Source organism: Diadema antillarum, unplaced genomic scaffold (genome assembly GCF_040938485.1).
Source record: "Diadema antillarum isolate AM-2024a unplaced genomic scaffold, OU_Dant_1.0 seq00000637_RagTag, whole genome shotgun sequence".
Lineage (NCBI taxonomy): Eukaryota > Metazoa > Echinodermata > Echinoidea > Diadematoida > Diadematidae > Diadema > Diadema antillarum.
The window spans coordinates 769,055-913,233 of NW_027271554.1; the positions used below are offsets into that span (position 1 = coordinate 769,055).

General features: G+C 38.9%; 1 protein-coding gene across 1 annotated transcript; it reads right to left on the bottom strand.

The window, feature by feature from the left end:
- Positions 1–9,578: 9,578 nt before the first annotated feature.
- Positions 9,579–79,420, bottom strand: LOC139736356 (solute carrier organic anion transporter family member 4A1-like). The gene is made up of 10 exons (XM_071647112.1): positions 79,389–79,420; positions 75,867–76,951; positions 52,938–53,037; positions 28,638–28,759; positions 27,424–27,678; positions 17,604–17,799; positions 16,621–16,774; positions 15,154–15,332; positions 12,353–12,417; positions 9,579–10,152 (listed from the first exon to the last, which is right to left on the bottom strand). Exons 2-10 carry the CDS (start codon positions 76,705–76,707, stop codon positions 9,797–9,799), a joined length of 2,268 nt encoding a protein of 755 aa, XP_071503213.1. The 5' UTR covers positions 76,708–76,951; positions 79,389–79,420; the 3' UTR covers positions 9,579–9,796.
- Positions 79,421–144,179: the final 64,759 nt, after the last annotated feature.

Genomic DNA, 144,179 nt, shown 5'->3' on the forward strand with positions numbered 1-144,179 from the left:
AACTGACGATTGATATAGACGTTCCGTTTAAAAAAAAAGTGCCGCTCGATATCACTTTACACAAAGCAAAGTGGAAACTCAGAGAGAACTCTGAGAGCTCATGGAAAGCTTTTCCCGCTTTCAAGAGAGAGAGAAAAAAATGATAACGAAAGTCAATTATCACTCTGCTTCATCACAATCGATTCCACTTTCAAATAAGGAGCAATCGCGCTGCATTCGACTTCATAACTTGTTTTTTTCCTCCCTCATCTCAAAAGGTGAAATTGCACTTGTTAAAAAAAAAATCAATTACTTCAAAGAATCACTTAATTCAAGGGGTGTCAGATGAGCCTTACACACACAAACACAAACACACACACACACATATTCATATATTTCATGTAAAAGATGTAGCACTATTAAAATCATATAATTATCATTGATTAACATGAGTGTTCTGTATTTGATGGGTTGAAATCTGAACATACGTTTTACAGGAGTTGAAAGCATTCTGGCACTACAGACGATGAGGACACACACACACACACACACCAACACAAACACACACACACTCTCACACACAAGCACATACACACACACACCATGCAAGAAAAAAAGATGTAATGAATTTATGTTGAACTTCAGACAATAACTCAATGAATTTCGAGTGTGCAACGAACGTCGATCACGCAGTGACAAAATCCATTACAACCACATCAATTCTGATCTGCAGAGATACCTCCAAACGAAGCACGTACAACAATAATCAGTTTCATGACACTCTGGGTTTTTCCTTGTTCTTTTTAGTTTTTAATTGAAAAAATGTTTATTGCATCTCGGTAATATTCACAATAATATTATCACGATAGTATTTTCTCCTTCTATTACACAGCTCGTAGCAAGGCATCAAGGCACTCGACAGGGAGCTAACCTGGACAGAACGCATCTAATTGAACTTAAAAACCTCATAAAAAACTTGACCATCGACTTGTGGAGGAAACAAATCTACCTTCACCATGACAACGAGGACCTATTTGCCTCATAATCCGAATACTAGTAAATTCATACAAGATCGCTTTTCTTTTTCATATTGCCGTGTGCAGATGCTCGTGCTGTCGCATGTGCTATATGTCGTAGGATGTGGTGTTATCGACATTTTTATTGATTCCAGCAATTTTCTCCTTTTCCTTGCAAAAAAAAAAAAAAAAAAAAAACCCACACGATTTGATGACTAGTGGAAATTTAATTGCCTTGGAATAAGCAAAGAAAGAAATAAAGAAAAGGCGGACTTAAATGTTATAAGTGAAGAGGCTTTGGTCGTGCAAAGAGGAGGAGGAAGAGGAGGAGGAAGAGGAAGAGGAAGAGGAAGAGGAGGAGGAGGAGGAGGAGGAGGAGGAGGAGGAGTAGGAGGAGGAGTAGGAGGAGGACAAAGATGAGATGATGAACAATTAATGGGGAGGTGTGACTGTCAAGAAGTGAGATGGTTGGATGTTAAGAAATATTCTTTACTACCCGCGATTCAGGGGTGAAATGCGAGTGTAGAAGGTGGTAGGATGTTAAATGGGAAGGAGGCGCCATCCTGGTTTCGCATAAAAGCCTCCAATAAAAATATCAAGAACATTAATAAAGGTGAACAGACTTTTAGAAAACAATCTAAAAAAAACACTATCATCTCTTCCCCCTTTCAACTGAGTTAATCTAACAAGCTGGTGGAAACAAATTCAAGTAAATTGATGGAAGTGGAGTGCATGCGTACCGGCTGTACGGTTGGCATAGATGGATGGATGGTGGAACTTAAAGGGGATTATAGTACAGTTGAAAGTTAATCTAAAAAGAAGGAGTAGTTTTCTTTTTAGCACAACATTGAGAATTTGACCCAAATCATATGAAAAAATAAGGGAGTTATGACATTTCGAAGTTTTGCTGATTTTTCAGGAAACAGTTCTTGAACAGTCAACATTATGAATATGCAATTCCCTATACTTTTTTATCTGATTTTTAAATCAAATTTTCAATGTCGTACTCGTAAGATTTTACTCTATTTTTATCAGACTACCAAGGGAGGTGAGGTTACCTCCCTGTTACAACTGAACTGGAATACCTTATAATTGAAATGGAATTCCTCTGTAAGTGCCAGCAAGTCAGAGATAGTCTACAAGATAATAATGGCACAAAAGGGAAAGAGGAGGAGGTGCCGGATGGGTAGAAGAGAGGAGATTTCAATGGGTGTAAAATGCACAGAGGGATTCTACAGCGGAGGGGGTTAGAAATTACATTAATTCTGGTGTATAAGTTGGGTGGAGAGTGGTATCACGTTTCTACACTGGGGAGAATATCAAGTCTACAGCTGAGAGAGAGGGGGGGGGGGGGAGAATCTACATATTTCTGTTTCATGGATATGACGTGAATTTGATGGAGAAAGAAAGTGTGGAGGAGAACATTTTGATCAGGAAGCAACTTGCATCAAAACTGCACCACGTTAATTCCTAAGTCATCTATTTGATTACGATCTACGTCATGGTTTCACACTAAATTGACATCAACCTTAAAAATGATAAGACTTACACTGTACTGTGACACACGCGGGTTGCTGGATTAGTCAGATTTGTAAAGACAACATTTCATTGAAAATAATTATAATATATTTTGCTCACACGTACATTAGGCCATAAAATTACCTGTGACCATGACCGTTGAATGAATAATATAGCACATACTTTCATCCAACCTTCCATCTACTGGCTATGCATAATTTCCACATTTGCATAAATATGAATACTTAGGCAGTACACAGACGTGACTTTGCATGCACATTACATTCATTTCTGTTGTCTCAGAGTGTCTCAGTATAAATGCAACAGGCACCTTAAACCATCTTGATGTAACCAAAGCCATATATTTCTATGGACCTCACCTGGGGATGAGGTCAATAACCTACAAAGCTAAAAAAAAAAGAAAGGAAGGAGAATAGACATGATGAATACACATTACAAAGGAACCTTGTTATTAAGAGGTCAGATAAACAAAACCTTCATATCACAAGGTGACTTTGCAGGTCCCAATTCTTTGTATTTCTTTACATTTGCACCCTGATATAGTGAGAAACCTGATGAAATGTCATTTTTTAGGTCCTCAGTTTTACAACATTTTCCCTGTAGGATGATCAGATGCTGCAAAATGCTCAGAGCGAGGTAGGTTCCTAAACTAAAACCTGCATCGCAAATCACACAAAGGATAATGCAAGGGTTGCCAATTTTAAAAACAGTGTCTGTACAGACTATTTAAGTAGGAATCACAGTTTAATTGCCTTAAAAAAAATTATTTAAAAAAAAAGTCATTTAGCATTCGTTCAAGTGTATCAAAATAGAGGAGTTTGAAAGTTACATTGTAGTAGATTACTAGTAAGTGACAATTATAAAAGATCAGTGGACTTGCACAAATAGGTACATTTAAGAAGTGCCCCTGTGGAAAGAAAATGCTTAAAGGGATGATACAGTATTGGTGGAGGTGAGGATTAGGCTTTAAACCTTTTTGTGAGATACCAAGAAACCCAAGAAACCACTTATGAAATAGTACAGAGCATATCATTCTACGACAAATTCAAAGTTTATTTGATGAAAATCGGCTTTGGAATGGCTGAGACATCCAAAAACAAAGTTGCATAAAGCGATCATAATAAAAGGCGGGTCCCACTTTTAACTAGGATTGCTCTATTTTGCATATCTCGGCCTTTTCAAAACCATTTTTTTTTTCATCAAATATACATTGAATTCCTCTTGGAATGATATGTTCTTTCATATTTCATAAGAGGTTTCTAATTATCTCACCCAAAAATGTAAAAACCTGAAGTTAGGTCTCAACCAAAACTATACGATCCCTTTAAGACACACTTTTCCATTGAAGTTGTAATCTGACTGCCTGAAAAGAACAAATCGACATGGTCCACAGAGAGGCATCAACATTGTATGATAAGCTCATTCCTTTCTCTGTTTGCTCTCAAGTTAATTAACCCGTTCCCTACGGGAACCTGGGGGTCTCTGTATTAAGTCTATGGGGATTTCAGAATTCAGTATGGAACGGGTTAACCATAACCTAGTAAGGGTTCATTTGATCACCTGAACATCTTTAGAAGAGATAACAATAATGGAGTCTTGTACAAGGATTAGTTTCCTATTACACATCTGCCAACACACAAAGACAGTTTTTGATACCTGAAAAACCTGTTCACACTCCTTCCTATAACTTTAGTACAATGATTTAAGTCTTTTTATCATGATGATTTTTTTTTTCAATATCTCTATAACTATTATCATTATCATAACCAGTACTATCATCAACAAATCATTATAATCATCACCGTCATTACTGTCACCATTAGTATTATAGTATTGTAGTTGTCATTTTGGAAGTTAAAAAGCTATAATCAAAACGGAGCAAAAAAAAGAAAAAAAAGAAAAAGGAAGAGAAACTTATGAAATGACAAGGAGTGGACCACTTTGCAAATTGGCAACACCTCACCACACACCATGCTTTGGATTTCTACAGTTGCACTTCACTTAACTTTGATAACATCTGTGGCAGTGAGGTACACACAACTCATTTTAATACTGACTAACCTTTATCATAATAATGATAATAATAATAATAATAATAGGCATCATTTCAGTTCACCTTAAACCACTAAACACAAATAAATAAGAGATAAATAGATAGGATTACCGCATACAAGGTGTAACAAAGATGTGATTTCCTCTATACGCTTTCTATACAAGGACAGTGCACATTTATACAGAGTGCAAAGAACATCAGTTTATAACATCTCACAATTCATATACGCCCTTTCCACCTTACAGGCATATGGTTGAAGTTTACTGACAACCTGTACTGCACAAAAAAAAAAAGAAGAAAAAAAAAACCCAAAACTATTACGGATATCAAATCAAGAGTAACCATGGAAATGCATATTACTGCAACACAGTCATACAGACACTTGCAACTATCAACAGTAATATACGGGACTAAAATAATGATTCACGATAGTATGATGTCGCATACACTCCATGCTGTAATATTTGCAAATGTGAGGGTATGGTACGCGCATAACTAACCAGATACCTGATAGCTGGCATCTTTCTCTCCCTCTCTCTCTCTTTCTCTCTTTGCATTGTGACTATAACTAGAAGTGCTGTCTTTACCAACATCTCTTTTCCACCTTCATATATATATCAAAACTTCCTGTCTACACCAAAAATGGATCAGAAGACATATTATGGTAGAGCACCGTGCATGCCCGTATACCACGTTGCTCTCCCATCATACTTCGAGAACTCGAATCACTGGGAACATTATAGCAACGACATACATGCATGACACAACGAATAGTGAGGAGATATGACTTTTTGCAGCCAAAGTGCTGATACGTAAGGGAATAAGAGGATGGTTTACACTTTGGTACACAGTCTAAACGAAATGATACAGGTTGGACAAAATAAGGGTCATTAGGTATCTTCTGGTTTGCCTGGAATGAATACAAAATAATAACGATTATCGGTAGTAATTATGAGCCACAGCACCCCAAGCTTCTCTAACCTGCTGGAAAGCATCATTCATCCGATGCCTTTAAAGGCATTCTGTACGGCTCACATCCATATTACAATAATGCATAATTATTAACCAAATAAACACACACAGACACACAGTTATGACTGTTTACAAAATTCATATGTGCAAAGATATAATATGTGACCGTGCACCTCAAAACGAACATAGAGTCGCACACACTGATTTTGCGTGAGGACTGAAAATAAGTGAAATGGGTCAACCTAGCCGAACTTGACTTTTCATATTTTCAGAAAGAGCGGGTCTTCTTTTACATTATGCTAAAATTTGGTATCATAAAACAGGCAGATAAGTATGTTTTTTTAGCAGTTTATCTCGAAGATTTTTGGTTGAAAAGTGTGATTAGGTGTGTCTTTAGAATCGCTTTTTCATTTCTGAAAAACCGTGTCCACATTCTTCACTTTCAACTCTAATAACTTTTGAAAGGATAATGCTACTGCTTTGAAAGTTGGCATTAATTATGGACAGAATGTGTTAATGAGGCATGCTTAATTTCAGTTAAATTTGATAATCCCTTCATTGTTGTTACTCTGGTGGTTTACTTCCTGTTTTTTGTCCCATTCATCACACATCCAGCACGGTTTGGTAAAGATAAAGCGCTTGAATAGACACTGTACTTCAGAGCCTCTTTTCTCAGTTCACACTTTCCTTGAGGTTGTGCTTTCTTTCCAATATTTAGATAGGTTAGGAGAGTCCATTTGATTTGAGTTATACATCCTTTTAAAGCTTAAAGTCTGCTCTTTCAGAATATGGCCTTAACTAAAAATTCATGTCTGGCGACTTTTTGTTTGTTTTGAGGTGCAGGGTCACATATATCAACTGTGCAGGTGTGGGTATTTCAAAGTTCATGTGTCCCCTTTTGCAACCCTAAAGACTAGATTCCTTTCATATAAAGCTGGTATATTGTAGAAGTACATGTAGGTAATCTAGACCCTACCTCAGACTAATAAAGCTGTAAACTTCTTTATGTTGGAATGCGAATTAATACTACATATTTCCAGTATATTTATTCAGACTACCAACAAAATATTACGGCAGTTCTTCTTGGCACATGGGGGAGTGTGTTCTTAAGTGGCATGGGGTTAGTTTTTCTTTTTTTTTTCTAAGAAACTGATTGTGTATTTACCTGAAGACGTCATACACAAAGTTGGGAGACATTATTCTTAATCCATGTAAGATGTAGTGACATTTTGCAAAAGGAATATACGACCTTTGAATATGTGATTATTCTACCAAAGAATACAATTAAAGTGCCAACAATATGAGACAATGCTATGTCATACTCTTACAAATTGTAATACACATACACGTATTATGCACAGCAGATCTGGCTCCTGTGTTGCTAAGCAACATCAGGATGCGGGGCAAAATCAACGATGTCTTCTTAACAAAAACCTTGAATATAAACATGTACACCGAACACCGCATCCCTGCGAATATATTTGTTAAGTATCGAGATGAGCCGTAAAATCATAATTATATAATGCCATTTCATCTCTAAATCATTCTTCAAAAATATACATACAGTAATCTCTATCATCTAATAAATTCATTCAAGCATAATTGATATTTTCAAAAATAAAGATTTTTTGCCATTTTTTTTTTCCATTTGATTTTGCTTTTAATGGTATTAAGTAGGAATGATGCATGACAAAGAAAATTACTCATATTTGACAATATGAACACAGGCTGAGTTTGCCCTGGCTTAAGATGTTGTAACTCTTGTAGACTTGAAAATTACAGATGCTACTAGTTTGAGGAAAAACAATGCCTGATAATATCAGGCCAGAGAAAAATTTGAAACAGTCTAACCATTTGACATGTAACAGTATTAGAAAGCCAACTTTCTTCAGAAATCTGAAATATTTTCCCTAGTTTTTTCTTTTTTAAAAAATCCTTGCTATGACTGCATAGCATTGTTTGAAGAAGTAAATTCATCTTTATAGCCTCTGCTAAAGAGTAAGTCTAGCTTCAAGACTTCTGTTTTCTCACTCCAAGTTCTACTCCTGGACATCACCTTGCATTGCTTCAATGCAGCGACTTTGTTACATCAGCCACCTGAACTCTTGCAAGGGTCAAATGTCGGTGGAGTCGCAGTCACTTCAGTTTCATCTCACGAGGGAAGACAACAGGTGAGGGCCTAGGAAGGAGACTATGACTGGATATGGCTAGATCTGATTCTTGAGTGATGTTCGTATTTCAAATCACTTCATAGGCTCTGCCTCGCCATGCACGCCTTACATCAGCCGCTCAAAGGCCATTTTCAGTGCAATCAGTGGGACACCAATACTACAGTGGTTTCACAGCTGTGACACTTTTCTACACCCTCACTCCTATGTTGTAGAGGTAACAGTATTATTATGTCAAGATGACTCTTTGACATAATAAAGTATATAAAGGTCCATTTGTGTCCCAATGACCAAATCATTAGATATAATGCTTGAGCTTGAATTGCATGAAGTACAACATACCATGGGTGAGTATGTGTTTGAAAGAAATCTCTGAAATGAAATTAATCATTCAAGTTGTTCAGAGTGAAATTGTTTTTCTACATAAACATGTGCAAAAGCTTCACTTGTTCACCTCAACAACAATGTTCACCACAGCACTAATGTATCAAGAAGGTTGATAAAAACAGCTGATCTACAGGTAATTTCATTCTTCCACAATCTCATCAACCCATCGCCCCCCCCCCCCCCCCCCCCCCCCCCCCACCTCACTGGCAGGAAGATCCCTATAAACCTACTTTCAGCATCATCACTCTTTGGAGGACCTCAAAGATTTGGTTGCCTCCAGTATGAAACAATTTTTTCTTTACGAGGCCTGAAATGCATCCGATAGCCAGAGAGAAGCATCGCAGAGGTCACCCTGTTCTGTACACTTGTGACCCTGTTTTCTGAAATAGTCTCCAACAACAATAAGTGCTCATTCAATTAACTGGCTTTCTCGTTTTTTTATTCAAAAAGAGATAGCAAAAGCTGATAGATTCACCTAGGTTGAATGCCTGCAAGTTTTAAGCTTTCATATTCTTCCCATCAACATTACAAGGTTACACCCTATCAACCATTCAATAGCTTAGAATTTGGTCCATAACTTTCATAGAAATCAACAGAGATATACAAATACAGCTGCAATCAATAAATCTGGGAAGATGAAGAGCAGGGTACATTTATCTTCCCTATGCCACACTTCTGATTTTCCACACCCCTAGGTTACCATGCCTCTAGGTTACCACACCCCTGGGATACCATACCCCTGAGATACCACACCCCTGGGATACCATACCCCTGGATTACCACACCCCTGGGTTACCATACCCCTGTCTTACCACACCCCTGGGTTACCATGCCCATGGCTTGACACACCCCTGGTTTACAAAACCCTTGGGTTAACACATTCCTCGGTTACCACACTCTTGGATTACTACACCCCTGGGTTTCCTAGAACAGTTAGACAGCAGGCCAAAGCATCAGCTAACAGTTAGCATAGCGAGCAGCTAGCATTCCAATTTTTACCCCTGCCTCCTTTATACTGCTATCTATCTCTCATGTTTTCAATAGGTAGGGGACCTTTTTTTCTTCCTCTTTTTAAATGCAGGAAAGTATTCTTTAGTTTTAAAGCATATGCACTTCATGACATGTGTAGTAAATTGGAAAAAAAATCTAGACTAGTAATTGGCAGTCACACGGATGGATAACCAGACAGAGGTTGGTAGAAACAAAATCATTTTGTTACATTTTTCTTTTTTGGAAAATCCTAGATGGAGACCTCAACTACTTTGTTGCTTTCACTTCATGTGAAATGTAGTAGATATGTATGGGAATTTAAAAAGAAATCTAAGTCTCTCATTCCATCAACAATACATAGGTCACATTTCAAGGTATATTATTAACCAACTGCATCCCATGCATGCGTTTGGCTACATGCACGCAAGTCCAGCAGACTCTGCTCCATGGCATTTAAAGGGGTTGCCATGGCGTTCAAAGTGTTAAATTCCTTCCGATCACTTGTGGCATAACCAAGCTCCAATCCAGATCCAGTGCCTCAAGAAGCATTCTGGCGATGTTCACATAGGAAATAATGCCATTCTTGCTCCCTGCAACAGTTCGAAGAAATCACCCAGTACAAAGATAAAGTTTGAGAGTACTCCCTCTATTGTTCTGCAGCAGACAGTGCTGCTGGAGATAGTCTACACTTCCTAGACTGTAGTTTGTCTGCTAGGATTGCTGAGATCCTCCAAGCTGGACTCCTCTGTGACCGGTCTGTAGACGCCGTTGGGGATCACGCCGTTGGTCTTGGTCATGCCCTGAGCGTAGCGCGCCGCGACCGCCGCCGAGCCCCGCGGCGGCTGGGGCGGTGGCTTGTAGGTGAAGAGCGCCCCCGTGAAGAAGACCAGCGAGCCAGCCTTGATGCAGAGAGCCAGGATGAGCATGGAGCGGCTGAAGGTGGCGTTGTTGTACAACCAGCAGGTGCCCGGGCCGCTGCACGATTGCTCCCACAACAGACACGCCTTGTCGATCACGGCACCAAACACGACTGGGCCTGGAACCGTGCCTGAGTAGACCAAGGGAAAAGAGAATATGATTATGTGAGTACGCACATACAGCAGCCATCCTCAGTTAGGGTTTCAAACAGGGAACCTCACTTTATAATAGAATGTAGGCCTACAATGTTGTGGTAATGGTGGAAAGGCATATTCCTTTTACCATTTTATACCACTGAGATTTCAGTTGAAGGGGAGATTTATTATTTTTGTCAGATATTTGCCGAACGTAGAATCTCTTCATGAAAATGTCTATTAGTTGTTGATGGCAATGATCACTAGTGGTGATTGGAAGCAGACTGTACAAATAGTTTAAAGCTGTATGTAATGAAACACATTTTCATCCACTCTTTCACTGCAAAAATAGATATCAACTTTATAGGCCCTACAAGTGTACTTTCTAATGCTGACAATTGGATCTGATTTCATTTGATGAAATGTGTTCCTTAGGAACAAAATAACATTGCTAAAAAAAGATCACTAAAAGGCAAAAAATAAACAAATTTATACATTTCCATGACATTCTCAAGACCTATTTATAGTTCTGCATTTTCCATGATTTTTCCAGGCCTGGGAAAATATTTTCGAAATTCCATGTGACTTTTTCAGGTTTTCCATGACCACAGGAACCCGTGAAGGGTACAGCAAGGGGTGGGGGAAGGGAGCAAGAAAAGGGAAGATGACCAATTAGAGAAGAGGGCATAATATCTGTAAGGGGACAGACCAGGTGACCAAGTACGATCAGAATCCTGGAACAGGAAATTGGTCGTGTCAGGTGCATAAAGCTGCATTTCCCAAAATCACTAGCGATGGGCATAATTGAAGATGACGCACAGAAAGCAGCAATATTTGGTAAAAGAAGGAAAAAAGGAAGCGACAGTGTTGCTCTGACTTCTAAGGGGCGACAGGAGGGTGGGTGAGAAAGAGTGAAGGTTACAGAGAATCTAAGTGACTAGGAATCACATCATCATGTCTTTCTAACATCGTGACAATTGATGATTGAACAAAAAGCAAAACAAATATATAAAATGTTAACAAGCCCATTTTCAATAACTTTTGCTCACTTGATAATACATGTGCAGCATCATCGAAATCAAATGTTGATATCATTGTAATAATTTAAATCAAGTGCTATCAGCGCCCTAGTGACAGTCTTTGAACCACTTTAATACCTTTCTGGTTCTCAGTTTTAGAATAAAATTGTATTGAAGTTGAGAGCACCATTCTAGAATAAGACCCTCATCATGTCTATCACAAAGAAGCAGAGACAGAAGCACAGAACATAGCAAGTGATTTTGAGAGTATATATACATCATGTCCATGCCTTTTTTGGTGTGTACAGCAGACAACTTCTCACAGAGAGAACTGGACTCTAATCCAGCCACTGAATATATACAGTCGACCTCGCCTAAGTCGACCTTGCAAAAGTTGAAACATTGGCTATATAAAGGAAAAGTTCACCTTCATAGACATGTGGGTTGAGTGAATGCAGCAATATTAGTAGAACACATCAGCGAAAGTTTGGGGAAAGTCCGACAATCCGTTCAAAAGTTATGAATTTTTAAAGTTTCTGCTCAGTCATGGCTGGATGAAAAGACTACTATAGCTTGTGATGTCACATGTGTACAACGATATAAAGAAAGAATAAAGGAAATTCAACATATTTCCATTTTTCTTGCATAACAAAAGAGCACTCGACTTTTCTATTTTAGAAGGCAGGGGGAATAATATTACCCTTAACATATGTCATTAACAAGTCGAAGGAATGTGCACTTTATTCAAAAAGTAAAGTTTTGTGAAATTCTCATTTTATCTTCCTTATATCGTTGTACGCATGTGACATCGTACACTGTAGTAGTCTTCTCATCAAGCAGTGATTGGGCAGATACTTAAAAAAATCATAACTTTTGAATAGATTCTCCGATTTTCTTCAAACTTTCACTGATGTGTTCTACTAATATTGCTGCATTCTCTCAATCCTTATGTATATGAAGGTGGACTTGTCCTTTAGAGTCAAAGAAATATTCAGCCTGGATGGATAGAAACATGTGTTTAATAATTCTCTTGTGTATGTCAAAATTTAGGTAGGTTTGAGGAAAAAAAAAATCCTTTCTCTGGTCCCTTGGATTCAACCAAGGTTGAATGTACCTCCAAAGAGAAAGATTACATATATACAGCAATTAAGGGGGGGGGGGGTGGACAAAGACTTACCCAGTGCCCTGTAGACTAATGACTGAAGGCCGAGGGCAAATGACCTTTGTGAGTGAGGAACACATCTGCAACACAAAGTGAAACAAAAAAATTAATAGCATTGGTGACAATTTGGATCCGCTATTAATGGATTTGAAGAACTGTTCAATTTGATATTCCAGGTGCGTTTACATTAGAATTACTATCGATGGTAAGGAAATACCATGGTAAATATCATACGGTCATATCAATTCATATCGGCAAAGTATACCATGGTCATAGATACTGCAGTATTTTGCTTGACTCTATTATCATTCATGAAGTACCATGGTATATCTGGCCCAACATCACACCGCTCCAAGTTCAGCACAGCATACAACCTGTTGAAGACTAGTCCTGAAAATACCCTGGCAGGTGTCTATAGAAATGCACGATATACTGTAAAAGTGGTTTCTTTCGCGGTGGTTTTATTTTCGCGCTTTTCGCGCTTTGAGGTTGAACCGCAAATTTAACATCACGCGAAAATGTTTTGAACTCGTCGCTTGTTACAACGCTATCATTACCGACCGCGAATTTAAACACACAAGAAAAAGTCGGCACCGATGGAAACCGCGAAAGTTTCTGTAAGCGAAAGAAACCACTTTTACAGTAGCAAAATCAATCTGTTCTCAATGGGCTACATATGTTGTAAGTGTGTTATAGGTCATGTGCGTAATACAATGCAGTGCAGTGGGTGGTATTTCAGGACAAGATTAACAGTAAAAGTTCGCAAGTGTAATTCCTATGAAGTAAATCAAATTACCACAATGAATACCACAATGTATTTTGCAGTATACATAAATTGTAAAATACCTTGGTATTTCACTGTAAGTGTGAATGGGCCTAGAGTTAAGAATCACTACAGTCATTTGTTTTTTCTGCCACTATTAAACAACACACATGTCTCACAGAATCATGCCATATTAAAGACAGAATTCCTTCACACCTCCATACAGAATTCCTGCCTTTGATTCTATTTTTATCCACCTTGCCACTGAATGATGATTTACACTTCTGTCAAATGGCTCACATTCACTTTAATCTCAACTTCCTACCCTTATCAAATCTGTTCTGAAATCAACCTTATTAATTATTCATGTGGATGCAGAATTGTGACAAATAAAGTTTGACTAGACAAAAACTGCAGTGACTCTGATCAAAGGAGTTGCAATATTCACACGCTTTCATCTTGAAAAGTCAACTGCCGGCCTTGCGAACCCAACAGCTCCCAGCATTGGCATCGAAATCGCCATGACAACACGATGTAAATCAATACAAAGTGACAAGACAGGTGTTCACAGCAAAACAACAAGATCTCTGGGAAATCAACTTGGCAAAAACATCGGAATTTGCACAATGTAATAGATGAGATGATCGAAGGAAAACATTTTAACATTACTGCAAAAAACAAGACACAGTCACGGCAGATTTCTGCTAGATTGTCAACCTGCGTTAACATTGCCTCTATCTTCTTGCCACTGAACCATGCAAACTTCAACAAATTCATTTTCTTCTTCAATCATATCTCTAGAGGACTTGCCTGACACAAGAAAATTCCTCACCTGGTAAAGTTTTAGACATTGTTTTGGCAAATCATTGCTTGAGACATGAAACTCGAAACCACGTAGCCACTCCAAACAAGGTCAAGTTGGGGGCGCGCTCTTTTCTTTTTGATCATTGAGAAGGCCGACGACACTTGTGGCTTTCCAACCCACTACCTGCCTCGGGAAGGAAGCAATCATGGTATTCTAAGAGCTATCTCAGGGATGCTCCACACCTTCATATGACAAGACATCCTAAATCTTCTGCACGTAGCTCACGCACTGCCACCCAAGTGGAGATTTGCATCATACACAGTATTAACCCGTTGAGAACGAGTCCCCGAGTATACTCGGGCAAGCGTCTATGGGAAATGCGTGTTGTGGCAAAATCAAACCGTCTTCAATGGGTTAAGCTAGGTGCCCTAATAGCTGGGGATCACCATGGAGGGTTTAGAGGGACATAACATCCATATCACTTCTGGCGTCTATCTTTGAAACTGCCTGTCGTATATGTTATGCTTTAGTATAGACTATTATGTAGATAGATAGATAGATAGATAAATAGATAGGTAGATAGATAGATACAGTTGTAGATAGATAGATAGTACAAACTGTAGATAGATAGGTAGATAGGTAGGAAGATAGACAGACACATACATACATGGTCGATTAAAATAGATGGACAGACAAGGAAGATACAGCTGTAAATAGCTGGATAAATGAATGGATGCAAAGATAGATGGATAGATAAGTAGACAGATATAGAAAGATAGACACATGTATACACACCGTCATGCACATGCATTGTATGCACACATACAATGTACATACATGCACACATACATACAAGAGATGCTTCCAGGGATTTTGATGTTGTTCTTTTACATTTATCAAACTTTGAAATGTTGTTCTAACTTGATTCTGCTTCGATCAATTCTTTTTTAGCATGAAACCTACCGTACATTATCACGCCAATAGAGCTGGAATTGAGTTGAGTAATCCTGGCTAACATTGCAAGAGAAGCGTTTCTGAAAGAAAAGGTTGCAAGGGGGGGGGGATTTCCACTCAAGAGGAGGGAAAGTGGGGATATTGATTTATTTTCAGTTTGTCTCCTTCATAAGCGGATGTGCATCTCAGAGATGCTCAAGAAAATTTGATCTTGCTTCAATCTTAATTTGCGAGAGTCTTGATGGTGGCTGATCGGGGCGGCTTGCTTGCCTGCCTGCTTGCTTGCTTGCTTACCGGAGAGTTGCAGTCATCGAAGGGACGACGGCGAGGATGGTGAAGAACTCGATGAGGAAGAGGAGCACAAGAAAGAGATTCTGCCATTCGCACTCTGAATCACACTTCCCCAGGGTGGCCATCGGCTGGTCCCACGTGAAGTTGTCGGGGGTGCTGATGCAACTGCAGTTTCCATAGCCCTGGGGGAGCATCAAAAGCAATCAGCATCAAATGTTCAGGCGCGTGTGTCAGCCATGAAAAACACAAGACATCGGCATGTGGCACAAAAAAATGTTGCATATGGATGCATTAGGTCCTGTACTTTCATGGACATTAAACCTTCTCATCTCATACATATCTTGCAAAATTTGAACCCAAATGAAATATGGTTCATTACTCACCAAGAATATTTCACGATTTAGTGCTACAGGATTTGTTCATGATACAGTGTATGCTTCCCTTTCCAAGTAAAAGTCATCACAATTTGAAAGGTTATATCTGTACACTGTGCACTTTCCACAGGATATGTCACACTACGTGAATTTACAACCTTAAATCCATCTAATAAAAAAAGAAAAATGAAAACTAATTTGCTCTGCTTGGTTTCTTTCATGGTAGCTAAGAATGTAATTCCATTTCTTTTTTAATACAATACACAAGACAAACAGAACAAAACAAAAACAAAAACAAAATCAGAACTGAGGAGAAAATGTAGGCTGTCAGAAACTGTCATTCATTTCATATACCGGTACTGACAGCAAAAATAGGAAGCAGATATAAGTTGGACTTTTATCATTCATACTGTGATCAGACAAGGAGCGGTGCATCAAAAAGACTGAGCTTACATTGAGTTCCTCTCACAGCCTGCATTAACACTGGTCTCTGACTTTGCAAGAAAGTTACATCAAAAAGCATTTTTCCCTCCTCCAATTTCTACGCCTAAACACTCTTATGAGATCAATCCCTCTCAGTCCGGTGGGTGGGTCAAATCTAGTGGGAGAAAGACACCTTGGGCAGTGAATGCTCTCCATATTGCATGCATGTGCACTATATCTTGAAGATAAAGGACAACTTCCTCTGCCCATCTGCACAGACATAGGCTAACCACCCCGCTTCGACCTGGTCACTGGTCTCACATGAACTAATTTCTAAAGAAATTTGAGGAGAAGGAGAGAGGAACAAATACAGACACTCGGCCCTGAAAAGATAAGATCTTTTCCCCATGACTGGTCTTGCTAGACTAGCAGGCAAGAATGAACACAGCGACTGACAAGTTCATGTCCACTGACTTGCACTACATTTTTTTTTTTTTGTTGCTGTTCAGCAGAGAACATTCAACTTTTGAATGCTGTCGACAATCTTCTGCGTCTAAACTGATGACAATTATCATTGGCAATACAAGGTATGGGTGGTAGAGGGGGGGGGGGGGGGGTGGGAGGAATAAATGGAAATATTTAGGGAGGGGTGGCATAAGAGGGGCTATCTTACCTCGCTCTGTTGCCCGGTCGCACACCCCGCATGGCAGGCCGAGTAGTAGATGATGTTGTCCACGCCGCAAACCGGCTGAAACATGTCGTTACAGTAGCAGGCCCCATTGCATGTGTGATTCAGACTCGAAGGGGCTGAAGTGGTATCCACATCTCTGAAAAGGAAAATGGGGGGGGGGGGGAGAGGGAAGAGAAATAGAAAGAGGAATGTGAGAGGGGTCAATTAGATAGATGCCAAACTAAGCATCTTCCTCCAGAGACGGGCCGTGGGAAGTCAATATTTTTCTTTTCATCTACGCAGAAATAGGACTCATTAAGACAAACGTCTTCTTCTGCAAAGCAGAACTGAGTCAGATGGTGAATGTCTAGGGATGAGATTTGAGGAAGTTTTCTGTTGTCTGGTCCATTTTAGTAATTTATTGGCATTCCAGCAAGAGATAGGTTATTTATTTTTTCACTTTACAGCAAAACAGATATCTGTTATATAATTATTATACAATGAATATAATCAGAAAAAAATTGTGACAATAAACATTTAATTTGGAGTAATGTCTGAAGTTGGACTGATTTCTTATTTTCTAAAAAACAAAACAAAACATACAATGTGTACACTTTGCATCAAATCATTTTTTTTTTTCACTGTAAAAACTTGACAATTACATTTCTGGGGATGATTTACAGTTGATGAAATATTGACTAAGAATATAATATCAATATCATTTTATGTGTAGACCAATATGAGAGTTGTGAGAAACAGATATCATCAAGTCATCTTGAAAATTTATTGTGGATGAAGCCGAAATCAGTGTTCCAAAAGAAAGACTGTAACTTGAAAATCTCACAATTTTGTGGTATCCTAACAAAAATTTCTACCATTCTTTTCATACGAGATTATTAATCATTTGTCTCAGAGTCCACCTGAGCATGGAGTCATATTCTGAGCAAACAATTCTCGCCGGACGAATAAATTCATATTATCCTTACGCGTGCCCGTAATCCACCGTGACGCCGGCGAAGTGTGCGTTGGGGCAGTTGATCATGAAGGCAAAGAGGAGGAAGAAAGAGACAGTGATGACGGCGAGGCACCAGCGGATCATCCCGCGGAACTTGAGGCTGAACCGCTTCACCACGTAGCCCCCGATGATGGACCCGCCCACCGCCGCTGGAATGACGGTAAAGCCTGCGGAGAGGCAGCAGAGACGGGAGGAGGAGAGGGAAAGGTGTGTGTGTGGGGGGGGGGGGAAGGGGTGTGGGTAGAAGGTGGGGAGAAGTAAGATGGAGAAAGAACATTGTTAAAGGCATAATTTACCATTTGCAGATGAAACAAAAACCCAGCATTCGTGCTTTAAAACAGTTCTAAAATGTGAGTTAGGGATAGAAACAACCATGGTAAAATTTTGAATTGGTAAATTTGATGTTAAGTATTGTTAAATATACAAAATGTGAACATTATGATAAAAATGTTTCCAGTCTAAACCGTCTACAGTTACGGTTTATTAAGAAAAATACAGATATATTTTAGGCTTTATCGCAAAAATTTATGTAATAGGATGTTTTGTGGTACAACAGACCTACACCTACATTGTATGCATTAAATGTCATATCTTGAAAAATGTTTAAATCACTGTTCCCAAAGGTAAACAGGACCTTTAAATATAAGTCAACCACTAAACCATTTTGATTTTTTTTTTTTTTTTTTGGGGGGGGGGGGTAGTGAGATGCCTTGTAAGGTTGTTGTTGTTGTTCTGTTGTTGTTGTGGTGGTAGTGGTGGTGTATATAAATGTATCTCTTTCAGTTTGTTTATAACCCACTGAGGATGAGCGGATACTGCTATACCACCCACTTCCCATAGACACCTGCGTGAGTATACTTGGGACTAGTCTTCGACGGGTTAATGTCCAAGTGCAAATACACTGTAAGCTTTGCACTATTTATCTATGTGCTGTATGAAGGAATCACCTGATGAAACTAAAAAATTTTACAAGCAGAAAGGTTGTGTAACATTTTCAAGTGGCTGTCTCTTCTTCACTTATATTAGTAAAAAAAACCTGACTTCCCATAAAACTTGAGAATTAGATTGGAAACCATGATCTGAGCCCTTCTTCCTCTTAACCCATTGAGGACAGACTGATTTTGCTATAACACATATTTCCCATTGACACCTGCCCGAGTATTCTCCGGACTCGTCCTCGATGGGTTAACCCTCCCTCATCCCCTTTGAAAACATGTGAATCCCACACATTCAGTTCTTAGAGTTGGCTGTATACTTGTATGTTTTCTTTCCTCTACTCCTCCTAAACTCTAATCGGTTTACCGTCCTTACCTGGAATTTAAATGTCAATCAAATCAAATGAATTAGATGTATAAAGAAGTTTTCTCAAAGTCCATACAGCCACTAAACTCTCTTAAGCTAACCAGATTGAGGTAATTGTAACCACAGATCTTGTTATTCCTCAGAAGAATAGAAAAAAAAAATGGTCCAAAACAAACACACACGCAAGTAAATTTGTCCCACAACTCTGTTGGCTTTGCCTTTAGGCAAAATGCGACAGAGGTGGAGAAGATGTTAAAGTTGTTAGAAGAACCAAATGCCAAACCCAAATGATTCTTTACATCTCTTTTGTAGAACTTATCAACGTGAGAATGCATACAGTCCTTTTACGGGGAACCACACATGACTAGCTTACAGCAAAACATCTGTAAAATACCATCCCATTACGACAAAAAAAAAAAAAAAAAGAGAGAGAAAAAAAAAATAGAATGTCATTCAATTGGCAGATGAGAAAAATTTTCTCATTACCTGCTACAAGTTCAAATTCTTTATCAGCCCGGTAGTGAAACTCTCGCCTCGACAGCGATTATCACCGGCGAACAGTTTGCGTGATTCACTGCTCCAAAATGAGCGCATCATGGCACAATTACTGGTAAATTGGCGGCCTTGAGAGACGAGATTGATGCCACATTGGGCAGCGACATTCAGAAGGCCAATACTCCCACAAGTGACGGGTTTTCTGCCCATATTTCTCATAATTCCTGGTAATGGCTGGAATTCGGCTGCAAAATGGGCAACAGAAAGTGGGCAACACATTCCGAGGAGCATCATGCAGCTTCAAGACGACCTGAGCTAGTTTGAAATGGCCTTGAAAAAAGAGTTTTTGTTGGTTTGTTCATTGAGTTTCTTTCCTTTTGACACTCTCAGAGTGTGAGTATAAGCACTCTTGATATTAGCTCCACCAGGTAATAAGATGAATTCAGTGTAGAAGCAAAATGTGCAAGAGAAATCGGGCAACACATACGTGAACCGCTACAACAAAAGGATCCGATAGTCAGAGGAGGACATTTATCTGAAAATGACATGACATTATTCCCTTACTCTTCCACTTTAATTTCACATATAACACAACTCATAAAAGTACTCAGTTACGAAGATATCGATGATTTTAACAGTGCATGTTGAGTGGTTAAGGAAATCAGCGTTTCGAGAAAACCGCCTTCAAAGTTTTCCTTCCGACGCTATCATGGTCAAGGGGAGGCAAGTCAGTTTTCACCTCTTGACAATAGAAGGTACATGTATGCTCCTAGCAACCTCAGTAATGTTCATTCAAGCTTAGCACCAGCAGTCTATGCACGACCAATCAGTAACCAGTATGCCAAGCACTGACCAATAAGATCACTCCCTCGTTGCTAGGGGCAGAGTCTAGCTGTGGCACTAAATCCCAAATCTTCGGACGTGTTTCTGTTCCGTTGAAAGTCGGAAAATCATGGCCCAGAAAAACGTTAATTTCTTGCCTTTCCTTTGATCATTTAGCTTCCAAATTTCGGCAGATGATAGACAATACATTAGACTACAAAATTATGCCAAAAACAGAAATATGATCGTTTTGACTGATTTTGATGATCTGACTTTACACTCAATTTTCTCAGATCAGCAGTCGGCAACTTTAGGATCTTTTCATTGTGTCGGGTCACATATAAAAGAAAGCAGCATCAGTTTTGAGATAACTGCTGCAAGTTTGAAATGGCCATGACAGAACAGTTTTTGTTTGTTTGTTTGCTTGCTTTTCTTTTCTTTTAATGATTTCAAACTATGAGCATGCAGAGCACTGGAGACATTAACCCCCTGAGGCCTACCATCTCAAAAGCGCTTCTGACATGGTGTGCAAACAGGTTACTGGTGGCAATAAAAGAGTTACTAGAAGGAGGCAATCTGGGGTCATCATTTCCTCTTGAACCCCCCAGCTGCGGTCATCATAATATTTTTGTGTTTTTCACTCCTTCATCAGCAAATTATCAGCTTTCAAACACTGACAGCACACTGCTGGAAGCAAGAACATTACGTACAGTGTATATATTCAAGTACCTGTAGGCCATTTTGTGCTCTGCATTCTGGGATACAATCGATTCACATCAACTTGGTTTTTGTGTGACATCTCCACCAACTTGGTTGTGTGTGACACACACTTAACGATGAAAAATGCTGTAAAATAATGCACATGTCTCATAATAGTGTTGCTGAGAACACACACGTGGCCACACCTTGCAATTCCTACAGGAAACTCTGGTGACAGTGTAGTCACTCCCGTCATTCTTTATCACTGCCTCATTCCTGTGACATATTTGCAATGCCCTTGATCAGTTTAGAAAGTTGAAAAAAAACAAAAAACAACACACACACATATGTATAGGTGGGACTATGTGAAATAACCTCGAGGGAAGAGACAAAGTAGAAAGAATTCACAAACATAAATCATGCAGCTGTGAAGCACTATTGAAAAGAAAACATAACGCAGCAATCCACGGGGCTTGCAAATGTGCGGAAGTATAATGTATTCCCGTGGAACTACAGAACGTGACATCATAATTCATCTGCACTAGATATGAAGTTGCTCGGCTGGTTCTCTAGGGTGTGATGCTGGTTCCCTTACAAAGCACAAGGGGGCGCTTGTCAAAACATGTCACTGACTTTTCCTCACTCCCTCGTTGGTAATCTAGTGACAAGTCGCATTGTGTTAGGGTCGAACATTGGCACATCACGTTCAACCCCTTCCCCCATAAAACAAAACAGAACAATGCGAGATGGAACACAAATCAGACAAGAGCACCGAACAAAAATAAAACAAAGACACATAGAAACATAACAAAAATAGAAGCTCAAACTGTCATAGATTTATTTGCTAGCTTTTTTGAGGGATTTTACCTACATTTTGTGTTTCTGATTCTCACCCTTGCCCCCATAAAACAAAACAGAACAAGAACAAAAATAAAACAAAGACACATAGAAACATAACAAAAATAGAAGCTCAAACTGTCACAGATTTATTTGCTAGCTTTTTTGAGGGATTTTACCTACATTTTGTGTTTCTGATTCTCACCCTTGCAAAATTTAGTGCTCTTACACGATAGCTCTGAAAAGGCTGTTTATTTCAGCATGCTGCTGTTTTTTTTTTCCCAGATTTATAAATTTGGCATTTTGATATCATGATGTAATCATGGGAACATTTTGGCTGCAGATGAGAATGAATCCAAAATTTTGCCTTTTTACTCTGTGGCACAACTGTAGAAAAGATGTCAACATTAATTGAAGAAAGGGTGGGCAGTCTACTTCCATAAATAACAGAGCCTTGGGGCAGAGGGTTGGAGGCTGGATTTAAGAATTATTGAGACTTGAAGAAGAAAGAGTGCTGAAGAAATATTCATATTGGTGTTTTTTTGTTTGGCTGTTTATTTGCTTTTGTTTGTTTGTTTGCTTGTTTTTTGGGGGGAGGCATTCATTTTTTTTTAAATGTTTGTGTTGTGTACTTTTGTTCTTTGCATATTGGGGGGGGGGGGTGGTTGAAGATATTAGATGGGTGGCGGTGCTTACACAGCACAGTAAATCTGTGGCATCTATGTGACAATTTACAATATTAATCACAGTTATTTCCCTTTTGCAGTTTATCATTTCAAAGACCACAGGTAGACAGCATGGGCTGAGCAGGTAATGGCTTTACAAAGAAACACCTCAAGGATGTTTTCTTTTCTCACAGGACCACTGCTTTCATCCTCGAGGTTCATCCTCTGGAATTTGACCCAGCAATGTATCATGACTCAACATCAATCTACACCAATGTACAACCTGAACATGTGGACAGTGATGGGATTTCTAGCTATAAATTTATTCATTATATATTTAAGGAACTCTTTTATTCATTCTTTTTTTTTTTTTTGGGGGGGGGGGGGGTTTAACCAACCATACCTGGATGCAGTCATTCTTTTACTGCAAACTTTGGGCCAAATGTTGATGTCAATCACTACAATACCCCCTCTGAGATGAGAGGACAATATTGCCTAGGCTTTACTTGTCTCTTTTTTATTTCTTTTTGTTGCTTGTTTCCATGGTTACAAAAGGAATTTACAGCTTCTTACAGTGTGAGTCACTCAAGACCTGAAATAATCCCACGATCCTATAGTTATCTCCTAACAGCTGTTCCCATCTATTCTAAAAATTTGTCCCACGTGTGCCGTTTGCACGAACACCTTGAGAAATGGTGCTAAAAAATGCCAGAACTACCTATTAATTGTGCACGAAACACAAACCAGACAGACATACGAGTACAATATAAGCTACATAGTTCCATGCTTGTATTATGTGGGACTGCATTTAGTTACAGCAGCAGCTGCAACAGCTACTGAATGTACTACAACTGCCTGCACCATCAATCATTATGAAATGATGCTAACTCATCTCCTGTTCATGGGTCAATGTGTTTATGTGATTGTTGATTCACTAGTTTAATCTCCATGGCCTGAATTCTATTCTATTCACACATTTCTCTATCACCATGGACGGACGATGCATGGTGATTGACTGATATTGATTCTAAAAGATATAGCAATGAATTTTTTCAGACTTATTTCTGGTCTAATTTCTAAATCAAGAGCTCATTTTTGAAAATCCACCACCTGCTGATTAGGGCTGATAATTCAGATCATGATATAAGCAGTATTTCATCCCTCCCCCACACAAAAGTTAAAAGAGCAGCTAAAAATATGCCATAGTAATCCTATCCAATAAACTCAAAGAATACCTGTACTTTTAAAGTGGAAATTTTAATGCATTTCCCCTAACAAAGAGCTAGCGTGAAAATAAAAGCACACAATTTCATTGTTGCTTGTTATATATGTGACCCTGCACCACAAAACAAACAAAAAGTCGCCAGACATGGATTTTTAGTTGAGGGTAGATTCTTAAAGAGCAGACTCTAAGCTTTAAAATCATGTATAACTCAATTCAAATGGACTCCTCTAACCTATCTAAATACTAGAAAGAAAGCATATACTCTGGAAATATGTGAACTGAGAAAAGAGGCTCTGAAGTACAGGGTCTGTTCAAGTGTTCAATCTTTACCAAGCTGTGCTAGCTGTGCAATGAAAGGGACAAAACACAGGATGTAAACCACTGGAGCAACAACAATGAAGGGATTACCAGATTAAGCTGAAATCAAGCATGTTCTATTAACACATTCTGTCCATGATCGATGCCAACTTTCAAAGCAGTAAAGTTATCTTTTCAAAAGTTATTAGACTTGAAAGTGAAGAGTGTGTAAAGGATATTTCTAGAAATGAAAAGGGGACTGTCAGAACTACCTGATCATTCTATTCTCCCCCAAAAAGGGGTTGTAGAAAAACTGCTGAAAACAGACTTTCCAATTCATGTCATGATCCCAAACTAAAGAATAATGTAGAAGAAGGATAGCTCTTTCAGAAAATATGAAAAACTCAAGATTGACTCAGTTGACCCATTTCACCTTTTTTCAGTCCTCACGTAAAATCAAGGGGTGCGACTTTTTGTTCGTTTTGCGATGCACAGTCACATATTTGTTTTATGTTTTGATTCAAAATAATTACAAATGTGCACATTTCAGTTTACCCCGAAGAGTGCAAAAAAAAATGGCTGCTTTTACAGTATCACTGACACCTGTGGAGAAGTAGAGTGGTACCAACAGAATTCAAGATCATGGTGGTCGGGGTAGGAACATTTGATGGTGCAATTTAGTGTTTATTGCTAAAAGCTGGAAAGAGAGCAAAATATATTGACTGTGACGGAATGCGAAAGATATTGGCAGACCATCATGATTCCGGTTTGTGGAGGGCTTTTTTCTTTCCCAGGCTTTGTTTTGAATCAGGTTCAGACCTATTCCAGACCACTCACATTCCTCTCTGGGTGATTTGAAGCTATATGGACATTCTCATACAAACAAACAAAAAACAAACAACAGCAACAACAAAAGTACCTAAAAATTGAAATCTGAGATGCCCTCCATTAGACTTATAAGCAGCTTAAAAAAGGGGAAAATGAGATTAGGATTAACTCCTAATGGCCAGATTGGCACTGTCACAGAGAATGAAATGATGCAGATTAAACAGCCGCTCGGAGAGAGCCAACGAATTCCCCCCCCCCCCCCCAACAAAAGATCAAATCTTGCAATATGTTTTGGAGGCTACAACTATGTTTCCGCAAAGCGAGAATGACCAACGCCCTTGAGACAATGCAATTCAGCTGCGGAAGGCTCAAGACCGTTCAGGCAATTAGGTAGAATGCTCTTTGTGCGAGATGATCATCAGATGAAATAATCAAAACAATAAGCGAATTTCTGACAAAGGACCCTCGCTTGTAACGCAGCCACAAGACTACGACAAGGTTTTTCACCGATCAAGAATGACCAACCCTCCTAGTTTGAATCATGTTTACCTACTCTGCCAACACTTCAAGACCAGTTTAGCAATTACGCTGAATGCATTCATAGAATAGCATGATCATTAGGTGGGATAATCCCCAAAAGTCAATGAATCAAAAGTCACCAAATCTGATAATGTGTCTACAAAACTTGTACAACCAGCTATTGAAGGACAAGAGCATGTGACAAATGAACAGAAAAATAACAGCTTAAAGGGATCGTATTGTTTTGGTTGAGACCTAACTTCATATTTCTAGTATTTTTTGGTGAGATAATGAGGAACCTCTCATGAAATATGAAAGAGCATGTAATTCCAAGAGGGATCCAACATTTATTTGATAAAAATTGGTCTTAAAATGGCTGAGAAAAAAAAAAAACAGTCCCAATAATAGGTGGGATCCACCTTATTGCTTTGTTTCACTTTGTTTTTGGATGTCTCAGCGATTCAAAAACGGATTTTCATCTATTCATAAACAAAAAAACATAAAACAAATAAACTGAATTCCTCTTAAAATGGTACATTTGTATGCTCCGTACTATTTCATAAGTGGTCTCTTGGTATCTTGCAATATGTCAAAAGCCCAATTTCGTCTCTGTCAATACTATACAATCCCTTTAATCTGGCTGCCGACACCTCAAGACCACTCTGGCAATTAACCCTCTGTGTGCTTTGAGTGTTGAATGGCACAGAAAACCCTGTAGCATTGTACACACTGTCCAAGGTTCCTGGCACTGAAAGAGTTAACAAAGCGGGATGACTCCACGGTCTGCAGATCACTAGACAAAATAACTCTAATCCTACTTCAAAAATCCATTAAGGACTCTAATTCTACAATAGTATAGGCGCCTTGGGGGTGGAGCAGTAATGTCCAGCCAATACCCCGCACCCACTAAACATTAACTTTTGAAACCTTCTAACAACATTTACATGTTTTCCCTGAGGACCATTAATGCTTTAATCTGTAGACACTTAAGAAAACAACCAAAGTGTTCTGGCTTCTCAAGGTATCATCGACAAACAAACTTTTTTTATGTGTTGATTTAGAGCAATATGAGATGTTTGTAAACTCACAGAATAATGTAAATAAACAAAATCATTATAGTCACTTGTTTAAAGCCTCAATTTGACTACTCATTACATGTATTTGATATTTGTATGTCCTTTATCTCCTTCACTTTCTCTTCCTTCCGCGCCTAGAGCACTCTGCAGAATGGATTTGGCGCTATATAAATCATATCAATTATTATTATTATTATTAGTCCGGTACCTAATGGACATTGAAAAATAAAATCTACCTTCCAATATTTAGAACTAACCTTTCTTAACTTCACTTGCTAGTATTGAGAGAGCCAAAAATTTTCGATACAGTAGAACACTTTTATGGCAAAACAAAGATTTTCCACTTTGCTCTGTTATCTCTGACGAAGTGAAAAATTCTTGAGATAATCAATAATGTAAGATTGTGCATTGAGGACATACATGATGAAAAACATCCGATATTCAACAGCTCAGAAATTTGCCGAGGTCATGAAGAACTATTGAAAAAGTGCAATGTTCTCGATGCAGGCACAAAAAAACTGATAGCTTTGACATCTGGTGTGCATTACAGAAGCCCCACTCATTACTGTCTTCTTTACAGCGGTATGGAAAACTTTCTGACTACCAGGCCACAACCCGACTTCTTCTGCCAAGTCAGAATGACAACCTACACCTTTGATGATCCAAACATTTGTTGAGCAATTTGAGAGATTTGTGACTAATTTAGCAATAACTACATGTAACTGCCCAAAATGAATTCCAGTTTCAGAATGATGAGGATGTAGGTTAAAATGCACTGCCTATTACTAGCCATTTTGGAGAAGGGGGGGGGGGTGTTAAAAAAATGACAATTTGCATATGGCAGTACACTTGACCTCATGGCTTTTAATTCGGCAATCACCTGCCTAACGACTAAAATTAGGTGCCCTACTAATATTGACCAATCAGAACAGAGCTGTAAAAAATGGAACAGCAATTTGTAGAGCCCCTGTAATATATGAATGACTGTTGGGGGGGGGGGAATCTTGTGTGCCTGCCCTAACTCACCAACAAGAAGCGCTGCCCAACTTGAGGAGAGACTGAACTGCGACTCCAGGAATTTGGGCGCGAACACCGCAAATCCCGCCAGCAGGAACCACTCTGTGGCCGCGGCGGCACAGATGCACATGAAGGGTGCATTGCGCACCAGGGCCAGGGTGGCCCGAGGGAAGTCGCGCAGGCTGCCGCCGAAGCCCGCCCTCGAAGAGAATTCGGCACCACGGTGCGCCTCGTTCACTCGCGCCTTCGCCAGCTCCTTCTGGCCTGCAATTGGAGTTAAGGCAAAAAAAAAAAAAAATTATGAAAACAAAGCAAATATGGTCAACCATGTTTCTAATTCAGTTCAGTTTATCCCCTTTTAATTTTCACTTGCAAACAATATACATGAATGTTAAAACCATCAAAATGATAGCATAGTATATTTCATGTAACATAATATCACACAGAAATGCATCTTGTTTCATTTACAGACAAGAAATGAGATTTGAGGGGCTGCTAGAAAGCAAACTTGTATAATGCAGTCCCCTCATTTAAGGTACATTACTACAATACAGTTCTACAAAACTCACAATGTCTCGTTTCTGTATTCTACGATAAAACCATCCCTTCAAAATAATATGAACAGTGTGTACAGAGAATATCTGTCTCTTCCAGTTATCTTACGGTGGCCCGATCCGGCAACTAAGATTCAAAACAGATTGCTATTAAGCTCTTATTTTGAAGACTACATCTTTTTATTTTGGCCACCAAAAATTTCACATTGAATGATTTCAGTGACCCAAATGGGCAACCTGAGGAAAAAGCTGTAAAGTCCTGCTTCTACCAGTTCTCAAAGAAACATGATAATTTCTAGTATGTGTAATCTGTTTGACCCACTGATTGCCACATTCATTTCTTGTCCATTGGTTTGTGTGCGAAATCTGTGCACATTTGACTCACTGGCACAGAAACGGTTAATACTGTAATATTTTGCGAGTCTAATTTTTTACGAATAGGGACTTCCCGACAATTTCACGAGTGGTTAAATTCCCAATTACGGAGCATAGTACTGAACGGAGAAAGGTGTGCTTGCACGACACGTTCATGTGGAGATCAAAGTTGATATATTTGTGTGTTTTAAATTTGCAAATAGCACCTGCCTTGCAAAATTAGTGAAAATAAAATACCATAGCAAAATATTTGGCATACACAATTAATGACGAGTGACCTTTGACCCCACTTACCTGGAAGTGCCTTTGGGAATGCAAGAAATGGAATGATGACGCTGAGAGCTAGCATGGCCGTCAGGATGAAGCCCATCCACCAGGCGCCGACAAAGAGGGGGCTGTCCGGCTGCAGTCCGAGGCTGCAGAATAAAGACGATAATAAACAGACACAAAACAAAATTTGAATTAATGAATAACAGATGAATCAACATCATTTGAATATTTTCCACTATCTTTTTTGTTGTTGTTGAAGGAACATAGTGAGTGCAAGTGAATGTTGAATGCATACAATTTCAGGAATATTTGGCAACAGGAGACACCATGTTTTATTTCTGCATGATACTAAAGGTATCAGAGAGATTATAATCACGTTTTCAATAAGTATTTAAAAGGGCAATAATCATACCATCACTTTCCAGTATGCATAAATTGCAATGAATATGATATGATTGTCAACTTAGTTCATTCTTTCCTTTTCTTTCTTTGTGACAGAATTACTATGGAAACAGTGCACACAGTGTGATCATGTTTTGGCTTCACATAATGCAGTTTTGCTCCCGGAAAACTTAGCTGAGGGAACATAATTGGTTACTCAGAAAGGATACTTTCTATATTCTACACCTCATTTCCGGCTCTGGTAACAATGAAACTGCAAATAAGGAAATCCTAGGGGGCATGTCATTTTTTTTTTTTTTTGTGGGGGAAATCCCTGTTCTAAAGGCTCCACTGGAAAAAGCAAACTTGCCAATCCCTAATTTTTTTTTTTAAAAATGAATTGTTACTTTCAATATTCAAAACAAATTTCCTGCAGAAATGAGACAAGTAGCTAGTTTTGTTTTGTTTGGTGATACACACTCAAAGGCTGCACGTATCAAGATAGATCATAGTGTACACCTTAGCTTCGTATATTGGTGGGGAGTGCAAGGGGGGGGGGGGAGGAGAAGCATTGTTTTGATATTCACTGTGTGCAAGATGCTGTCATTAATTATAGACATAATTCATGGTGCACTTGATTAACATGGGTAATGAGCTCAAGTTGCAAGTCATTCTATTTTGCATTTTTAAAGAGCACATTAATACAAAGTACTTTTAATGATGATAGCGCCAAATATTCGTCACACTTTTTCACCATGGTGCAAAAGCGCTACACGCTGACTCACGCCATAATGAAAATACATATATATTTTTTTCTTGACGTGATGGATGAAGCTACTTGTCTCATTTCTGCAGGAAATTTGTTTTGAATATTGGAGGCAACAATTCATCCAAAAAAAAAAATCAGGGAATGGCAAGTTTGCTTTTCCAGTGGAGAATTTGAGGCATTCTTCTTCAACCCTCTTTGCACCACCAGCCTAACATCTTATTAATGGTTTATATGCAGACATACATGTAGTGTCAATGAAACTCTAAGAGTCAAGGGGGTGTTTCACGAAGTTGAACTTAATTTAAGATTGACTAAAAATTGTGGTATGCCGCTGGTTTCCCTGTTCAATTTCATTAGCCTAATCACCACTCACTTCAAATTATCCTTTATGTTTACAAAATAATTCCACTGCTATTTATCTTATCTTGTATTATCAATGGCTACAAGTAAAAGTCTCCAAAATCCTCATTTTCATTAGAAAGTTGAGCAACATTGAAGACACACATAGCATACCATACTTTTTAGTCAATCTTAAATTTTAAGTTTGACTTTAATTCTCACTCCCCAGGTCGTATAGTAACTCTTGCACACTTTACAAAGGTTGAATATACTTTCTTCTTCTGCAAAATACAGCATGGTTCATTGTTTCTAATATAATGTTTCTATTAAACCTTTTGCACCAAAAAAAGGTATATTGATTCCAATATATGTTTCTATCAAACTGTTGCATTAAACATGGCAAGTTGTGTCAAATATGTATTTTCATTAAGAGCTGTTGTTTTAGGAATGGAATATCATTTCCAATATCATAATTATTTACATTGACATATCGTATTATTGCATTAGACATGGTACGTTGTTTCCAATATTTCTATTGATATTTTGCATTCATCATGGCATGCTGTTTCCAATATTTTCATAAATTTGTTGTACCAAGCATGTAATTTGGTTTCCAATATTATGTTTCTATTAACCTGTTGTATTAAACATGATGTACTGTTTCCAATATCATCCCCAATATCATATGTTTCTATTAACATATTATCTAAGAGATATGGCAGCTTGCCAGAGATTTGCTACCCGTCTAGTCCAGCTCTGTACGTGACAGAATAAATCTAGTACAATGATTAAAGGTGCATGGTCCCCGTGTTTTAGTCAAATGCATACGCGGGCGCACGGCGCAAGTTTCCTATAGAGACCTACGCTGTCGACTTCTCTTTGGCGCTTACGCTTTGGCCCACTTTCCCGAGTCCGAAGAAGTCCGATTCACTGTAGTCAGTGGTCCGATCACAGTTCCGCTCATGATTCGGCTGAGTGGGATGACAGCTTTAGCAAACTTCTTTTGTGATGTCATCATAACAAGCACATATGCACACCCTGGCATTACTACAGACTGCGCAATGCGCAGAGAAGACAACAAAGGCAACGTTACTTTACAATAGCAACACCTACGCACTTTCCTCTTGATGACAGCTCTACTTCGGTAATCTTCGTATCAATGCTAACGGTGATCGGCAGTATCATCAACAGCGCCATCTACACTACCGGGACTATGCCCCTATAACTTCTGGACAGGATTGAGGCAAACGATTTCCGTTTTCTGAGATGAATTTTCTATTGAACAGGACAGCCAATCAGAAAACAGCAACAAGCAAAACGCGCATAATTAATCGGCCACCGAGTGCTTGCTCCTAGGTGAGAAGTACATCATGCATTTCAGCGGGGCATCCCAGAAATTACTCCTGAAATTCCTCGCTGTAGGTCCGAGACGGCCGACTTCCCCCCGACTCGCTGGTTAAATCTGAACCAGTGGGTGTGTGGAAGTGAGTCACATTATGCATCACCATTGCACATTTTCACAAAAAAAAAGAAAAAAAATGTTGGGGGGGGGGGGGGGGACAAATCAATTTTTGCTGCTTGACTGACCTGGCAATCAACTGTGGAGGACTTTGGAAGGTGACAAAAATGATGTCGAGGGGACCACACCTCAAAAAAAGATAGATAAAAACTGAACAATTAATTTTAAAATGAGGGGTGACAAGACTGTCAAATTTTCAAGGAATGTTCCCCTCCATTCACTTTGTGCTATTAGAACTGAGGCAGAATGGTCTGTTGCCAGACGACATCATCGGCCTAGAAGTTGAGGAGCAAGCACTCCAAAGACTTCTTTGCCTTGGAATAACACTCTTATTATCAGTATCAACTGGATATTAGCCAGCACATGCTGAGCTTTTATCACCAACTTTTTTTTTTCATCATCCTTTGAGATCAATAAATATTGAATATCAGGACTCTCTATGGGTCAAGAATAATATGCTGTGTCTTGCACATCATTGGTTCTTTTTTTCCCCCTGCTATTAATGGTTGAAGCACAGAGCACACGAACAAAGACTAAAACACATTCGCCTACACCTGAATCTTTTGATTTGTCATTGACAGATCCAAGTATATCAAATTTTAACCTGTTGAGGACGAGTCCCAAGTATACTCGAGCAGGTGTCTATGGGAAATGCGTGTTGTAGTGAAATAAAACTGTCCTCAATGGGTTAAAAACCAATTGACTGGAAATTTATAGGAAACAATTAAGGCTGGCAATGTTTTTCATATAAATATCTATTTAACCGGCAGTGATGGTTGTTTGTGTTTTGTTTGTTTGTTTTTGTTATACGGTTTCTGGACTCATTCACCCTTGACCAAAATTTGGGTAAAAATGTTAAATTCCCATAAATATCCATTTCACAAATATCTACACACTCAAGAAAAATGAGATGTCTAGGTTCACTTAAGGTTCACTTCACACGTTTTGTTTTTCTTTACAAGTTGTTCTTCATTTTTTGAACATGTTTGTGACACTGTCCTTGTTCAAGAACTTTGCAGAGATGGTGTCTGGCACCTTCCCACCATGCAATAAACCTCAATAAGAAGCATGTGGTAGGAGCAGACGTGAGAGAGAGAAGGGGGAGGGGGTAAGAATTAATGTTCGATAACCATCAGACAGGATTATCCCCTTGAGATGAGGCTAGACATTTACTGCACCATGTGCCCAAACCACTGATGTAGCAATGGTAAATAGCATTTGTCACAGACACTCCCACTGTTTTATTTGCTAGAGAATCAAGCAGACTAATGTCAGACTCAACCCCCAGCAAAAGGGTTTCTGGAGACCAATCCAGATTTCTGTATGGATATCTGTGAGTTATTGCATTTTGCTGCCAGCTCTTGGGAACAAGATTTACATCTAAACAGTAGAGGTCTATTCAAAGAAGTTAATGAATTTGTGTTTTGTGCTGGTGGCTGAGGGGTACAAATGCTAGTAATTTCATTGGTCAAAATGAGTATTTTGAATTATCTATTGACTGAAATACATCTATTCAGTAGGCTTGATATGCCAGACAATATTTTCTCTCAGCTCATGAATAGCAATCACATTTACAGATCTAAATGTCCCAACATTGACAAACTTGGCTTTTAATAGACTTCACTTGTGAATTGTCAGCACTCAAATTGATAGCATGACAGGCTTTGACGAAGGCTAGCTATGTTGTCACTTATGGGACTGAGGTGCTCGTCAAGGCAAGGTCTGGTAGGGTAATGCCATCTCTCAAAGTTTTACATTCTTTCTGTGAAATTGTATTGACTGCCCTTGGAGAATATTTGGAGGAGAGTCTGTAGGGAACTTGACTGGAGTGCAAGGTAACATTGATGCCAGACTAATCACAAATACACGACATTTAAGGCAAGGCTAGCCTCCCATGAGGTCAACATTCAGTCACTGGCAGAGGATTAATCCACCATAGGGGAAGTTTTGTCAGCTTTCCTTACTTCTTCTCTTCTAATAATGTGCTTCAATTTCTTCAGTAGGCAGTAGATTTGTCTCCAAGATTTACAGGTCCCAAAGCCCCTGCCCCAGCTTGCAGTTATATGAATCAACCTTGAATGAGCCTAACACACACATTCACACACACTCAAACAACAACAAGCAAATGTATGTTTGGTATAAATGATGAATTGGCTCAATACCAAACCTGTTTCAAAACAGTTTTGATACAAGTAGGCCTACTTGCAACTTGTCCAAAACAAAATATTCCATCTACTGAAGCTCTGAAGAAATACTGTTCTGTAAACTCACAATTATGTTTAGAGCAGTTAAAAACAAATAAACATATATTTTCTATACAAGTTTGGAACAAATGAAACATTCCTCATTAAGATCAAAAAGATTTATTGGATTCATGGATTGATGTCTATAAAGGCCCTTCCAGAAATACTCGGCATAACTTTGAGCAACAAAACAGGTGCAGGAAATATATGAAATATAAACCAGAAGGACCTATATATTTATGAACAGCTAGATACATGTATACGGAAAGTAAAACAGATGAATACTATCCTTACAAACAGAGGAAGGAGGGCAGAGAAAGAGATGCAGTAAAAAAGGATGACAGAGAGAGAGAGAGAGAGGGGGGGGGGAGGGGAGAGACAACAGGAAAGGAGAGGGAAAGAAAGACAAAAAAGAGGGAAGAGTGAGAGAGGGAGAGAGAGATATACATTATACTCTTTTTGAGATATATGCAAATGTATAAATATACCAAAGAATAGACAAGAGAGGGGCAGAAGATAGAAATAGACAGATGGACGTAAAAAGAGAAGTGTAGAATTCTACATACCCTAGATGTAAGAGGGAGAAAAGGAAGATATTCCCCTAATATCCAAATATATAATATATATTCGCATACTAGGGGAATACAAATGTATCTTCTTTAATACATATATTTGCCTCCAGTATGTTTTCTGCTTTGACTGCTCAATCCATTAGGCAATAAACATGTTCCTATTCGGGTCATGATTTAATGAAACTGAATCTCTCAAATGGCATCCCTCTGGGGCCAGTCTAGACATTATGATATATTTCCCGTAATATCTCATGTGGTATAAGAAAATGCAGTTCAATGTTCCGTGACTGCACATTGACAATATTAAAGGAAAAAGGGGAAAAAAATAAAAGCAGAAAAACAATATCATAAACCATCTGCTACAGTTATAATAGATGTTATATTAAGGCTAGATATGAATGAGATATTTGATGCATTTGGCAATCAAGTTCTACAATAAATTTCAAAATGCATTTTACAAGAAGTCATGTGTGGTTTACTGAAAACAAAAAGCTCATCCTTAAAAACTGCCTTCCGGCTTTGTAGAATTCATGAAAATGAAATACCATGCATTTAATAGTTGAAATAAAAATTCCAGTCACATAAAGTGGGCTTTTGGGTGATGATGATGAATCATCCTGTACATACTATCAAATACATTCATAAAATCTGACATTTTCTTGATTTTAGACCACTGCTTATTGTAACCCAGTATACCATGTAAAGTTCTGTTAAAATCACTTTTCAGTGATTTATCAAACGTCACAGTCAGTAAAGTTTCTGCTAAAATCAGTGCTCTTTCATTGATTCCATAATAGGGATATTAAATCAATAGTGATCAAGAACTCATGGGGGGGGGGGGAGGGGAAAGGGGGGGTGGGGGGGGAGGGGGGAGGGGGGAGGGGGGAGGGGGGGAGGGGGGGGAGGGGGGGAGGGGGGATAAAGAAATGGTGCTCCATGCCTTTCCACACACCTACAGACATACCAACTGGGGATATCAATAGCTCCCTCTGGAGTTACAGTTGGCAGTAATTTCATTCCTTGACAGATATACTAGATTTCATTACAATGATCATTCTGCTGCACGACATTCCTATCTAAAGCTCTGAAAAGTTCAAACATCTGGAAAAAGTTCCTTCTTCTGCACTGCATAACCATGTTTTGTTTAATACTACTGTCCAATGCAAAGCATGTATTATTTTGCTTATGTGGATATGTCTGACATCAAGCATACCTACAGTAAACACAAAAAGTTCCTATTACACAATCTAACAAAACATGTATCAAGTGTTACCTCTTCATTTTTCCCCTTTATTTATTTATTTATTTATTTATTTACTTGCTATTGGTGACCATTACTTACAGTGATATAATAACTAGTTGTATGATCCAAGTCATCTTATCCTAGCCAAATGTTATGTGAATGCATAATTACTAAAAAGAAACTATGGGACTGCTGAGGACTTACTCCCCTCTGCTAGCAAGCAGACCACAAAACAATATCTAATACCTAACATATTACTCTTCTTTGCAGGAAAGGGATGCAAATCCTACAGCCATGGAAATGACATGCCACAAACTTTGTTATTGTTGTTTCGAGAACCTGTTGATAAATTTGTTTTGATCTGTAACACGCCACTTTCACTGAAAAAAAAAATGCCATCCATTTTAAGAGACTGTAACTGATGCTGCTGGATTTACAATTTCCAATAAAGGGATCGGTGACCCTCCCCGAGGACGAATAGGGCACTATACTATCGGTGAGATCGAAGCATGTGCTCTGATGTGCCAGCATCTCGGCAGTCATCTTCACCGGGATGACCTTCTTCTCTAAAGAAGAGTGGATGGCGACCAACTCTTCTTCTCTGGATCCCAGATAAAATGGCAGCAGATGTAGTGGACAAGAGCAGGGTGGAGAAGGGGATCACGCCACAAGTGCAAAGGTCAAGGGTTAATTCCACTAAAACCCTTCTCAAGTTTAAGCAAGAGAGAGAGAGTGGGTGAGAGCATCTACAAAATCTAGAAGGAGAGAAATGTCAAGTGTAGGGTCCCATCAATATTAAGCTTAGGCTCCATGGGGCTGAGCCGGGCAGATCAATGGCTTACAGAGAACCACATGAGTGGGACTGAAGCTGATATATAGCAATAGGATTGATGGTTGCACTTTAAAGTAAATGCTGTATGCTCATCAAAAGCTTTAGATGACAGATGTCATGCAACGTGTGACAATGCTAGCCTTAACTCAAGGCTCATTTCTTCTTTATCAGTTTTTTGTTCTCATAAGATATAGTCTCTCTTTTTTCAATATAGCTTTTTTAAATTATGGAAATCAATCAAGACAAAAATGATGCTTTCAGATTTAGCTGTTCCATCAAATTAGCAAATGGCTAAAAACTGATTGATAGGTATGCAATCTAGCTCATGATTACATCTCAACAGTCAAAAGTTCTACTATTGTACTTCTTCTTTTCTTGTGAAATACAATCTACCTTCTGGTGTGTGTCTCACTGAATAGTATAACAGTGATATCCTGTGAGCTGCTAAGGTCACATGACCATGTGGTTGCTTGGCAACAGCTCTTCATTTGCTATGGAAATGAAACGAAGCACAAAGAAAAAGACTGAACAAGAATTGAAACCATCTGCAGAGGATACAAGATTTTGCTCTCTTTAGGCAGAACAGTTTCAAGGGAATTTGTGGTTAAGGAAAAGATTTGTTGGCTGCATTATCTGCTAAGCTGTACTTTCCATTATGTTTGTTTAGTTGATCATTTTTCTTGTTTGTTTGTATGCCTGTTTGTTTAATGCACTTGTTTTGTTTTGTTATGTTTTGTTTATTTGTGGGATGTGACCAGGGTTTATGACCGGAGGGGAGAAGTCCAGCTGGACGGTGATGCAAAGTTTGAGGGAAGGGGTCTGGTTGGTGGGAAGTGGAAGTTTCCGAGCTGGCACCAAGCTGTCAGGAGATATTTATCGGGGATGCGCCCAAATGGCCCCAAGCTTAACACTTTCCATCAGTCGAGGGCTGGGTTTCTCTGCACCCTACCCCCCTTCCCTCGCCCCTCTCACTTTGACCTCATCCTATAGAGATACTGTCACGGTGTTAAGACAAGGTTAAGAGTACTACCCTTGATCTTTGCAGGGAGGTGAGACTCACCTCCCTGATCTTTGTCACTGTGGAATACACTGTACATCATGTAGAGTGTATCGACCTCCAGTGGCGTGCCACTCACCCTTTTTTCTCTTGGAGAGAAATGTCAGCACTGTCAAGCTTTATTACTGCACAGGACATCATCATCTTAATCATCATCACTTCTTTTCTTTTTTTAAAGAGAACTATTGCGAGGCAATGGTGATGAAAATAATAAACAGGAACACAAAGAGGTAGGGATATTGATAACAAATATAATACAGCATTCCCCATGAATTATGATACACTATCATATCAATATCAATATGAGTCAATACAAATTATGGTTATTGTAGAGTGATAGAGTCCTAAAGAGAGAGAGGTGTAAAATAGATTCTGTTAATTCAATTCATAAAATCAAATAATAAAAAAATCAATGATAGATTTGGTCTTCTTGCACCCAAACTGAAGAGTGAATTATCCAGTTATAAAGTAAGGATAGCGTATTTTTGCCCACGGTATGTGAGCAAAACTGGTTTGAGGGGTGCATACGTGGTACCTGCACCCACCACTGCTGCTCTGGATTAAATCTTATGTCGGTCGTGAAATTAGAGGGGACCTTTGGAGGTTTTGATTTCTTTGGCTTTCTTACGTTGCCACAATTTCCTGTGGATTACCTCGCTCACGCCGGGAGTGCAAAAATGTAGAAAGAATGTGCATTACGTGACAGAGATGGCGACCTCTATCATTTCCATAGAAGAGATTTCCTTGTCCCAAGATCTCATGATTTCTAATATTTTTCTTCTTTTTTTTTCATTTGCTTCCGTTTGGGTTCATAGGCATCAAATTTTCATCTAAAATCAGTGTGTATGTTTTTAGGTGTGAGTTGCCTTGCCAATAATCTTCATTCAATCCAAACATGACCCCTGAAATTCTGACTACTAGATTCCAGTGAAGGTGGCAAATATTCAAGACTGGATGTTAACCACTGTGAGGCAGCATGCGGCCAGTAAAAATCAACACACAGCTCTCAACCAATGAGATCGCAGGATTTTCGCTACCCATTTTATGATACTTCCTTTACCAATATGGAATCTTTTTAACCTGCTGAGGATGGGCTGATTTTGCTATAACACTCATTTTCTGTAAACACCTGCCTGAGTATACCCCGGACTAATCGTCAACGGGTTAAGATTCACGTTTGACCGTAGATAGAGGATTTAGCCACTTAAGTGGACTCTCTTTGACGAGGAACCTCGAGGACAATTGCGCATGAAAGTTTGAACCCAAATTTTGCAATATATGTGTACTACACAAAACCTACACAAGGATCATTTCTAGGTAAAACTCTTGGAGGGCTTGAAGAGAGACTAACAGCTTTGACAATACAGTACCTTTAAACCAACCGTTAAGCCTTCTATGATATATGGACTGTCTTACAAATGCAATTGACAGCTAAATAGAAAGGTCATGGACTCTAATTGATGGACTAATTAAATGTTAATGCTTTCTTTTCTCATCACTTTTGCACACAAGGTCATGTCGTCTAATCAGTTGCCAATTAGCCTAAACTCAGGGCGGGTAGGCTTAATATGATCACGTTTTACAACTTAAAGGTCTCGTAGGTATATACAGTGTAAAGTGTACATGTAAATGTACATGAATGAAACACTAGTATAGGAAAAGATGCACGTTTCTCAAGAGAAGGTATGGCTGTGATTTCTTTCAATACCTTTATCATACTAATGTAATCTAGATAACATGGATTTTGAATTGTGAAGCAGTATCTGAAAAATCAAATGGTGATGATATGACTACATGTACAATGTACTTGCAATTTAGTTAAAGCATGCCCTAGCATCCTATTACCAATAAAGAGTTGCCATACTATACGATTTGGATATACAGACATAATATGTAGAATGCGAAGAATGATACTCTGCTTTCAAATGGAAACAGTTTGTTCAAACTGGATGCTCTTATTCCAATGAAATACATGTAGTCAAAGAGACAGAAAAATATCCAAGCTTTAGAAAAGTCACTCTGAAAACAAAGGGCTTTAAAGTTAATTGTTTTACTAGTCACTTTAAGTGCAATGATTGACTCCTTATTGTACATGTAGGGGTGGGGGATAAAATGAATTCAAACTATAAATAGCAACTACTTTGATGCAATTATCAGATTATTCTGAAACTTGGCATACCAACTCTTCTATTCATGATTATTATTCTAAAGTACAAGAGTGTCACTGATGGCTATTGTGCAGTTTTCTGCAGGGCTTTCCCAAGCATGTTTTCATCTACCACACGCATGAAGTGAAAAATGGGGAAAGGGTATGTCAAACATGATGGTATTCAAAGTTTTACAAACCCCAAGTATCATAGTTTATCAATTTCCAAGCTTTAGATATACACATACAGAGGATAAAGGTCACTTTTGTTTGAACTTATAACCAACATATAAAATGTTCCTTGTAGACACAAATTTGAAAAATTTTCAACCAATTGCAAAATTAACCTGTTCCTTTTTTTTTTGGGGGGGGGGGGCGTTGCAGGGGTCGGGTGGGTGTAGTCTTTGTGATTCATGGTAACAATTGCATGTCTGGCCATTTTTTGATTCAAAATCCATCTGTATTCAATTCAATTCAATTCAATTCAATTCAATTCAATTCAATTCAATCCAATCCAATCCAATCCAATCCAATCCAATCCAATCCAATCCAATCCAATTCAATTCAATTCAATTTCTGTTTTATTGCAAATCAAAAGAGAGCATAACAGTAAGTCTGCAGACTGATAGTGCCATGCGTTCTGTGCTGTCCTCTGAAATTCTGCCGTAAAGCATCACAGACAAGGTGTGCTGTTATCTGATTTTTCTTTTCTTTTTTTTTGTCTGGTGGCTGCCCACGTCCCGACAAGATCTTTTCCACCATCAGAATATTTGATGATGTTGTGATGTAGAAATCCACTGAACTGACAGGTCTGCTGACATTTCAAACTCGACTGGGTCGCTCCAAATTGGATCCCACAGCCAGCAGCTACCAAACGCCATCACCATTAGTTACTGTACATGTAACTCGTCATCCATATCACAAACTTTTGTGACCTTCTTTGGTATTTTGAGAGGGATGTAATGATGGTGATGATTGGCAATGTATTAAAAGCGTAAATGGCTTCCTGTACTGATACCGTTCCGACGGCAACAATTTCTCATTACCGAGGTCCTCATTATACCGGGCGATTCATTAACAATGCATCACACAGTTAAGTGGCTCTTGAATGAGCTCCATCAAGATCATTTGGCCACGTGACCTTAAAGTGTGCACTTGTTTGAAATCTATCACAGTGAGATATTATCGTTTTCCTTTAAATACAGCAAAAATCTCCTAGAAAATTCATAACCGCATCATGACTTTTTGATCTAATTTTGATGAAACTGTTGCTGTATTCTTCTTGTTTGATTTTGCCCCGTTGTTTCACAGTTAATCCGTTGGAGACTAGTCCCGAGTATACTTGGGCAAGTGTCTATGGGATATGCGTGTTATAGAAAAATCAGCTCGCCCTCAGTGGGCTTAAGTGTAAGAAGAAGTGTAACGTTACTATTTTGCAGCCACACCTTACAGGGATGCCAAGTTCAAAAAAATTTTATGAGTGAGATTTGCATGACTCGCCATCTCGGTGAGCGAATATTCGCGCGAGCGAGGGTGTGGGAGGGGTTTTTCCCCCCTGTGGCCTCCCATGGTAGGGAGCTTTTTCAATTTTTAGCTCTTAATGGTGCGATCAGGTGCATCCTTAAGTGACTATTTTTTTACTTATTTTGAAAGACAAAAGGAAAATATACCTTCAATTGCAACTATCACTTTAATCTTTTGAGCTATGCTCATTATTATAGGCCCAGGTTGCAAACTTTGCCCGATGAGTGAGAAAAATAGGTGCCATGCGTGAGATCGTGAGACGGCCCCTAAATGCTTGGGTCTCACGCAGAATGCGTGAGACTTGGTAGCTCTGACCTTAACCTGTTGATGACAAGCTGATTTAGGTATAACACATGTTTCCCATAGATACCTGCCCTAGTATACTCTGGTATACATGAACACTGTAGTAATCAACGAGTTAAAAAGTTCACCCCTGTACTGCACCCCACTATTCCTCTACCTGCTCCCACCCCTACATATTGGTGGTGGTATAATCATAGGCTTAATGATGGATGATTGGCTGGTTACATCTATTAGGGAGCAGAACCCTAGGTCAAGGGCGACGAGTTAGTCTGAAAGGTGTACCATACCTCCCCGTGTATGATTTAAAAAAGGGGAGAAAAAGATGAATTAACGAATACATCAGGAGCTGCCATCAGCAAATTGGATCCAAAATAACATGATGGATCGATTGGTGTCCATAATGAATGGCAATTTGACAGCTGGCTCCAGTGTGTTGGTTTAATGGATTGGCCCGCTTGCCGCCAGGTGGGATCAGATTACTACTCTTGTTGCACAGAGAATGCTTCGGGGAGGATCATATCAACACACTAGTTTGGATTGAAGACTTGAAGATTTCGATTCTTCAATGTCAGCAACTGGTAAGGGTGGGTATGCTCTGGGTAATAATCCATTATCATCTTTGGGTTGGCTTGAATGGACAGGGTAAAACCAGCCACACAAAATGGTACAAGTTTCTGTCAAAACTGGACCTCAACTATTAAAAGGAAATAATGGAAGTTTAGAATTTCACCTATCTTGACAAAAGTGAGATGTCAGTTGCAGCAACATTTGCAAAGTGGTAAAACTGGAGATGTCATTAATACCTCACAAGCTCACCTCTGATGAGCCCATTAAAATCTTCACCAACTTCTCCCTTGTTTTCTTTGACATGCAATTAAAAAGAATAAGTTGTATCCTATCCTTCAAAGAATTGTAGCCTTGTCATGATACAGCTGCAATGAGTCTTCGGGGGTAAATTTCTTCTCTGCTTTTGTGCAGATGTTACGACTTTAAACCACTTCCATCTAAATTTTTCTCCAATTTTGACAATGCAGTAAAATCTAGAGGTGCCAATTTCATGATAAGAAGATGGTGATTCGTCTTTCCCCGCTAAATTCCCCCAAGATTTGAAAGGTTACGGGGCAGACAACAAACTTTTGAAGGCACGATGAAGTGAAGATGGGTCCAAGACATATTACTCAACTTCAGATAAATCCCACGAGGAGATACGACTAATCCAATTACTCCTCAAGACTTTCACTTATGGACAGAAAACCCATTCCGGCAGATACAAATATTAGGGCTCTATCCCGATACGCAAGTCAACTGTTCCTGATTAATGTTTTGTTGCTGTTGGGGTATGTCAATCCCCCATCCCAGTCTACCAACTTTAGCAGCAACTTCTGAGTCTCGATGTCCCATTTGTCTTTATAAACACAAGGCAATCTGATTTCGCAAGAGGTACACGAACTTGCCAGAAAAGGGCGTTGTACTGACTGTATCCCCCAACCAAATGTTAGTCGAAATCAACAATCTTATTTTCTTCTATTTATAACATTTCATTGAACCTTTCTCCAATGCTCCCCAGTACGTGAGTAATCTTAGCAAGATTTTTTATTTCGTTTTTTTTCTCCATCCCATCCCGCAAGCATGGCACTGTACTAGGGCTGTCTATCACCTCTCTATAGATTAAAGAAAAAAATACATATATTAAACTGATGCACCATACTATGTTGATGGCAAAAATTACATTTTGGTTAAATTTGAAAAGCTCATGCATCCCAAGCATGCCAAAACATTGAAGAAAAACACACAAGACATATTTGGCAATCTAAAAACATTCTATTCAATATCTTTGATGAAAAAAGAAACCCTAAATATCAATATGAATGAATACTAATTGAAAACCCAAAGTGGGACATTCCAAGAATAACAGAAGACCAATTTGTGGTTAATATCTGCATTTCTTGGTACTGCTAATGAACAAGATCCTTCACAAGGTGAGGGAACTGTCAAATAGAAAGAAATGGGGGGAAAAAAAGAAGAAAAACTAACGCGTCATTACCGACTGATCTGCGTCTACGTGCATGACATGACGAGAAGTGGGCTAGGCATTGGAGGTGAAACGACCAACCTGCTTTTTTCACAAGGACCTGTTAGCACACGCAGCTTTTTCGTTTCCTTCCACGTTGGTGAATTGAAGGCTACAATAGTATGCTTCAGTTTCTCAGGGTGTGCCATTTCTAGATTCAATGGACAATCATTACATCTCCCAAGGGGACAGGTCACAACTTATCCTCTGATATCGACTTGGTTCTTATTCAAACCGAGAAATCTCTGACTTCACTTCTGTTCATTATGATTGGTTGCATTTTGAAAATCTGGTAAATTCAACACCTGGCAGACTCATTACAGCAGCAGCAACAACAACAACAACAACAAAACAACATGCACTGAACTTTGCTCTTGCTGTTTCTTGGGTGGCTGTGAGTTTGTGTATTTAATTGTTTGTTTGTATGTTTCTTGGCTTTTTTTGTGTGTTTCCAGACTGTACAATACTTTTTCAAAGCATCACCTCTGAACAGCCCCCCCCCCCCCCCCCCCCCCGCTCTTGAACTGTCCTTGAATTGGGATACAGGGTCAAAGGTTAACAGCACACATGAGAGAGTACCAGACATAACAAGGTCTGCACATCAAGAAGTTATGGTCTAAAGCGGGTAAAGAAAACTCTTGTTGTAGGAATCGTGCATGTTCCTTGAACTCTTGGATTTGTTTTTACTTTCCTTTATTTGTCTTCACCTTGTTGGCTTGCTTTTTATTTTTTTATTTTCGTCAGACCAACGTTCAATTACGCGGTGGGCTTTCTTTGAGACTGTCAAGGTGAAGCCATCGTAATGTTACCCTTGTTAGCAAATTTGGTACTAAACCCACAGGGAATATTGTCTTGAGAGCTTTTGCAGCTGATCACTCAAAGAAGAAACCTTCAAGTATCAGTGCCCACTCTTGCTCCACTGCAGATGGTTCATCTCTAAGCTCCGCCTCTGCATGTATGGATATCTTAGAGGTGCTTCATACTGTTAACACCAATCAAGTCCAGAGCAAAGCTTGACGGAAAAAAAAAACATTAATCTTCAAGCAACATAAAACATTTTCCCTTTCTGCTTAAGCATTCACACTGTATGGGCAAGCACTCAATCAGGCAAGCACTCAATCACGCAATCAAAACAATGTGTAAACACCTACACTGACTCTAGACATTCCTGATACTCCATCCTCTTTCGCCCAACCCACCCACCATGAATATTCATAAGGTTGTCTGTGACATCATCTAATCTACATGAGATGTGAACTCCTCCTAGTTCCTATTTCACCCATCAGTGTCTACTGGGACCAGGCATGCCACGTGGTCACTCTATGGAAAATTGAATTAAAGTGTCTTGAAACACAAAGGGTTAACAATGTCGTCTTTCCTTTTTATTATTTTTTTTTTTAGAATTCAAATTCTGTCTACATTAATGGCATGAAGTCCTCCCCTCACTTAACCCATTGAGGATGGACTGATTTTGCTACAACACGCCTTTCCCATAGACACCTGCCCAAGTATACTCGGAACTTGTCCTCAATGGGTTAAAGAGTGATTTCAATGTCTTTCCCAACAAACTGACAACAGATATGTCAAGATTTTGGTGTCTCCTGTTCAAAGACTGGAATGTAAGTACACATACATGTATTCCATTTCAATTCAATTTAAGTTAGATTTCTAATCATTTTTCAACAGAAAGTAAAGATATTGTAAAACATGATATATTCGCGGCATGAATTTTTCGCGAATTGGAGCCGACGGCCTTTTTTGCGGCATGAAATTTTCGTGAACTGCCACTGGCATTCAGTGCATATAGTGTACAAAAGAACTTTCGCGTGCATTTTAATTTCGCGAATCTTCACGCTCGCGAAATTCGCGAAATTAAAATGCACGCGAACATTTCTCGTTTTACAGTATTACTTTTATGCCTTTATGGAACACATAAGTACTGCAAAGAGCCTGCTTGTTACACAAGCTTTCCTTTCCACAAGTTCCTCATTTGTGATGAATATATTACAGTATGATGCATCAGCTCTTAACCCGTTGAGAATGAGTTCCTAGTATACTCGGGCAGGTGTCTATGGGAAATGTGTGTTACGTGGCAAAATCAAACCGTCCTCAAAGGGTTAAGGTCTGCTTTTTAAGTCTGTGCCTATAACTCTGGCTGGAATGAGGTTATGTGTGATAACTTGCTGTCTGCCATGTCATTCTCTACATTTTCTTTTGCACATGAAATATTAGACAAGCTGATAAAAACTCAAAATTGCAACCACATTGTGCGGTTTCCTTCAGATTAAAAACAGACGATTAAAAAAAAAAATCTATCCTTGCAAGTAGGGAGCAAACGACCAACGAAATGTACTCACACAAAGGCCATCTAAAGTGACACTCTATGTAACCTACTCAGGAATTGATACCTTATGGGGGCTCCGCCATGACGATCGCTGGTTCACATTTCATCCAGAGGGGCTGGACCGTTCTAATTCTTGCCCGGCAACATCTAGGTCAATTGTTTTTGGCGAGAGAGGAATGACCAAAAAGCTTGTCCAAACTGCTCCCCAACCCCATCACCTCCTCCCCCGCCCCTTTTTTGCCCCCCTCCTTTGAGTCAGAGGTACTGTGATCAAAGCCAATTATTTTATCTTTTTATATCCCCCTCCTCCCCCCTTTCCCCCCCCCCCCCCCCCCCCCCCCCCCCGCAGACATTGAAAGGACACTGCCCTTCGCGGTGCCTCCCAGAGGCGCGATGAATCAGGCACCTTGCATCACATTCCGCCCGTAATTGCAGGATACATTTCGGGTGACAAAGAACAATTATTCACGGGGTTCCGGACCCCGCCGGTTCTTGCTCTCCCCTTTGCTTCTTCTCGCTCATCGAAACTAACGAGGGAAGACAATGGCTCCCATTATCTTATGATTCTCCATCCTTTGTTTCATGTTTCCTCTTTTTTCCTCGAGTACGCGACTCCATCATTTTGCAGCCTTTTTATCTCTCATAAAGACAAAGAGGAAGACTTCGCAAGTTAGGATTGATGATGGGCAGGCCCCGATCCTCTCTTTCCTCCATCCCCACGGGAGCATCGGGCTTGGGGAAGGGGAAAGTCGGCAGACAAAGGACTGACGTGCCATCCAAACAATAATAGGATGCGTCAACCCATCCTTAATAGAGTCGCGCACGTTACACACACACGCAATGGCACGAAATAGTGATAGCTGCCTCACGGACATGCCTGACTACAGCCTTTACTAGAAAACATCTGTGACCACGTATCACAGAGGAGTCAAATAATTACAGGGTCACTTTATGCGGTAGGCCTAAAATGCACGTTGAGAATCAACTATTATGATTTTCAGCCTTTTTGTAGGAACAGTCTTTCTTCTATCTGGATATACATCTCAGAGACATCACATTGGATAAGAGTTAAGTTTTGATTCTATTTACAGTTTTGTATAGTCACATCTTTGTTTTGTTTTTTCAATGTGATGTAATTTTTCTCCATTTACCCCTAATGAGGTACATGAAGCAAATATGAAAATCCTAAATAAGCTTTCAATAACAGTCAGCCATCATGTTATTACGATCATTCATGAATGGAGTGTGCTTGATAGGTAAATCATGTTTCATGATAATCTGATGATCCCTTCATACCGGTTGCTACGGAGACTTAAATCCCCTGTTGAGTGAGCACAGTTAAAATTAAGTTATTAGTCATGTGCTTTGACCCCCCCCCCCCCAAAAAAAAAAAAAAAAAAAAAAAAATTAAAGCTCTTTTTCTAAGATGTAAAATTCACAGAGATGACATTTTGTAATCACATTTTTTGTTTTATCTTGGAGGGATCCAGCATCCTCCACCTCTTCCTCTTTTTCCCTTTCTTCTTCCTTTCGTTTTCCCTGCATTAATTCTACGATTAATTTGAAGTAAAAAAAGAGAAGATTTAAACAAATACTCCAAAGGCCCATTTTCATTTAAATTTTGAGTTACTCCGATGATAGCTCCAGGGTTAGTGATGAGAAAGTCTGCAAATTAAGTTTCATAGATACAGTAAAGAGAGAGAGTGAGAGAGTAAGCGCTGAAGAGAAAAATGAAACAGAGCCTGGGGTGAAGGAGAGAAGGGAATGAGATACAGAGTAGAAGGATAAAAAAGGAAAATTTAGAGTGATAATCATTAGAATAGAGAGAGAGAGATAGAAAGATGAGAAGAGAGGGGACTGATAGAAGGTAGAAATAAAGATTCCAAAGGGATCACTTTCATGTGATACTTCAATACTACCCTTCTATAAACAATATCAAGAACAACTACAGATTCCTCTTACGCCATAAATTGAACATAAACACACAAATCATTCCCAAGGCAATAGGGAAGGAGTGTCACAGCTTAGTCAGCCCACCTGTGACCTAACTTTTCAATAAATTACGTGCAGAACATTCCCAACATTTCCTCCTGCGGCCAAAGAGTCACGCTGCTTTTGCTTTCTGATTTCTTTTTTTTTTTTACTCCATTTTGTTCCGTTCTTCGAATCTCCGTATGTCAAAGAGTATGTTTCATACCTGACATCCTTCACATGAAGTATGGATGTCAATTTGCAAGTCACATGATCTCCCAGACTAAACACAGTGGTATACTTCCAGGAAATACAAAAACAACAACAACAACTACATAACATATTATGGTCTCTTGCGTACAATGCAGGCAAAGTCACGAACTATCTTGGTGGGGTACGAGCAAAGTGAAAGGATATACCGGTATCATTCTCCCCGTGGCATTTCCCATTTTCCGCATGGTTGGACCGAGGAGGTGCTACTTGCCCAGTACCTCCTTGGTTCAAGGAAAAGGCGCTCCCTTTTAGTAGATCTCTGCGACAAACGTTTCAGGGGGAAATTAGGTACAGTATGTCTTTTCCTGTGTATCATGGCATAAAATATGTCCCATTGTTAATTTAAAAAAATATATGGGACTTATAAGGCACCAAATCCATCTAATAAACAAATGCTCAGGGTGCAACCATGTGCAAGATTGTTACATCTATATGAAGCAAGAATGTGCAAAAAACACATTAATGTCAACATTCAGGAGAAAATTTTGACAGCTTTGAATTCACTGTCAACAAAAGAAATTCTGCTATGAAAAAGGAAAAAAATGACAACGGAGTCTAAATAACTTATCAACATGAGGCAAAAGTACTTTTCTCGCCATGAATGCCGCACACTCACAACGCCCATGATCCCAAATGAAATCTGTGAGTGATTATCGTTGTAGCTCTGCCCACATGTCGCTAAAAACTAAAAATATTAATGAGAATCTCCGGAGTCTCCGGGCCGGAGGCATTTATGTCTTCGTTTAAAAAATTCATACCACATGGCGTAACATGGTTGGCAATAATGATATGTCATCCAATGTAACCTATATACATCAGCACTGCTGTTCTCCATAGGGGGGAAAAACAAAGAATGATATCAAAATGTATGATACATAAATGAAAATGATCATTTCTTATTCTTGTGTGATCTTTCCCCCCTTGCCTGTCATGGCACTTCCTGCTTAACCCGTTGAGGACGATTTGATTTTGCTACAACACACATGTCCCATAGACGCTTGCCCGAGTATACTCGGGACTCGTCCTCAACGGGTTAAGCTGATGGCAGAACTATTAATGTCACATTTTTACTATTTCACTTGTAAGAGGTTCAGAGGGGGGTCTTTTTGGAGAGATGCAATTACAACATTTTTTTTAGTGTCTATTCTCAGCACACCAAAGTATAGCACACGCAAATTACTTGTGCTATTGCAACAAGGTGTAATTCAAGTGGGTAAAACTTCCCTTCGGAACAGTTATATGTTGACTCTTGTATAAACACCTAGTGGACTCGGTCACCTTATGCTATAATTGAGCTTGACTCTTGGTTTATGGGTGAAGGCTTGAAAATCACCACATGCACAACGTTATACTCGCAAATACATACATACACATACAACTTGACAACTTGAACATGAAATATACACATATGTATACATATTAATGTATTAAAGTAAATAATGAACCAAATCCTGTATGCAGTGACAAGAAAATGGACCAAGCAATCTCTCTGTACTTTCCCGCCCCCCCCCCCCCCCCCCCCCCATATTCCTACCGAAAAACATTGACATCATCTATTAGGATGTGGTTTTGGCACGTCTACTCCGCTGGCACTTTACTCTTAAAGACCACAGATAGAATGCGCATCAAAATTATGTTTGTTTAGGATTGCAAATAAATTTGATTATGACTATCGGTTGCTTAGTAAATTGGATTCACCATATAAGAAGCCACAGCTACATGTAAAACTCTTGCTGTTGACGGAGCACACCGCCTCAAAAATACTGTTAGTATTAAAGGAAGATGGTGATTTGTTTGATAGGTGGTTAAAAGATAAGACAGGTTAAAAGATAAGACACCTGTTCCTATTCATCTCTTGTAAAGTTTGATGTTTTACCATTTTTGCTCTAATGAAGATTCTATTTCAAATATTTTGTCACATATGTCTTTTCATAATAATAATAATAATAATAATAATAATAATAATAATAATAATAATAATAATAATGATAATAACAATAATGATAATGATAATACTAATGATAGTAATAATAATAATAATAATAATAATAATAATAATAATGATAATAATAATGATAATAATGATAATAATAATAATACTAATAATGATAATTATAATAACAACTGATATCTTATTGCGCAACTATTATAATCATATACTCTACTGCAAATTACAAATTAAAGAGTCTAGACATACATTAGTCAAACTTAAGGAGCATTTTAAAGAAGATGAGTTTTAAATCAGTTAATGAAGGAAACTTTGCAAGAGTACATACATTCTTCCTTTCTTTGTCAGTTTTGAGGTGGTACAATTGTATGAAGCTAGAGGTTACATGGCTTTGTACTCATCAGCATTGGTGGGCTTTTAATGGTCATCAATGCTGTTCTGGCAGATAAGGAGGCAAAAGAGGAAGAGACAATCACATTACTAATCCAGTGAAGTTCATTTTTCACCCACGGCTCTGATGACCGATAATGGTCCCTGTTATTGTCGACACTGACTGGAAGATCACAGATCACGTAACAATAAATAAGTCAAAACATTAGCTTTTGGCATCATGCCCTCTCCAAAGCAGCCACCACAAACCACCTAGAGCTCCTTAAAAAAACACTCTCAGAAAATTCTGGCATCCTTCCAGTGCTAGTCAAAATACAAGGAAAGCTAACTGTATTATGTCCAATTGGAACAGGGTTACCATGGCGACGCAGTCAACAACCCCAGCTGGTAACTGCGCCCTCACATATTTTGTTTTTCCCTCCCGCAGAGGTTTCCTGCACTATATAGGCCTACACTGTATATGCAAGCAGGTAGCAAAGGGGATAGGCGGGTTAATCCATTGAGGACAGATTGATTTTGCTACAACATGCATTTCCCATAGACACCTGGCCGAGTATCCTCGGGACTTGTCCTCAACGGGTTAAAAGAACTGGAACAGCAGTTTGCGTCCATCGCAAAGTCTCCCTCGTCTGACGAGGTGACGACAGACACGACAACGCCTAACCGATTACGATCGTTGTACTCACTTTGTCTCCCACACTGTCTGTCTGTATGTTTGTCTGTCTCCCACATACACACACACACATACACACACACACACACACACACACACACACACACACATGCACACATATATTGATTTTACCAATGATGGTGGAGCTGTGAGCCTATACTTCACAAAAGCCACGGAAGAAGGTGCTGTAATCTAAAGGGGAATCAAAATCTTGCGAATTGATCATCATAACGGATTTTCCAGGAGAGATACTGTTTTTTGTCATGCTACATTGTATTTTGAGGTTAATACAATGATAGTTTTCACCTCTATAATCATTGTCACCATATCTATTACTCTTAAAACAAATGACAATGATGATCATACTGATGTTGATGATCATAATTACAGTCATCATCACCACTATCACCTTCAGTCACATATTGGTTTTGAAGGAACACTTTAATGAGCTGTTTTTTATTTTTTTGTTTTTTTTCTTTCTTTTTCAGATGTAAAACTAGGGTTCAGGGTCAGTATATCATAACCTGTTGCCAAAAAAAAAAATGCATTGTAATTTTCTGCGGAAGACTAGGTGCATGAATTATGAGGAAATGTGTAAAAAAAAAGAAAGGAAAAATTGCATCGTAACTCGGAAGAAATTGCATTCAATGTCACCATGTGCTCAATTTTGCACAAAATGCATCGATACCATATGGACAATTGTGTCATTCTTAGGGTTAGTACATAGATACATAATGACATATTCATATTGCTATGTGCTTGTGAAAGATGGTCCCAGACCAAGAAACAGCAGCACTAACAACAACAAAAAACAAACAAAAGAAAAAACCTAGTGAATGAAGGTCAAAGTAATCTAGTTTGTATACAAACTGCTACTCATGACAAACTCACAGATATACACACAAAACAGACTCGAAGTACAAGTAACTGTTCACCCCCCACATTTTGGCAGGAAAAGATCGTTAACTGCTAAATCCAGCAAATTTCGTCCATTTTCGGCCAAGACATCCTGCGCCGCTTTCTAAAAATTTGGTGTCCCTGCGGAACATATGACTGCACTTGGTACTTCAGAGTCACCAACTGCCCCCTCCCCAACAAAAAAAAAGAAAAAAAGAAAAAAAAGTGCACTTCTGGCCAAACAGGTTGTGGGAATTAGCGAGGCATAATCAAGTTTGCGCCTATCTTGGCTGGGGTTATCCACTGGAGAAGAGGAATCGTAATGAAAGACAGACTTGCATGAACATGAACAAGTGGGGGCAACACAGGCTGAGGATCTTTTTAAAGAGTAGGCATACAGAAATTTTTGCTGTGCTGTTTTCAATGTAAATGCCATATATTTCGTAAGTCTAAATTTTTGTGAAACGGGAATTCCCGACGATTTCGTGAGTGGTTAAATTCGCGATCGTGAAGTCCTGTACTGAACAGAGTTGAGTACACGTGTATGTTACATTCACATTGGCGATCAGAGTCAATATTTTCGCGTGTCTTTAATTTCGCGAATAGCACCTGACTCGCAAAATTCGCGAAAATAAATACCTCGCGAAATATTCAGTGTATACAGTATAAATATATGTGAAAAAAACCCCCAAACTTTCATCTACCAATCAGGAACCGACAACAATGGAACAAACTGCACTTTTAAAAGCGCATTGTCTGGATATAGCAAGGTCCGCTACAAAGTTCATACCGATCGAAGCATAGGAAGCGAGTGAAGATAATGCTATACCTTTCATGATCCACTCCCAGATCAGTATAGATACTGAGGAACATTCCTCCAAGAACGTAGCCAAAGGCGGGGCCCAGCAGGGACGCCCCATTGAAGATTCCTGTGGGTTTGCAGGGAGAGAAAACAAACAAACAAACACAAACATTATTCATATGAAGATGTTAAACTCTTCAAATCTGTGATACCATGATTGCCAATATGATGCACACCCCCTCATGCACATCCCCGTGAGCAATGGATTACTAAAAGGGAAACCCTCTAAACCATACAAGAGAATTCAACAAATGATGAAAGGTTTAAAACACTCAGTGACAGTTTGCAGACAACCTGTGAACAATTCAAATGGTCTTAAAGGGATGGTATAGTTTCGGTTTAAGATAGGGATTTATGATTTTAACTTTTTGCAAGATAATTAGAAACTACTAATGAAATATTAGGGAGCGTACAATTCTCAGACGAATTAAAAGTTTATCTAATGAAAATCAGTTTCAAAATGGCCGAGATAGCTGAAAAAAAAGTAAAACAAAGTGGTCCTAATAAAAGTGGGTCCCACCTTTAATTAGAACCTCTTTCTGTAGGGGGGGGGGGGGAGGGATATCTCAGCCATTTCAAAACCAATTTTCATCAAGTATATTTTGAATTCCTCAGAGAATTGTATGCTCTTTGATATTTCATAAGATGTTTCTCAGTATCTCACAAAAAGTTGGAAAATTGAAGCCCCGTCTCCATCAAAACTATTCCATTCCTTTAACTTCCTGCATACTGGTCCAATGACATTGCATCTTTGTCTGCACTCAAGCCCTATAAATCTATTCTTTTTTTTGGGGGGGGGGGGGGGGGGGAGGGGGCTACACTCTCTGCTGACAGACAGAAAAAGATAATTCTATGTCTGTTGTTGAGGACAAGGCTCGAGTATACTCGGGCTAGGGTCTATGGGAAATGCGTGTTGTAGCAAAATCAGCCTGTCCTCAACGGGTTAACACAGTCATGACATCATTTCATCTGCAGGGTGTGGATTTGAGCTATTTTCAAAAACAACCATGCAGCGTAATGCCATCCTCAACTACAGAAAAACAAACGTAGCTCATGCAGCAAAATGAGAAAACATTCAGAACATTATGAATCAACCTATTAGGCAGCCTCGCTAGCTATGAGGCCATTTGCAAACTTTTTTTTTCAAATGGTTGCAAAAACAGTCAATGATAACTGTTGAAAATATTTGAGTGTATTTTTGTCCTTTTTTTTTCTCTCTAATTCCCACGCAGTCTGCCATAACTCTCTCTCTCTGTGACAAATGACAACTACAAAGATATATAATGATTTTCAGACATTTGTTTTTCTTTCAATTTTTTTCATCTTCCTTTTTTTTCCAGGTCTGCTTGCCTTAGTTTAACAGTTCTCTCCCGTCTTTCAGATGTAGGGAGACCATTGTAAAAGGCATCAATTCTAGGTGACAAGACACATGTACAGCTATGAGTCGTCCTTGTCGGAGGGCACTATCCGAGTGAAACCAAGCGAGGGCTGATTACGGCACGCTCGATTTGCGAATGCGAAGCCAAATCACTGGAGCCAGCTAGTTTTACCAGTCAAAGACCACAGATCCTTATCAAAATATCTTTATTCATCTGTTTCTTTCACTACATTGTTGGGGTGTCTTTGAGCAGATATAATGAAATATATCTGTCAGACACATAGTGGTCTAGTAGGTTGTTTGATCAATATATATATATATATATATATATATATATATATATATATATATATATATATATATATACATATATATATATATATATATATATATATATATATATATATATATATATATATAGATAGATAGATAGATATATACATATATATATATATCAGGATTTCTTTGAGCAAGGTGATTTGTGGGTTGGTTTGTAAATACAGCACTTCCTTTCAATTTCTGCTGGACCTTTATTCCACTCCTGTCATATACATTGTACCTTATGTACACAAAACCTGGCATGAAGAACCATGAAGAACGACCACTTGAGCTTTTCTTTCTACTGGAGTATATGAAGAAGGGTAGCAATTAAGTAAGTGGGAAATTTCCATTTTGAATATTTGTCATTTTTTCTTTCTCTCCATTATTTTTACTTTATGATACTTTGATTGTTTGTATGCTATATTTGACTTTTCCTTAATACTCCTGCCTAACAGAGCTTATGATCATGTTTCTACTACATTTATTTATTCATTTATATATAAATGAATAAATTTATGTAGGCTAGGGCAGAGTTTCAGAAGTCACACTTGGTTGCTTAGGCCAATCACACATTGTATGATAGTATCCTTTACATTGTCCTGTACCTTAACTCAAATTAAGTTGTGGAAATTACTCAATTTCACTGAGAATTTACAATACAATAAAGGAATGGTGACAATATCTTTTCTTTTAAGAACAAGTTGAAATTCAAACATCATCTGGAGCCTCATCATTCTCATTTTCTTTTACTCTGTTAAAAGTTTCATTAAGTAACATACTGCAGACAAATAGATCTAGCTACATATCCACTGTATATTAATGAATATCATGCATGAACTCTCATCCAAACTACAATGTAAAGTTCACCTTTAATGCCAGCTGGTGGTATACCTGTTACAAACTATCATGTTGCTCAGTACAGCATCAATCTTTCAGCACACTACGGGTAGCAATAGTTACCTAAAGAGATTATCTTATCATAATGATTGGACTGTCTCATTCAATAGGCGCTTCTCATAAATCTGGGGGTAAAGCAAAACAGTTTTGTGTGGTGATCTGGGAGGGCATCATGTTCCAGTTGCTATGGCAACACTTGGCATGTTATCAGGTTCAGGAGTCACAACCGTTTTTCCCCCATTCTCCTGGAACACTATGCACCCCCATGACTCCTTCCTAAATTGCACTGCTATTAAAGCAAAGGGAGTACAATACTGGGCAAATTGGATTCGCGAGACAAGAAGCCACGATAAACCACACGCAGAAGCCCCATCATCTGGAGATGAACTCTTTCCTCAACATCACTTCCCTTCAAGTTTATCACATTTTGGGAGATAGCTCACTTGGTTTACAAACTTATGTATCTATTCATATACATCTATTCATCTATTCATTTTGCCTTAAAGGGATAGTTAAGTATTGGTGGAGATGAGAATTTGGCTTTTAACTTTTTTTTTTTGAGATACCAAGAAACCACTTATGAAATAGTACAGAGGATACCATTCTAGGAGGAATTCAAAGTTTATTTGATGAAAATCGGTTTTGGTATGGCTGAGGCACCCAAAAACAAAGTAAAACCAAGCGATTGTAATAAAAGCTGGGTCCCACCTTTTATTAGAATCGCTCTTTTTTTTGGATATCTCAGCCATTTCAAAACCAATTTTCATCAAATAAATGCTGAATTCCTCTTAAAATTACATGCTCTTTCATATCTCATAAAAAAGTTTCTCATTATCTCACCAAAAAATGTTAGAAATCTTAAGTTAGGTCTCAACGGAAACTGTACAATCCCTTTAATATCTATCTTTCTAATTCCTGTCTTTCTTCTGTCAATCTATACAAAGTTATATCTTTATCTATCTATCTATCTATCTATCTATCTATCTATCTATCTATCTATCCATAGACCTATTTACCTATCTATTCATTCATCCCTTGTGATACTCTTTTTTAATGGACATTCTTACATGTTTCTTGAGAGGTTGTAACTCTATCATCTTGTTCTTGTGATGCTAAGGGTCAGAAAATGAGAGTCCTGTCATCATTTCTTTTAGGTCTGTTATGAGAAAAATACTCAACAATGCATTTCCACTCTGTGAATGTTTGGATACACAGGAGTTGTCCCCCCCCCCCCCCCCCAACAAAAAATGAGGCAAAAAAAGTGTTTGCAAAAAGAGGTAAAATCTTTTACGTCACCATGCATCAATGCACGTTCTACTCAAGTGCATCTCGGCTAGCTCCAGATGCTGACCTCAGATCGCAAACGAACAGAGAAGGCAGCATTGATTATTGGAGAGCGTCATGTCAGTGACATTTAGACCCAGGAATGTGGAAGGGTAATCAGGCCAGTCGTCTGTCCGCTCGCAGCGTTTACGTCTGCAAAGACACCCGGTGTCAATGCCGATTCAACAACCATCTTCATTTCCCCGCTGAAGCAGACACTGCGAGTGCCATCTTTATGGACAACATTTCACAGAAACGGAAAGAGGTCACGTAAAAAAAAAAAGTCGCCCCCGACAATTGGCGCAGAATACATGATGCAGACGTCCCAATTCAGTGGGTGGATGGATGGATGGATGTTCATTCCATAAATTCTTCACCCACATTTTTGAAGCATGGCACATTCGCCTCCCTCTTCCCTCGCCGATGGAGATCGTAACAACATTATGGTTGCTTGCCAGGAGGTCCCTTCCCAGATGCTGAAACAGCAAAGTTTTCTCACTGCAGTTGAAGTTGTGATTCCGCTTATTTCTACAGTTTGTTTATTTTTTTTGGGACCAAATGTTTCTATCTCCCCCATTTTTCATTCTCTTTAACCCCCCCCCCCCCATTGCTATACTTATTCATTCACAGGAGTTATCAGTTTTTTCATCATGATGCAAAAAAAATATATATATCATATATATATATATACATATATATTTACATATATGGCACCGTTCACACACCCTGCGCTGGACAAATTATTGCTATGTTTCACATACATAAAAACAACAACAACAGTGACAAGAACATGACCACTGGCATCCTAGTGTATGGATTTACTGTGACGAGTTGCATTATGGGATTAAAAAATCTATAAAGTGTCCACATGCTGTTCTCACACAACACGCAGGGCAAATTTACAGCGATATATTTCCAAGAAATCAAGCAGGACTGATTTTTGCAGTGCAATTTGTATTGCAATAATTAAAATTTTGGGGTGTTTTTTTTTTTGCTTCCTTGTGCACAAATTAATGGTTTTCACATCACATTGCAAAAATCAAGTTTCAAAATCTGTTAATTTTGTGCACATGTGGGTGTGTGTGTGAATGTGGCTTCTGAGGTTTTTGTGTGGAACTATAAAGATGCTGTGAGCTGCTGTGAAAAATATTTATACATAAAATCATAGTAAACATTTTCAAAAGGTGCGTCAGCTTTCATGGAAGGATTAGACTGAGAGACATCAAGTCTGCAGACACACAACAGACTTTAGACGATGTTTGCCAGTTGTTTGCATGGCATGATGACAGTGGTGGCCGTATGCCAAGTATGTTGTATGTGCCCCCATCAACATTCTATTAAACATGATTGTTGATTGGAATAATCCTATGATGTCATTTCCTGTCTTCTTTTAAAGGATGCTTGTGTAAAAAAAAGAAGAGGAAATTGTTCTTGAAGATACCATTTGTGAAAGACCTTTCAGATTATCAGTGGTCTTTGAAATACACAGCAGAAACATTTAAAGTGTTTTTTTTTTCTAATGTTATCATCAATTGTATCACTGCTATTTTCATAACTGTTATCATGACCATTTTAATTCATGTTAATCTTCGCTATTTTAATCAATGTATTCAAGTAGAAGTAGAAATACTTTTATGTAGGCCCCATTAGAGTGAATTGAGATGGCATGTATACAAAGACCTGCTTTTATAGACAATAGATTGAAATGCAAAGATCCCCCCCCAAAAAAAAGAAGAAGAAAGAAGCAAATTTTATAGCACAGCTGGTAAGATATAAATACCTAGTGTTTTCATGGAATGAATTTGTATCATTCCCTTTAAATGCACAAAAGTGGAACAACACTGTGTGGGTTGCTGTTGTGTTATTTGCATGGCTTTTAGCACCCCTGAATGAGATTTTAATGGAGAACATAGAAGTAAAAAAAAGACAAACATATTTGTTGATAGTGCAGGGATGGTCGTTGAATGCATGGGATAAGAACCACTCATCAAGAGAATTAGCGGACTCGCTCAGAGTAGATTGGGGCAGGGTAAAGGGGGTCAACCAAAAGAATTAGTGCAGCGCGGAGAGGAGGCGATCTCAACGAAATATTAAAAGAAGATGAAGGCTTGTGTAGGTCTGGGTATGAATGGGACTATTATGTCGCGAGACGAATCCCGGGGCACGCCGCTGCCTGTCACCTTGTATCAGCGCAAGCAACAATGTGAGCCATCAATGTCACTTTGGACCACCGCATCATTCAGTCAAGAATATCGGTGGGCGAAGGGGGGGGAGGAAGAATTAAGAAAACAGCTCCCATGCCTGTATGACAGCTGCCTAAACCATCATCACTTTACATTACAGTGAAGAGCTCCTTCTAATAGTTCTTTCACCTTTTTTTTTTCTTTCACTACCTCGTCCCCCTCCCAACTCTCCCCCCCCCCCCCCCATTTTCTGGAATGGTCATTTTGAGCATGCAATGTTTATACCTCATGCTCGTTGAGGAGTAAATGTGACCACTCTACAACAGGATGATGGTCATCCCGGTGTAATGACAGAACAGATTGTATGATGTCATTGATGCAAGTCACGTGACTCAAGTCATGTGACAAGACATCATGTCTTCCTACTACTACAATGTAGATGTGTGACATGAATGCATAATACACTTATAAACATATGTGTAACATATATCAGGTATACATTTATAGCAGTTTGTATGCATGTCTGTACACAGAAGGAAAAGAGAGATAGAGATGCAGATATTTATGTAGTATACTAATATGATGCCATATTGTCTGATGGAATGCAATATACGTCCACTCCATGTTGCTACTATGATTATGCTGTGAGAAAGCATTCAGAGAAAGCGTTGTTCAGCACAAGTGTACTGTATGCATGAAGAGAATCTAAGTGTATGTATACACATGCCTTGAACTGCATAGCCACTGTAGCACGTCCTACCCAAAAGGGACATCTGGACCTCTTTTACCGTCTGGGAAATTACTCTACTGTACGAGCTGAAATTTTCACGTACAGATATTTTCGCGAATTGATACTTGGATGACATTTTTGCGTATTGTTAATTTCGCAGTTGCGAGGGTCTAACTGAGCCTAGTTATTCACGCGTTGTTATTTTCACGTGTTGTTATTTTCACAATCAAAGGCGATTCGCGAAATTCGCGAAAATAAACCACCAGGAAAATTTCAGCTCGTAGAGTATATTACAACAGCAAAATATTGTATCGCCAACAGAGAAATGAGATCACGAGGCCAAATCACATGTACTAAATTCTAGTTGTTTTTTTATGCCATAAATTTTTCTCTCCATTAATATACTTGTTTGTATACAACCCCAAAGATATTGTGAGATGTTGGTGTTCAGAGGATTAACCGGCTGGGCTGAGCTGTGCAGAACATTTTTTGTTCTTTTTTATTTGGGGAGGAGGGGGGGGGCAATTTCTTCACCTACATAGCTTGGCTGCATCCGAAGACAACTGTGATGCACATGTGGCACAATGCCAAGGACACTTCTCTGTATGTAGGACAATCTCATTTGCACGACGTGATAAATTATATAATGATGCGTACCGCTGTCATCAAATTTGTGTTTTAGCCTTCAAAAAAAGATAAAGGATGTCATTTCCTACTGAAAACATCAATACAGACCCAAAAAACAAGCAGTTGAGTCAATGTTCAAGGTTCAATGGAAGAAATTAATCTTGTTATCAAATCTCATAACCTATTTGACAAGTAAGAACAATATTTAAACTGGCATTGTGCTGTAGGAACAACTGTCATCATACTCATTCTGCTCAGAGAAATTTGCCACTACATGTACAATGTACATTATGTTTGGAAAACTATTTTATTTACTTTGCATATCGACTACAAATATATCAAGGACCTCAAATAGTTATACTCAATTCATAAATGGCAGGAATGACTCATAAAACATATTGTGAAATAAACACATCTGTGGTTTGTTTTTTTCTGAGAAAGAAATGTAACGAGTCATCATATGACCAAAAACAAGTCAGGTGACCATTACAACAAAATTGACTCCTTAACAGAATGCCATATTAGGTAATGAACTGATACCTAAATGGTTAGGTTATTGTCTATGTCATCAGCCTGACATCATTCAAAACTTCGGTCATCATTTTTCACCAATATTCACCATAATTTTATGACCTGTCAAATGACACAGTGAATATATATTGATATATAATGCCCGATTTGTCCACTGTGTACTCCACTCCTGGGGTAATTATGCTGCACAAATTCATTTCTTTATACCATCATGAAGTTGGTACCCCTAAATTTTTCTACAGGTGCAACTTATATTGGAGGAAGATTAAATAGAAGTGGTTTAATCTATAAAATCTGCATAAAATAAGAAAGAAATTAAAGAAATATATATATTGTAAATTTTACAGAGCAGCATCACCTTTAATCATTGGGACCATGTTTCTAATTTGAGAATCAGTCACAATGTTAGTAATAACAAGGCTTTAAAAATTCCATAACCGAAATGACAAATCATACTTGAAAAAAAAAAATGTTCCTCTTACATGTAAAACATGATCGGTGAAGAATACAACACTTTTACAGGAAGATTAAGTACCAAACCGCACAAATGTGGTTTTTCTCGTACTTAATGGGTCGGAAAAGGTTCACCTGGCCGCAGTGGCCTGAATCACACTCGCACCTGACGACAGGCAACTGCCCGCGGGGGAAGTCTATGAATAGAACTCTGAAGCCATACACATACTGGTATGACAAGTCCTGGATCAAGTCAAGATCAGGGGAGGGGGTGGGGAGGGGCTGGGGGGACGGTGATGGCAAGTGATTGGACAGCTGTGGAGAGCCGGTGCCACCACAAACTTCCTACAAGCGTGATTCAAGCATTACATGAAATATTAACTATACAAAACATATGCAAACAATGCAAACACACACATACACTGACAATAAACAAGCAACACACACTTTTACACACACACACACACAGACACGCAGAGAGAAAACACGCAAATGACACAAAGAGACAAAACACGCAAATAGCACACAAACACAACCACAGCACACACAAAATATACACACATACACACACATTCCTGTCCACACTTACACACAAAGCAACACACACACACACAAACTTCTTTAAAGTTGTATTTGGGATTTAAATGTTTTCTTGATGCAGATACACATAACTTTTATCCATTTGGTAAAAATAATCATAGTGATGTATGTAGTGATGTAATTGTCATCTCTTTCAAGAGCTTCAAAACACTTTGTGAAAAGTGATAAACAATGTAAAAATACAATGTTAAAGTGATCAAGATATAGATATGCCATTGTATATATTTTGAAATCAATAAGTTGGGATTATGCAAAACATCATGCCCATACTTTCAAAGATAAAGAGACATCATTACACTGCATTTTGCTTCTCAAAAAACAAAGCCTCGTATCTCAAAAGTGTCGAGATTATGCAAACATCATGCCCGCACTTTCAAAGATAAAGACATCATTACACTGCTTTTCGGTTCTCAAAAAGCAAAATCTCTTATCTCAAAAATGTAAAATGTTCAGGCAAGCAAAAAAAAAAAAAAAAAAAAAAAATGGCAGTCAAAGAACTATATGGGATCACCTTCCCTTTGGCATACTGTGGTGGCTTCATTTTGAGGGTAAGACAGCTAGGATTTGGACAGAACATCACTTAACCGACTATCTGACAATTGATCCAATAAAGTGATTTTCAAATTTGAGATGCAACGTCTTGTCAACCCAGCGGACGATATGGCATTTCTCTTTCCTACCCATTCCCTCCTGCCTCCCCCCCCCCCCCCTCTTCACCAAGGATGTACCCTTTATCAATAGTCAATCAAGACAGAAAATCCTGGAAAAAAATGATTTCATCAAGAGGAAAAAAAAATGGGGGTGAAAGACCTTGGAGATGCAAATCTTGACTAATCAAGTCCTCATTAGCAGAAGAAGATTACTCTCTCACAGCTGTCCAGGACAAATGACTCCGACCCAGGCCAGATTCCCATGGCCAAGTTCTCCAATCGCAGGGAGGGGGTCTGCGCTTGGAAAAGCAATCAATGCCACATCCCATTGGGATGATGCGGCTCACTTACATCGCCATGGCAACGGGCATGCATCCCACTCCCCTATCCATGAATGGACTCTGGGAATTTTCACCCTCTCAGACAATTATCTCCAACCATTTTCTTCCAATTTTTCATCTTCTCTCTCTCTCTCTCTCTCTCTCTCTCTCTCTCTCCTTGTCTGTCTTTTCTAGTCGTAAACTTTTATACAAGACAACCTTTGTCCCTCGTGGGAATCTCACCATCCTACGATACTCTGAACCAAGGATGGAACGGTTTGAGCGCTTTTTGGTTTTGTTTTTGTTATTTTGCTCAATCTGCTGTCCAGCTGCACGAGTGTCCAACCGGTGAATCTTCTCAGTATGTATGGCATCCCGCTTAAAGTTTCAAAATTCAATTCAGCCCAAACGGGATGGCAGGTCTTAAACACACTGATGGTGTCATCTGCAACAGATGCCAGGATCGATTAGAGGTCCAGAAACACGAAGAAGAGAGAAGGGCATGCCTCAAATTTTCACACAAATGAGATTTACATTTGAAGTCACACCTTCTGTGGGCATAACAAGAGTCAAGCTTTCCATGGATGTAAAGAACCCCACCCCCCCCCCCAAAAAAAAAAGAAAGAAAGAAAGAAAAGGAAAAGTGGAACGGTTTGGAAACACTGAAAATTCATCAGAGACCTTTCGACACATAAAGTGCACAGTTTAATGGAATGAGAATGTGAGCAGGCCCTACAAGCAATTTGTGTTTGACATCTGCAAAAGTAGGAATTCCTTTGAAAACGGAGGATTACAAGTGCTTTTGACAACAAAATTTGAAATCTGTCCTCTAGTTGTCCTATATATACGTGCCATTCATACGATCCTGCTGTTAATCCCACTAGGTCTTTGGTGATCAAGAATGTAATGTCACATGACAAGCGACATTTGAATTCTGGGTACATATCTGATCCACTCAGAGATTGAGTCGAGAAATCATAAATAATTGGATATCATTCTTCCGTAAATAGCTCATTTATATCTCTCTTTGAGTCATGGAATGCATGTTCCATGGTTTGAATAAAAGACATCAGCCAAAAAGTACAGCTGTTCTTGATGGAACTCCCAAATATCTTTGCTCGGCACATTTGTGAGTTCAATTTGTCGGATTTAGCTCCATCACATGCAATTTATCAGATGGGTGCACACGGTCATGTTCTAGCATTCCCTTTTTTGCAAACATTCCGTAAACTCTTTTTACCCTTCCTCTTTGGTGTAATTGCTACAAGTCCTCATTTCAGAGTGCAAATCAAACCACAAGTGTATTGGCGCAGTGCCAGCCGAGCTGACATTATTTACAACAATATTCCTTCCCCCTTCTTTTTTTTAACAAGGATGTTCTGGTCTAATTAAGACATCTACGCAATCGGTACAACAAATGGCACGTCTCACTTGCAACGGTTCAAGGATAGGGCACTCTATTTTTATGGAAATGTCTGGCAATTATCAGTCAATGACAGAAGGAATAAGACTTTTTTTCCCCCCAGCCAATAACCCTTGATAGAAGTATTCACTCATTCACTGAGCAATTCCTGAACAGTGATATGTCCATACATGATAAAGAGCTGATGTGTGTTCACGTATTATACATTTGACTCGACACAAACTACAGTTTGAAATCACATTGAGATTGCCATCTTGTTTTCTTTGTAAGAGCAACAATCAACCATAGAATTATGTGATTAGGTGGCATCTCAATGAATTTCTTGGGGAATTCACAAGATGTGGTACATCAGTGAACTCAATGGGTTAAAATCACACTGAGATTTCAGTTTGGTTTTCTCTGTAAGAACAACAGTCAACAATAAAATTAATGTGATTAGGTGTAATCTTAACTACATGTGTAGATTTCTCCAGGAATTGAAAGATGTGATGGTACATTGAGCAGCGAGCTGCCTGCACATATCTGGACAGCCCTGGCATTTGATGAGATAGTACAGCTTCGACAGGACTTCTAACAATAAAGGCCCCCTACTTATTGATGCATTACAACATGCCTTCATGGAGCGTTTCTGAGTAGGAGGCAGTTAACATGCACGCCCCCTGAATAAGATTATAGACTTCAGGACAGCTCTTGCTCCCTGCTCCTTCAACGATATTCAACATAGTGTCCCATGAGCTAAAATCTGAGCACAAAACCATGTCAGACAAACAGTGTGATTCTCTATGTTATGTACATGGCCATGCCTTTTATGGCATTATGGCCATGGCTTTTATGGCATTATGGCCACTGGACTTCAACTCTTAACCTGTTGAAGACTACAGGAAAGTTCCGAGTATACTCTGGCAGGTGTCTATGGAAAATGCATACTATAGCAAATATCAGCCTTTACTTCACGAGTTAATAAAAAATAAAAGGGAACTTCCTCGTCACATCAGACTGAAGTCTGTAGAAAATGCCACTTTGAAGTTTATACTGTATTTGGATTTCATTAGAATGACATGCACATTATGAAGATTGCAAATAACTCCTTTATTAAAAATGAAAATAAAAATAGATTTGACGAACTTGCTGCAATATTATGTCAGTTTGTCTTTCTAACTATGAAGTGACTTAACATTAAAATGTTTAACCCATTGAAGACTATAGTCCCAAGTATTCTCAGGCTGGGGTGAATGGGAAATGTGTGTTATAGGGAAATCAGTTTGTCTTCAACAGGTTAACATCCTTTCAGCTTAATCTGTATGGCAGTGGATGGCGTGTCATACTATGAATGTAAAAATCTGGGCAGTTCACCTCTTTTCAGGTATCAGAGGCATTTGACCTGCGATAATTGTTTCATATCTACATTAGAAGAATGGCATAATCCTTCCTGCTCTATAAAAACAAGGAACATAAGGAACCCAAGATTAGAATCACAGTAACATGACTCTGCTGCTGTTTTTTTTCTTTTCCTTTCTTTCTTTTCAAATATCTTTTTTTTTTTTGTGCAAAGGGTAACAAGGTTTGTGAATCATATTTTGGTGAAGAAATCATGTGCACTTATTTCTTCACAAAGATGTTTTAATTCCTCTGCTATTTTTGTCTTGCTTTCAGGATATAATAATGGTATCGTCCTGTCATGATGCTGGCATACTATCAACTTTGATCGTGGCAAAGCTATTCATAATTTGCTGTGACGGCATTATCACTTCATTCATTGTTTCACTTTTAGCTCAGTTTTGTAGAGGGAATCTGCACAGTGTGTGTGTTTGTGTGTGCATGTGGATAATATTAACCCATTACCTACAGGAAGGCAATGAACCCTGTGAAATGTCAATTGGAAAGTCAGTGTTTGGGTTGGGAAGGGGTTAATTTGTGAAATAGGTAATCTTGTAAATACCTCTGAAATTGGTGTTAAACTTTTGATCTTAATACAAAATATTTTGCAATCTCAGATGGATTTCCAATACAGCTGAGCTTCTACTCTAATATATAAATGCTGTGTTGTTTCACAGTTTATTATTAGTTTCTTTTCTTTCTTGATACAATACATCTTTTTTTTTTTTAAAATGAGGTTACGTCCCCCTCCCCTCCACCTTCTTTACAATGATGAGGCTATACTGTGCATTTAATAGCTTTAAGACATCTACTATACATTACCAATGAGGAATTTCAAGGTTTAATAGGCATTTCTGGAGTCAAACAGCTGATCTCATTAACTTTCCAAGGAGCTGAGAACAGCTGAACTCGTTCATCCATCACAGATGTGTGTGTTAACATCATTAGGGTGTGTCCAAATGCACGTACATACGCCATTTCTTTTCTCTATTAATAGGGAGACATCTGTGAGGGTGTTAAAAACATGGGCGTCAAAATTTCCTTGACATCTTTCTGGGAGAGATTTATCATTGCACATGTGTGTTCCAGAATTCCAGATTTCATGTCCTAGTCTAATCATGAGCAGTTGAGCATGTTAGCTCTCCCTCCCCCTTGCCATATTTGTATCTTGGATCCTGCTGATTAGTAGAGATAAAGAAGACTATATAAAGTTCCCTTTCTGGATGAGTATGAATGGAAGGTCAAAATCTCCCTACACAAGATATTGCCATGTGATTTATCAATGCACTTCAGTTAGATTCAGCAAATAATCAGGGGCCTTTCACCATTAGGAATCACAGAGAATAAATCTAGTTTTAAATCACTGCCAGTGGGGGCATGGAGTTTCAAAACAGAGGAGTCACTGAGGCAGAAAATGGCCATTTGTGACCGTGCATCACAAAACGAACAAAAAGTCGCACACACTGATTTTGTGCGAGGACTGAAAATAGGTGAAATGGGTCAACCGAGCTGATCTTGACTTTTTCATATTTTCAGGAAGAGCAAGTCTTCTTCTACATTATGCTAAAGTTTGGGATCATAAGATGGGCAAGAAGGTGTATTTTCTAGCAGTTTATCTCGAACATTTTTTGGCAGAATATTGTGATTAAGTGTGTCTTTAGAGTCCTCTTTTCATTTCTTAAAAACCTTGTACACACTCTCCACTTTCAACTCCTATAACATTTGAAAGGATGATGCTGCTACTTTGAAAGTTAGCATCAATTAAGGGCAGAGTGTGTTAATAAGGCATGCTTAATTTCAAGTTGATCTGATAATCCCTTCATTGTTGCTACTCCAGTGGTTTACTTCCTGTTTTTGTCCCATTCATCGCACAGCCAGCACTGCTTGATAAAGATTAAGCGCTTGAATAGACACTGTACTTCAAAGCCTCTTTTCTCAGTTCACACTTTCCCTGAAAGTGTGCTTTCTTTCCAATATTTAGATAGGTTAGGAAAGTCCATTTGATTTGAGTTATACATAATTTTAAAGCTTAAAATCTGCTCTTTCAGAATATGCTCTTAACTAACATTTCATGTCTGGTGACTTTTTGTTTGTTTTGTGGTGCAGGGTCACATTATTAGTTTGACATTTCACAGAGCGTTTTATGGTTTGAATCAATGACAGTAATCTATAAAAGGCTCGTGTTGAAAATTTGATGCTTAATCGAATGTGGGAATAACATGATACAGTGTAGCTGTAGTGTAATCCATAAAGAGAAGACAATCATCAAGAGTTCATTTACTTTATCTTCTGTCTAACCTTCTGAACTGCAATTGGTTCTTTAACCCGTTGAGGACGGACTGATTTTGCTATAATGCGCGCTTCTCATAGACACCTGCCCGAGTATACCCGGGACTCATCCTTAAAGTTAACCCTTTCTGTGCCAGGGACTTATAGATAGTGTGTACCTCACTATGGGGTTTTCAGCACATATCAACACTCAAAGTACACAAAATGTTAAGCTGAAGTCTGATCCTTGGCATTCTGACATCAACAGCTAACTCAGTATTCATTTCTAAGAGTGAATTCATTTTTCACCAACCAGGGGCCCGTTGCATAAAAGTTATTATTATGGTAACTTTGCCATCCAATGGTAACCTCCATGGAATTCTTGATTTTGATTGGTTGTTGGGTATTGTTGCCATGGTAGTGACCACTGGATGGCAAAGTTACCATAATAGTAACTTTTATGCAACGGGCCCCAGGAGTGTATTTAGAGATACAACCTATTGGAAGGCTGGTCCCATACACACCAACATGTGTTGTGTTGGCATCGCGTTTGCTGAAACATACCAACCATAGCAATATGGGCGGGGGAGACATTCCAACATTTAATCTTGGCGTGGAAATATGATTACAATCTCGCGTTACCTGGGCTATCGTCACATCACTCACCCAGCTGCAGAGTGGAATGCCGTCATCCGATACACTGAAAATCCTCGGCAGATCAAGAGATTAAATTTTCGCCAGATCAAAGCTTGGTAAAGAGCAGAGTGAGTGTCGGAAATCTCCCGACCACCTGACATGTTTTTGAGGACAACCAAGAAATACAGTTTACCTTGTAGCCTATACATTTCACGAGGAATATACTGTATATGCCTCCAAGCAAAAAGTTATTGGAAACCATAAAGACCAAAACAAAAAAGGAAAAAGTTGATGAAAAATTAGTAGAATTATTCAAATGTCATGAAAGCCATGCATTGTCTTCAAAAGTGTCCTACTAACTTGCACGTTATTTGTGCATAAAACATCACAACTCTTTTACTTACTTCCAGATTTAAGATAAACTGGTCACTTTTAGAATCTAAATTTTCTGATACATTTTCTCTAAACCTGGTTTTCCATGAAAGATAATGCTCTACACTCTCAGATTTTAGTGTCAACCTCATATGAAAATTAATCTAACGCATCAACCCTTTAAGAGTGGTCAGCAGTGTCAGATATTATTCATACAAGCTGATCGACCACCTCATGAGGTTTTTATTTTTATTTTGAGGTCATCCACTTCATCCAATTCCTTCATATTTTGCTCTGAAAGGTATAGATGCTATACAACCTCAGTTAAATTGTCAAATTGCACAAAATTATCGACATGATGGCTAGCGTCCCAGGGCACTTGAACCCTTATCTCCACTTGCACGAGGTGGTCCCCCCAAAATAAATCCCGGCCTTTTACCTGCCGACATCTTGATTCTGCACGGGCGACTAATCAGTAATGGAGGGATGGAGGTCGATATCTTTCCCTGCTCCGCCCACTTGTGTCCCCCTTGCGACCCCCCTCTGGCCTCCTCCTCCTCCTCCTCCTCTCTGCCTCCTCCTCCATCCCCCTGCCCCTCCAATACTCCATTGACGATAGATGAAGTAATCACGAAAATTGGGCAGCCCCTCCTCAAACAAAATCATGAGCGGCTGACAAACGAGCCCGGGTTAATGACATCGTGCGCGAGGGACTCCCGTGTCCTCGCCCCGATCAATTCTGTCAGGTATCGGCTAATGTCACTGCACATGCATGAGACGAATTACTGGCTGATTAGTAAGAATTCTCAACTGGCAAACATGATTTGTGTCCAAGGTCTCCTCCTACACTGGGCTCGTGTCTAAAAGGTTACTCCCTTTGAATTTTCTATATTCTCATTCACCCTTTCACTCTTTTTTTTTCTTCCTTGTAAATGTAACCTTTGCATGTTCAAGACCCAATCTTTAATTCTTGCCTGTTTAATCTTTCATCAAGTTTCCTTCTCTCAAAATTATGTATGTCATCATCAAGAGCTGTAATAGTTTGATAAAACTTGCTGTATGGGCCCAAGGGATAGCTGCACAAATGGTTGCCAATTTGCAGATTGGGTTTAATGATAATAACATTTGGGGCTGTCAACCCCTGAAGGTTGGAAAACATACTGATGCATAAAATCACATGATAAAGAAGTACACACTGTAACATATATATTCTGAAGACAAAAACATGCATTGGTGTTTAAGAATGTGCTGAATTAAATTTCAGGAAAAGCTCCTTTTTTTCAATTCCATATTTTCCTATTGTGGATGAAGAAAACAAATTAACATTTACAAAAATAACAACAACAAATTGATCTGCTCTGTATAAACATCAGTGGGAAGTGAGAGGAGAGGGAGCTTGAGAAACATATTTCAAAACATAGTCTCCAATGCATCGCAGGGCACTTTGGCCTACTGCTTCTCCTCATTTTAGGCAGAATGCCACTTGCTACCTTCTACCGGCCAACCTAATTTGCCAGTTCTGGATGGGACAGTGAAAGACACAGTGACCACCTCCTTTTGCTTTCAATTCAGGGCTGCAGAGACAACAAATTACAGAGTGACTGGCGATAGCTGACCACAAGCTCCACTAACTGCAGTAAAATGTTTCTCTTTTTTTTTTCATTTTAATGGTTGCAGAGTTAGTAGAATATAAAAGTGCAGAGACCTATCACATTTCAAGCAGAAAAACGCATAAAAATCCCTGATTTTATTGCCAATGTCCGGCAACCAATTTCTGGTTTCCATTCTCACCAAGAGTTGCAATGGCATCGCCGACTTCAGGGCGCGAGTGATTACAGCTATGCGACACAGACAGAAGGAAGGTATGAAGGGAGGGACAAAGACATGGAAAGTGGAAATAAACTTCGGACATGATTTTTACCGATCTCCTCAAGAGCACAGGATTAACAGTCGCCTACGAGGGAGGCAGCTCGGAAGACGCATCAATAATCGAACAATGGAGAGTAGAAAAAAAAGAAGTGGAGACGGAGATACGGGGGAACGCGATAATTTGAAGAGACAATGGGGATGTCCCCCCAGTTGCAAAAAATAATAGCTAACCGCTTGTCTGGCTCTGTTCTTCTCTATCCCTCTGTCTCCCTCTCTCTCGTTCATGAACGGAGCACGCTAATTCCCGCCCTGATCCCTTCCATAGCATCGACTGTAATGGAGCTCGGCGGACCTATTGTCATGATATCTTCGGTGAAAGAACGGACGGAGGAGCAAATTGGGGGGTGGAAACCCCAATTTCCACCTCCCTGTGGGCCAATTTGTCATCCAATCACTCATCCATTCTAACCCCCCCCCCCCATCTTGTTTCTTTATGTTTTTTTTCTCTCTCAGTTTTTGTCCTTATCCGTTCTTTCCTTACAGCAGCCTGCTTTGGTTTTCTCACCAGAGTTGTTCTTGACTCATCTTATTCTCGTATGTATGTGGTTTGCCACCGAGTAAAAAGAGTGTGCACCGATGTTTGCGTTAAACGCTTTCTCACTCCTCTCTCCTTTTCTTTCCTCCTTCTCCTTGCCTTTCTCTCACTTTCTCTCTCTGTCTGTCTCTTATACATGTATATGTATTTCTCTCTCTCTCTTAGATATATATTTCTCTTTCACTCAGATATATTTTTCTCTCTCTCTATCTCTTTTATATGATATACCTGTATATATCTCTCTCTCACATGGGTCCAATCTTCAGGGACGTGAAAATGGATGTGAAATCACATCTAATAACGTCGCTTGATCACTCGATTTTCGGCGCAGCAAATTGCCAAGTCACTGTCCCCTCTTCGTCGTCAGCTTCGGAATTGCCAATTTAGCTCCATTATTATGACTGTGCCATTTTTCCTCTGCGGGAATGCCTGCCCGTTCTGTTTGAGCTGTCTAGTATGGATTCAAATCCATCTTTTGATCCTCACACTCAATTTATAGACATAAAGTAAAGTGTAACTCACTACATATGAGATGATAACACCATGGAATGCCAAGAACTTTAAAACTCAGCTATTAGTTAAGTACACGTAAAACTGAGACTGAATCTCCAGACATAATCTACCTCTACCAGCCTGGGGGTGGAAATAATGTTACGTTTTTTCCTCCTTATTTGGAATCACTAACTCCTGTTTTTGTACAAAGAAAATAGGACTGAAACAAACATAAATCACCCTTCATCAAGAACAGAATGCTGTGTATACATTAACTTTAGTTTTGCAATATATACGTACAATGTATCTGAAGCTATGAAAAGAACAGAAACCATCACACATGGCGCATTGCGCTTTCGGATTTTATCGTCAAGTGCAGCCACATTGATAGCTGTAACTACAAGTTCTACCATCAATGATAAGCCTCATGTGAATATAACTCACAGTTAGTCCGTTGAAGACTAGTCCCAAGTATACTCAGGCAGGTGTCTGTGGGAAATGGGTATTGTAACAAAATCAGCCCATCCTCAATGGGTTAAAGAGCAATTTTACTTTTCACTGATGACAAAGTCCCAGCGTGAATGATGGCTGAAACTCACTTAAGTCTTTTGCGAGGGGGGATGGCGTGCATCCACAAGGAAAATCCGACGCGTGAGTCATCTGTCATAAAGAATGCTAGACAAAGGGCAAGGAAGTCCACACTTTGAAACAAGTGACAGACTGAATGTTAATCTCCTGCCTTGTTTCAGCAAATCCCATGATTCATGAGATGGAGTAACATGAAGCAGCGTGAAGTCTGTGTGTACATAAGGATGTTTCAACAAAATTCTGTGTTCGATCGCTTTTTGAGGCTGCATGATCCTTCAACACTGTCATTCCTAACACAAGAAACAAAAGATATTTCTCATTATTGTCCACATTTTCTGTTTCCATTTGTTTGCTTTATATTTGTTTTGTTTTTCATTATGTTTTGTTTGTTCAGTTCATTTTTTTTTTTCAGAGGAAATCTGCCACAGGAATTGTTTGTAAGTGGTGAGATAATCTGAGATTATCTCAGATTATCATTTAATAGATAGCTGGCAAACAATCTGCGTTCTCAACAAATATTTACATGTTGATGACCACTGTCGTGTTGCGACTATCCCTCCCAGTATGAAAGGGGCATTGTGGGAGCATTCTTAGAGATGAGAGCGAGGAGTCTGCGCCACATCCTCATCATAGACCTTGCCCTCCACCTTGCGAGGCTATTTATAAGACATGACGGTGTTGGAGAATCATCCTTTTCAAAAATCATCGTGTTTGGAGCATACCTTCCCCAGCTGTTGCCCTTGACTATCACACTGCATTGTCATTTATGACATATGTGCTATAAAAGGGGCAAAATGGAATAATCTATGCCTGTAGACAGTGGACGCATTCAACTGAAAAGAAGAAAAAAAATAATGGCAAGCCAAACACAAGTGACACATTTGTCTATAATAAACATGATGGCAGTTGCAACTGGAAGGTAATGAGCGACTCTTTTATCTCAAGCTGGGAGTGATTATGTGTCGACTTCGGTCAAATATTGTCAGTTTCCAACCAGCAGAACATTAACTACTGCGAATCACTGGCATAAACGTCAGCATAAACGTCATCATAAACATCCCGATAAAAATCATTCCACTTTTTGATTACTATGCTTAAAGGGATGGTGTAGTTTCGTTTGAGACCTGGTTTCAGGTTTCTAGCTTTACACGAGTTGGTGAGAAATCTCTTCTAGAATATAAAGGAGCACGTACAATGTAATTCCAATAGGAATTCAATGTTTATTTGACGAAAATTGGTTTTGAAAATGGTCAAGATAGCCAAAACAAAGCGATCCGTATAAAAGATGGGACCCACCTTTTATTAGGATCAGAAAGTGGAGCCACCAAGAGAAACGTGATAGATTGTTGTAAAAACAAAAAATAGTACAGAGTTTGCATCTAATATCAACATTTGGGTCTGAAAAAGGTATCCCTCCTTTCATGTGATTTTCAATAAAAAAAAAAAATGGCAAACTCAAATTTTTGAGGGGTTGGGAAGGGCTACAATGTATTAAAGTTATGATACAAAGTAGCTTGGTGCATATTTTCAGCATATCACTGACAACTTTCGAGTTTTTAATACAACTGTCTAAAGATCTTTATATCAAAAGAGATAAAATTTTTCTCAGCACTGCACACTTCAGGGGAAATATAACTCACATGGCAATGCCAAGTCTTATTATAGATACATAGTACCTCTAAAAAGGCAATATCTAGAGGAGAGGATACAGGAGAAAGAAAGAAGAAAAAAAAAACAAAAAAAACAGAGAGAGAGAGAGAGAGAGAGGAAGACAGAGAAGTTTCTGTAGGGATGCCCAGCAAGTCTACAGACTGTCGTGAATGGCTAACATATCAGCTGTCACAGCAATACATAACCGCAGATATTCGGTAACAATAATGAAAGGATACGCACAAAGAGGTTACAGAGAGGACAGTCTCTTCCACCCTTCACCCATCTCCTCTCCCTTTTTTTTGGCTTTTTTCTTTTCTCTATCTCTCTACAAGTACCTCTATCTTTCTATCTATCTGTCTACATGTATCTCTCTCCCTCTCTATCTATCTCTATCTATCTATCTACAAGTATATTTCGCCCTCTCTTTATCTAAATGTATATCTCTCTCCCTCTATCTGTCTATTTATCTACAAGTACATATACATACTGTATATCTCTCACTCTGCCTATCTACGAACATCTCTCTCTCTCTCTCTCTCTAAATATAGTATATGTCTATTGCTATCTCTCTATCCATCCATCCATCTATCTATCTCTCTATGTCCAATTCTATTTCTCTCTCTTTATTTAAATGTATATCTCTCTCCTTCTATCTATCTATCTATGAGTGTATATACATATATCTCTCACTCTACCTATCTACAAATATCTTCCTCTCTCTCGATAATGTCTGTTGCTATCTCTTTATCTATCTATCTATCTATCTATCTATCTATCTATCTATCTATCTATCTATCTATCTATCTATCTATCTATACATCTATCTACCTATCTTTTTCTCTTTCTCTCTTTCTCCAGGAGCTAATACCCTCATCTGCAGTGGATCTCAAAGTACCATCAAAGCTGTTCCATTCTCACTCAAGCATTGATGATGGGCAAACTGTATAGCTTAGATTGACACACCAACCTTGGAAAGCAAAGCTCATGACAATCACATGCTTCCATATGTACACACTTTCGATGTACCATCTACTTCATTACCATATCTTTGGAAGATGGGGGGGGGGGGGCAGAAACACTGTATCCTCACTTCCAGGAACTTAATAAAAGTATTTTCAAAAAATATTTTTAGCTGCAGTGCTATTCATGTACATCCTTTTTTTTTTTTTTAGGCACAGCTTTTATGAGCTAAAATGTACCTGCATAAATATGTGTGCACAAAACACGACAAAGACAAGATTTCAAGAAATTGTCATCAATTTTACCTATCCTAGATGGCTGAACAGTGGACTACGGTGTCTGAAATCTTCCTGATATTCAGATTTTAATAGTTTCAGTCTAAACTGTGGAATATATTAAAATATTTACATTCATATCACGCTGCTATATTTTGGCAGTATTCTATCAGGTGTCTATGGGAATTGCATGTTATAGCAAAATCAGCCTATCCTCAACGGGTTAAGACAAACTGTACAAGATACTGAGAATTGATGAGGAAGGCATAGCATTAGACATAATCATTTACTTTTTAATTAGAGCTATGCCAGTTTCTTCATGTCCTGCAGCTTCACAGAATTATATGATGATGATCATGATTGTGCCTTACTCACCGATATAAAGGGATGTCATCTTTGGTTTTACGTTCTCATCAATGTACGTTATCCCCAGGGTGTAGAGCGGTGCCGCACCGAGGCCGTGTAAGAACTGGGCCAGCACAAAGACCCAAAAGTATAATGAAAGCCCATCGGTTTGGGAGGCGGTGTCACAGTGATCACTTCCGTTGCGGCTCGTGTCGCAGAACTCGTAGTCTGTGGAGCGGAACTCGTAGGGTGGAGTCGTGAACTGCGGCAGCATGAATATAAATGAGCCCAGTGCGAAAATGAGAGCACCGACAGCGAGTACCTTGGGTTTGTGCCGCTGCTCCCCGAAGTACGTGACAAAGATGATGACGACCATTACGGAAAAGTCGTACGAGCTCGATATGAATCCACTCTGCACAGAGGGCAGCTTGAAGCGTCGCTCGAGGGTCGTCGTGATGACGTAAACGAGTCCATTCACCGTGATTCCCTGCGTTATCGCAAATATACACAGGAATACGAGAAACCAAGGGATGGTGGCGCAAGATTGCAAGGAAACGGGCGTAACCTGCCCCCATCCACACAGATTCTCCTCCTCCTCATCCTCCTCATCCTTGAGGTCATCCATGCTGTCGCCATGGAAACCACTCGTAGTTTGCACGGACATGTAGCCATTGCTCAATGGTTTCTCGTGGATGACGACATCCAGTTCGCCGGGGGCTATCGCGCGAATCGTCCTAATCCCCGAGCTGGCATTGTTACTGGAATTGACGGTGTGCACGTGTGTGGGATGGCCGTTCAGTCCATTCCCGACTCCATCCATTGTGTTGCTGTTGTTGTTATACGATTTCTCTTCCATGTTCTCCATGATCATAATATAATCCAAGTGAAATCCAAGGGGATCAAAGCCGGATCGAAGAAGCTTAGCACAGTATACACTCCAGCATAGATGATAGCATTCAATCTGGCTCTGTCGACAAGGGCGAAGAAGCGACTCTACTACTGTGGTGGCGAGCTGCGCTCAAAATGCTGTCGAATGCCTCGACCAGAGAGTTCAACACACTTCCACGTGTGAGTGCTGCACCAGGCGATCACCCGCTCGTGGACTGAGAAAACATCTGGGAGATTTGGGAGAAGTAGAGAGAGAGAATATGGTCATTTATGTGCACCTGTGTGTGTGGGTGTGTGCGTTTGTGTGTGTGTGTGTTAACTGTTTCATGTCTGCAAGTGTCGTTAAATCTTACCGTGGCGCACATGTGCACTCCCAGAACAGAACGCTGGACAGTTAACTGGAGGGAGACAGGAGAGCTATGTGAGAAATTCGTGAGAAGCGAGAACGCAAGATGGCTACAAGAGGACGATGGAGAGAGAGAAATGGAGAGAGACTGAGAGAGGAGAGAAACGGGGAGAGAGGGGGAGGGAGGGAGATAAGGAGAGATGGAGAGATAGGAGAGAGATCGGACAGAGATAGGAGAGAGGGATGAGAATTGGAGAGACAAGAGAGAGAGAGATAGGAGACAGATGAGGGAGATAGATGAGAGATGGAGAGATAGGAGAGATATAGGAGGGGGAGAGATAGGAGAGAGAGATAAGAGAGAGATGAGAAATGGAGAGATAGGAGAGAGATAAGAGGAGGAGAGATAAGAGAGAGATGAGAAATGGAGAGATAGGAGAGAGATAGGAGAAAGAGATAAGAGGAGGAGAGATAAGAGAGAGATGAGAAATTGAGAGATAGGAGAGAGATAGGAGAGAGATAGGAGAGAGAGATAAGAGGAGGAATGATAAGAGAGAGATGAGAAATGGAGAGATAGGAGAGAGATAGGATAGAGAGAGAGAGATAAGAGGAGGAGAGATAACAGAGACTGAGAGATAGGAGAAAGATGAGAGAGATAGATGACAGATGGAGAGATAGGAAAGAGATAGGAGGGGGAGAGATAGGAGAGATGAGAGAGATAAGGGAGAGAGAGATGAGAGATGGAGAGATGAGAAAGATAGGAGAGAAAGATGAGAGATGGAGACGGAGGAGAGATGGAGAGACAGGAAAGAGGACAGATGCAGATAGAGAGGGGAGTGAGAGATAATGCTAAGTGAAATTCATTGAGGTTCGTGAGATGCACAAAAAAAAAACCAAAAAAAAAACAACAGGAGAATAGTTCGGCATAGTGTGAGGATGATTTTTTTATTCATGACAGGCAGCAGGGACAAAGTCTCACATTAACAGGACTTGGGAACACACAAGTCTCACGAGATAGATCAGACCGTGCTATGTTAACTTGAGTTTCTTTTTGATGCATCAAGTGAAGTTCCATCAACTTTTTAAGCTAGTGGGATAAACTCATCATCCACAAGTCAGGTGATGAATGTTTGATTGATGGAAGGGGAAGGAGGGGATACATTTAATGTTTCATGTATAGAGTCTTTTCATCTTTTTGTTTTCATTATACATAGCATCGCCAGCTGAGAACCTGAAGGGTGCTACTGGGTTCTACAATTTGAAAACTAAACAATCAATTTTCATGATTTTAAAAAGTTTAAAGGGACTGTACAGTACTGGTTGAGGTGGGGATTCATGTTATGAACATTCCAAAGTGAGATATTGAGAAACCTCTTATGAAAAATGAAAGAGCATGTAATTTTAAGAAGGATTCAATGTTTATTTGATGAAAATTGGTTTTCAAATGGCTGAGATATCCAAAAAAGTGATAATAATAAAAGGCGACAGGCCACGCCTTTTATTAGGATTCTTTATTTCACCTTGTTTTTGGATATCTCAGCCATTTCAAAACCGATTTTCATCAAATAAACTTTTGATACCCCTTAGAATTGCATGATCTTTGACATCTCATAGAGAGGTTTCTGAATATCTCGCAAAATGTTAAAAGCTAAATCCTCACCTCGACCAGAACTGTACACACCCTTTGATTAATCAAAAGTTGGTAGATCTATAAGCATTATTTCAAATACAGGGTAAAATAGTACCTCCATGGTTTTTATTTTGAACATGTTCACTGAAAAAGAGCATAATTTAAAATTGACACCATGATGTAGAAGAGATCATTCTACAATGTGATACTAATAATTCAATATCCCCTAAATTTGCCACAGTGACCTTCTGGTTCTCTGCCAATGATATCAAAGGTATAGAATGAAACAACATACTCAAAAAGTTCACATAAATGCACAGTTACATACAGATAGCACACAAAAGCATATTGATAGAAAACTACTCTTTAACCCATTGAGGACGAGTCCTGAGTATACTCGGGCTGGTACGTGTCTATGGGAAATGCGTGTTGTAGTAAAAGCAGCCCATCCTCAACAGTTAAGGCACACAACACAGATAAGTTTCTCATTGTTAAGTTTTCCCAAGGATGACCATATTCATGAGCGGGAAAATAAAACTCTGCTGGATTGCTTATCTGAAAATCTAAAAGTGTGTTACGTCCAACTGCAAATACATTGCATATGTACTTGACTTTATATGAGAGGTAATAGATGTACAGACTTATCTACAAATACATGTCTAGAAATATATCGATATATACTGTAACTTACCTGTAAGCTAATGAAATTGAGACCAAGGAAACTCACTGCTGCACTGAAACTGAAAATTTCCTCCTCGAAATTGAAGGCACAGGGCCAGCGCATGCTGAATCAGAAGCCAACTCTCCGCTGGGGGTACAGGGACGCCGGGACCGATTGGGACGAAGAAACAATTATCCCGCCGCTGTCGGTTGTCATTTGACTTTTTGAGGCGCTGTCGTCGTGCATCAATACAAAGTCTCTATGGCCTGACGTTCACCGATCCGCCTTCTTAATGACGTAGAATCAGCTGCAATTCCTGCCACGGTCGTTGTCATTCAGGATGAGAACCGCAACGAGTCCTTCATGAATAGGCGAGGTGACGTAATGAATCTAGTTACAAGCCACAAGGATGTAATCCCAAGTATAGTTTGGGCGCCAATTTGTTGTTGTTGTTGTTGCTGTCTTTATAGTCTTTCTCTCTGGAAACATGAATGAGAAGGGAAAAAAAATCAGAAAGAGGTAATTAGGTGAGAGGAAGTACCATCCTACTACTCTATTAAGAATTCCACATTCCTTCCACGAAGGAATAATAAAAAAACATGTTTCGAGAGTGAAACAATATTACTAGTAAGGTGACTGGGTTAAATAAGCAGGAAACAACCACACAGCCCCCATGTACACATTGTAAACTACTGTAGCACATAGAGGAGGTGTTTTCATTCTCTATTGCCATTAATGCCAATCCGAGCTGGGCAAAACCCACAACATTTTTTCTTTTCTCACTTTTGAACCAAAGTTCATAGTCACCCCAGAGTTCATCATTACAGCACATCAGTGTCATAGAAGCAAATATCAAATATATGCACAGCTAGTAAATATAGAAACAGATGTCATGTACCATATACATATGATATTTATATATATATATATACACAGTGGGTAAATACAGAAAGTGATGTCAGATAAACACAACCAATTCTTATTACGTAGACAGATCTTAAGTACACAGCACATCATACATAGATATTTGAATATAAGAAAAGAAGCACACGATCACAGATGCAGAAAGTACAATTACACAGGTAAATGCATGTTACCTCCACATGCTGAATATGAGTGTTAATGCACATGGTATGTACTTTTCTTTCTATTCAAATTAAGTATGAATGTAAATAGCATACACCCTGACGAACAATAACATATGGCCATTTTTACAATCAGTGGTGTAAAACACAGTGTTGGCACTAATTGGTGTATAACTTTCTTATACACTGACAGATATGCATTATTTTTTCTCACAAACTTACCACCCACAGTGTCTACCTTGGGTACCTTAATGAACTTTCCTCTCTTTTTCTTTCAGATGTGGCAGGCACTTACATGCTTGAAATCCAACACTTTTGGTGTACTCATTCTGACATAGTATTTTTGTCAGAGCTAGCATATTAAATTGTGTATTCCTTTTCATTATTTTTGTTGTTGTTGTGATAGACAGGTATCCAACATTAAGAACTATTATGTTTACCAGGTTCTGCTTTGTCTTCTTTAAAGACTGAAATTGTCCAAACTTTATGTTTCGGAGGTGACATTTTCCGTTAACAATTAACCCCTCTTTTGAGTTAGCTCTTGTTCACAATTGTAAAATTCAACTTTGCTAATTTCCATCAAAACAGAATAGTAATCAATCTGACTTAACTTTGATCCAAAGAATATTTAATTCAAATAGCTTATCATTTTTTGGTGAGCGTTTATAAATTTATGTAACTTTTCCGTTAACATTTCTGTCACCTCCGAGACAACAGATTCATGTATTTGATTTTTTTATTCTTGACATCAGTTATACATTACATTTGCAAAAATGTAACATATCCCCTCACATTATCTCTGAAGGAAGGTAGTAGAAATATAGCCTTTTGTTTTCATTTCGGAGCAATTTACAATTTTCCGTTAACACTTGTCACCTCCGAAACAATTGTCACCTCCGAAACAACAAGCATATTATATTTGATAATTTCTCGAAGACAAAGCAATTTTGTTTGATTCTGTCCAAGTGACAGGAATCTCTTTTGGATGAAAATAGTAATATGGCAACAGGATGTGAGAATTTTCTAGAGATTAATAAAAGATCTAATAAAAACTAAGAATTACTGTTTCGGAGGTGACAAAACACTGTTAACAAGATTTTTTGTTCATTTCTGTTGAAGAGAAACCATATCATGTACACCAACGGTTTCATATATTTTAGTAACATAAGTCTCAATGTAGAGAAATCAACTAACACACTCTCACTCTTTTTTTTTATTACTAGACTGTATGTTTTAGGGCAAATTTACATTTTTTCACTTTTTTTAACAATGAGAATGCACAAAATACACCCATCTGTTGTATATAAAATATTGTAATCAAGATCAATTCTCCTGCTTTAGTTAAGTAAACATATAGATGCTTTCATCTTTAGAAGCTTGATTTCCACAAGCAATTAGTTGTAAAGATTTACCAATCACAGCTTTCCATGTAGGTTGCTTTTCCTTGTGTTTCGGAGGTGACATTGTTTGTTAACACCATATTGTTATGTGATAGTGAAAGGCAAGACTTCAGTTCCTTGTCACTATCTATTAACATTTTCTAATACATTTAATATAGACTACAAAATCATCACAACAGAAGTGACTTTTGTATACATAGCTCACCAGAATTCCCTTGATACCAAAGTGATACATGTACATGTGGCAGCTCATGCATGCCCTAGTCCACAATCTTTAAAAAAAAAGAATGTAAAAAAAAAATCATCAAATAATCAAACTCCACAAAAGGGCCACATGCCTATATAGCTGGTGTACAACTTGTTCTTGAATTCTTAGTTGTTGTTTTTCCATGTACGATGTGGTAATCATAAACAAAATTATGTGATTTTTTTTTTTAATATGACAATAATAATTACATTTTCCAAGTTGAACCAACTGTTTATGACATTGTATTTTTTAAGATTATTGAAGTTCTGTGACAACTAAAGTGAACAGAGGAACAAGTCCCCAGGACTGGAAAGGGAAAGATCCAAAAACAAGATTAGTAGTTCTATCTCAATACAATTTTGATGAGGTGTTTACCTTGTTTTGTTATTATGTTTTATCTTAGAATTTGGCTTTAAGTACTGGAATTTCAAGGAAAAGAAAATGGTTTCTTAAAGGACAAGTCCACCTTCATATACATGTGGATTGAGTGAATGCAACAACATTAGTAGAACACATCATTGAAAGTTTGGGGGAAATTGGACAATCCATTCAAAAGTTATGTTTTTATTTTAAAGTATCTGCGCAATCACTGCTGGATGAGACGACTACGACAGTGTATGATATCACATGCGTACAACGATATAAGTAAAATACAATGAATTTCACAAAACTTTACTTTTTGAAAAAAGTGCACATTTCTTCAACTTGCTACTGATGTATTTTAGGGCAATATTATTCACCCTGCCTTCCAAAAGAGAGAAGTCATGTGTTCTTTTGTTATGCAAGAAAAGTGAAAATACAGTATGTTGAATTTTCTTGACACTTTCTCTATATCCTTGCACACATGTGACATCACAAGCTATAGAAGTCTTCTCATTCAGCTTTGACTGAGCAGAAACTTCAAAAATCCATAACTCTGGAACGGATTGCCTTTACTTTCCTCAAACTCTCACTGATGTGTTTTACTATTATTGCTGTATTTACTCAACCCTCATGTCTATTGAGGTGAACTTGTCCTTTTCCAGTTTTGGTCCCTTATAGGTTTATTTGAGACCAGTTTGTGTCCGGGACCTTCTGTGAAGTTGATGGGGAAAATTACTGAACAAAAACAAATTTTCCCCTCAAGTTCACAGAAAAGCATTATGCTGCTCTCTTCAGCTGGGAAACACAAACTGTTGTCGTAACCAAATTGTAAAAACCTGTTAAAGATTAGTATGAATTACAATCTCAAACAAAATATGAGCTGGTATCCATTATCATGAAAGAGAATAACTAAACAAGATAACAAGTAAGACCTGAAAGAAAGAGCTTATATTTGAAAATTAAAGCCATGAGGAAAGATATGAATGTTCACTAAATAGTTAACACCTGAGAAGTTGGGTTGTCTCTGTGTTGTGTCACCTCAAAAATAATAAAATGGTTTTTCTTATCTTATACTTTTTACTCTCAAAAGTGACTAATATGATTTGCAGGTAATTTTCAAGCAATTCAGAAAGATACGTAAAATATATTTTAGTAATGTCAACAGTTTGAATGAATCTGGTGTATAGAAAATTTATCCCAGATGAACCAAACACCTTTCACCAGTATTATAACATTTGTATGGTGGCTATCAAGGATGATGAAGAATTCATGAACATCCTGGAATTAATCTATTCATAAAACTATGTGCAAACAAAAACGTACACAAGTCAAATAAGAATTTTTGCTTTTGGTATTCATACCGTATGTCCCCACCAAAAAACTACAGTGGTACCCTCCGCAACGATAACTTTAAAGATAGCGAATCAATCTAAAATACAATTTGAGGGATTGAAACTATAACTCATTGCCCACACCTTACAGAAAACCCCATTAAATTTGCTTCAGAGGTCAAAGAGAATTGAGGATTTTTGTAGAGCATGTGAGGAATCCCTTCCCTCCAAGTTCTGTATTGTGTTTACACATTAATATGCAGTTTTAAGAGCATCCAAGTGCTGAACTTGGAAGAATCAGACTCCTGACATCCTTTACAACAATTCACATTTCTTTGAGATCACTTAACCAAATTGACTGGGGCTTCCTGCAAAATAGAGCTAAGATGTTATAATTTAAGACCCCAAAGTACAATTTATGTAGCTGATTTAATCATATTGGGTGCTATCAATGCAAAAGTCTAATTGTAAATTTGTTGGGGGGGGGGGGGGGGGGGGGACATACTATATGAATACTTGAACACAATGTTAACATTGAATGTCACCTCCGAAACAAAGTTATTCTTCCCTGGTGTTGTGGAATAAAATGTTCTGAGAGCAAAGAAACATTACTAAAATTATCTTACACCCTCATTTCAATTTAAGGTAGAAAATGGAATGCCATGTTCCTTCAGTTTACAATATCTAGCTTATGTCCATCATATTCTTACTGTAAATGAATATTTCAACACAATGTTAACATTGAATGTCACCTCCGAAATGGAGTGATTCTTCCCTGGTGTTGTGGAATAAAATGTTCTGAGAGCAAAGAAACATTACTTAAATGATCTCACACCCTCATCTCAATTTAAAGTAGAAAATGGAATGCCATGTTTCTTCAGATTACAATATTTAGCTTACATCCTTTGTCCAAATGGAAGGCAAACTACCGGTACCCATGCTAATTAATGAAGTGTAAAAAAACACTTGTTCTGTTTGGTTTATCTGCTTCAAACAGGAGTTAATTTCTTGTTCTCGAGTTAAAATTATTAGAAACATTGATAAAAAGAAGAAGTTTTTGTGTTATTGTCACTTATTCTCAAAAAAAGTGAGTGTTAATATTAGTGTCACCTCCGAAATATTCTAATATGTTAACTGTCACCTCCGAAACATCCATGTGTGAAAAATCCAAGTTTTAAAGAAATGATTGGAATTTCGTTTAACCTACATAGGAAGGTAGCCGCCCTTAAAGACTTGTTATAGTAAGAGTTTGACCTGGCCTGCCCTCCAATAAATAGTTAAAATCTTAAAAATTATATGTCAATTGGTATTTTTAGCAAAAATTTATAAATCTCATGTATTTTTTTAAAAATTCACTTTATATTCAACCCCCAAATAGTTTTGATTCACAAACTATATATTGTTGTTAACCATATAAACTTTGCATGGTGAAGTTTGACTGCAGAGTTTTGTCAATATGGTGCAATTCATGAAAGCAAAATTTTGCTTAAATTTACTTCAGGTGCCAGGGTTTTCCTTAAATTACACCAATAACCCTTCAGCTTTAAGGTCTGAAATGTTATTTTTTCAAAAATTTGAATACTTTCAAACAGGAATCAAACAGAATAATGAAAAAATATTTTGTTTGAAATTTTGACCCTCCGAGTACAAAAGTTACACCACTGATCGTAAAAAAGGCCATATATGCTTATCTCTGATCGAGCCCAAATTAAACTAACATACCTACATACACGCTTCTGCATTGTACCGGATATCGGAGTACTACAGGATGACAACTTCCACTCACAAGTATATTATTATGAGGAAATCAGATGTTATTGCTCTATACTGACACTTATCTGCACAAACCATTTCCTGAGAACAATACACATCATAACACCACTTCCTCTGAATGGGTATCACACACACACACACCAAAAAAAAAAAATAATAATAATAAATGGTCATTCATCAAAATTACCTGCCAGTACTATCAATGAATGAACAGATAACTGTATCATACAGAATGCCCAATGAGCCATGCACTGCTGGCAAATGAAGCACAGTTCCACTCCTCCCCGAAAACATCGACTAACAAGAACGCTTTTGATTCTCGAGTCAATTGTCCATCAATAGCGATTATATACAGTTCATACTTCCCTTGAACTATATCAGAGTTTGCACAGAGAGAAAGAGAAAAAAAAAATGAGAATGAAGAAGAAAAAAGCAGATAATTTTTTCCAGTCATATTTCATGTCAAAAAAATTCCTGGAATTGACAACTGTCATAAATTTCTCACAGTTGTTTATTACCTAATTCACTTTTTTGAAATGGAGAACCATTACCTTGAGTAATTTTGTACCACCTGTCAATCAGAATACCAATGTTCTGTCATTATTGACAGCTCCATAGAAGAGTAAATAGAGAAAAGATCATTGTGTTTTTATGTTTGTTTTATGTCAGCACTTGGTGAGCTAGTCCATCAAATAATGGGTCATTCGTACCATGCTTTTTTTTTTTAGATTCCATTTAGATGAAATCTTATGCTCATTTTGGGTGTCACAAATATCAGATTAAGATGAGATGATGATGAGACCGTGTCACTTTCCGACATATATGTTAGAGTTAAGCCCTTTTTACACTTGTGTTTCTTAACCCCATACTTTCTCTGACCCAGGACTATCGTTAGTCCCGTACCAATTTTTTCAGCTTTTTATACTCGCCAATTAGTCCCGTACTAAGCTCTTGTCCGGGGCTAAGGAGAAAATTGACCTTTACACACTCGCATTTCTTAGTCCGGTACTTTCCAAACCACATGAATATTCATAATTATGCTGTGCACTGTACACGTACACGCACGCACGGGCAGCACTTGATTACCTCGTTCCTGATTGGTCAGTGGGGGTTGGACTTCGTCTCCGTTGCTTAGCCCCGGATTATTTTTTCGTTCTGTTTACACTCACTTGCTTGGCACCGCAATTGCAGTGCTCGCACCGCAATTGAGGTGCTAACCCTGCTATTTTGCAGAGCCGGATAATACGGGATTATCGGTGGGGCTAGCCCACTTTGGCAAAAACGAGTGTAAACAGAAAGTGGGCTAAGGATAGTCCCGTACCAACGGTGGGGCTAAGGCCCCCCCTTAGCCCCTCCGTTGGTACGGGACTAAGCAAAAATTTACAAGTGTAAAAAGCCCTTTAGTGTTCGCCTCCATACTCTCACTCGCACAGTTGAGTCTATCAGCATATTATTCCCTGATAAAGTCACAGCCACTGAAATTGGAAAAATCTGCAACTGTACATCATGGCATACAGTTAAACCGGAAAAGTAATATTTGTTCTAAAAAAAAACCAAATCACACACACATGCAAACGTTTCATACCTAATACCTACCTAAAATCTACATTTCAAAGTCTACTACTGTTCTGATGCTTACACATCTATTAGGTTTGTTAAAAGGCATCTTAATGAAATTGTGTTCTGAATTGACCAATTTGTTACATACCTCATGCCCTGTCAAGCACTTGACTGCAACTAAACTTTAAAACTGATTTTCTAAAAAAAAAAAAAAATGTGTGTATGTGGAAACCATGTTCTTGCAGGACATGATAGTTATAGGTTTTTGTTTTAAAGATTGTGGACAAGAAGTGTAACAAATTGTATACCATCTTAACCCATTGAGGACAAGTCCCGAGTATACTCGGGCAGCTGTCTATGGGAAATGCGTGTTGTAGCAAAATCAGTCTGTCCTCAATGGGTTAAGATCATATTATCTGGAATACCAACATCAGAAAGGTGATATCTGGTGACTTTACCTAGCTTTTGTGTTGAGGGACATGACTTTTGAATAGCACTGCAAAACAAGATATTTTTGCACCATGAAATTTTTGCAATTTGCCACTGGCATTCAATGCATATAGTGTAGACAAGAACTTTCATGTGCATTTTAAATTTGCGAATCTTGGTTAACCCAAAATTCACAAAAATTAGAATGCATGCAAACATTCTTTGTTTTAGAGTAAGGGCAGCTTTGACAGACTCAACAATACCTTTGAAAGTCAAGAGCATTAAAGCTTATTGGTTTCAGGATGTCTTCTATTGGACATCACAATCCATAATGAAATAGTTCCAGAGTCATGCGAAATCACACTCAAGAGCAGATCGAGTCACAAAACGCAAATGCACTTTAACTCCTTCAATCTCATCGCCATCACACTCATGTACAATGCCTATAGCATTTTACGAGTGTCGCCCTTCGTGAGTCAGTGGCAATTTTCAGCCAAGCTGAATCCAGCGGTATAGCCCGCATGTTTTGTGTCCCCCTAGCCACACAAATCCACCTGATTGAATTATTTCCAGTGATAAAGGAGTTCCGCAAAATTGCAGTAATTCTCTCTTGGCAGATGATGCCACAAAGATATTGAGAAATATTGAGAAATGCGCAAAGGAAAAACAAAGATTCCCAGATCAAGTTTTATTGCCATCTCCCACGCTCTGCAATATTCCTACTAGCCTCACATGCTGTATAGCAGAAAACAATGTCATTACACTTTGGGAAGACAAAACCACACAATATGGTATGAATTGATGACTGCATCCATCTCATTAGTTGCCATGGAGATCAAATCAAATGATGCCCATGAAAATGTAATCTCTCAAAAATTGAATCAAGTGAGTTCGGTGTTTGTTTTCTTTTCTTTTCTTTTTCACAAGTTTGGTCAGGATTGCATGAGAACAATCGACAAAGATGGTTTATTAAGTTTCCCCATCCACAATGACGAATAGAAGTGCAATATGAGCTACAGTACATGTAATTGATGTCTGGTGCCATCTTGCCCCAGCAATTCAAACCATGGCAGTTGGAGACAAAATGACAGATATTCTCACTTATGGGGGGGGGGGGGGGGGGATACAGTCTGACTTATGAGTACACTGTTTATCGTTATTTGATATGCACGTGGACGTCAATGATTTCAATTGTCGCTCATCACAAAATACCACAACTGGCTAACAGATATTGCTGTCCTGGTAAAGCGACTGCGACAATGTGTAATGATCTTGATTCAGTGAATAATCATACTTGGACAAGAGATGGCATTATTCTTTCCTTCATTCTGATTTTCAGGAGCATTGTTGTTGTTGTTGTTGTTGTTGTTGTTGCAATATTGTGTAGTGTCAAGAAGAAACAAGCTATCAAGAAAAGATTTTCATAAGTTGGAGACCCTTTGTTTTATGATATTAGTGTCATGCATCATAGCTTACCAAAGAGTCAAGCTTTTAGCTGACTGTTGGCAACTGTTCTTCTGTATGAAAATTAATAACTCATGTAATTACAACAGATGTAATATACTGTATGTGTGATGAAAATTGTTGAAACTGTGGGAAACAGCCATGGTGTGTAGTATCATTATGATGTTTAATGATATTGCGCTGAAAAATGAGGAATTGTAAAGTGATACCATACAGAGAATAAATATATCGAATCAAATCAAATCAAACTGAATCAAATCAAATTAAGGTATGTTTCATGCACAAAAAGGGTGGAGCACTGCTTGAATGATGCCACAATCCCAAAGACATAGATGAGCCTCTTGCAACTCTTCATTGTCTGCACCAGCAATCAAAACAGTTCCTCAGACATATTTTTGTGAAATATCTTTCACGTTTCCATGTCTCTCTTGACATTTAGATTCAAAGCATTCTAAGAATATGGAGTTTCCTCTCAGTATTCTAAAACAGTAGAAAAAGATTTAGAAATAAGACTCTTGTCACATTTGTTCTTTGTTTCTTTAGTTCCAATTGAGACAACAGTCAGAACCTTTTGAGTATCACATTTCTCTGCTCTGCTACACTTTGTAATCAATCTATTTTCTCTCTCTCTCTATCTTTCTCTCAGGCTAGTGTTGTATTTCCTGCTGTTTCTCTTTTCTCTCATAACCAGTCCTTTTTTTATCTCTTTTTCTCGTATTTCGTCTGTGTTAGTTCATCTTTCCCGGATGATGTATGACTCTCACTTTGGATATACACACTCGATAAGATAAAAACTGATCATTCATAAACCGGCGATATGCATCATAGGTGTTTCAAGTGCCATTGTGTGGCTAGTTGTTAACCGGGAAGAAAATAAGGTCATGGCCCAGAAATGTGAGATTAAATCAGACACGCTCATTTTCTGTTCCCCTTTCCATTCAAAAGTGGCCTAATTTCATTTCTGCTTCATATCTCCCAAATATTTGAAATCCGTCGCTTGCGCATGCAACTCTTACCCTCAAGGGGGAAACAATTACTTTGAAACAATGGGGTCTTGAGGCGCGGACAGAAATCTAATATTTCAGGTTTTCATTTACTCTCGATTCAATTTCATGAGATTTACAGGGCAACAACAAATGTAAATGGATTGCAGCTTCTCTGAATTTGCAAGAAATAGTACAACATGATGTGATGAAGTGAGATTCAAATAGATTTTTATGGAAAGTAAAGGAAGTATGTTTGGAGGAATCCTCACTGTTTTATGTACAAAAAAATGATATCCTCAATGGAAAACTTCAGTCAAAAAACAAACAAACAAACAAACAAAACAAAGCAGTACAACATGTGAAAGTGGTTAGCAAAAAAAAAAGTAGATTTGAAATCATAACAAATATGAATGGCTATACAAATATTTTGAAATGTTTCTAGCTCAGGATGAACAAAGTTCTGTGGGGTCTCAAATAACAATCTTGGTTACATGAACCTGAAATCACTTGTACCATGTTCTTTAGTTCATATCATTTGATGCACAAAGCATCACACATATAATTATATTGGTGAATAACATTTGTAAATATTTGATGCAGCTCAAAATAAGAGAAGAAAAATTGGCAGAGCAATCTATTCTCTATCAATTCCTCATTGTCAATATTAAGAATGTTCACATAACTTTGTTTTTCTTTTCATAATTCTCATATAAAAGACGATTGCTAAAAGTAAAAGAAGTAAAATGAGAGCCAGGTAACTATGACAACATTGATGTGAAATCTACATTTTTAACCCATTTCCTTACAGATTCTGAAATCTCCTCACCCAAAGTCTTTTCTCTTTTTTTCAAGATAAAAATTGATTTCATTTTGCTTATCTTATTCAAAGTATCCCCTGGGTAGGATTCCTTTTGTGACAGTGAATAGCTTCTTGTCGTTCAAGAATCATCATCTATCCCCCCCCCCCCCCCCCCCCCCCCCCCCATTCCCATGAAAGTATCTACATAATATGTGACCACTGTTTTAAAATAAAATCTCATATGAATGCTAACGTTTCTGAAATATATGAGCCAAAACCATAACCTTGGCAAGGTTACACTATCACTGACATTTAAGACTCTGACCACATTGCCTGCACTGTGGAAACTACCTGTAGGTCAGATTTATCAGATAGGCTTGGGATTTCCCCGGCGAAAAACCTTGCAGCGAAAGTGATGGGCTAATTTGCTTACGTGCGCTTCTTTCGTATCCTCATACTTTTCTCTGCATATCCTCACGACGTGACCGGCTATAATCTCTAACAGCGATCTGCTGCTGAGTGAGGCATCAATGTACACACCTGGTTCTGTTTCTGGCGTGAATGACGCAACCGATCATGCCATCACTATAAATAACAGGTTCCCACACGTAAGAATTTCACTTTAAGCACGTCTTTTTACTCTGGGTCTATTTAGAAAGTCATTTAAACATTTTGAAATTGTTGTGAACGAGTACATTAAAATCGTTTAATCTCATTGAATAGTGTTAAAAAGTGATGAAAAATGAAGATAGGAATAAAAAGATAAATTATCAAAATGAAATGGATGAGAAGGGTAAAGGCAGTACTGAGGCCTACATGCATCAAGGTCTAGTAATCGTACAAGCATTTTTTTTTCCTCCAGTATCATCGTAAATATCAAGTATAGGTTTGAAATTTAAAGAAAATTGTATATTTCCTATTATTAACTGATGAATGACAGCGAAAAATGATCTGGATAATTGTTAGTCCTCAGAACTAAACACAAGATTTGACATTCTGACTGTGAATTTTAGTATTAAACAAAAAACAAAACTGTTCCTTGTTGCCGTAATATCCTATTCCATTCTGTCACATTCCATTTTGTATTCCATAAGTGTTCCAAAAGCTAGTTTGAAATTTTCTAGTCTGAATGAGCAAGATGATACATGGAAAAGCAACAAACAAGCTATGATATACAATAACAAAGCAGTAACAAAAGAAAAACATGGAAGTCATTGCCAGTATTCAATTACAACAAAATTGTTCGGAAACTCCCACTATTGAACGAAAACATGGATTTACAGCTTAACAGCGAGTTCCCCATATCTGACTTGTTTTCATAAATTTTCACTTCTGATTTGCAATTTCCTCCATTTCTTGACATCTTGCCAGAAGATGCAGGAAATTCTTGGGGTCAAACCCTCGGAGAGAGATTTCAAAGATTATCATCACTATGATAATCTTTTCCTTGTTTTCTTTTTTTCCTGTGTAGTTGAATAATTTGCGCAGGTGAGGGAAATTTTGACGGTCAATTTTCGGGGAGATCACGTCTTGCGTGACAGCAGATGAGGTCACTTCACTCAATGGTTACAAACTAGTCATGTGATGTTTTGGCCCCTAGGAGGTTGGAGGGGACTGGGGGTAGGAGGAGGGGGAAGGGTAAAGGGGAATCCAAGGGGAAAAGTCTACAGTGCATCCATCAGCAGTGAAAAGAAAGGGACACAGAACCAGGACTCAAGAGGGCGCTGTTTAAATGTCATGATGATTATTGGTGCCATCTTCACTGTGAAAATCTATGATGTAAAGCAACTAGCTACTAGTAACTGCCAATCAAATTACATTGTGAGCACGGGATATTACTCTCCTTTGTATGAATAGGGAATCAGATGGGCTTGCTGAGGACAGCCTAGGAACAACTCACTAGGCAAATGTGGAAGCCCACAATTGCCAGATTTTGAGAGAAAAAATAGATGTCTCCTTCTGAGAGTAGAACAACCACTGAGCCTTATTTGAGTGCAAATAATGTTGTGGGAACCCCCCCCCCCCCAAAAAAAAAAAAGAAAAAAAAAAGAGAAAAGAAAAAAAAGGGAGATTGATATGGCTATCATCCTTTTTCCCACAATAGCACACCAGAGGGCATTGTCAAATGTGAAGTAGTCACTCAGGAAAGTCATTCCACACACATTTTTTTTGTTTTTTTTTTGGTAGCAATCATGCACGTCGCATTGCCTGACTGAAAAACTTTACAGAAATGAGAAGAAAATCACACTGGCACATTCTTGAGCCACATATCCTTCATACATAACACAAACATTGGTAGATTTAATGCGCACAGTCAGCAAAACATTCGGCCATGCGTGCAATCAAACATGTAGAACCAGATATGAAATGGTTCCTCTAAAATTACTACCATGTGTACACAACCTGTCACATGTGGATTTCAGGCTCACATAGTTTTCATTTCCTTTGTCATTGCTATAATGTCGACTTCCAGAAAAGGAGTTATGTCTGTACGGAGTTTGGCCCAAAATTACTTGAAAGATTTATGGAGTACCAAGTGAAAGCTATGGACATAGTTCCATCACTATCTCAATTGCATCGAAAAGAGGATTAAAAACAAGGAATATTTGTGTGCACTTTAATTTCGCAAGAGCCAAGATTTACAAGATTAAAATGCAGGCAAAAGTTCTTGCCTACACCATATGCATTGAATGCCAGTGGCACTTTGGAATAATTTTGTGCCGCAAAAAAAAGGCCATCAGCTTGAATTTGCGAAAATTTCATGCCATGAATATATCAAATTTCACAGTATTCCTCACACACTCTAAATATTGAAAGTGATTTTTTTTTTGTGGGTGTGCATGGTCCTAGATGTTTCCTAGATGACAAACAGAAAAGTTTGATATGCCTAACGAGGAATTTTTGCAAGAAACAATTTGTGAGCTACGTAGTTCTGGAACAGCTTTACATACAATCTACTACACATCTGTTTGTATCTATTAGCTCTATCCCTTGTATCCATGCTTAACTCCTATGCAGGCATTTTGTGCGATAAAAATGAAGTCTGGTATAAAAAATTGTGCCCCCCCCCCCAAAAAAAAAAAAAGGCAAGGAGAGTGCAAGGATGTTCCAGACATATCGGTCCCATCCTGACTCATAATTTTGTCATTTTCTGACTCTGTTTATAGGCCACGTAGTCATCACTATCTAATTTACTAGTGTTGTGTCTCACAATTTGCTTTGCTTCGTCACTCCCTGAGGATGAAAGGTGGCTGTCCCCACTCCCCGCAAACTACACACCTCTTGCCAATTATTTCCTCTTTTTGATTTAAAGACAAGTTAATGAACAGGTGCAAAGTGAGTGGAGAATCAAAGGTAATCTATTTACCGCATCGTGGTATATCTGGACATCACTTTTGCCAAGGTGGCGGTCACTCACATTAACACTGGATTTCCTGTTCATAACGAGGAAGCCTCACAAACATAACCAACTATAGATGTTGTGTCATTAAATGCAGTCAGTCTCATCTCCATTACATGACCAATCTTGAATGTGGATATCAATAGAACCATTGACACCTAATGAACCTGATATTACCAGAAAAAAAACTGTTGAAAGAAATTAGTTTTTAACCAGTAGAGTCTCAGAGTCCACATTTGTTTGGTTTGGCACTGTCATCTTTTCAACATAATTTGTACATGCATCATTGCTTGTTCCCATTATTGCAGAATTGCCAAAAGCCTCTAAATTGTAAAATTTGTATTGAATTGTAAGAAAAAGCTTTAATTTTTGTGGGGGTTTTTTACGAGCAAATGGCCAGTAACCAAACATAACGCCCAAACAGACTGCAAAATTTTATTTTTGGTCACGATTATCCACACATTTAAAAGATTTTCTAAAAAAAAACCTATGGAACACCACTATTCTATCACTGCACTAAACAAGTTATCTCTATACGAGGAATAGCATCTCAAGTGACGCTTTCATTGTTCTGTGGCATTTGACGATTTATTGATCAATTGTGGGCGTGGTTGTGTGTTTGAGCAAAAAATGCAAAGTTGGCAAGCCATCAACTTAGTCGGGCATGCGAACAAGGCGCACAAAGAGTTAACAGTGCGAAGGGAAGATCTGGAAGGAAATCATGGAGGCTGAAGGAATTTTTCACTCCCTGAACGGGACTTTCCCAGTGAGTGTGCACATCGGCTTAAAGGGACTGTACAGTACTGGTTATGGTGGGGATTCATGTTTTGAACATTCCTAAGTGAGAAAATGAGAAACCTCTTATGAAATATAAAAGAGCATATAATTTTAAGAAGGATTCAACATTCATTTGATGAAAATTGGTTTTCAAATGGCTGAGATATCCAAAAAAAGTGACAATAATAAAAGGCGACAGGCCACGCCTTTTATTAGGATCTCTTTGTTTCACCTTCTTTTTGGATATCTCAGCCATTTCAAAACCGATTTTCATCAAATAAACTTTTGATACCCCTTAGAATTGCATGCTCTTTGACATCTCATAGAGTGGTTTCTGAATATCTCGCAAAACATTAAAAGCCAAATCCTCACCTCAACCAGAACTGTACACACCTTTTAATATATCCTTTCAAGAAGCGATTTGTTGGTTCGTCGCGCAGCCGGGAAACTTTTGTAGGAAAACTCTTTGCGAAGCCCACAATGAGGGAAATAAAAAGGAAAAAGAACTCCTCATGAAAACAATTCAGGCACTGTCATTAGAATTCTGACAACAATACGTAGAATTTGAACTTACAAAAGATTTCATTTTTTTCAATATGTATTTAGGAGACACCTTTAGTATGCTTCTGTACATTGTGTATTTTTCCTTTTGTTTTTGTTTGTTTGTTTTGTTTTTGTTTTGTTTTTGTTTTTGTTTTTGTTTATGTTTTTTATTGTGAGTGACAAGGTGGATCAATGTTATATTCTAATTCTTATGGCATGGCCCACTGAACTCATAGTCCCATGTGTATGCTACAATATTGGTTTGAGGAGAAGTTGGAATTTAGTTCGGTTTGGCATGGTATGATTTATTTCTATGTTCTTTTCTTCAAGTACCATGAGAAGTCAATCAAAATTTATAAAAAGAATGCCTAAGAAGAAAAAATAAAACCAAACAAATCAATACAGGAATCGTCAATTTCATAACAACACTGTCCCTGATAATACATATATGCCAGTATGAAAATAGCACCATTGTAATGCATACTGTCTAGTCATCTGAAGCGCTTGCAGAGTTGGTACGAGATCTTAGGTACGGAAAATCATACTGATTGAATAAATTCAATGACATCGATGGGCAAAGCAAACATGCACCACATTTCTGATCTCTCATAGACAGATCCATGGAAATGAGGACAGTGATCTAAATCTGTCTTGGCTCATTCTGGCAAATCTCTTCTCTCAGATCTTGTTAGGAATGAAGACGGGTAGATGGGATAGAGCTCGTCGTCACTCTCGCATCTCAAGCGCCGAAGTTTTGAAAAGAAGAGACAAGGCAAATCTAAATGTGAGACAGAGGGCGGTAAGTCGAAAGTATCCCCCCCTCCCCACTTTTTCTTTTTTTCCTGCAGCTTACTGACAGTTCAATTTCAGTAGCAGCATGTCTCTTGATCTACATTGATACTAAATGCAGATTGAAGATCACACCAATATCCATAAGATTTTGTATATTGATATTGTTGCAGGGCTGCTGATGTACACTGGCATAAAACGTGGGAAGATGACAGGTGAATTGGATTTTACAGCCATCTTGATCTGGTATACAAAGTGAAGTTCCTGTTTTTCTTTGGGTTATTCATAAGTTTCCTCCTTGAAATCATAGACATGGCTCTTCCATCTTTGATTTCTGGAATGCAGTCTTTTTTGCCTAATGAAATTCCATGTCAGGATGTTGTATGTATGACACATTAACAGAGCATCTATATGACTTGACATAGTTAAGTTTCACTATTTCAAACGCTCTATGCCCCTGTATCAGTGGAAATTATACCCTTCATCAAATCAAAAGAAAATAGAACTCATTGTGTAGAGGTAGCTGGGAATACATCTAAAATTTATCTAACCCTTTGAAGACTAGCCCCAAGTGTACTCTGACAGGTTATGTGTGGGAAATGTGTGTTATGGCAAAGTCAGATTCTCCTCAGTGGGTTAAGCATGTAAAAGTTGCAAAGGCTTCACTTCAATATGAGCAGACACTCAATGGCTTAACAGTCCCTTTGTATTCCATTTCGTGTAACAGACTTAACCCATTCAGGACGGTTTGATTTTGCTGCAACACACGTTTCCCATAGACACCTGCCCGAGTATACTGGGGGGGGGGGGGGGGGGGGGGGGGACTCGTCCTTAACGGGTTAAAGTATCAAAGAAACATAAAACAAGATGAAGACAAACAAAAATACTAGGTATTGTAGATCTCTATGTTTCTATTTTTCACAGACATAACAAGATTCGAGGAAACATGGAAGGATAAAGTAAACAAAAAATAGAACATCATGAAAACAAGCGATATGCACGGCCCTGTCTGTGACATTTGGATGTCTGCTGAAGTGGAAAACAAAATGAGGCCAGACGACAAGAAGAAAACGAATCCTGCAGTTGGCATCTAAGGATGCAAGCCTCTCTCTCTAGCAGGTTCTGTCTATTTTCAATGATGTCATGTTAAAAGATGATATTTGGCTTATAACGGGAATAGCCATGTTTTAACTCTTTATGTGCCATGGTGGAAACCCCCTGTATGCCACGTTATTCTGACACACTAACGTAGTCATGCCTTGGGAAAACATTCTGTTTTTCAAATCTGTGTATTAACTTTTATAGATTTCTGTCAAGCTAGACATGTAGCGAGCAAAGTTGTAGAGAAAATGCCACATTTTGCTTTGATGTAAATTGCATGACAAATCTGTATTCTTTTTTGATTCAAATGACCTGTAGCTACATGTACAATATTGTAGAGCCATGACTTCTGCACACAAAACAATGACAGAAACTTAGAATTTACGAGCAAATCCACTAGAGAATACTGTCTGATAGTCAATCACCACATAAAATGCAAACTACATTGGACAGGATTGGAATCGCGAAAAATGCCTTCAAGGTACTGTGGCATTTGGCGATTCATTGATCAGTTTGGGCGGGTTTGTGCGTTTGAGCAGAATATGCGAACTTGGCACGCCGATGATCGAGTCGGGCCTGCGAACGTGGCGCATAAAGAATTAAATGACTATTGATTGAGAGAAGCTCTTGGCTGTGAGATATAGGAAAGCATCTCTGGAATTCTTCTGTCATATCACTTTTCTTTTTCTGTAAATGCCCCTTTTCTTTCTCTTGATTGTTGTTTAACTCACAAGGGAAAGTAAGGCTACAAGAGATAACAGGGGACACTTTGAATCAGCCACATGCACATGTTCATTTCGACCTTGACATTTTTTTGTCAGGAAAAGCGGGGGAATGATGATGACCTCTCGTGTGAGAATATACATGCAGCAATAGTCAGCAACCGGTATCAACCAGGCACGATGTGCCATATGAAGGATTGGCAGGCTCAGGGGTATGGAGCAGCTTTCACAAAATTGTTAACCCGTTGAGAACGAGTCCCAAGTATACTCGGGAAATGCGTGTTGTCGCAAAATCAACCAGTCCTCAATGGGTCAACAAAGTTTTCTAATGCCTTTTTCACAGTCTGTATGATCATTCCTCCCATAATCACTTTGCAAATGAGAACCACTGCTTTTCCAGTTTCATAACTTTGTGTCTTTTTCTCTCTTTTTTTGTCATAAATGTTTTTCAGATTGCTTTTCTCATTTTTCATCTTTATTTCATTCTCCTATTTTGGCTTTCTCTTTTTTTTTTCCTGGTTCACTGCACTGTTGCTTTGTCAAGGTATCAGTTTGTTTTGTTTTTTTCTGTGACTCAGTGGTTGGTTATTATCTTCTAATGGCCAACATTTTATCCCCGGGGTGATCATAATAAAGTCTTAAACATATCCCAAGTCGCACCAAAAAATGCTCCAAATGAAGGCAATGATGACGCTCACAGCAAGAACTGTGAAATCCGGCCAGCATGGGACTGAGCAGCTGCTGGGGTGATGCTTTGGGACAATTCCATCGATGATTCGATTTCAATCTTGAAAATAAACGTTTGACACAATGTCTAGTGCTGGACCAATAATTCCTCAGATATGTCGCCTACAGGTGAAGCCACATGAATCTGTATTTCTGTTCAAAGCGTGCTGTGAATGTTGTTGGTCTCCACCTGTTGATGGAATGAACCCATGCCTTGCTCCACACCCGCAGCAAACAATTAACTCTCTCAGCCCTAGGAGGGTTAACAGGTAAACCAGGTACATAGCACGTCTCGCACAGAAGAATGGGGGACAAACTTGACAACACAGAAGCACAGAAGGCACCAAGTTCCCGAAGCTTCAAGGATTGCGACCAGAATTACTCTGAAATGCAAGCAATTTTCGGGCCTGAAATTTTTGTGAAAGTATGGAGCTGATGGCTTTTTTCATGGCATGAAATATTTGCAAACTGTCACTGGCATTCAATGAATATAGTGTAGACAAGAACTTCCACGTGTATTTAAACTTTGCAAGTCTTGGCTCTCGCAAAATTTGTGAAATTTAAAATGCACACAACAATTTCTGGTTTTACAGTAGCCTTTGTTTAAGGCATTTGCACTGCAGTGATTGCAAGAGAAGCAGGTATTCAGAGGGTCATCAGACAAGACTAGTTGAGCCATCAGCGACAGACGAGTTCCGGCAAAAGGACCTTTGAAAAACCTGTCCAAATTTCTCAACATACGCCCTTGCTTGCTTTACCAAATCTTGCTACAAAATGGAGGTGGCAAAATTCACAACCAATCAGCAGATCTCTGTTAACCCTCTGCATGCTACACTAATTTCAAGTCCATAGGTCTTTTTGTATGTGAACTTTGAGTACATCTAACTTTATTATTGGCACAGAAATGGGTAAACAAAGATCATGCACATCTCCATTTTGCACTGACAGCCAATGAGTGAATCCAGATTAACTTCATTGGTCAAAGAGAGTACATAGCTGAATCATTCAGAAGGATGTTGTACTTGCAGTCAAGTTCTCTACCGGCTCAGGGATAGTAATCACTTTCGCAGAGCTCAAAAGGACCTTGCACTGTCCTGTATCAATTTGGCTCGCTCGTTGGCACTATTACACACCTGCTTGGTCCAAAAGCACTATCAACAGCAGGAGGGCCTTTGGAGAAAGACTGTAGACCCAGCTTTGACCCGCTGGAGAGAAGAGGAGGGGTGGGTGGATATCCTGAGTAGCCCGTCTCCTTGCCTGAGACTCAGCAATCCGTTTCCATGGGAACGACATGATGACATCGTATCCACCACAAGACCAGCCTGCTGCACCCGCGATTGTGCATGGGAGAAGGTAATGATTTTGAGCAATGTGACTGTCTATTTAGTATTCTTCTTCCGGAAAAAGAAAATGAAGAATCACAAGAAAAGCAGATAATTCCTCACAAACAGATGTAACTGTTCATAAAGAAGCTAAATGTAGTCCCCCTATTAAAGTTTCCATAAATTTCTGAGGAGGTTCTTACGAGGTATCACATGTATTCTTGTGAGCCTAATGGGCACAAATAATGCCAAAACATGATTCATAAATAGCAGGCCAACTATGTTTTAATGAGCTTAAGAACAAACTGCACCTGGTGTTTTCGATCTTGTCAAGGTGCGTGGAGCAAAACAAGAAAACCAACAACAAGGGCACTATTGCACTACGACAAGACATTTTCTTCACAAAAGAGGGTTTGGAGAACACAATCAAATGGCATCGTTGACGTCGATTGATACTGTCTTCTCGGCGAGACCGGGGGCGAGCTTGCCTGTCCCTTTTTCTCCGTGACTTGCCTAGATTTGGGGGGCACAGGAACGGCAACAACGTTTGATCACACCTCCCCCACACCTCATCCTGCAAACTCAGTCACCATCCATCTCCACAAGTTTTGGTTGTTTGCTGCGACAACACATGCAAACAGCTAAAAAGAAAAGCCAGTAACATATCACACAATCAGAAACTGTCGCCGGCATCAAGCCATATCTCGGCTAATTTCCTGGACTTGACAGACCCAACAAAAAAGAAGAAGAAGAAAGAGACGTCTTCAGCTTTCCCGAAAGGGGTCGCTCCGTCTGCTCGATCAATTTGCTCTATAAAATCGTCGAATCACTCGGCTTTAGTCTGCCTTTTGTTTGCTTGACACTTATCTCGCAAATATTTGCACATTTCAAAATCAAATGAGCTTAAGCCCTAGTTTGGTGACAACAGACCAGAAATGAATGCAAGTAGTCTCTTTTGTTTTTCAAAATGCCAACTGTGTCCTAACAAGTACAAGAAAATGTTAGATTAAAAAAAACAAAAAAAAACTTATGACACAAATTTTAAGAAAATATAAATAAAATAGAGAAACAATCCTTTTATGGCAAAGATTTTTTTTTTCCTTAAAAAAAGAGGAAATAAAAAATCCATTGACCCATGCACATACTCATTCATGTTCACGTTACTGGTTTTGAATTTTGATGGTTATGGCAATACCTCTGTAGCTTTACTACTAGGCCCCTACATGTATTTCAGGGTGCAGGCACCACAATCATGTCATGGAAATTTGCACTGTAAATTCATCGTGCAATGTACTCCTCAGATTTATTCTTCTTGGCATGGTTCCTCTAAACTTTCATTAACAGGACCAAAAGCGCAGCACCTTAGAAAAAAAAATATGACCTTAAATGCTGACACTTATTCAATGACTTAACAATGACTTCGACAATTGTTCTTGACTGAGTCACTGGAAACCACCTGACTTCCTGTCAAAAAATTATGCTTGCTGACCCTGCATGCCAGTGATCAACAGTGACTTACAAGTGTTACATCAAATGACATCTGTCTTTGACAAGATGCGATGCGTTAAGAATGTCAGGCACACACACACACACACACACACACACACACAGTGCTGTCCCTTCAATGAACAGGGGAGCAGTGTAACCTTCAGTCAAGGCTGAGGGGTTCTATACCATAGGGCTCACACAGGTAAATATTTCCCCATAGAGACGTGTGTTAAAATTCAAAATTCGAAAAATTCTGTAAAATAGCTGGGAGAAATGAGGTGTTTCATCTTTGGTAACCTGAAAAGTGAGATATACCCTTTCATCTATCAACTTTCCAAGGGTTTTTTTTTCAGCTCAAACTCTGTCCAAGAGTTTGCAAAGCCAGACTAGAAGTTCTTTTTCCTCAAAAAGTCACATATTTTCTGTACATGCACCCAATCAAGTATAGTCCTTTCAAATTCCAGGAGAAAAGCTTTCATATTCCAACCAAAAATGCAGTTTGAAGAGGAATTCATATTCAATATCTGCAGCTATTCAGTTGTTTGCCAAACTGCATTTCTGATTTTTAATCAATTATTTTCTTCATTTATTTTAGTATCTTTGGTACGATTTTGTGATGCGGTCGGGGATATTCCATTATATTACAGGTGTGAGCCCTCTGCTATAGCCTTCCTCCACTAGCCAGCAGTATCTGGAGCCCATGCCATTGACATTGCACTAGTGTACGCCAGGTGACACCTACATGTAGTCTCCCCTTGGGTCATAAGAAACATACATTTTATCTGGAGGGTAATAATATCCTCATAAAGGACAATCACACCGGTCAAGATTCAAAATTTGATTTTTAATTCTGTGTCCGGAGCATCTCTCACGAGATATACTGGGCAAATCGACCATAAACTGGAAAAGCTTTGGCACACCACAAGAACGTGTGCTTGAGATACAGTCAAACCTGTCTACAGTGGCAACCCCAGGGAGATGAAAAGTGGCCATTACAGACAGGTGGCCGCAATAGACAGGCTCTGTAACATGCTTTTACTCTTGGAGGAAATTGTTTTTAGTGGTTGTATACGGCAGGCAGGTGGCTGCCATAACACACAGGTGGTGGCCAAGACAGGTTTGACTGTAATACATAAAATCAGCAGACAGCTCGGAAGCAAGGCTAGTCTATGTCACACGCTTAAACACACGTGAGAGTGTTGGCGTAAACACTCATTCTGAGTGATACATGCCATTAAAACAACAACAACAACACAACAACAACAACAATAACAATATCAAGCGCATTGGGACCACTGTCTTAGGATGTCAATGCTACTGTTCATGTTCATGATAGACTTCTTTCACAACAATGGTGCTATTGCAAACAAATGACGGAACACTCAATATTCCAAGGCTGTGTTTTCAGAGAGAGAATCACGTTTGCAAACACGCTTGGAACGGTGTTTGCCAAAACTGTGGTTTGAAACGTGATTCTCAGGGTACCACGTTTATCTAACCATCATACAATTGCAATTCGAGTGATGTTACTGCGCATCAGCTTTGCCGCCATTTGACCGGGCAAGTAATGGTCAACTGCATACCACCAAGCATGCCTCATCAGTCACACACAAATAATGGGCAGAGAACACAACCGGAAACAGCTGGGATTCGACCTTGAGATATAAGCGCATTTCAAAACGGCAATGCGTTTATCTATTCACAGAACGGAGATCATGGTCTCAAACGTGTTTCAAAACGCCCTGTGAAAGGCATTTCAAAACGGCGTTTCTTAACACGTTTAAAAACACGGTTGCGTTTATCTAACCCTGAAAATGCCTCAAATATGCATTTAGGATTGTGATTCTGTCTCAGAAGTTTTTTTAGATAAATGCAGCCTAAGATCGACACATGTCAGGCACAGAGAGAGACTTTGTTTCTAATCATTACAAGGTTCAAACTAACGTTCATTTATTTTGCATCTCTTCCTCTCTTGCCCCTATGACTAGAATTTTTTAAAGAAAATGCATGGACACTATAAAATGTTGATGTGGTTAAACTATAGAAATGGTTGAACTTAACTGACTGATCAGTATGATGATTATTGAATGCAAGGGGGGGGGGGACCACTTGATAATACTAAAGGTCCAACAGTTATGCCATCATCATTTAAGCGATCTATGAACAATATCACTGAGGCAAGAAAAGCAAATTGACCTGGCAAGACAGGTTAGAAAGATAACAAAAAAAGTGATCAATTATAGATGAACAGGTCCTATACATATTGCACAAAGAAGTAGGTGGAAAATCTTTCCTTCTCTTTAGCACTACCATCCCTGCCGTTTCTATCTTATATCTACATTCTTACATTATGAAACCTGTTGAGGACGAGTCCTGAGTAAACTTGGGCAAGTGTCTACGGGAAATGTGTGTTGTCGCAAAATCATACCGTCCTGAACAGGTGAACATCGACACCCACACCCACAGAAAAGACAATAAGAAAAAAAGGGAAGAGAAAGAGAAGAGAGGAGGAGAATATGAGAGGGGGGCATACCAGGAGCACCCCGAAGCATCAGGTACCCTGCAAAAAGTCCCCTATGGGTCCCTCTACTTCACCTTTCCCCCATCATGTTTGTTATTAGCCTCCAGAGAGCTGACCGACTCTGAACCTTTAACATTTTTTTTCCGGGGGGGGGGGGGGGGGGGGGGGATTGTGGAATGGCCGACAACCTTCTCAGAGGATTTTGATGCAATCTAAGGGCTGAATGGATGAATGAAATTCAAGCACACATCTTACTTGACTGCTACAAACACAAATATTGACTGAAATAGAGAAATAGGGGAGAGGGAGACAAGTGTTTAAATGTATGGGTGTGACATATGACATATAATATCCACACACATAAACTCTGAAGAAAATGATATAGTGTTGTTCTTCCCATACATGACAATATGAACTGAGCAATGTGTAGGCCTACATGTAAACATATGAAGAAACAGATAAATAGGTAGAAACAGGCTGGAAGATAGATAAAAAATAAATACCTTGATAGATAGATAGATAGATAGATAGATAGATAGATAGATAGATAGACAGACAGACAGACAGACAGGTAGATAGAAAGATAGATAGATAGATAAATAGATAGATAGATAGATAGATAGATAGATAGATAGATAGACATAAATAGATAAATTGATAGCTACACTGTATATGTGATATATGTGATATAACTGATATTTTGCAACTAATAAGACCAACTTCTCAACATGTGTGAAACTCCTCAAAGAGAGGGGAAAATGAGAGAAAGAGGGAGGGAGAGACAGACAGACAGACAGGCAGACAGACAGACAGACAGACAGACAGACAGATTTTATAGAGGGCCTTACTGAGAGTATTAAAAACCTCTCAGGGTCAGATATATAAATAAATTACAGCATTCCCTTCCAAGTAAAATATATAGTATATCATGTGTATGTCTATATTGTGGTATACCACCATTCATTTTCATAGCTGTGGTCAAATGACAGGTTTACAGTCTCAACATAGCTTGTCATCCCAATGACATAGCCTCGCCTGTGACAACAGATTTATTGTTGCCAAGACAAGAATGACACAGGAACTTGAGTCTTGTGGTCAACAGAAATATGCAACAAGCAGGTAATCAAAAGGTCAGACACAAGTACAATATTGGTCATTTCCCCCTAGTTCCCCCCCCCCCCCCACCTCTTCCCATCTTCTACCACCCCCACCATTTTTCCCTATTCACAATTCAGGCTGATATCATGTTATGGTTGCCAGCAATGTGGTAAGCATGTAATGGTGGTCTAGACATACAACATGTAACTTCTACTCCTCCACCCCCTGCCCTCCCCCCCCCCCCCAGAAAAACAAAACAAAACAAAACAAAACAAAATGAAACACAGCTTTACTGGTAATTACATATCACTCATCTGAGATTCTGTCTGGAACTAAACTTGGCACTGGAGTAACCAACAGTTGATACTGTATTACAAGGCAAGAATAACTATCTCACACACAAAAAAATGCAAATAAACAAGCAAATGAGAAAATGTTTTGGCCATATTGCCAAACTTAGGTAAAAGTTGCCAAGTGCTGCCAAAAAAATAAAGAAAGAAATATCCCCGGAGGAAAAAAAATATGCAGACGAAACTGAGATTTTTCTTACAACTTTGCATGAAGACATTATGTAATGAGAACCCACACTTCAAAAAAAAATGTGATAATCATCATGTGATTTCCATTCCTGTATACACCATTCACGCACACACCAAATGCACAGCTACATTTGTAGCAGGCTCGGCTACTAGTACCATTGTGTACTGAAGATTCCTCAGCTATTTTTTTACAATTAGCTATAAAACAAGTTACAGGAACTACACTTGTTTCAATGTAGAGTCACAACCAATTTTTTAGGAGGTGAAACATAAGGCGTGTCTTCATCAGCCCGAAGTTCAAACTAGCGGGACATTTTGCGGTCTTAGAAAATAGCCCGATACAGCGAATGTGCGTCTTCATCAGCTCGAACAGCCTGCTTCGGGAAATTAGTCCGAAAATTGACGCATGCGCACTTTGCAATATTACTCTGCCTGGCTCGCGGTTCGAAAGTGGATTTCCCCGCTCAAAATCTCCTATATCACCGTATGTACGATTCTACAACCAGGGAGTTGAGCAGTACAGCAAATTCTCTCCAAAGGGATATTAATAACGCTGCTCTTTCTTCTGTCCAGTGAGGCATCTTATATGAAATTAACGAATTGCAATGTTTAAACAAATCCAAAATGCACACAATCTGCAAGAATCTTCAGCTAAGGTATAGAGTGGACCAGAAGAAGAAGTTTACAAAAGAACAGCTAGCATGCACGGCACTGACTTTTAATAGGGAGGTGAGAGAAATCACCTTCCTGGTTTTAAAGATGACAACAACAGTAGGCCTATAGTGCACACATGTGATCCTTGAATACACCGTGCGTGTAATGTATACTATACACAATCACTAGCTGCTTGTACATGCGCTTTCCATTGTCAGCTGGCTAACCAGAAGCGTGGAGGGATCGAGAAAATTTCGGGCTGATGGAGACGCACCCAAGATAGCGCGCTATTTCACGAATTAGCGCTCTAGTTGACGAACTAGACCAAGATTTTGGGGGAAATTTTCCCGATCAAATAGCGCGCTATCTGCGTCTTCACTACACAGATAGCGCGCTATTTTGACATCGGACTAGTTTGGTAACCGCAAGATAGCGCGCTATTTTGAAACTTCGGGCTGATGAAGACACGCCTATACAGCAGAAGTAATTTTCCGTTGAGATCGTCTAATATTTTTAGCAGGAACCAAAAAATGAAAGATCAAAACCTTAATTACCAAAAAAGCAGAACAAAACAAGAGAAATCAAAACCCAGGATTGCAGTAAAAAGAGTCCATAATCTGCACTTTCACCAAACCTAATGACATTTAGCCTCGCTCCCATATTTTACAGCATTTTTTTTTTTTGGGGGGGGGAGGGGGATCTTTTTGTTGTTATTAAATAATACAAGTCTCGTGAAAAAGAAAAAGAAAAAAAAAATGAAGACCACTCTATATTGCACAGTCAAGAATCAACACTGCAAAATGTCGGGTGTTAAATATGATATACCGAGCTAGTGACATACCATTGAAATTAACACAAGCAATGTCAAATCAACAAGATGTAGTGCCTTTGTTGAGTTAACACCAGTGCAGTGTCAAAAATATCACCAGCTACAGTGTCAAATTCACACCACGAAGTGCCAGGTGAACACTTTTCAAAATCATCACGACATACTTTCTATACCTGTTGGTGTGGACTGTACTGACACTGGTTTGTGTTTAAAGAAATTGAACACCCAAAATCATCACGACATACTTTCTATACCTGTTGGTGTGGACTGTACTGACACTGGTTTGTGTCTAAATAGATTGAACACCACGGGTGTTCAATCAAAGTCATCACGACATACTTTCTATACCTGTTGGTGTGGACTGTATGACACTGGTTTGTCTTCAAATAGATTTATAACACCCTTGGTGTTGAATCTAACACTGATCTTGTTGCAGTGAAGCATACTTGAGATTAGGTAAAGTATTGTAGTACTCACCAGCAATGTAAAGACGATGAGATGTGTGTGGAGAGCATCCCCTACACTGGGTTTCTCTAGCCAATTCTGGACAGGTGCATGAATCTCTTCTTTTCTCCGTCTTTCTTTTTCGTGTTTTTTCCAAGGGAGGGCTCACTTATCTGGACGCAGGAAAAGGAGTACAAAAGGAGGGCACGTTGTATTCAATGGATTTGAGTTCCTATTGACATAGCGTACAAGCTTGATACTACAAGGCTAGACTTTTAGGGTATTTCCGTGAGAGGGAGAGACACACACGCACACAAACATACGCATTCAAACAAAAGAAAGGAGAGGGGAAAAAAAAAAGAAGAGATGGAGAAGTGGGTATCTAAGCATGTGTGTTTGGACCAATGCTAATATTTACATGGGGCAATTATCTGACTTAACTCGAAACCAACTTGAGGATATCTCTCCCTAGTCTCATTAGCAGGACTTTGAAGGGATACACTGTTTCCTTTTTTCTTTTCCACATGAAGTTTCCATGACAATCCCACGTAAACCTCCTACAGCATCCAACCGCCTTATTGTTCACATTAGTAGTCATTAACGCACTCAGCACCAATATCTCAAAATGCAATATTTTAGACACTCTGTACAAACTGGCTGTCAGTGGCCATTAGGAAGTCAATAAAAGTGTCATATCAACTTCAGCTTTCTCATGACGAGTGTAAGATAAATAAATATGGATATATATATATATATATACTAGTATATATATATAAATATATATATATATATATATATATATATATATATATATATATATATATATATCTTGCTCCCTTTTCACTGCACTGTATGAAATTCTTCATGTTCTTTGTCAAACTGAAAGACTGACAAAAATAGATAACTAAATGGATTGTCCATCATCAGTATAGCACTGCCAATATACAAACGCAATTTGTCGAAGTTCAAAGGTCAATGGTGGCTATAAAAATTCCCACTGTCCGAACCTGAGTGTTTCAAAAATTAGGGTATCAATCTGCAATGGATGTCTATGACTATAGATGCTTTCAATTAAGTAGTTAGTACTGAACAAGTGGTGGATCACAGTACTTCTGGTAGAGAAGCAATGGATGGTTCTTACTTTGGTCTTCAACAGGCAATTTACAATAGAACATCAGAATTTGCTCAGTTTGTTTAGTTTGGTATTTCATCTCTGAATACTGGACAAAAAGATGAAACTTTGAAAGTCTCATGACGTTTTGAAGACTAGTCCTGAATATACTCGGTCAGGTGTCTTTGGGAAATGTACATGTAGCAAAATCAGCCTGTCCTCAATGGGTTTATTTTTTAATGGGTTTATCGTTCAAGACACCTCGACAAAAGCCTCTACCTCTTCCAAGTGCATTACTTCTAGAAGAAGTAGAGTTAGAGATTGCTGTAGCTTGTTATCCCATTAAAGACTAGCCCCCCCCCCCCCCCCCAAGTTTGGGAAAATGTGTGTTAAAGCAAAATCAGCTCATTTTCAACAGGCTAAACAACATGCGAGGCAAGAATGAAGTCCTATACATACAGATTTTGCCAGTTTGGCTCACAAAATCTACTGTGGCACTGTTTGTGCTTCTTTAAGACACTCGTCTTCAAATCCTCTAACCCTTTTTATGGCAGGGTTGTGAGGCAGATGGCGCAGTCTTCATAAAAGCATGAAAGTAAGCGAACAATGACCTATGTTATCCTCTTCTTTTTCTCAAGTATGTGTGAAATACCCCCAAAAACAGAAGCTATAAAGCAAAAGAACATTTGCAAGTCAGTGTTCCAAGAATGGTGCACAATTTCTTGAGGCATACTTTTCATTATCCTGCTCGCAAGCATGTGTGAATAACCTCACAAACAATAAAAGATGCAACCAAGAGACAGTAACAACAAAACTTTAAAGAAGTTGTTTCTTTTTATATTTTCTCATTTGCTTTGATTCTTCCCTCTTCACTTCACCAACTTATGTGTGTTTATCAAGAGTATTCATTTTCTTGCAGATATCAATTCAAAGATGACCAGAGATCTATGTCTGTCTCAAGAATGTGTGAAGTAGGAGCCAAATAGCTTGTACAGCAAGGAGGTTGATTTGAACCAATTTCGACTTGCTTCTGGCTCTTAAATGTAAAAGCACTGCCAGGCAGGTCTACTTCATCCAAAAAGAATTCATCCTCTGCAAGCAACATGCCACATTTTGCGATTCACAGTAATTACATAATACCTGCAAGGGGAAGGATATGCTTACGTGAACCTGTAAGTTCTTATAAGATGTTCATAACTCGGGTTTACGTTTTTTTACAGTTTTTAAAAGGTATCATCATCATACTGTTGATTTGCTCTTGGCAGTACACTCTACAGGCATTAGCTCGAAAGTTAGAATTATGCAGTTCAATCGCTTCTAGAATATGTATATTAAAAAAAAAAAACACACATTTAAATGTATAAATTATCTCATTATCATCAGATATAAATTATAATTTTCTCTATAGCCTGAGCACATTTGCCCAAATATGTTGCATGTCCATTCATTTGAGTTGAAAGAGTTAGCGTCACTACTACATTCTGAGCTCCCATATATATAATTACCAACCCCTACTGTTACTTTTTTTACTACTCTACAATGAGGTAAAGAACAAAGTTGACACAGGTGTAGATGTTCAAGTAATAATACCTAATGAAATATTGCTACTAAATTCTCAGCACAATTAAATCTACTTGTTGGTAACCCCGAAGTTACTTATGCTGTCATATTCAATATTATATTTTGGATCAAAAAGTTATCCTCTGGTGATTGGTTGAAAGAGCTTCACGTGATTACAGGTATTTTTAGCTATTTCAGAAAGTTGACACTCCATAAAGTACTATTTGCAAAATTACGTCACTTCTATGACGACATTTTGCAAATAGTATACTATTTGCAAAATTATGTCACAAAGCAATTCTGAAATTGTGCGCAGCTTTGCACCGTCACTCTGTGAAATATATCAATTTCTAGCAAAACAAAGCAATTTTGACATTGCGCACTGCTCATACCATCACTCTGTGAAATGTATCAATTTCTAACGAACAATTGTGACGTCATAAAAACAATTCTGACATTGCGCATTACTTCGCACCTTCACACGGTGTGTCGCGCTTGTCAAATGTAACATTTCACAAACAAGCAGTTCCGACATCTTGCGCAGCGACGTGCTTCTTCTGGTATGGTAAATGTAGGATTCCTTCACAACATTGCATCCACCATACGACTTCTCGCTTTGCATCTCCCCCCATTTCCCCTACTTTTGTGGGAATTTTTAATCAAAAATATAAAACAAATATACTTTGCCTAATTTCGAGTTTCAAGTTCAAACTATAGGCCTTGGTGCCTCAAAAAGAACTATTCACTTTGGGGCTGTGCCCCTCAGTGAAGAGTTCTTTTGGAGTCACCTCTGCCCATAGTTTTAACAAGAAACTCTCAAAGCAAAGTATATTTGTATAATGTAAGGATCAATGATATAAAGTTGATGCTGCTTACAATAGCTATTGAGCCTATTCCAAGTCAGTGTAGAAAATTCTTGTTACTGGACTGGGAACACATACCATCAATCTCTTTGTCAAATGTCTTCCTGGCAGAGGAACAGGTAGTGGTCTGAAGGGTCAAGTCTATGCCTAACAGTCCATTATTTGATTGGCATTGATGACCTCAGGGTAAGGCGGGGTCTTATCCCAAATAAATCCCAGCTCAAACATACAAAGGCCGACTATTACACAGAAAAAAACATGTCGATGGTGTGGGTGCCCCCCCCCCCCCAAATGAGAGAAGTACTATTCAATGATGTGTAAACACACACACACATACACACACATAGACACACACATACAAGAAGTATGAATGTCCTCGTCCTCCGCCTGGACAATCAGCAGCAAGGGAGGGAGCTATCACAACATCATAAGATTTTGTTTCAACATTGCCATGGATTTGGGGACAAACAGAGATTTATATGGCACACATAAACCCATCCACTGCAACATTTGAAGGTAAAGACTGTTGTCCAGAAAAGGCTAGTATACATACGATGCACAGGCTCCAGTGGACTAATAAGAACTGGACGTACTACTTACAATATTGTAGGAATGGCTTTTCAAGGTGCCATTCAGTGAATTTTAGAGTGCTTCCAAGTGGTAACAAGTGCACCCAAAAACCACCGAATCACAACATATATTTGCGCATCATATGTTTTATAAACTAGGTACATAAGAATAGTGAAAGGGGAAAATCAATTCCACTTCCCCACAAAGTGATAAGTAACGTTCAGTTCACAGAAAAGTTTAGTTTCACATCTGAATGTAAGTGAGATAAAGCAGCATGACATCATGTCTATCAAAGGATATTAAGTGTGTTTCTTTTGATAATGATGCTCATATGTCTGTTTTTCCAAGAATGGTATATGACCTGAAAATGAAGGGTTATGTGTTTTATATATGTAACCATGCATCACAACACCAACTAAAGATTGCATGTCTTGATTTCACGCAGGACTCAAAATAGGTGAAATGGGTCAACCTATTTCTTTATATATATATATCTCTCTTTTTTTTTCTGACTGAGCAATTCTTCTATGTTATTCTTAAGTTTGGGATCATAAAACAAATGGGAAATTTTGTTTTTGGCAGTGTTTCTAAAACACTTCTTTTTTTGTAGAATATCATTATTAGGTATGTCTTACAGGCCCCTTTTCATTCCTTAAAAACTCTTCTTAACACAAACTCCACTTCTAATTCTAGTAACTTATGAAAAGATGTTGCTTCTACATTGAAAGTTTTTAGTAGTCATGGATAGAATGTGCTATGCGAGCTTATTCCAATAATCCCTTCATCGTGGTTGTTATGGAGTTTTACTTCCTATCTCTGGTCCCATTCACTGCACAGAGCACAGCTTGGTGCGAGATTAGGCACTTGAACAGACAATACACTTCAAAGCCACTTTTCTCAGTAAACACTTTCTCCAGAGTGTGTACATTCTATCATTTAGATGGGTTAGGAAAGTCCATCTGTATTACATTATAGGCCTACATCATTTTAAAGTTTAGAGTCTGCTCTTTCAAAATCTACCCATAACTTATTCAAATATCCATGTCTGACGACTTTTTGGTGGTTTTTGTGATGCAGGGTATACAAATTGAAATAAATATATAATTTTCCCAGAGGGTTGGGCCGTAACGAGCTCTCCACACCCACACAGTCTTACAACCTACTCATAATTTTGGAAGAATTCAATAACAAGCACATAATGCTAATGTGATGCCTTCCCTTTCTTAAAGTCAAAGGGTGTATGTATTCATGGCTGCACTTGGCTACTAAAGAGCGGGGGTGGGAATAAAAAGACTTGCTCCATTAATTTGCTGATAAAGATACAAAAATCAAGCAAAAATCAAAACAAAACAAAATAAAACAAAACAAAAGCAAACTGAAAATGGGACAGACATGTCTACACATACTACATTCAACAACATCATTGGTTTCCACACACCTAACATGTCTGTGCAGATTTGGGGTAAGCATTAAAAAAAAAAATGTAGATGGATGATGACAATTGTCTGAAAAGCAGTTCATGACAAAATGAGGTCTGAAGTCAAAGTCTAATTTCACCAGGGTTGACTCAGGGAAAACTGTCTCAATGACCTGGATGTGTTCCATGACATGTGACCTCTGATTATCACCTCAATTAGCCAAGAGGGTTAACCAATGACCTGGAATGACCTCAGCAGGCAGGCAAAAGTTCATGTGCCCCGTCATTAGCACCTTGTCACTGGTTATTGCCTAGTCTTGTCATTCAGACTTCAATGTTTAATAATCACAACCACAATTCTCATGCAAAAGCAGAAAATGCAACTGCACGATAGTTGCTTTAATATTTACCCCCTAAAAATAATCTCAATGATTTACTGAATGAAGCAATGGCAGAGCTTTGAGGTGATTACATCATCACTTCTACCAATTTGCATATATACATGCATGTTTGTGAGCATGCAATATCACTATTCAGTAAAAACTTGTGAAACATAATTTCCTTGCTTTTATTCTTTGTTTTTGTTTTGCTCCTATGTAGAAGATATTAAAAGAAGCTTCAGTCATCCCATTTACCTGGTTTTACTCTATACATTAAACGCCTACTTTCGCATTTTGTGGAGTTACACTTTAAAGGAAATGGCGACGCCCCTGGAGACATACAACTGTCTATTAGACATCAGACAGAAAAATCAAGGTCACAACATCATTACAATCATCCATCCATCCATCCTCTTGATAAAACGACCGACTTTGGACGGGACAGGCCTGTGGGGGCGTAATTCAGGGTGAGGCAGGCGTTCCCCTCCGTGACAGCTGCTTCATACGCACAGGCAGGGGGATGCCATGCCTGCCCCAGCGGCGGCTCGCCCTCAGAAAATAGCAAGAGCGGCGCTTCGGCTAAAATTCAGCTAAAAAAGGTCTTTATGCTCTCCCAGCATCGGTGTCATCACATCCAAGCCAACCCTAGATCACTTGGCCTTGGGGAGACAAAATGCTCCTGGGCGATGAAGTTGACTTCAGGGGGCCTCTGGCATATTTGGTACTATGATGGATCATCAAAAGAGTGCTTGCCTGGAGTCCCACTCCTAGCAAAATCTGCTGGTATGGGTATGATTGATGATTGATTGAATCTCACTGCCTGAAGCCTGGGACCACATCATCCAGCTACATGCAAATTTGAATCCCCCATACATACGTGTACCAGCAGCAGCAGCTGAATTTGGGATAGGCCTGTGTAAACATAATTGGGTCTTACATGTGTCATATACAACCATGCAAAATGAGACTCGATAATTATTGTAGTACGATGAAAATATGCAGCGTCATAGTTCCACCATCCACAGGAGAAGTTCTACTCCTCTAGCCCCACCCACCCCTGACACACACACACACACACACTTCCCATGCTTCCTCTCGAAGAAATGTAGGATCCTCATGTGTACAACGCGGTTACAGTTCGTTATTCTGAAGGTTCGTTATTCTGAAGATTCGTTATGCCGAAGGTTCATTAATCCAAATGTTCATTAATGAATCTGAAAATGAAATAAGGCTCGTTATTCCAAAGGTTCGTTACGGACCCTATTTCATTTTTGGATCAACGAACCTTTGGAATAACGAACCCTATTTCATTGTCGGATTAACGAACCTTCGGAATAAGGACCCCTATTTCATTTTTGGATAAACAAGCCTTCGGAATAACAAATCCTATTTCATTTTCGGATAAACGAACCTTCGGAATAATGCCACAAATGTTCGGATTAATGAACCCTTTTTTATTTTTGGATCAACATCTAGGCATAGGGAATTGTGTGTTTCGGATTAATGAACCTTCGGAATAACGATCCTTCGGAGTAACGATCCTTCGGAGTAATGAACCTTTGGAATAATGAACAGCACCCGTACAAAACATCACATATACTAGCATTCTTCTACCGTGCAACCATACACAGGAAAATACTGCCAAAATGATTTTAGCTTGAACTAGGACAGAACATGAAATGAAATTGCCAAGACTTCTAATATCCTAGTATTTCCAAACTTCCACACCACTCCAACCCCTCCCCCCCCCCCCCCCCGAAAAAAAAAATAGCTTCATAACAAACACAAAACAAAAAACAATGTGACTCCATCCACACGCTTCAAATTTTAAGTACTCCCAACAAGAACAATAACACAGACCTCACAACCTTTCTGGCTGAAAAATAGGGATGATTTGGCTCAAAAGTAGGGAAGAAAGAGCAATTCCGATAGGAGTGTGTAGTAAAATTATCCAGAAAAATAGGAAACTCCTGTTGAAACAAGAGCTGGGAATGGTCAAAATTCAGATTCTTTCCTCCAAATTCATTATGGTTGGGAGGTCTGATAACAGGTCTCCTACAAAATCAGGAGAGTTTCAGAATCTTGTGGGAAATTAGGATAACAGTTTCATAACCTGCCACTTCCCCATACCCAGGAGGTCTTGCACCTGCAGACAATTACCCCTACAGAGGTGCAAGTTAAACACTCTCTCTGAAAGATCTATAAATTCTTCACATAAATACACCAAAGATGATATGATATTTCTACTGTCTGGCAACCAAGCAAGAGTGACTTGTTTCACATCGGTCATGAAATTTCCACGAGGGGTTTGTCGGCGTAATTCCGCTCAGAGGTCCCTACAGATGGATTGTGGCTATAGCTATTTCTTGACTTGAGGATCTACACCTGAAACGAATACGGTTCCTCCACATTTGAACGAAATTGCAGTCAGCATCAAAGAGGGATGCATTTTGTGGAGGAAGCTACCCACCCACATCAACCACAACTAAATGATTCCTATCAGGTTGACAATTTTTCACTTTTTTAAATATTTTCCCCCAGATTTAAATCTAGTAGTATACCCACTGGCAGGTGCGGAGGGAGGCCTATACCAGATTAGCTGGCCCCATGGGCTCGCTGGGGCAAGGTAGCAATGGGAGTCTGCCTGTTTATATTAAAGCTATCTCTTTCGAAGGAGAAGAGGTTCAAAGTACCTAGAAGTATTAGACTGATCCAATCATGTTGTTTCAAACGTATAAGGTTCAGTGAAATCTCTAATCAGATTATTATGAACATGCTGTCTGAGGATCTGGACTTGTCTTAAAGGTTATTTGCAAATGCAAGCATTATTAGCCACTATAAGAAAGTTGTTGTATCATCCCATAGATGCAAAGTGCTCTTTTTACAATAAAGAAACAATACAGATTTAGATAGCAAGAAATGGATTGTACTGATTAACAGAAAAAAAAGTCCATTCCAAAGTTACAATTCTTCTTTTAATTTTGAATAATTCTACATGCTGCTCTCCTAGATAATAACACAACAATGATGCATGTTAATACAATCTCAAAATGCTACGCATAAAATATGAAATTCCTCCCCCCCCAAAAAAAAAAAAAAAAAAAAAAAAAAATCTAGGACATTGTCGTCACACTTGACCTAGCTCCTGCATGACTGATGGAATATGCTATTCATCTTTAGTAGCTGTTTTCATTTTAGGTCAGGGGAATGTGTACTCGTCAAAAGTAACGACGATTTGTGAAATTGTGATTTGTTTTAAAATGAATTTCCGAATAAGAAAGGGCCTAAAGTAAATTTCCAGAGTGCGGACTACGTGAGAAAATTACCAACCATATCCTGCATTTCAGCAATAACAAAATGGGGCACAGATACTGTTTCACACCCCTATTACCCTTTATATTCAATCCCTTCCCCCCATAAGAAAAATCTATAAACCTTTGCTCTTTTTCCAACATTCTAGGAGTATCAAGAGATCATATCATTGTCATATGACTACCCCCAATCTCAATATTTGAACTTTGGCAATGACAGATTCAGTCATATTCATTCTGACCTAGGGGCAAATAAAACAACAAAAACAGAAACAAAAAATCGAAAAAGAAAAATATATTCCTGTCCCCTAGTCCCATGCATCTATCTTCACGTTGTTGCAAGGTTTCCATCTACCCACAATGTTTTGTCAGGAAACAACTCTTCTGAGGATTCGGGAACAGTCGCAGTGCCTGTTCCCTCCGAATCTTTGCAGGAGACATACCGACCCCGTAACTCAACGACCGTGCATCTTTCCACGAGAGCACGGATCGTCTCAGAAAGGCCCAGTCACTGCTACCACCCTGTACAAGTCTTTCATAGCGGATTACGGATATCGCTTTTCACACGCCTTTGAAGAAAAAAAAAATCATTGTCAAATGAAATCAAACGTGGAATATATGGCAGATAAAATCTGTTAGCCAATACCCGGAGAATGCAATGTAAATGTGCCACAAGAACTCACAGATTTTGAATTGGAATGTAGGGCCATACAACTTCAAGGGGGGGGGGGGGGGAGGGGAGCATTCATACATGGATGTACAAAGATATTGGTGGAGTATGATTTTCCCACGTGCAACAATAGGGGACCCACTGTATTACAGTGCATTTTCCCCTACAAAATGATCATAAAATCATCAATTCACAATCATTGTACTTGTTTGAACAGAATAACAACATCTTCTTGATTTCATTTAAAGAAAGGATGGATACTCAGTGAATGTATGTGCACAGGTCTACGTGGGAAACCTTTTCCCATTAACAATACCATAACCTAAGCTCATTTGCATAAATTGTTTGGTCATACCACTGTTTCCATTAAAACATGTGAAACTTAACAATCTCATAACATTTTTTTTTTTAAATTCCACATCCTGTTTTAATGACTGTTCAACCTTTCTGTGCATTGGACTTCACACCATTCATTCACCCAACTTGTACACAGAGTGGATTAGCACTTGATGCTCATTCCTAATCTCACACGTTCAGCTGTCGGGATATTTTTGCCTAAATTTCAGAGCAGAAGTAAAGAAAGCCCCTTCTTAACTACTAACCCTGGCCCCTCCCCCTCCCGAAAAAGGGTAAATTTGCGTGTGTCATGGATTTAAAGCAAATCCTCTAAGTCTGATTGATGCTCTGCACATGTCGACAGGCTTTACGGCGTCTCGTTTCCGTCCTTCGCTAGACATTCCTGTGGAAAAATGCTGAAATGTATGCAATTTTTATAATTTTCCGGCATGCACGCTGTTTTATTAACTGGCCCAGAGCATGTACAGAATGAAGCCGTGGTAATAGACTTTGGTTACCTAAGCCCTTTTGGCAACCCATGTCAAATCATTTCAAACTGTCTTTTCAACCATTACAGCACTGTTACTCAATGAGATAATGAGAAGCCATAAAACTAAAACGTTCTTTCTTCTCAATTTTCGGGAATCATGGAAATGTCAAATTATTTATTGAAGGACTGAAAGTAGCTTTTCATTTCCTGCTGTTAGGTAAAGTCACAGAGTATAGTAAACTCTTTCCATTTGCAAAACTGAACACATTAAAATACACCAGGAGATTTCTAGGGTCTCGTCAGTACAAGGCTCAACAATGTGGAATGTTTCAGGCAATTATGACAGCGATGCTACTCGCCCTCCCCACCCCCCCCACAAAAAAAAAAAAAATGAAAGAGAGTCCAGACTACAAATGAATGCAAAACAGCAGAGTCTACTACGTGAACGCAATGAGTAGAATTCAAGCGGAGTGCATGTTATGTGTCTGCACCGAACTTGAAATAACCCAAACTACTCATTCAGCTTAAGCCCACGCTGATTATCTCCTTCCCCCAGGGGCTTGTACAAGTTGCAGGAAATATAAAAACAAAATTGGAGAGAAAAAGAGGGAATGGAGGGGAAAAGGGAAGAAATAACGTGAAATCAAGCCCTCTCTGCAAGGTTCTTCTCCCCTCTCCCCTTCCCCTCCCACCTCCTTCTCCCCCTGAGCTGAAATCTGGGGACTTATATCAACAATCACAGTCTGGGACAAATGGAGGTGAATTTAGGACAAATGATTAGAATTTGAGTGAGAGAAGTCAACTTGTCATTCAAGGACAAAGAAAAAAAATATATTCACCAGAAAAGTATTCATAGAATGCCCAATGACAGTCTTTGACTCATTGTGAAAACCCTCCCCTCTGACTGAAATGTTATTTCTGTCAATACACAGTTGTTCACCTATTTGGACCAAGAAGAAATTACTGTGAAACCAATGGCAGCGGGTAATAAGGGCTAAGTGTTTTCTTTTCGAGACTGGTTGCTGGGTTTTCAGTTTTTTCTTCCCCCTATAACTCTTTGACAATGATTGGATTGGTCCTACAGAAAGCCTTGTTCCTTTCTTGTTCCTTTGAAAAGCTGCCACTGTTCTCTAACACCTCCTCCCTATTCACCAGGAGGTGAAGGCTTTGTTGGGGAGAAGAAACAAAACATCAAAGAATTGTGATGTATCATAATAGTTGGCAAAGGACCTTGTGATGGTAGGGGAAAGAATCGAAATATATGGTTGGCAAAAGGTCTGCAAAGCTCTTCTGCAACCAAGAATAGAAATGGCTAAAAGTATAAAAAAAGAAAAAAAGAAATGATAGTAATAATAATAGACAAATTGTTTCCAATGTCCATGCATATTTGCCCCTCTGGCACGCTGCCGGAAATCCTTCTTCCTATCTGCTCAGATGGTTTTCTTTTTTTTTCTCTCTCTCGCCCTGGGTTCTGTCCAACCAGCAGCTGGTTGGTTCGATATCTTCGGCCCATTCTCTCACTGAATAAAAGTATCGCAGCAGCGAAACTTATTTGGAATGATTGGATCTTTTTCGTTCACACCCAGCAACAGAGACTTGTGGACTCGAGAAGAGGACAGGTCCCTAATATACCCCAGAAGCATGGGGAGACATGTTATGGGTGGTACTGGTATGACTGAATTCGTTGCCCATCGGTAGCATTCAAAAACCACAAAGAGTGCCCATTGCCAAGCATCAGCGAATATGTGCATAAATGCGTGCTCTCATCAGGAACGGTCGACTTCAGACGGGATTCCTTGGCTGTGTGCGAACTGCTTGGAATAAGGCCTGTGGTACATAGAGATCAGCTGTGTAAAAGCTGTACACAATTTGCTACGGGGATTCTTGAATACCTGCGAGAATGGTCCCGCTTGCCAAAAACAGACGGTTTGACCCACTGCAAACAGCATGAACATATTGGATCCCATACAAAGTTTGCAAGGATTTAGGGAATCTCACAGGGAACAAGTTAAGATTTGAACACTACAGAAATACTGGAACCCTGGTCTAATGAAGATGACCCACTGAAAATTACAAGTTAGGCTTTTACTTGTCACTGCTTTATCATGAGTGGGTTGATTCGGTCTGAAATATTTGTCAACAAGCCATTAAGACTCTAGGCATGGACCCTCTTTCCGCAAAAGAAAATTTGGTATAGAGATCACCTGAAAAAGAGATTTCTGCCTTTCAGTGTGGTGGGAGGGCTCGAAATACACTAGCACACTATGTGGTTCCCCCCTTGGCTGTCAATGATAATGGTTGAAGTGGATGTGGGATTAGACGTACAATATGCCATACAAATGGTCGCAGAAGGAGAACCCAAACAATTATTCTTGATTATTGGGTATAGTGGGGATGTTGAGATGAGAAAGGATGCACTTTTCATAACCTTTCTGTCTTTCCTTCTTTTTTTTTTACCTGCCTCCCCCCCCCCCCCCCAGGAAAATGGCTCCTTTATAAATGTCCAATTTATGATCCTGAGAGCTCTTTAAGGAGGGTGTGCACAACTACAGATTAGGTGATCTCCCACACCGAAAAACACACTGGGCTCGAAAAGTCATCGAGTAGTTATCCAATATATCTGAAGCTCTAACGCAGGCACGCACAATTTTCCCCCCTTTTTTCTTTTTTTTTTTAAAGGTGAGTAAAGAAGTGTAGGAGAAGGGGGTGGGGGCGGTATCACTCTGTGCTTTTCTCACAATTGGCGGTCCAATCTTCTCTCGCCCGATCCTTAAGGACTCCATGCGGGGGCACTGATTGAAATCTGGGAGGCCTCATGGTTAGCCGTCTTGACAGATTGGAGGGAGGAACGCTGCTGGAAGAACTTGGGGTGGTGATGGGGGTACAACTCCAGCACCTTTTGCACAGCCAATGTTTGTACTTTGAAGGGGAAGCTGTGGTCCTCCGAACTTACATTATCAACTTCCCTGCTACTCGTCCATGGGCAAACGAAAACATCCCAAAATGAATGAATATGAATGTCACTTGTCAACTGATCAGGTCACTTTGAGATCAGATTACATGATCAAGTAACAGGACTACTGTCTCCTCCAGTCTAAGAAAAAGACAAAATTTCATCTGCAGACATCTTGGTCCCACAAGGCCTAATTCCTGTAAGCATGCAAGGTTTCACTGTGTACACAAGTAGTCGTTACCAGTGTACAATGTAGATAAGCAACTTGTTAAATTTTGAATGCCTACAATCACTTGAGAATCCTCATAACATGTGAGATGCGCAGCCAGTACTCACTTTTAACCTACCACTCTGCGCAGAGTTTGGATAATTTCCTTCAAAACACACATCAGTAATTTTTACTTGAGTTGCACAGTATGAATGTTTCTCATGATCCACACCCATTTCTCATTCTCATTTTTTTTAAATTCTCCCCACTCTCCTTCCGAACAAATTCCTACTACATGTAATGCGGGTTATTTTTCATATTTTCTGTTTTATTGTGCTTTTCTCCTAAAAACGTAATACCTAGCTGTTAAAGGAGCTTTAGTTTGCTGTTACACAAACGGGAAGCAATTTCCATATAAACTTGGGCAAACCTTTGGACATGAAAAGTTGGCCTCAAAATGATCTCGAGGGAATTTTCTTTGAAGCCATTATATTGTATGAGAACCACTCACTGGTTACACCACGTGGACATGAATAAATAGCTCCCTCAGGGGTTTGTTCTCTTAAGTTTGGCTCGCATATTTTCATATGGCTTCAGCTTCCTTTGATAGGAACCTCTGCACTGAGGTATAAAATGAGGCCATTTCTCACCTCATTACTGACACTCTATACCATTCTGGTGGCTAAATCTCGAAAACTGTCAAAACTTTGGCTTTCAAACCTCCTGAAGGAGGCTCTGAAACCCGCCCACAGTCTAAACGGGGTATGGGATTCTTGATTCTGTGGCTGCTTGTTAACAAGCTCTAGCTTGCTGCCTGAGCAGCCAAGTAAAACAATGCATAATCGGAATCGAAATCATGCAAATATCGATCGCTAATGGTGACAGAAAAGTTACAGATTGCCACGAAAGATGCAAACTTTGTACAATCAGAGGGAAATATGAACAAATTTCACCTTGCATTGCTAAATAGGGTGAAAAGTTCAGCAACAGCTAAAAAATAAATAAATAAGAAAGGGAGGGTACATGACAGTTAGTAGGGCATTCAGACCTAATTTTCACTTCGAATATCCATGAGCAAAACCACCTATTTAGGAGTTGAGTCCAGATACTAAGTGACCGTAATTCCTTCGTCAACTTTCTCCATCAGCATTCCATCTTCGAGCTGGCAGGAAAAAAAAAGAGAACAAAAGTTGGGAAACGTAATTCTTATGAAAGGCTGTTGGCACAACTACAACTTAACCCTTCTTCTACTAGGCTTTGCTAATTTCTGTGTCACCAAAACACTCGCAGATGAGAGGAATGCAAGTTCACGTGGGATGGGAAGGCTTAAGGGTCTCCAAGAGCCCAGCGCCTGGACACGCCAGAAGGCCAATCTCTCAACAGAAAATTAGGTCGCATTTTCTGTCCCCTGCTAATCGGCCGATTCCACTGACAAGCGAAAATTGCTCCTTCGGACAGGACACGGGGAACAAACTGGCAGCAAAAGTGGAACAGATCAAGGAGACTACAATGACTGGAGGGGGAAAGAAAAATGCCAACGAAGTGAGTTTTTCTCTCTTTTTTCTTTAAACTACCAGTGAGAACACTGTGGAAAAGTAGGAAAGGCCCTAATGCATACATACATTGTAGCAGATTATGGGTTCAACTCCAGCTTGGTACACACATCTTTGGACAAAATGTTAAATCCACCTTGTCCACCTCAATCAACACTTTAATATAGTTGTAAGGTCTAAATGGGAAGCTGTTCATTCAAACTTTGGCGTAATATTATGATGCTACAAATATACACAATGTTTACAAGGGCCGTTTGGGAGGGCAACATATACTGCTTACGTAGCTAAAGCAGGACTACCCTTTGGGGATACTAGTATAAGAACAATGGCAGATCCAGAGGGGGGTGCTCCAGGCACCCCCCTTTATTTTATGTTAAAACAAAAGAAATAAAAAGAGAAAAATGAAAGGGGCGCGAGAGCCCCCCTTTTGATTTCCAAAGAAACCATCTTTGGTACCCCTTCTTTATGGAATTTCTGGTTCCACCCCTGAAGAACATCACTTCTATGCAATGACTTGAAATTGACTCTGCCACTTCAATAAAGTCTGATCAGGCAGCTGAAGATAATGAACTGAATGTGACTGAATCTTTCTTGACAGTCTGAAGAATGATGTTGCCAATTTTGAGCTGCCACAGTATGAGTACTGACTATTAAACAAGCCAGAAAATGGAGTTCTCTATAAGGACCCATAAAAATGACCCTAGTTATCATATTCACACAACACCACTGTGAAAAGTGCATGACCAAAAGAACAAGGAGTGTTGACATGCTACCATAAATTTAGCTTCACAATATGAAGTAATTACTCCAATCACCTCCACTAATCAAGGCCAACAGAAATATTCTCATCCTACGCAACACAAATAACTTCCTGGAAAAAAAAAATAGCGTAAACAACAAAACAAAGCTGCATTTATATCACTGGAGTGGGATATGACCCATATCATTCTATCAAAATGATTAAAACACAGTTAAATTGATTAACCTGACACCACAATTCCGCATACCAATGAATGCCTTTTTGTCTTTTCCAGCATTGATGTCCACGTAATTGTACACACACACAATGGTGTCAAATATTGTTTGCTTTTCAGCCTACCTAAAAGCTTTCATGCAGTTACTATTTGTTTGTTTTTCATTCATTTTTGTCTTCTTCCTCACCTCCACAGGTTGGTTCACACAACATTTTTAATCTCCGCGATTAACTTAAAGTTTTCACTTTCATGGATTAACTTGTAACTTTTAACTACGACGTGCGTCAAGTGATCAGGATAGAGTCCCACTCCATTATTAAACTCACAGAACTGAAAGAAATTCATACACCCAGCGATAGCAATAAACACGATCATGTGCGGCAATACGGTAGTGAACAATTTGTAATGGAGGTTGACCGGCAAACTAAAAGGGAATAGGTATCATGGAGAGATCAGGCTAACTTTCGAGTTTGTTGATTATCATGTCCACACAATGCTAATCTACGTGCAGGGATTCCGTGCTTGCAGATGGAGCTAACCCTAAAAAATCTTGTGACCACTTACCAACTAATATCTAAGATTTCTAACTTTTGGTGTGGCTACATGTATACACTAGGCTAACTACAAAATCATCCATGAGTGATACACACCACTAAAACCAAAACAACAAAAACAAAACAACAACACAGAAGTTAAAATCATTGCTAATCTTTGTGATTAGGAACGTTGTGTGAACGTAACTATTGAGAGGCGACTTCCAAAAAAGCAGCCCACATTCTGTTCCGCTCCCGATTCCATTCACGAGTCTCATCATCGAGGGCTATGCTTCGACGAATTTCCTGGCGTGTAAAAGCCGGAGCCTACCCTAACTGCAACAATAGGCCTCAAATACCTTGATTAGCATTCCACCAATCTATCCCAAATCCTCATTCCACTAGCATCCTTGCCCCGGAGTAAACTCTTTGGCGAAGAACATACCGACATGCAGCACGAAAAACAAGCAAGTTCACGCTTCCCCTTTAAAGAGAGAATTCATGCATTATATGTGACCCTGCACCTCAAAACAAACAAAAAGTTGCCAGACAAGAATTTTTAGTTAAGACCATATTCTGAAAGAGCAGACTTTAAGCTTTAAAATGATGTATAACTCAAATCAAATGGACTCTCCTAACCTATCTAAATATTGGAAAGAAAGCACAAACTCAGGAAAAATGTGAACTGAGAAAAGAGGCTCTAAAGTACAGTGTCTATTCAAGCGCTTAATTTTTACCCAACCGTGCTGGCTGTGCGATGAATGGGACAAAAACAGGAAGTATACCACCAGAGTAACAACAATGAAGGGATTATCAGATTAAACTGAAATTAAACATGCCTCATTAACACATTCTGTCCATAATTAATGCCAACTTTCAAAGCAGTAGCACTATCCTTTCAAAAGTTATTAGAGTTGAAAGTGAAGAGTGTGGACAAGGTTTTTCAGAAATGAAGAAGGGATTCTAAAGACACACCTAATCACACTATTCTACCAAAAATGTTCCAGATAAACTGCTAAAAAAACACATTTTCCTGCCCGTTTTACGATACCAAATTTTAGCATAATGTAAAAGAAGACCCGCTCTTTCAGAAAATATGAAAAAGTCAAGTTCGGCTAGGTTGACCCATTTCACTTATTTTCAGTCCTCACGCAAAATCAGTGTGTGCGACTTTATGTTCGTTTTGAGGTGCACAGTCACATATGTAGTCTGCAGCACAATATCACGCAGGAATTAACATGGGATAGAGCTATACATACAATCTCCCACACGTATGTAGTATTGTAACATTTGCTTCTTTCTTTTTACAGTCAATGTAGTCAGATATTTTTTGTCTTTGCTGAGGATGTACTCGATGAAATGATAGGGTTGGTGAAATGTCGCTATGTCACACGTAAAAATGCCAAGGGCAAAATTTGCCAGAATTGAAAAGATATCTGATAAACAATCATGATTATCAGTCAAGATATTGCTTATTGAACGTCACTTGCAATCACATCTCATTTTCACTTGTCGAGTCCTTAATTACATCGTACATCGATACTCTGGGACAGTAAAGTTCAGTGTTGATGCTACTTACGTTTTATTACCTCTAACACATTTAGGCCTACACCCTACCTATTGCTGTGGGTTGTAAACAATTTATCCTTCAGCATCCACTGCCAAAGTTACCATTTTAGTGGGGGTTTTTTAATGCCTGTTCACACATTTACACGTGTAGTATACAACACCATCTACAGTATGAGTGCATTTGTATGTATATGTATGCATGTGTGCACATTGCAGTGTGTATATCTTTGTTTGTATGTACAATGTCCATGCATCTATGCTCGTATGCTCATTTTTGTACAGGCCATGAGTGGCTAAGTTCAGGCCATGAGTGGCTAGGTTCAAGTTTTATCATGTGATCTGCCAGCACAGTGTAAATATTTGTAGCAAGATCTATTAGTACGTGGGATGAAACTGTAATCAGACTTGGCATGCTTTGGAAGTAATGTCAAGTCAACAAATTCATCTTCTTCTCCATGAACTGGACTTGATGGATAAAGGTTTCATGAGAGCAAAGGGATCAAAAAAAAATGTCAAGGGCTTGAATGAGAAAAACAAAAATCTAAAAAAGACATGTTTTTGCTCTTTTGATTTGTCAGCAGTCATTGATTTCTGGTAGCTTCGATCTCTCCGATGTGAACGGTCCAGTGCTCCAAGATCAGCCTGAACGCTCTATGGCTCTGCCACACAAGTATGAAATCTCCTCAAATTGAACAATAAATACCCAAAGCAATCATCCCAAGTCATTATGCAAATAGGGGAAAAATCACCGGCCATGAGCAAGTACAGGTGTGGTGCCACAACCCGTCACCCGAGACAGAATAAATTTGCCGAAAATCTCCGAACTGATATATATGCTCTGTCAGTGTGCATATATGGTGTCCTATCAAAGGGTGTTCTTTTAAAGGGAACCCTAGCAATATCAATTTCCTACTGCATTTATTCTACTTGATTATGCAAACAAGAAACTTAATTACAATCATTCCACATGAGTTAAGTGGCACAACTATGTCACTGTGGACACAAATAGAATCAGAAAGTTTATCTAGGTGATTTTTTTTTTTTTTGGTTTAGTCAGTGAGGTCAAGTTCAATATATGTACTGTATCTTATGCTGTGACATTGAACTTCTCCTGAACTGCATCAACTCTGGGTTGTCGAGAGCCTAACCCAGCCAGCCAGTCTGCCTGCATAGACCCAGACATTGGAAAATGTGATGTAAATACAGAGGTCTCCAAGCCCCCATTGTCAATGAGGACCACAATGTATGATCTTGGAAGAGCTGCGTGGAAAAGATACCATCTTAAAATTCAGACTAACCCTGTATCCCATCACTCAACCCCCGTCATCAGTTTCTTGTCAATCCAGACATTTATACAAAAAAAAAAAAAACTGCATACAAAAATCAGTAGGGCCTATATTTCAGTTCAAAGAAGGATTACTGTATATACTATATCATTTCAGAGCAAATCACGGTTTTCAACCCATTGAGGACAAGTCCAGACCAACTGTTAGTTCTTTGCAAGTAAATTATTAGCAATATCCCATCTCTCAAAAAGAATAATCACATCATATCCTGAAAATAAATATACCACCAAACATAGGCCACAAATACAGAGAAAAGTAACATCATATGAGCAGTACAACTTATCTCATTTCTAATGCTCACAAAATGGTATACTGGTAGTTCACTGGAACCACAAACCACCATTATTATTTGTTTGATTCACAGTTTCAATAATCTCATGGTTTTACACCTAAAAAAAAGTCTTGAGGGAGGAGGTAGAAGTTCTTTTTAACCCGTTGAGGACGAGTCCACAGTATACTCGGGCAGGTCTCTACGGGAAATGCATGTCGTAGCAAAATCAGTCCATCCTCAATGGGTTAATATCCTAAATGCTTACCATCAGTAGTAATTCTAGACATCAATATCTCATGTTGTTCTTTCCTTCTGCTGTATATATTTACTGTAAAATGAGAAATTTTTATGTGCATTTTAACACTGCGAATTTTGCAACCGATTCGCGAAATTAAAATGCACACAAAAGTTCTTATCTGCATTATATGTATTGAATGCCAGTGGCAATTTGCGAAAATTTCTTGCAGCAAAAAAGACCATTGGCTCCAATTGGTGAAAATTTCACGCAGCAAATATATCTCGCTATGCAGTACGTACATAGACTGGAAGGTACATGTAGCAATTTTCTAGCAAGTAGTGTGTTGTTTGTTTTTTCATAATTCTTTTGTGTAATCAATATTCATAGAAATTGCAGTCTTTCTACTCAAGTAGAAACCTATGGCTCAGACCGGAAGATCTGCTTATGCCATAACTATTGGTTGTGATGGATGCATGTGTTTACGGCCTGTGAGACCCTCCTTGGAGAGACCCTCTGTTTGTATACCAACACTGAGACTGGACCAGTAAGAGCCCACCTCCAAATCCTTCTCTTCGCTCTTCCTTCCTCCCTTTCCTTCTCTTTCTCCTTCTATTTCTCCCCTCTCTCTCTCTCTATCTCTCTGTATATATATATATATATCTTTCTCTATCGCTATCTCTCTCTTTATATGTATAGGGCCCTATATATTTCTCTCCTTCTCTCTCTCTCTTCATATGTTTCTTTCCCTTTTATATCTCTCTCCATCTATATTCGTATATCATTGTATATATCTACCTACTTCTATATATTCCCCCACTTGAAATCATTTATCCATTAATCCATCTATAGATTTATCTGCCTATTTCTCATTCTGTGAAACAGAGGCTCAAATCAGAGACCATCCCACGATCGAGTGGAGCGAAATGTGCGTCATTGTGAAGTCTTCGAGAGAAGTCAGCCGCAGGTGTCGTGGGATTTCATCTGTTGGTGGCTTTTAACGACTTTCTCATACTTCTTACCACACCAGCTGTAAAGCACATGTGCAAACGTCCCCCCAAGGAAATTCATCTACCGAAATGAACTTCAGACATCAACAGACATAGTGTTACTGCAGTGTATGGAAGTGGACACAAGAATATGACTGCCTGAAATTGATGATACATAGGACCACTTCACCATAGAAGTTGAAGCCACTGACCACTGATTAACCAACTTATGTTTTTATTGTGACATTCTCTAGAAGTTAAGCTTTAACATTGTGTGCACATTTGTTCCTTTTCATCTGGTATGATCCTACTGAAGAAATGATGAAAAACCTTACATGACACTGGAGATGTCATCAACACAGTTTTGAAAAAATTAGCTTTGAAGTTCAGGTGCAGTAAACAAGCACAAGATTTGAGTTCGACACCATAAGTCAAACAAGAATATATCAAGTAATATGCTTCATAATGCAGAGAGTTTTTGGACTTCGAAGCATTCCAAGACTCTGAAATTTGTATGGGAGGTAACTATGGTATCAATCTTTCAATTCTATAAAGCAATCTGTCAATGATGAAATAGAATTACAAAGTATTACTGACTATTGAGTCTGAGAACGCATCAGTTAAAAGTGGTGACTGGTCACATACATTTCAAGCATTACAATGTACTTCATTCTTAAATATCATAACATTACATATTGATGTAATTCAAGGGTGAATGTCAAGTAATATTAAAGATTGACCCACACTAGTGAATGATGTTAACCTTTAAATATCGCCATGGTGCCTCTTTAGTCAAATTCCAAATACAGTTGAACCTCTCGTATCTGGACAAGTCGGGACCGGGGCTCATCCGGATAAGGGATTTGGCCGGATACGGGAGACTCAATGCTTTATACATGTACATATGGGTGAGAATTTTGAACGATGTACAATTGCCAATTTTCGTACCTTATGACATTCTTTCCCTTAGAACACGCCAGGATGATCTAAGAAACCAGATTTTTTCATGTCATCTCAAAGATTGGTAAATTTCCTTTCAGGAAATATATGGTTTGGTTGACTTTTGCATGATATTTTTCATTTCACAAGGACTTAAAGCGTAAAAATACGGTAAAAACGCTATTTTCACAATATTTTTTGTTTTTCAAACTAATGATGTGCATTTTCAATGGTACGTGGCATCTAATATCTGACCATGTTCTGGATCTGACATATCATGGGTATGTACCACAAAATTATAAGAACTTTATGAGCACGAATAAAACTACAGAGAACAATTAGAATATCAAAGTCCTAAACAGACGAACGTCCGTGATGCTTTTATTTCTATCGCTGCTGCAAATTCTACTTTGTTGTCCCAACTGTAACGTATACGAAAATTTGGTGTTCCACCCAATGAACATATCCTGCAAAAATTGTACGACTGCTGGCTGTACATGGGACGTAATATTCTTTTATGCAAAATTATACTCAGTTTTCGTCACGGACGTGCCTCCGCTATTTTCTAATAAAGATCGTAGCCCATGAAACGTTATTGGTGATATTGTTCTGAGTCGTAATCAACTAAGATCTAGCAACACGATAATATGTTTGTTTTGAGTTTCCGTCCATCCTTTGTCAAATAGGAACCGAAATTATATTTTTAGACGAACCTCCAAGAAAAAAAGAACGTCCGTGATGATTAAAACGTTTTCGAGTGGGACACCATCTTGCTTTGATGGCGAAGGTGCATTTTACCTTTGGCTCTCTAGCCGAGGAGCTGCATGCCATTTTTGGAGCGGACTGAGGTTCGTCCGCAGTTTTTGGACCATGCAATTCATCAAAAACCAAGCAAATAATTAATATTTTCTCTGAAAATTCACCTCCTGATCCCCCTCTGAGCAATACATATGTTGTAAGGATGTCAAATTTCTTATAATTTGCATTGACAATACATTTTCAAATTTTTGAAAGAGTTAGGAAGGCTAGGTACTCTCTGCCGATTAGTTATCCGTCCTGGAACATGACCCTAGTAGTAGAACGAACGTCCGTGATAATTCCAGAGAACGTCCGTGACGTATGCAATCCCTCCGATAGGGATAACTTGTCCCGAAAGTGTCCTGTATTCTTTAAAACTTTTGGCTCGAATAGCGACAAATAAAGTTTTACAAAGTAGAAAATGAGTTTAGAGCAGTAGTTTCAGAATTTTTAAGGCGTTATGTGATCATGATGAACAAACAATTGAAAATTTACTCACAATTTTACGCTTGTTTTCCCTCTAATTATACAAAAAACAGCTAAACACTTAAAACAAAGTTATAGGAAAATGGAATTCTGCGTAATCTGTAATTTCTGTGCGTTTAAATTTCTTTCTAATGAGGCTCTGGAGACAATTTGTACTGTTACAGGTTCTGAAAGTTTCGCTCACGGAAGTTCTGTCCGAGAAAGGAAATTTCTGACAATTACAAATATATCACTGCACATAAGATTAATGTTAGTTGAAAATATTACCAAATCACCGAGCCGCTCATACCCGAAAGTGAATAGCGTTCAGCACTCAATTTACCTGTAATAACAAACGGAAAACGTTTTTTTCACGGATGTTCGTTGGTTGAATAAGTCAGTGGATTACATAGTAGGAGAAAGAGGATCAGTGCCACTTTTTAGTGACAGGTGCTCTAAGTGTTTATCTTTTGAGTATGGTAGCTGCCGTCTCAAACAGAACACATCCAGTTTTGGTCTCCATAACGGACGTTCGCTGTAATTGTCATGATATTAAATGCCTTAATTCATTCTTATTTTTCTCTTCATGACGATTTTCTCTCATTCCCTCAGTAGCCTTAACATGCTGCGACCAAACAGAAAACAAAAACAAAATAAAACAAACCAAAACAAATTCGAAAAGTGCTACGCAATCACATTCAGGATAATGACGGAAGAAGTCTGTAATGAGCATGTGTTGAATAAGAAACGGAAAAGTTTCAAAAGGACGTGGAAGCAGTTGAATGAAAATGACTGAGAAACAGAGAAGGGATCGAGCTCCAAAACACAGAGAAAAGAATTGCCAGTGCACCCCCCTTATACCAAATTCCTCTGGAGAAGTTTTTTTTTTGTTTGTTTATGTTTTTTATTCATCGAAATGCCGTCACAAGCGAACAAAAATCATGCAGTATACAATTATTGTCTGATGAAAACACACAAATCCTCCGCTTATCATCACATGGTGTTGTTTTATACTCATCAATGAAAAACAATATTCATTTGCAATTTTTTCCAAGATTTTTTTTTTCATTTTACATTTAAGAGACAGAGAGATCGTCAATTTGTTTGTGCTTTTGTGCTTACTTTGAAAACACATGTTAAAAAAGTAATGATTAAGAATAGGTTTAAGGTTGCACTTTGATACGTTCGCTCTTCCAAAGATTCGTTACTCCGATGTCCAAAGGTTTGTTATTCCAAAATGGGAAAAAAAATTGTAGTTAATTTAGGAGGTTTGTTATTAGAAATATTCTTCGAAAAATAGATATTAAGGATCATTATTTTTAGGTCCGTTCTTCTAAAAGTGGAATGGGCCTGATATTCGTTTAGGTGAAAACAGTTATTATGAGGTTTTGAAATTGGAGGATTTTAGTTGTTAACTTGTTTCTCCACATTTGGACAAGCGAACATAATTTTTCATGTTCCAACAAATAAGCCTTTCGGTTAACCTTCGGAGATTCCTATCATTTACCGAATAAAAAGGCTTCATAATTATACGAACTCAATCAATTTTCGTATTGACAAACTGTCAATGACGCGCTACAAAAGGTTTGTTATAACAAACCGTATTGTATAATATCGAAGTCACAAACATCCATCCAAGTTATATGGACTTATTGTGTCTTGTTATGACGAAACTTCGCAGTATCGAACCTATTATCATTTCTGACTAATATAATAACACAAATTCTCCTCGGTAACAGTGTGTAACACAAGGAGCAAACACAGAGGGATTTCTTCCTAACGTATTCGCTTGCCCTCCCCTGCTAAACTTCGTATTTCTATAACGGAGCACATTTCTGTTGTTTTTCTATATTAATTCTTTGTCATGATTTTAGCTGTGATCATGTTCGTTATATAAAAAGCAAATTTTGCATTGTAGACTTTATATAACAAGTTTAGGACCTGAATATTTACTTCATGATAACGAAATTTTGATAAATATATTCGTTCTCAAGGATGAACTACGTCACTGAGATTACACGTACGTTTGTACGAGAGATGGAAAAATTGTTTTCTTTGATTCCTCAGTATGAGAAGATAAACAAGCTTATATAATTGAGAATTGGAAATATCTATTCAGGATTTTGCAGAGGAGTTTGTTCTCGACATGAAATTGCTGTTTGTTGTGAGTAGAATGCGTTTCCAACTCAAGAGAGCTGCATTGTTCAATATCTTGTTTGTTCCGAACGTCCGTGAGCTACATGCGAACCTCCGTGATAAAAACTATGCTATGTTTGTTGGGTTATAGAGACTGCCCAGATGAGATACATCTTAAAAAGGTATATTATTATTTGGGAGTGAGGATTGAAGTATGGGATAGTGAAATAAGAGGTGAAAATATTGAGTTTCTGTAAAATGCGCGTAAAGTTAAGAAAGTGTTTAGCGAAAGAGCAATATTTCCACAGAAATGACGAATTTAGTTAAATCATCAGTTGTCTACCATTACGTACAGATTAAGAGTACAAGCTTAATATTCTGCAATCACGTACACATGTTCCTTCAGATATTTCGTTAGGATTTTGAACTGAATCAGATCTTTGGAAACTATGTTAAATGGTATTCAAATGTATGTGCAGTACTATTCCTCACGGACGTTCGCTGCTTTGGACATGGTAAACTTCAGCGGTGAATAAAAACTTGTTCCTCTGGGAAAATCCTAGTATAATTGGGTTCATATTAAAGCTTGAGTTATACTCTTTCAGGTAAGATGAATGATTTGGTGAATTTCCTACTTTTTGAATTTTGCCTTGTTTTGGCTCAATTGTACATCGTTCAAAATTCTGACCCATATACATACACATGTACTGATGTAGCCCATTGTAGTACCACATGTAGTAATGTGTATACTGCAACCTTTTCATTGTTACACTCAGTAACAGACCTTAAAATAGAGGTTCGTGTTTGCAAGAATGCAATCATTTTCTTTTATAAATTCTTGGGATGATTTACCTAAATAATTATTAAGAAATGTATCAAGTATATGTAATTCATGTGTGTTTGTGTACGAGTTCTCAAGGAGTTGGGAATCCCACTTTCCTCCCGTAATTATTATTTTAAAAAAAAGAAAATCACGGCGAGATTGCGTCCGTATAATAAGGCGTGTCTTCATCAGCCCGAAGTTCAAACTAGCGGGACATTTTGCGGTCTTAGAAAATAGCCCGATACAGCGAATGTGCGTCTTCATCAGCTCGAACAGCCTGCTTCGGGAAATTAGTCCGAATATTGACGCATGCGCACTTTGCAATATTACTCTGCCTGGCTCGCGGTTCGAAAGTGGATTTCCCCGCTCAAAATCTCCTATATCACAGTATGTACGATTCTACAACCAGGAAGGTGAGCAGTACAGCAAATTCTCTCCAAAGGAATATTAATAACGCTACTCTTTCTTCTGTCCAGTGAGGCATCTTATATGAAATTAACGAATTGCAATGTTTAAACAAATCCAAAATGCACACAATCTGCGAGAATCTTCAGCTAAGATAGAGTGGACCAGAAGAAGAAGTTTACAAAAAACAGTTAGCATGCACGGCACTGAGTTTTAATAGGGAGGTGAGAGAAATCACCTCCCTGGTTTTAAAGATGACAACAACAGGCCTATAGTACACACATGTGATCCTTGAATACACCGTGCGTGTAATGTACAAACAAGTACTATACACAATCACTAGCTGCTTGTACATGCGCTTTCCATTGCCAGCTGGCTAACCAGAAGCGTGGAGGGATCGAGAAAATTTCGGGCTGATGGAGACGCACCCAAGATAGCGCGCTATTTCACGAATTAGCGCTCTAGTTGACGAACTAGACCAAGATTTTGGGGGAAATTTTCCCGATCAAATAGCGCGCTATCTGCGTCTTCACTACACAGATAGCGCGCTATTTTGACATCGGACTAGTTTGGTAACCGCAAGATAGCGCGCTATTTTGAAACTTCGGGCTGATGAAGACACGCCTTATAGAGAGATCCGGATAAAGGGAGGCCGGATAAGAGAGGTTCAACTGTAGCAGAAGGGTGAAGTGTGCACCTGTTACATTTTGTCCATCACCCTACTTACAAGAGGCCCTGGTTCCTCCCTTGACAAGTTGGTTGGTTAGTCAACACTCTGACACTCTCAGCTTGTAAGAACAGGTCCATGGAACTACAGCTTCGCTGGGTAGGGTAAAGAGTTACTACAGTAAAAATGACAGTAGTAACCCCTTGGTTTAGGGGGCCGCGCTGGCAACTCCACAGTGGAATGCAGCCACAGAAGACCGACCATACACTGCAATAAAACAAGATTCTCGGCAAAGATGAAAAGGAGACCATTGAAGACGTGGCACCACCCTGTCAAGTGCACCCCACACAGATAAGGAGAGGGCCATTGTTTACCCATCCCTCCCTCTCGAGATGTCATGATCATCCCCGGAGGCCAGTCAAGGGTTCAGGCAAACTCAAGAAAAAAGTGTCAAATTCAAGAAACACCGAAGCTGTTAAATAATGATAAAAAAAGCTTGTACCTCATAACTTGTTATCGATTATATTCGAACTTTGTGAAAGCAGCTACATTTTTATCAAAATGGCTGCGTATTCTGAGCATTCTCCCTATACTTTTTGATTCATTGTGTTTTTATGTAAATGAAGACTGAATCTAAAGGGTCAAGCTTTCTGGTCCACAGGCTGTGGAATTTCACAGTTGATTTAATTTTACACAAAGTGATCTTTCACTCGGACACCTGAACAAATAGTAAAATCAACAGACCAGAGCTCTAAATAGTAAACTCAGTGGACCACAGCTCTATCTGTGCTGTAAAGAGTGTTTGTCATTGTAAGATTCATTAGAATCTTTCGGCAAAAAAAAAAAATGATAATACTAATAATTGTTTTTGGCCAAAAAAAAAAAAAAAGAATTGACAAAAAAAAAAATATTTGATGAAGATTCCCTTAGGTGATTTATTCTGGAAAGTCACCATCACATCTAGGTTACCAGACTCTCCATCATCATCATCATCATCATCATCATCATCATCATCACCCTGCCCACCACCACCACTACCATCATCATCATCATCATATTCATCATCACCATCATCACCACCATCATCAACATGATCATCCTGCCCACCAACACCACTACCATCATCATCATCTTCATCATCATCACCATCATCATCATCATCATCATTCATCATTATCATCATCATCATCGCCATCATCATCATCATCATGCCCACCACCACCACGACCATCATCATCTTCCTCATCATCATCTTCCTCATCATCATCTTCCTCATCATCATCATGACCACTACCACTATTCCTGCAGCATCACACAAAACATCTTTGTCATTTTTTATACTGTAGGAATGCATGCATTGCATACACTGCAATATATACTGTAGGTTAACTGTTCACTCCACATTACAGATTGTACCAAAGAATACATATTAGCCCTATATGCATGAAATACATCATCACGTGCTGTACATCTCTTTGTACCAAAAACAGAACTATATGAAGAGGATGATGTAGCCATACGTATTTTGCCTTATTGACCCCCAAAGTCTGGTCCCCTCCCCCCTGCACTTCATTAATTAGTTGGTGATTAATGCACATGGACTTGACAGGGGAATGCTAAGGATCCAGATGTTTCTTTGCTACAGAGAGGTTCATTGCTCCAGTCTTCCACAGAGCAGGTGACATACATCTTGCCCTTGTCCAGAAAAGTATGGTTGACCCCATCTCTTTCTCTCCCTCTCTCCCACTTTCTTTCTTTCTTTCTCTCTCTCTCTCTCTCTCTCTCCCCCCCCCCCCTTGTCTTTTTCCACACATGCTGTGAAATTTAGTAGAAAAAAAAAATAGAGAGGAGAAAAAGAAATTGTAGCTACCCCACCACGCTACTGTTGGTTCTTTGACCTCACTGGTCTTGCAAATCGCAATGCGTTTGCCAGATTGTTCCCCAAGACGGACGCCGGCAAGAAGTGGAGGTAAGGGGACGAAAAAAAAAAAATCAACGTTGAAGTAATCTCTGCACGTTTACCGGTGCAGCAGTCAGACCGATCGCAGCACGTGGCGGGAGTTGGGGGTGGGGTAGGGAGGGATTTTGACCTTTCACCTACATAGTCTGCTTCCTTCGTTTGAAAATCAGAACGCTATCCCAGTCAAGCAAACTGCTTAGAGATGACAACTTCCTCAACCTGTACTTTAAAAATATATTCCTGTATACCTGTGATTGTATCTACACTGTAGGGGCCCTATATACTCTTCAAGAACTTGTGTTTATATTTTGACGAGAATGTTGTCTTTAGTTTGTCACGATTCATTTTGACAGTGGATAGATCAAATGAATTAAAACTGAAACTGAAGAATAATGACTGAACCAACAGCCATCAGTGCAGTAGTCGAATGTGGACTTTGTGTCCTGCAAATATGTAGGTTGTTATGGACCTACCTATCTATATTTACACATCCAAACCATACGGATCTTTATAAGTTTTGATGAGTATGTTGTGCATTTGATACTGGCGAGATTAGAATGTGGAGTACAAAGACAGAAACGGTTCTAGTATTGCACAAACATTTTAGGTGCTGATATAAAGACATATTGCCTTTTCACAAAGAATTTGTCTGAGGCACACTCAGTTGGTTACCACACAATACAAAGCAGCCATCATTTCTAGCAAATAATTGTGGGAACTTATTCAAGAATGCATATGATATGGGATTTACTGCAAAATCTGTTGGCCACTCAAAAAATTGCTGAGAATCTTGACAGAATGACCTGATGAGAGCAGTGATCATGTTTGCTGTTTAACAACAGCTCCCAAGAAGCCATGCAATGTTTAAAGGTACAGTTTACTCTTGGGAGCAGTGATTGAAAAAATGTTCGAGATATCACATTTGATGCATATGTGTAGGTCAGTTGTATCACAAAACATCCTACCATGTACTATTTTCCTCAATAAACCATAACTGTAGATGGTTTATTCTAGAAACATTTTTGTCATAACTATTGTTCACATGTTGTATATTTAACAATAATTAATATTTATCATACTGATTCATTTTTTTACATTGGTTGTTTCTATCTCTAACTCACATTTTAAAACTATTTTGAAGCATTAAAGCTAGGTTTTTGTTTCATCTGCAAATGGTAAGTTGTACCTTTAACTCATTAATCATTGAAATCTTATTACTCCCCCAAAGCACTCGAAACCGCCCATCTGTTTTCATGCTTTACCTTTGTTTCATATAGTATATACATGTATAATTATGTAATTAGAAAAAGGTAAAAGATCAAAAATGTATGTAAGAATTACCTCTGTGACACATCATTCTTTTGGTATCTATGTCTTAGGCTTTCAAATAAAGATATTTTCTAATTAATAGACAAAAATAAACAAAACTTATAATGGACAAAAATAAACTTGCAGTGAGCTATTTCACATCATTTAGAATGGTGTTGAAATGAGAGCAATATTGCTGTGTCTTCCAGTGAACATTAACACAGAATCTTCAGTGTCTCAAAGGTTAAACAAAGAGGCAGGGTTATCGTGCAGAGCAGAGCATTCAGATTAGAAATATTGGGAAATGCATTTGCTTCAACGAACAGTCTACGCAATTGCTGATGCTGAAGACTAAAACAGTACAAACACATATCCTCATGGATGAATTTAGGAAGCATGAAAACAAAGGCAATCTTTTTTTTCATCATGAGTTTTCATTTCATACAGTTGAATTCGTGAAAGGCTAAGATGTTATCAGTTGAGCCATTGAATTTTTACAAAAGCTCATAGACGCCACATTCATGAAAAGCTTGATCTCGTCGATAGATAAGCCATCTAACCACCGCTAAATATATCTCTAAAATGCATCCAACTGAATAGCTGCCTAATAGTGCATACCACCTACATGTAAATGAAATACCACATACACCTATAACACACCTTAACCCATCAAATCCCGGGATAATACCGACCATAGAAATACTGTCCACATTAGATTGACAACTCTGAGAGTAACTGCCATCCTGGAATGGAGAACAATTAGAAGAAACTGGTAAAGTGCATTAAATCTACACATATTCACTAAAAAATACAAATATTTGTCCATTTAAGACAGCAACATTATCTCATAAACTTTGAAGATGTAGTGGCAATAATATAAGGATTAATTATAGACTGTGAGGACTTGATAAACCTGTAATTGGTTGTGATATATGGCTCAGTCGGTAGGTAGCGCATCTGCCTCCAGATCCAAGGGTACCAGGTTCAATTCCCAAGTTGCACTAGATGCAATGTCATGTGTAAGCATTCCATCCCCACTGGTATAAAAGAGACAAAGCACACTGTCCCTCGGATAGGACATCAAATGGAGGTCCCCTGTGTGAGTAAGCCACGACTCACTCACACACGGTAAAAGACCCCACTTCATTCATTCATCGCAATCAGCAGGGTGTTAACCCAGTGAAGTGGTCCCCCTACCAACACGAGGAAATAGGGGAATGATGCCGACCCCACCTGATTCGCCCCAGGTGACCAGCAATAGTAAGCAAACGGTATCAACAGACCCACCTCCCTGCCCGTATCAACCAGGCACACTGTGCCATACGCTTGAAATGAATGAATGAATGAAATTGATACAAACAAATTGGACATAACCAACATAAGGGAGGGCTTTAATGAAAGAGAAGTTTTTATCCTACTTTGTGAATTGCTGACACTGAATGATAAAATCTCGAAATAAAAACATGCAGCATTAAACCACATTAGTGTGGTTTTCGGGTATGATGGGTTAAACAAAAAGAGGAAGAAAAAACTGCAATGAATTCAACTCAATATCAATCCTTGTTATAATGCCACAATTAATCATCTAAAAGTATCATTTAAAGTTTCCTGTTGTTCTCTCCCACACAGAAAAACGTATGCTCTGATAAAGATCAGGGGGGCATTTCATGCAGCGTTTTGTCAGATTTTTTTTTTCCCTGGCAAACTTATATAAGCTACTGAAAGCCTTGCATCTGATTGGCTGAGAGCAAACTTATCAGAAAAAAAAAAAATATCAGACAAAATGCTTCATTAATCCCCCCACCCGAAGGCCACCCCCCCCCCAAAAAAAAAGTTATAAAGAATTTTTAAAACACAGTGTAGACACTACTTCTGCCGACGACAATATCGCGCAATGCAAAGACACACGAAGCATATTTGGCACCCAACCATGATGGATACATGTACATGTCTCTTTCTTGGATTACTTCTCTTTCTTACCATTCTTGAGATGTCTAATGGCCATGTGATAGACAGTATGATGACTATTGTGCATTGCAGGATCCCCCTCCCTCCCAAGGGATGGGCCAAAATTCGCAGACCAATGCGATTACAAAAGAGAGACTGCAGATTCTGCGAACTCCACTTGAAAACTCTTCTGAAGGTGACAGCGGAGATCTCCGGCTCACCTGCAAGATAGTAAGGCATCCTCTCGGGTTGCCACGGTAATCCGTTAAACAAGACAACCAATCTCTTCTGTGTACCACAGCCACGCCCACACACTTAGCATTGCCTTGGCTAAATACCAGTGGACATAGACCATTGCCCAATATCCTCTTGATGATAGAGGTAATGCACAAAAATGAGGCCCTCTTCTTTACAAATCCCCTTCCTACCCCCTTTTTAATCCGCACAGCATTTAATCCTCTTATTTCGTAACATTCCTTATAATGACTTCATCCAGGGGCGTAAGGTAAACACCACACAGTGTGCAGTATTATGTTCTGCAAAGTAGTCGGGAAAAGTCTTCACAAAATGATATGAATGGTGGCTGTCACAGAGAAAAGAGAACTCTTCGGACACAAAGGCCAATATGGCCAGTTTTAGGACCACATTCTGAGCGCACAATTCGGACAGCCCCAATTGTATGCATAGATCTGGCAGGAAAACATTTGATGCCACATAGTTATAGTCCCGTGTTCGTACTTCATCATGAATAATTGCTGTACCCTTTTATCCATATTGCTTGTTTTGTCTGGTCACATACTTCATCGTCCGTATGTTACACTTGAGAATATGGTGATGTAATCTGCACAACATGAAAACAAACCTCTGTAACACCTGCAGCTAGTCATATGCAGTACAATTTTCTTGCTTGCAGCTTATCTGCCTGCACACTATACAATGTAGATGTTACTCAGCTATCATATTGGTTTTTAACCTGTTGAGGATGAGTCCTGAGTACACTCAGGCAAGTGTCTATGGGAAATGCGTATTGTAGCAAAATCAGCCAGTCCTCAATGGGTTAGTATCTAACATAGGCTTCTTCATGCAATTTGTTGTTTTTTCTTTATTTCCATTAACAGGGTAGATGCCCCTTTTAAGTTAAAAACTGAATTTCACAGATGACTTTTCTATGGCAGTTTCTGCTTAGCAAAAAATTCCATCACCATTTTTTCTTACCCTTTTGTTTTCAAATAGTACATAGTCTACCATGCACCACATATCAAACTTTAAAACTTTTACATGAACAAGGAAATTTTGTGCCAAATAGGTGCAGTATTATACTTTGAATGCCCAACCCTGTCACAATAGGCACACTAAGAAAACATAGCACTTCCTGGGTCCCTAAGATAAGCAATTTTCACAAGAGGCTTTATGAATGCAGGAGAAGCCGAGGCTTGTATGTTGCCATGGCAGCAGCATCCAGGGCCATCAAAAGCAGCATCCTTAGAAACGCCAGCCACTCTCTTGGCAGTGGACATTTCGTACAATGGGAAGCTACACAAAATATAACACTGCCATGTACCATGCAATGTTCTACACTACCTACTGGGTTTACAGGTTATTACTGAGTGTCTGCATAGCATAGCCATAAACATTCAGAACTTACTCACTCCATTTAATTATCCTTACAGATCTATTACTACCACCGACCCAGCAATGCCTAAATCCTTTCACACACCATTTAGGGCAAAGTTTTGTCACAATTGCAATGGGTGGTGAACAGCTTGGGGGGGGGGGGGGGGTCATAGTCATTTTAATGAAGTGATTTAAGCTTGATTTTTTTTTGGATCTAGATCACATAGTAGTTAACAGAATGCAAGACAAACTTATGATTTACATCAATTCCGAACACAAAAACAAAGTAAGAATTGAGATCCCCTTCTGCTCATTGGGAATTGCCTCTCAAAATTACCATCCCTCTTCCAACCGATACAACTCCCCTGGCGACCAAACTTTAGTTCCACTTAGAAACTGGCATCTAAGAATGTTTCTCATTAAACTTCATCTCATGTATGATACTCTCCTTTAATGCCTGTGCATTCAAAATATCATAATTCTCCACGCAGTTGAAAAAGATGGTACTCCCAAATTCCATTAGGATACAGTACAATGCAGAGATACATGTATGTGTGCAAGCATTCCAAGAAATTCAGTATATCTGTCATTCTGAGAATATATCAGTTTCTCATAGGTGATGAAAAAAAAGAAGAAGAAGAATGAAAATCCTGCTGGTGGTTACAGTTGAATAGTGGCTTCAGCTACACCTTTGCCCGTATTTCATCTATGATCTAGGACTACCTTGGCACAAGATGTAATGGAGACCGCATGGACTAAAATGTGAGGGCTCCTTCAATTTTGTGCGTAGCAACATGAGTCGGATGTAGCAATGGGAGTCAGACGTGTCGATGTTTAAGAACCTTAACGCTTTCCTGACTCAGCCTCCGACTAATTGATATCACCCTCTGGTGTCTTTGTGAACCTCAAACAATAAGATTCAATTCTTCGCTCACATTTACATTGATTTTCATTCTCCCCTTGTGGGACTTGGGACAGCAGAGAAGGAAGCTGAGTGTGCTGTCATCAATACACCAAATCAATACACCTGATAAAGAGTAGATCTATCGTACGGATAGATGCTTGGTTTCTTGCTCAAGATGGTACCTGCTACTGTACCCCTGGTAATATAACGTACAGACCAGTTTGGGTGCAACACAATCAGACAGGAGTGGAAAATTTGAAAATTCAAACTCCAGTCAGCCTCGCAATAGTCGAAAAAATTTGGTTAAGTGGAAGAAAGGGGTTAACAATTTGCATTGCTTGACAGTCCTGTACTATCAGTAGGCTGGCTATAGCTCACTTTCTAAAAGACCAAGGAGAACAGAAGCAGTGCCATTAAAAGTTTAAGCCTGATAAATAGGTGAGGCTTAAGGGGAGCCTTAGCCTCACCAATTGCCAGAGCTTAGCAAAATTTCTGCCAGCGAGAAAAGGCTTTTAACCCGTTCCATACTGAATTCTGAAATTACCATAGGCATAATACACAGGCCACCAGGTTCCCATAAGGACCGAGTTAAGAGGAGAGTTAAGATTAAGGTCGTGATAGCTTTTGTTGAAGAGGGACTAAGAAAGCACAGCACCCCTTGGTATGTATTAATTGGTTAAAAAGTGTGCTATACCTATGCAATGGGCCGAGTTCTTTTAGCATTCTTTTACTGATCTCTCTTTTCATTCATTTTTTTTTTCCTCTCTCAAGTTTGTACCAGTGATCTGGGAGTGTGGGCACAAACTGCCATGGACCAGGAGGCATTAATGTGGTTTTTATGGTTTTCTAAATCCACTCACAACAGACAGCCCTCTGCACCGAAATTAAACAGCTACCCTAAGCCTGCCCTGTGTCATTATCCAATCAATAGTACAGCTGGAGTTTCTAAAGGGCATTGACCTTGTTAACAAGATTGCTGTACAAGCCTCCATTAATAAGAACACGTATAGAAAAAAGAGGGCAAAATTTGGAGGGGAGTGCCCCAAAAATGCCGTCTGTGGAAGAGCTTTGTTGAAATAAGTAGCCATGTACACACAGGCCTCTGCTGCTGTACGGAGCCCACTGG

Excerpts from the sequence above, each read along its gene's own strand:
- LOC139736356 (XM_071647112.1), bottom strand. The coding sequence starts at position 76,707 with ATGATCATGGAGAACATGGAAGAGAAATCGTATAACAACAACAGCAAC. Across the intron at positions 27,679-28,637 it reads ATTCCCAAAGGCACTTCCAG|GCCAGAAGGAGCTGGCGAAG; the intron begins GTAAGTGGGGTC and ends CTCCAATTGCAG. Across the intron at positions 10,153-12,352 it reads ATTAGTCTACAGGGCACTGG|GCACGGTTCCAGGCCCAGTC; the intron begins GTAAGTCTTTGT and ends TGGTCTACTCAG.